This window comes from Aptenodytes patagonicus, chromosome 2 (assembly GCF_965638725.1).
Source record: "Aptenodytes patagonicus chromosome 2, bAptPat1.pri.cur, whole genome shotgun sequence".
Classification (NCBI taxonomy): domain Eukaryota; kingdom Metazoa; phylum Chordata; class Aves; order Sphenisciformes; family Spheniscidae; genus Aptenodytes; species Aptenodytes patagonicus.
Genome location: NC_134950.1, coordinates 156007852 through 156152030, shown reverse-complemented (window position 1 = coordinate 156152030; position 144179 = coordinate 156007852). Strand labels below are relative to the sequence as shown.

Genomic DNA, 144179 nt, shown 5'->3' with positions numbered 1-144179 from the left:
GCGCTACCTGCCTTGTGTAGCTGGTGTGATTCATCATAATGAAGGACATACTCTGGGACATTTAAAGAGAAGTAATTTTGTCTAACTGTCCTAATATTAAATAGACAAAATGCTTTCTGTGAAGAGGAAGACTGTCATCCATCAAAGCTTTTTAATCCCTGCTTTGCCATGGTCATCTTTTTAGGGTTTTAAGGGTACAAAATGTACATTAACTGTAAGTACAAAAGCTAAGGTGACTCTTAATAACTGTGAAAGCAAATGAGGCATCATGTGAAGGTGAATATGTTGCAAATGAGAGCAGAGGGGCTAGGAAGCAAATTGTGGTATCCACTGAAGGGCAGCACAGTCTGCCTCACAGAGCCCTGAGCTGCAGAAAAAGGTCTTCTTCCCACCACCCCAAAACAGTAATGCTACAGAGAGGTTCCTAAGGATGCGTCTCATCCTCAGATAAGCAGGTATTGGAGCCCTTCCTAGCATAGTAGAACAGGATTTGCCTGAAAAGTGTTGAGTAGAAATCTTGAGGTAAAGTAGGTTTGGGTGTACAGAAAGCACAGGAGTGTAGGTGAATCCCTTCCTCTCCCTGCATCTATTTGTAGCACCAAAACAGAAACAAAGGGGAATTTTTAAGACATTGAGTTATATTTTTTAAAATGTCCCTCCCTTTCATTTCTTGAATCCAGAGCCAGAAATAGCAGTGCTGAAATTCTGTGAGAAAGACCATTCTTGCACTTATGGGAAATGCCATCATTATCTCTATAAAGTCTGTTGCTGTGAGATTTGGAGATATCTTGCTGACTGCAGAGATCTGGATGTTCTTCAGATAAGGAATTGAAAGTTTGTCTCATTACCACATGCAGATCTCCACTCAAAGGTCCACCCATAAGACTGATGAAGTACATTGAAGTATAACTATCATACAAATCTGGTATGTATATATATACTTAAAGACTTGTCTTGCTATTAGACAAAGAATTCAAAATTTGAAATTTATATCCAGGCAAATCCCATCTGCATATAACAGTTTTGCAAATCAAGAAATGTGCTGTGCTTTTTGGAGCTTGCTGCATCCTGAAAAAGAGAATATATTCTTCTGTCTCACTGGTTATTTCACCGGGCAATTGAATTTCTTGAAGAGTATTGGGCAGACCATGCATTCCTAATGATAAATATGCCGGCGTGATGACAACAGGTTTTACCTTGAATGTTTCCCTGGATAGTGAATTTTTTCTAAGCCGCTAATAATATAGCTCAGTCTCCCAGAGGGGGAAAAAATAATTTCCTAGGAGCTGTGTTAGTCCATGCTGAATGAGGGCTCTAAGAACAACCCCAGTGAGAAGTCACACGAAAGCTTTTTTAGTGAAGAAAAAAAAAAAAGGCTGGCCTAAAAGAGTTTACACAGCTGTGAGTGATAAAATATAGCAGCCATGGCAACCCACTCTCCAGTATTCTGATAATGCATCAGAAATGAGGCTATTAGAATTATTAATTCACATTAGTGGCTATTAAAATTACTACCTGCAGATTCACAGCCTGAAAATCCTTTTCTATTTCTAAGAGAAGGTTCAATTGCAGAAGGAACCTTTTGCTAAGTAGGTGCACTGTATTGTATGCTAGACATTATGGGAAGTACAACAGACAATAAAGCTCACATTGAGCTTTATGTAGCTGCTTTGTAATGCAAGGGTAGCAGATGTAATACTTTATTCTTTTAATGATGGCAAAGAACCAATACAGCCCCAATAGGAGTAACAATAACTGGACTCTTACTGGTTCCCTGGAAGCTAATACTAGAAATCCAACTTACTGTAGGGTATTTAATTAAATAGCAAGTGACATACAAAATATTCTACTTTGGTAGGTAATAAACAAAGCCAACAGAAATCAGCAGAAAAACTGAGCCAGACCCATAGGAAGGTTTTGTAGATACTCAGGGAGTCCTGTAGAGATTTGGCTACATCCTTTCCATCCCCCATTAACTTAACTCAAAATGCAACTGCATGCTGTTTTAAGTAAAAGAAGAAACACTATTACACCAAGGCCACAGCGGGAAATAATCAGGGGGAACAGCAACATGGCAGAGAAAGAACATTTTATTTATGGAAATGAGCAGAAAAAGTAACACACAAGCTAGAAGCAGCCAAATAGGTACCAGTAAAAATAACAAACAAGCAAAGAACATGAGCTTGGATCACAACCAGTTTTTAGGAATTCACATCACAGTCTATCTCCTTTAAGATCCCATGTACCAAAAATGGATATGACATCCAGTGTTCTTTCTAAAAATTATCGTTCGCAGAAAGAGAAGAGGAAAACAAGGGTGACTGCAAAACGAAATTTAGCATGTTCCCACAGGCTAGACACAGCAAATGATGTAGGCATATACAATGGGGCTTGAGTAGCCTTTACACTAAATGCTATTCTGGATTCTATCCCCCTGGTTGCCACCTAACTCAAGAACAGCCCGAATTCCTTAGGGACTTATTTTTTTACAAAGTTCCCTCTGTGTCCACAGACATTTCTTTCTACATATCCAGTTTTTATTTCTGCAAAACTCTATCAGTAATGCCAAAAGGCACCTGGAAGTAGACATTTATCCACCTAAGCTTCCTTTGGAGCATGGAATCAGGCTCTCAACAAAAAGAGACACTCTTCTTTTCAAACATGGTGGCAATTACTTTCCTACCAAATAAAAAGGTGGTAATACTTAAGGTCATGAATTAGAAGACATGGGTTTGATTTCTTCCTGGGGATGTTCAGACTGACAAACACTGGATGTCCGGATGGCAGTCTCCCTAACACTCTTGAGGCTTGCCTAGAAAAATTTGTTCAGTTTAGCTACGCCACCAAAAAAACACCTACCGTGGGTGCACTTATAATGTTAAGAAGGTGAACGTAGAAATTTGTTTTAGTCCAGTTTGGTCAGCAAAATCAAAGAAATATTAGCTCATTGGGCATGCCAGAAAACGTTACTGATGGTCCTCATGAGAGATGACCAAGTAACAAAAATATTTGTCAGTGACCTTATTTGTAAAATTTCCAAGGACTATGATTCTGTGGTATCAGTACCATGCCCTTTTCCCATTTTTCCTCAGGCATTCAGACAAACATTGGTGGATATGGTATTCATACAGATAACAGTATCCCTGCACAACCAGAGGGCTTCGTGCATGAACAAAAGTATTTGTTGTTTCTTTTTCACTACTCGCTGTTCATCAGCTCAAGTTCATGTCAGCAGGATGACTCATCTGCTTCTGTTTAGCACATGCTTAATGCTCAGCTGAGTGAAGCAGAGCCCGCTGTGGCCTGCAGAGCCCAGCTTGTCAATGGGGAGGGGAGAAGAGAACGGCTTGCGCCCCATGGACAGACGCTACAGAAGCAACTAGCTGAACTGCCACAGAGGAAGTCCAACACTGCTCCACGCGATGGGGAGTGCTCTCCCAAGTACCCTCAGATACAGCCACACTTTCTGAAGTCACAAAGGTGTCAGGGAAATATTTTTGCCTAAGAACTTGCTGTCTCATAAAAACTGAAAGTTCTGGCAGAAGTGGTTTGGTTTTGACAATGTTGTGACAGAACCCTGACCAGGTCTCATAGACCTACCCACCCACCCAGTCTCTGCTGGCAATCTCCTTGGTTTCCTGCCGTTGCAGCTGCTCGGCTTCTCTGTAGCCACTGTGGGGCATGGAGAGCCTCAGCATGACCCCACAGGAGCAGGGCCCATCACCAAACATTATTCTTTCCTCCTTTTGAAAAATTGGAATTTTTTTTTTGCTTTTTCCAAATTACAGCTGGAAAAAAATTTAAAATATTAAAATCTTCTACAAGGCAAAATCACCTTTCTCTGTACAGTTTGTGTGTAATGGACAAATGAGCAGTCATTTTTCCCTGCATCAGAAAGGAGATTTTTATGAAACATTTGAAGTGAGAGACAAAAGAAACTTCGCAGGGACTGGCTGGGGAGATCACGTGAATCAGAACAGGCAGTAGAAAATGATAGAGTCAAGAGCAGGCAAAAAACACAGCTGGAGACACCAAAAAGGGGGCAGAGGAAATAGTGGAGGTTATAAAGCATTTCCCTTTTTCTTCTCACACATCATGAGTATGTTTGCAGAGATCATCAGTGTGACATGATGAGTCCCCTAAAAATACACCAGAGTACATATCCCAGTAAGCAGCCCTGTACTGGAAGAAGAGGAACAGTTGAACTATCCAAATACATTATTATTCCTTACAAAGGGGTCCACAGTTTAAAGAAAGGATCTAGTTTTATAGTAAAATTTAGGTGGACAAATGCTGAAGGATACATTATGAAATTCTTCAGTGGGTCGTGGGAGACCGGCTCAACGAACGCATGGGTCATTCCAGCCATGACTCCTGGGAGATGCTCCCCGTGCTCCGCACGTCGCTGCTCCAGAGCGGCTCTACGGAGGGAGCGGACACTTCCACAGCAAAACAGGCTTTCCCCAGGAAACTATTTCTGCTAACAGTATCATCTGACAAAAACCAGTTAAAAATCATTTGCTTCTTTCTATTTTAACATTTTCTGTGTGTTTTCCTTCAGATCATCCTCTTCTAAGTCACCACAAAGGCACAGCTTCCATACATTGCCCATTGACTAAATGACTGCTGCTACTTTTAGTAATTTTGATTTTAACTTAATCTCATATTAAAATCTAAATGAAGGATGATTTCAATTTCTTCTTGGAGGCTGGGAGGAACAGCAGTGTAGGACTGTACCAGCTGCAGCTTTAGAGCTTTATTTGGAAGGCTACAAGGACACACTTTATTTCCTTATGGATCTCAAAGGCCTGGACTAATTAGTACTTATTAGAAAACAAATTAGAAATTCATTTTATTTCTCCATATGGTGAAAGCAGGAGCTACAGTAAAGGGATAGGATATCAGAAGAGCTGAGATAGTGATTTGCAATGCATAATTTATTTGACTAATTTTGCCTTTTCTTTTATGCCTGTGCATTGTCTATGAACAGGTAACTACTTCCTTGAATGTATCCATTGTTCAAAACAATTTCTCAAATAATTTTTGCTATGTAACTCATCTGTGAACAATTCATTGCATGTATTTGATCACTAAAATTCAAAACTGTAGTGCCAAAAAAATAGATATGCAGGTGACCTGATAATTTTTTTTATTTGATAATGTGGATACCGGTATGACCTTTTTTATGTGAGTGTGCTTGATTAGAATTTTGAATTTTCTGTCAGCATAAATTCTTCAATAACTTAAAATGGTTTGATTTTCAGTAAAACTGCTACTGAAGAGAAAACAGGCACTACCAGGATTAAGTAGAATTCACACGAGCTTAGACCTTACCCTCACTGTTTTGTGAATGTTTCTCCCATGACGTACTTTGTGTATGTAAAAGGTGATCCTGGCAGGTGGGTAAACACAGTTAAAGCAATTTAATTTTTAGGAGTTAATGAATATCCAGAGAAAAAAGAAAGAAAAGTGATCCCAGTAGCTACTGTCAGAGACACCTTATATCAAATCTGTCATAACTGACACACTATTTCTGTGTTTGTAAAAGACAGGAGCTTTAAGTATTTTGAGACTGGAATAAAGAACTAACTGTTCATTACCCCTTGAGTGCATTAGAAGTGGGAACACTGATCACTTTGGTGATCTCCTTCTGATACCATTCAGCAACAGGGTCACTCCAGCACTAACACCCGCAGAACACCACCACACAGATGGCTACATCCCGGTGATGTCAGAAGTCATAGCATCTCAAATCCACAGCTCTTACCTCCCTTTCTTGAGTAGGACATAGTGGCCACCAAGCTAAAGTCATGCTTCTCAGCCCAAATCTTGACCTCTAACCTTGGGACTAGTTAAGGTGTTGAAAGATGTTCCTTTCCACATCCCCAAAGTTCAGGTCTTTAATTTCTGAGTAGACTACTATTCAATAGGCTTTTATATGAACTGTTTTAGTAACCTCCCAACCACATTTGTTGTGAAAGTCATGTTGTGTGGAAGTCAGTATTGCCAACGTGCTAGATGTGCTTTCATCATGCCGCCTGCAAAACAGGGTGCCTTAGGGGAGCAAGGGCAGAAATGCCAGATTTGTTCATCCCAAACAATTTCTCCCATTTGTCTGCTCTGGGCAATTTAAAACAGAGAAAATTATGCACAGATAGAAGTGAATAGAAGTAATTATGTCTATATGCATGCTGACCATGCAATTGCATGAACAATTGATTCCAGATATTCCTTTTATAGCCCCTACACCTGGCTGACTCTAAACTGTCATCTTTAGACCCCTGTACATGGAGGGCACATACAGCCTACTCCCATTAGTAAGACATCTTTGGAAACAACCATGTACCCTTCACACTACTAAATACTCCAAGAAAAGGCATTCTGTACATCTACCGGTAGACAGAAATGTAAAAAGAATCTACATAAGCATGACAATCTGGGGGAATTGATTAAATGTTTTTGTTCACTATTTGTAGATTCCAGTCGGACATAATCTATTTTATTCCACTGAGAGGAAAAGGATAGGAGATCTGTTATCTTCCTTCAAATGTTTTTCGGCTAGAAAATGCTTCTAATTTGTATGATGCATTACTCCATCGATGTTATAGAACTACATGCTTAATTTATACAAACTGTAAGTATGCATGGATCATACATAGTTTTTCCAATTATGAAAGACTTCTGGACTTGTTTTTCTCCGTTGATTTCCTTTACCAACAGGACAGATCTCACCTTTCAACCACCTCTTTTAACAGCACTTTGCTAATCTATAGGTAGTTTATAAACTCTTTTCTCTCTTTGAAAACATTTTCTCCAATATGTTCCACATTCAGAGCTGTATTTCAAAGTGCCACTTTAATCCTTTTTATCTTTCTGATAACTTAAAGTATTGGTCATTACTTGGTTATTCTGGTCACATTTCACTGTTCTTTACTAAAATCTCAATAGAGAAAGAATGCTTTAGGCAAAATGAACTCTGAACTTTTGTGTCATCAAAATCTTAATGTAAGTATATTGAATACAGCCTGCATAGCTTAACCTAAAATCATAAGAAACACATTCACATTATAAAGTTTGCACCAGCACACAAATGGAAGTTTTTGTGAAGGAGAAATTTCATTTCTCAGGGTTATTTCTTACACCCCTGGGTACTTACTAAATCTAGTAATTAAAAAAGTTTGAAAATATTTATCTAAAACCAAGAATGGCAACGTAGAGAAGATAACAATAAGAACTTCCTTCTCCCTCCTATACAAATCATAATGCTTTTTACTGTCAATAAACTATTAAATGACTTGGCTTTCCACAATTACAAAGCTAGGACATTGTCTTCATGTGCCACATTTGAATACTTACAGGTCATGATGACACCATAAAAGTTAATGTGCATACTCTTTTTTAAATACCATTACTACTCCAAGGAAGTAGTGCCTATCATAAAATTGTGTTTAAATTAAAAAGAGATATTAGCATGAGTTAAAGTGTCCTTTTCTCTTTCATTCTTTTAATACTTCATCCCTCAGGGTTTATCAGAAAACTACTTGTTTTCTAAAATAGCCATTTCTGACATAGGTACTTCGGCTCATACTTTTCACATATATCCCCACATCATTATTACATTAAATCACCGTTTCTGTAGAGGATTTTGTCTTCTCTGCTTCACCTTCTGCATTAGTTATCAAACCTGCTGCTCCCTTCTCGTACAGACCAATTTCTCACAGCTTAATACTCAAATTATTATCTTAAAATTCCTAAAATGCAGCTCCACCACAGCTTAGCCACTTTTGCCACTTTTAAAATCACTACTTATTAATGTTAATCATGTTAGAATGCTGGGTTTTCTTAACTAGTATAAGAGCTTAAGTTTTTAATCTGAGGGGTTTTTTTCCCTCACAAATTTCCAGAAAATTGCTAGGATTAAAATACCATAAAGATTTTCTTTCAACTCATGTGAGCCTGTAGCCCAGATTGCTTAGAAGAGAATCTTTTATCCCATTCAAAGTACATATGTGCAGACTGATGTAAAGCATGATCTGTAGTACATGTGTGTCCACTCCATCAGGACATTTGCACATCTTGCATGCTGCGGTTAATAAAAATGTAAGAACTGAGGGAATTGTGTTACAAGCAACTATTTCTTCCCCTCAACTTCATCCTGTATCTGTCGTCACCCATCTTCTATACACCTTTTGAGCGTCACCCTACTAGGCTTTTAAGCTGTTCAGACCCCAAAGGGCAGTGAAAGCTGTGTCTCCATTCAGAAGAATAAAGGTGACCCTACAGGGGAAGTCAAGCCAACCTACTTCATTGCAATTAATTACCTGGCGGAAAGGAGAGGGACAAATGCACTCTTCACCCTCAGTGCTCTCCAAGACAAGCAGTGTCTGCACCTGTGGTCACACGGCTGGGACTAGAAGAGATAAATGTGACCTCTTCTCTGATAATATGTCAGCCAGTTTAAGCAGCAGCAGTTTTGAAGTTTGAGGAAGGGCTTCATTTCGCAACCTGGACTTTGGAACCAAGTTGAGCACAAATGCATTAGATCAGATGTTTCTGATTCCTCATGAGAACTAAAGATAGCATCTTTGCAAAACATAGCCATTGGTCTTCTTAAAAAATGCATGTCTCAGTACTTGCAATCCTGTTGTTATCACATTGCTCCACAATCTCCTTTCTAAGGGTCTCCAAGAAGGAAGATGAGGCTAGATGAACCAGTCTGGAACCTTAATCTGTCCTTCATCCTTTTTTTTCAGGTTAATTTGAGTTAGGAGAATAGCACAGAGACTATTCTAGTCTCACTGACTGTTGGTTTCTCCCTAGCAATGGGCTTTGATACCCATGGTCCTTGGTTGTGATAAACAGCATCGCTTTTATGCCACCACTCACTTGAATGATTTTGTTCTTTCGTCTCCAGATGTCAACTCCAGTTCCCACTGAACTCAACTGCAAAACTGCTTTAGGCTTCAACTAAAACAGGTTTGGGCCCCAGGAGATGAAAGAAAGTGATTTTGATCAATTGCTTATCTGCCCAAAGAACACTTTCACACAAGTTCTGCCAGGCTATATTTTAGAGCCCCTCCTTTGTGTGATGCTGAGAGAGATAATAACACAATTTGGGCTGTTGTGCTATCAAGATGCAGATGACACACAGCTCTATGCCTCATTTTCATCAAACCCAGATGGTGCGGCATCTTTGCTTTGCCTGTGCCTGGCAGAGATTAATACTTAGATAAGGGCAAGCCGACAGAAGCTTAATTTGGACAAGATGAAGGAGGTGCTATTGTGTAAGGGAAAATAGGGGCAATCTTACTCTTTTCCACTTCCCATTTGGGAGGGTTTCGACCTGTAGTGAGTTTGGATTCCTATTGCTATTTGAAATCGCAGGTGGCTTTGAGGGCCCAGGACAGCATTTCATATCTGCTTTGGTTAGACATCTATCACATTTCTCCTTGGCTTCGGACAGTGCCACCTCCAATCCATGCCTTTGTAAATTCTAGACTTAATTATTGTGATGTGCTCTATATGGGGCTACAGATGAGGACCAACTGGAAACAATAGTGCGTGTTGAAACCAGCTGCTTGCCTGGCTGCCAACGGGAGCCACTGAGCACATACTAGATAGCTTCTCTGGCAAAAATTCTGTCTCCCTCCCCACCAAAGGGATGGTTCCCTCCCTATTGAATCTGGCTACTACACTGAATTAGTGTTAAATGACCTGGGTCCTATTTTCTTGAGAAAACGTCTCCTGCCAAGTGAACTCTCAAAGCAATTTCTGACAATATAATATTAGAGCTCTAGAATTAAACAAATAGGAGGCAGTAGCAATGCTTTTAAAACAAACAGCTCTCAGCTTCAAAATTGGCTTCCCCAACTACTCCAACAGAGCCCAAATGTGTTAAGCTTGGCACAGTAAATGATCCTTCACTTTTCCCTAGCTTTGGATTATCACCACACTTATCACAAAGGACTGGTTTGGGAATCTCGTAGTAATCGCATCTGTATTCATGAGCTTTTTAACATCATCATTAATATTGCACTAGAGTTATGGGCTCCCCATGAAATTACACTGAACTGACACTAAGAACTCGATCTAAACAGCCTTGAACTTTGGATTCTTATTTTAAAGATTCCATCCGTGACCCATTGCTCCTCAAAATGTGTGGTTCAGATAAGCACTCCCAGGATTCATTATTTTTCTGACCTGCCTCTTGGGTCAGTAAAAGTGGTTTGGAAAGCTCAAGAGAGTAGCCTTATTTATTACATTTCAGCACTTCTTTTTCTAGTTCTAGCTAAAATCAGGACCTACAGAGAGGAAGTCTTAGGACATTAAAAAACTCCTTTCGAATTCCAGAAGGACTTTATGTTTAGTCCTAAGATGGGAAAAGCCTGTCACTTCTTATTGCAGCCAAATAATCCATTACAGGGGAAAGCTTAAGTAAAATACCGCAGTCAGAAGTTATAAGACTATATATTCTATGCAGAATACTGAAAAACCTTTTCTTTTAGACAAATTTTGTTATCTATATCCATGTCAGATAATGCTAGTCTCCATCAGTGATGAAACTGCCAAAATGGTGTAAGATACTGAGGACTAAGCTACAACTTTATGAGAGTAACAGTGGCAGAATATGTTTTTTATGATAATAGACCAAGAATCAAATTTCTTCCTCCGTTGCTCCAGCTGACCACTTCAGACCTTGTTATCTGAATACAATATCTCTGTCTCAAATACCCTGAGTAAATGGGATTTAGTTGTAATTTATATTTCTTGGAAGGGAAAATATTTCATTATTTCCTATATAGACTACATATACCAATAATAATTTAAATTCCTAAAGATATGCAGGTACTTGGATGGAAAAAGGAGACATTTCAATTCCTTGGTCTCTACTTTGCTTAATTGGATTTTACTGAACATTTTAAATAGGCTGAGACTTTTGATCAACTGCACATCCACCGTCACTTCCAAGAGCTTTCACAACACTACAGACCTGAATATCTATCTGACAGACATATTTTTGAATCTAACAGTTCCTTACTAAGATATTTTCATCAAAAATGTAAAACCTTATAAAAAATTCAAATGTTTTGGTTCAGTTGAGGCCCTCAGCTACAATAATGTCATCTCATGTCTATACGGCATGGTGTTGTTTTTATTTGGGGGCTTTTAACGCTACAGTGATAGTGATTTCAAAGGTTCTAGCTCCTTTTTAAGAGATAATGGCACTATTCTTGATTTTGATCTGTCACCACCTTGCCACAGTATGATATTCCAGGTTTCTTGTTTTGAGTAAATGTATTTTTTTTTTATCATTGCAGCTTGATAAAACAGAAGCCCATTTTGAACAATAAAGCATAAGTAATGTATTTCTATTTTTATATGTTTTCTTGGATATGATTGCAATTTATGAGAAAAGCCACTATAATTATGAATGCAAATCATTTCACAGTTACTGCAACAGATTTTGTTTATATATGTTAAACTATGCTGAGAAAGAGCCGGCTTTGATCTGGGAAACTCATTAATGTCTTTGCAAAACAGCAATCAGAACATGGTGTACAGCAGCGATAGTGACCATGGTTCACCAGGATGTGACTCAAACCATGCCAGCTTTGAAATTCAGACACCTTCTTGTGTCAGCACACAGAGGTGGATCATAGGGAAGCTAGTAAGCCTTTTTTAATTAAATTGTTTAAAATGTGTGTTTCTAGCCTGATACTAATAACACTGTAATTTATTAAAGCAATAGAACCATGGTTTCTACCAAGGAAAGGCAGAAGTTCCAGTGAAGACTGACGGTGCATATCCATACCCTGTGAAATTAAAAAGGCCAAGTGCGCAAGCTTGAGCATTCGGCCCTTGACACCCGCTCTGCATTCTCCTTTGTAGTGGTTTGGACTATCCCCTTACAAGATGAAGCTTGGGTTCATGCTGGGGTTAGCTTCCACCAAGGAGCAGAATGGAGGAGGCCATACCATGTTTAGCTATCTCCATCCGTCACCATCCTCCAACATTAACCCAGAAGACCTCGTACTCTCACATGCAACCCAAAATATTCACACAACACTCCAGGGCATGTGTATACTCTCCACATCACGCTTATTAAAATCCCATGCTTGAGGCTGTAAGGCAGTTTCCTCATTAGCAGCCTGGCCTATGGACCCAGTCCTGACGACAAGTGTTGTTAACACCATGTCAACAAATGTCTGAGGAGCACTGTGGAGCCAGCCTGGGCCTCACAGAGAAAGCAACCCTCCTTTCAGCATGCAAAAAAGAAAGCCCAGGAGGGGACGGCCAGCCAGATGCCCCAAAAGAAACATCAGGATATTGCACCATCCACAGGCCATACTGGTAGCACCACACAAGTTCAAAAAACAACAAAGTTATCCTGAGAGTGTCCCAAAGGCAGTGTCTAAAAGACATTCCTTGCCTTCACCTTGCCCAGTTTCCTAATATCTATTCACATTCCAGTGTTTAACTCATTCATAGTTGGCCCAGGTGAGCTTAGAAGGATTTAGTTATGCCTTACACAAAGCATAGGGAATATCTGTGGGTGATCCAGCATATGGGGGCAAGATGGGCACCACACTGGACAGGCTCAAGACCTGGAAGAGGAAGGCAGAAGGTATGGCTTGAGAAGGGTTCTCTCCCACTGCCTTCAGTGTTTTCCCAGAACCTACCATCACACAGATGGGCTTCTACTGTGTTGTGGCAACATACGCATGCCCCTCTTACAGCAAATGTGAGATCCACTCCCGGATGTGGTGGGGCAGCAGACTGGCACAGCAATATGGCATGGTGCCCCTCTGTCCCTCTCAAAGGCCCTCCTCCCTCCAGTAGGGCATTTGAAACTGTAACAGACACTAGACCCACTCCCCATTGCCAAAAGGCAGCTCACACTGCTGAATGCTGAAACACTTCCTAGACTTTTGCTAGCCAGAGCAGTTGGAAGCCCTCTTTACCCTGGCCTGGCGACACAGAGAAACCTGGGCTATCACACAGTAGCTGAATAATAGGAATTTGGATTGGACAGGGATGATGAATCTTTTGCATGTCTTCATGCTCAAGATCCTCCTGGAAACCCTGCCTGTAGCATCTGCAGGGTCTGATCCCTAGGTATCAGCACAGGGACTGCTCTCCACACTGGGGAACTAAGCAACAGGTTGTAGTATGTAGGGTCACCCTTCACTTTGATTGCTTCCTCTCCACACCAAAAACATGTTCCCCAAAAAAGTAGCCCTTCATTTGGGTTAACTCTTACTTTGATAGTTTTCCATTTGCTGGACAGCACCAGTTTTTGCAAAGATGTAGTAACTGTCTGTGCAGCTACTAACGCTATGCCTATGCTAGCTGATGAAATGGGCCAGGGACTGTGCTCTGGCCTGATGGAAACTAACCCAGTCTCGTTTGCGCAGGACAGCTTTGGCCAGACTTCCTATGGGGAATGGTCCCTGGCCCATGCTCACTCCCTAACCTCACCTGGGCATTGCCTGCAAGCACAAGCTCGCACTGATCAAAAACATACCAAAATCATGCTGGCAATTATCAGTACTGCTCAGGTCCACATCTCACCCTAATTAGTTTATCAGTCTAACTATGGCCTGTTTAATTCACTAAAATATGAAGCTATTTCAAATTGATATAGTAGGGATTGGAATGACTGTAAGTTACAGAGCAACACTCTTTCCTTGTTCTATCCTTTAGAAAAACAAACTTTTCTTCAGACTCGAAAATAGGTTGACAACTGAACAAAGTTATCCTAATCTGTTTTAATATATATTAAGTTGAATTTCATTACGACAAATTTTTCCATAGGGCATAGGCAAGCAGCAGAATCTCCCAGAAAAACTGACTTATTTCAATGAGTATTTCTCAGGTAAATCTTCTGATTAGTTGCCAAGGAGTTGTTTCTTTTCAGTGTTTGTAATACCTTACTCTTCAATGAGAGCTGATTATGGCTGGCAGCATTCTCATTCTGGGGCAGTAGGTCAATAGGTTAATATCTTGGCTAAAGGACCTGAGTGTGCTTCACTTGGCAACGCCGCAGTGTGCTGCCAGAATGCAGCAGCAGATAATAATAGTGAGCTTAACTTCCCCAGTAACACTCCTCTTCGCCAAGGGAAGTATTACGCATGAATATCCCCAGCCTCCTTTAAATACCTGCTACTGTCCTTCTGCTGGGTTTTAGCATCTACATGCAGTCTTGCCACCATGTCTAGAGATACTAAACTTTTAAGCTACATTTTTATTTTTTAAGCAGTCAGTGTATAAAATGTTCACATTTCATCTGCAAAAGTGTGGGCCTTCAGAAGGACGAGCACTAGCTCGTCTCTGGTCTTCTTTAGCCATGAAAAAGATAACATTTAAAAGCAAAAATTGTTTGTCAACACTGTCTCATCACAAACTTCATATTTTTTCTCCAAGTACCACATTTACCTCATTAAGAACCATTCATACACTTTGTTTTTAAATTTTCATTCACCTTAAACTCTCCAAAATAGAGTGTCTATACTTTACTTGAATGGAGACTTGGAGAGATTCTGAATATACTGATGAATGCAAAATGTATTACATTTATACTGATTGCACCAGGATCATGTGTGTATGCCACAAAATTATCTTGTAAGACAAAAATCAAGGCAGTAAATATAAAAGAGGCATTTTCAATAAATCCAGTAAGTTCCCATTGTTCTCAAAAATGATATTTTAATTATATTCAGGGAGTGATACTGCGCATGTCAAAAAATCAGTTTCATTAATTTTCTAACATTTCATCCAGATCCTGTATCACAAAGGTCTGGCAGCCCTTTTCTAATTATGGGTAATTGGGTGAAAGAACATTTGAATTTATATTAACATGTGAACTTTCTGCATGAAGGATATAGAGCTTTCCAGCAAGATGCTCAGTGTTTTACTAAGGAGCTGAAAAAACATCAGCTCCTATTCCGTGTTGTATGGCAGCTGAGGTTACTCAGTCTTTTACAAGATTGCTCGGGATCTTGCAGGATTAATTTGAAGTGGGGTTCTTGGCCATTGGTCACAGCATGGTATTTTCTGCCTAGCTGAAATCATCTTCATTCCAGTCAATAAAAACCAAGCACCTTTTGGATTCACTACATGCAGTTGCCAAGCCGTTAAAGTGGGCTTTGACCTTTTTCCAGTCTATATGTGATACCTATTTTTTGTCTGTTTATTACTCATTAAGATCTTTGTGATGGAAGAATTTGCCCCAAAGGAGGAGAAAATAATTGAAGGTTTTATGATATGCTATGGCAAGGTGAACAAGCCATGAAGGAAATCTTAAAAACAACATAACATAAATGTCAGGGAGTTTCCATTCAAACACAAATCTCACCAGAATAAATCAATGACTTTTACTAATCAGAGTCTGAAATAATCTTAAAGAACAAAGGTGTGCATAAGATTATAACTACAGGGATGAAAAAGGAGATAATGTCATGTTTATAAATTCTGCAATGGTGACGAAGCTTCAACACAGTAAAGCCAACGGAGCAATTGAGAACAAAAAAGCAATGTCTCCGGATAGATTTAGAAAAACATTGAATTTAATTTTTTTTTTCACAGCAAACAAGATGTTCTCTGGCAAATGATATGAATCCTTTGTCAAGGCTGTCCAGATGGCCTTTGCAAATAAAATACTGCATACAGCAGTGACATACTTGTTGGACAGATAACTTACAGATTTGGAAACAGCCTGTTGGAGAGCTTCTTCATTAAACTAATAATGTTTCTGGATATTTGGTTATAAGAAGCCAAGGGCCTGGTGACAATTTCACAAAAAGGAAAGTTTTAGCTGCTATGACAACCTGGACAACTGTGTTTCTTCTCATGACAACCTGTCTGAATTGTATAAAATCATGAACCCACAATGACAACTAGATTCCAGAAAGGTCTTTAAGAAATGTAAAACCATACCTGGGAGATTACAAGAAATCTAACGCAATGATTCTCTTACCCTTTTCATGAAATAAGATTGAGAAGATTGTGAGACCTGTTGAAAACTGCTTTGGTTATTGCTTAGAAGCTTCTTTAGAAAACATTTTTTTTCCACAAAGTAGGTAAAAATTACGAAGTCAACTTTCTTCAAAACAGGAGTTCTTCAGTTGACTTTATTAGCAACTAAATGGTCCCAATACAGGTAAAAATGCAGTAGAAAAGACAGGAGGGAGAAAAAAGACAAACACAACAAATTTCCAAGAAAAATGAGGCCTTTTAAAACATAGTTTCCTATTCAGTCAGTCCTTGTTCAGGCTCTCTTTTACTTTTTCTTTTTCCAGGGAGTCTACCAGTCCAATTTTCTATCACCCCCATTGGGTTTCTCTGACATCCTTCTACTGCACCCTACAAATTCAGTTTTTAAAAAATTGCCCACCCATATTCCATAGCCAAAATGTCTTTCTGTTTTAACTGCATCTTCTTGATAAGTAACAAAGCAAAATATTACTCTGTGGGGTTTTTTCCCAAAGCACTTTTACAAGACATAACATTTCAGAGCAATTTTTCTACAGACATAGCAATAAGGAGAAAATACTGAAAGAAACCAACATTCTGAAAATGAACCCATTAAATCAGACCAGTTATATTTCTTGCTTTCCACTTTCAAACGCTGGTATGAAACAAAATTTACCCATGTAGAGCCTATGAGCTCCTTCCAGATCTCAGTCCATATTCTTAAAGTGCAAGACCAACAACAGCAGACATATAAACTAATTATATTTCATTTATTTGAATAATACTCCTACCTGGAGTATTATTCAAATATATTCAGGACATGTAATCACCTGAATAAAGATCTATGTGTTAGGGGTTGCTTCCATCTCCTCCAATGAAGCTAACCGACTGGAGGTAATCCATTGCCTAAGAGTTAATCCCTTTGAATACGATTCCCTGAGTTTCTAGTTAATCCACTATAGTCTACAAATGGGTTCTCTATTTCAAGTATAACATCAAAGTATGCCAATGTAAATGTTCTCTAGTTAATAAATAACCCAAACAAGCATTTAGCTGAAAAGCCATTTAACATCAGCTGTAATAAGTGACAAAGAAAATTATGATAGAGAACATCTCCTGAAGAAGATGAGAGATGACTGAGAAAGGGAATCTGATCTGTAATGAATGCAGTACAACTGCTTGTTTACAGTGATTGCTGCACTGTAGCTAAAGGGGGTGCATGACAACCATGCAGTGTCGCTGTGACAGCTTCCATTTCCCTAATATCATCGCACCCTTCCTAGTATTATTCTATCAGATCTAACATGTATAAAGTAGTGCATATAATTTTCAATAATATGATATAATCATATGGGCCTTTACAGATGAATAGATTACATGAGCAGGACACTAATTTTCCAGCCAAAAATAGAGCAAGACAAGAAATACAAAGATACATCTAACACTATTTTCACCTACTTCTTAATGATTATAGACCTTCAGTCTGGCAAAGCCTTACTTTGAAAGGAACTGCTATTTTGGCTTTTTGCAGCAGTTATCTTAGTGTAAACACAGACATTGATATACCCATTGTGCAACCAAATGGAAACAACTGAAGTTGATAAAAACAAGTTTATAATCTAAGGGTCCATTATCGTCATACAGGGGCTGCTTTTCTCCTTTGAAGTCAGTGGGATTTTGTCATTGCCATCAATGGAAATATAATCAGATTCTTAGTCCACATGGGTGGATTTGCTATGTATTACTTCCTTCATCACAGAAACAGCTACTTCAGAACCCCTTGAGTTGATCAGGCATTATTATTAAGGACACTACCATAAATCATATGCTGTATATGTCCCCCATTTCCTATTTCAGATAAAAAGCAGATTACACTGAGAATATAGAATCATAGAATCATAGAATCATAGAATCATTGAGGTTGGAAGAGACCTCTAAGATCATCGAGTCCAACCGTCAACCCAACACCACCAGGCCCACTAAACCATGTCCCTAAGCGCCTCATCTACACGTCTTTTAAATACCTCCAGGGATGGGGACTCCACCACTTCCCTGGGCAGCCTGTTCCAATGTTTCACCACTCTTTCAGTAAAGAAATTTTTCCTTACATCCAATCTAAACCTCCCCTGCCGCAACTTGAGGCCATTTCCTCTCGTCCTATCGCTTGTTACTTCGGAGAAAAGACCAACACCCACCTCGCTACAACTTCCTTTCAGGTAGTTGTAGAGAGCGATGAGGTCTCCCCTCAGCCTCCTTTTCTCCAGGCTGAACAGTCCCAGTTCCCTCAGCCGCTCCTCATAAGACTTGTGCTCCAGACCCCTCACCAGCCTTGTTGCCCTTCTCTGGACACGCTCCAGCACCTCAACGTCCTTCTTGTAGTGAGGGGCCCAAAACTGAACACAGTATTCGAGGTGCGGCCTCACCAGTGCCGAGTACAGGGGCACGATCACTTCCCTACTCCTACTGGCCACACTATTTCTGATACAGGCCAGGATGCCATTGGCCTTCTTGGCCGCCTGGGCACACTGCCGGCTCATGTTCAGCCGGCTGTCGACCAGCACCCCCAGGTCCTTTTCCGCCAGGCAGCTTTCCAGCCACTCTTCCCCAAGCCTGTAGCGCTGCATGGGGTTGTTGTGGCCGAAGTGCAGGACCCGGCACTTGGCCTTGTTGAACCTCATACAGTTGGCCTGGGCCCATCCATCCAGCCTGTCCAGGTCCCTCTGCAGAGCCTTCCTACCCTCGAGCAGATCAACACTCCCACCCAACTTGGTGTCGTCTGCAAACTTACTGAGGGTGCACTCAATCCCCTCATCCAGGTCATCAATAAAGATATTAAACAAGACCGGCCCCAGTACTGAGCCCTGGGGAACACCGCTTGTGACCGGCCGCCAACTGGATGTAACTCCATTCACCACAACTCTCTGGGCCCGGCCGTCCAGCCAGTTTTTGACCCAGCGCAGAGTCCACCTGTCTAAGCCGTGAGCCGCCAGCTTCTCTAGGAGAATGCTGTGGGAGACAGTGTCAAAGGCCTTGCTGAAGTCCAGGTAGACCACATCCACAGCCTTTCCCTCATCCACTAGGCGGGTCACCTGGTCATAGAAGGAGATCAGGTTGGTCAAGCAGGACCTGCCTCTCATGAACCCGTGCTGGCTAGGCCGGATCCCCTGGTTGTCCCGCTCATGCCTTGTGAGCGCCCTCAAGATGAGCCGCTCCATAATCTTCCCCGGCACCGAGGTCAGGCTGACAGGCCTGTAGTTCCCCGGATCCTCCTTCCGGCCCTTCTTGTGGATGGGCGTCACATTGGCAAGCCTCCAGTCTTCCGGAACCTCCCCCGTTAACCAGGACTGCTGATAAATGATGGAGAGCGGCTTGGCGAGCACCTCCGCCAGCTCCCTCAGCACTCTCGGGTGGATCCCATCCGGCCCCATAGACTTGTGAGTGTCCAGGTGGCATAGCAGGTCATTGACTGCTTCCTCCTGGATTACGGGGGGTTCATCCTGCTCGCCGTCCCCGTCTTCCAGCTCGGGGGGCCGAGTACCCTGAGGATAACTGGTCTGCCTGTTAAAGACTGAGGCAAAGAAGGCATTGAGTACCTCAGCCTTCTCCTCATCCTCGGTGACAATGTTCCCCCCCGCATCCAATAAAGGATGGAGATTTTCCTTGGCTCTCTTCTTGTCATTAATATATCTGTAAAAACTTTTTTTGTTGTCTTTAACGACAGCGGCCAGATTGCGTTCTAGCTGGGCTTTTGCCTTTCTCATTTCCTCTCTGCACGACCTAACGAGATCCCTGTACTCTTCTTGAGTCGCCTGCCCCTTCTTCCACAAGCGGTAAACTCTCCTTTTTTTCCTGAGTCCCAGCAAGAGCTCCCCGTTCAGCCAGGCCGGTCGTCTTCTCCGCCCATTCTTCTTACGGCATACAGGGACAGCCTGCTCCTGCGCCTTTAAGACTTCCTTCTTGAAGATCGTCCAGCCTTCCTGGACCCCTTTGCCCTTCAGGACCGTCTCCCAGGGGACTCTCTCAACCAGCGTCCTGAACAGGCCAAAGTCCGCCCTCCGGAAGTCCATGGTTGCAGTTTTGCTGCCCCCCCTCCTTACTTCACCAAGAAGCGAGAATTCTATCATTTCATGGTCGCTAAGCCCAAGACGGCCTCCGACCACCACATCTCCCACCAGTCCTTCTCTGTTGGTAAACAGCAGGTCGAGCGAGGCACCTCCCCTGGTAGGCTCACTTACCAGCTGTGTCAGGAAGTTGTCTTCCACACACTCCAGGAACCTCCTAGACTGCTTCCTCTCTGCCGTGTTGTATTTCCAGCAGACATCCGGGAAGTTGAAGTCCCCCACGAGAACAAGGGCTAGCGATTGAGAGACTTGTGCCAGCCGCTTATAGAACGCTTCATCCGCCCCTTCATCCTGGTTGGGTGGTCTATAACAGACTCCCAGCAGGATATCTGCCTCGTTGGCCTTCCCCCTCATCCTTACCCATAGACACTCAACCGTACCATCATCACAATCGTTGAGCTCTATACAATCAAAACACTCCCTAACATACAGGGCCACCCCACCGCCTCTCCTTCCTCGCCTGTCCCTTCTGAAGAGTCTGTAGCCATCCATCGCAGCACTCCAGTCGTGAGAGTCACCCCACCATGTTTCTGTGAGGGCGACTAAGTCATATCTCTCCCGCTGCACAATGGCTTCCAGCTCCTCCTGCTTGCCGCCCATGCTGCGTGCATTGGTGTATATGCACTTGAGCTGGGCTATCGATTTCGCCCCCGGCATCGGCACGCCACCCCTCGGCTCATCTCTAGCGAGCCTGGTTTTATCCCCTTCCCCCTTCGAACCTAGTTTAAAGCCCTCTCAATGAGCCCTGCCAATTCATGAGCCATGATCCTTTTTCCCTTGTGAGACAGCTGGACTCCGTCTGTCACCAGCAGGCCCGGTGCCATGTAAACCTCCCCATGATCAAAAAAGCCAAAATTCCTCCGACGGCACCAGCCCCTGAGCCACGCGTTGATCAGGTGTGTTTTCCTGCTCCTTTCGGTATCCTTCCCTGCCACTGCAGGGATAGAGGAAAACACTACCTGTGCTCCCGATCCTTGAACCAGTCGCCCCAGTGCCCTGAAGTCCCTTTTGATCGCTGCAGGACTTCTCTCCACAACCTCATCACTGCCAGCCTGTATAACCAGCAGCGGGTAGTAATCAGAAGGCCGTACTAAACCAGGGAGCTTCCTAGTGATGTCTCTGACCCGGGCCCCAGGGAGGCAGCAGACTTCCCTGTGGGACGGGTCCGGTCGGCATATCGGGCCCTCTGTTCCCCTCAGAAGGGAATCGCCTATGACAATTACCCTCCTTTTTTCCTTAGCAGCGGCAGTCGTAATGCGTGGGGCTGACTGCCTCACCCTAGGCGACCCCCCGGATGGACCTTCATCTACGTCCTCGCTTGCCTCGCCCTCAAGTTCCAGGGCCCCATATCTGTTGTGTAAAGGCAACCGGGAAGGTGAGGGAGGCCGGGCAGGGGTTCGCCTGGCACGCCGAGCAGGGACCCGTTTCCATCCCCCCCCGTCGCTTAGGTCCCCTCTTTCTACCTGGTGGCAAGAAGGCAGGGGGTCCTCTGCTTCTCGCGGAGCCTCCTTCTGCTGCCTCTGCCTCAGGGATGGTAGGGTGCGGCTCCACCAATCTATCTCCCTCAATATACAAATATTACTGAAGACAAGAAAAGGAGTGAGGCAATCTGGAAGAACATGGTGACCATGCTTAGATTTTGGCAGCTGTAGCAATGCAAGCAGAAGAAGAATTAGGCCTAGGAGAGACCTGACGAGCTTGTTGTCAAATTGGAAATGGGAGTAGAATGTTATGTGTGATGATTTGCCTTTGACACAGATGAAAACATTTGACTTTTGATAATCAGATAATCAGCTAATAAAGCCTTGGGCTGTGCTAATTTGTTGGAGTGGAATGTGTTTAGACAGGATGATGAACATGTTTTGATAAGGCATTTGTGAGATGGCACAGTTGTGATTCCAAGGAGTTTGGTAAGATATTTGTAAAGTCACTCTAACCCTAACAATGTAGTCAGCGTGGAGATGATGTAAATGCAAATGAATCTGATCTCTAACAAATGGAGTATAGGATCTGAGTGTATTTTGCACTACATGGCCATATGTAAATTTAAATAATGTGTAATGGTACATTATACATTAATGTATAATCAGACGGCATGGTTTATAAAAATACATGTATTTGCAGTGGTTCTTTGGAGAAGGGTAAGATGTGCAGTGCAAGAAGAAGGATCATTTAGATGCGTGTGGCTGTGTGTGGAGAAGAGGTGTAACGTGAGAGGACAGGGTAAAAAAACATTGGGTGTGAGAGACAGAGTAGGAGGATAAAAGATGTAGGAGATAAAAGGGTTGAGAGAGGAGAGAGATAGACAAGGGAAAATGTCTGTCTGATCTTAAAGATAAGAGTAAATAGCTTCGGTTCAGCACAGTAAGCAACAGGAAGCCAAGCAGTGATTCATATGGCCAAGGCAACAGGAGAGGAGATGACACAGAAGCCTAATTTTGGAGAGATTATTGGGGAAGATAAGTGAAAGAAAAGGAAAACATTAGAGAGAAGGTTATAAATGAGCACCAGACTATATATGAAGATATTAGTAGGTACCAGTCATAAAGCAAATATATTTCTATTCTCCACTAAATATTGGTAGGAAGTCTCCATTTTCAGGCATCGAATATTATGGATGGGTTCAATTTGTTGTGTTTCTTTTTCAAAATAATACCAAATAAAGGTGTCTTCAGCCATGGATTAACCATTTGCCAAACTTAGTTTTTAATTAAATGCATTACTGTGCTATATGAGTGCATAAAGGAGTAAACATCAAAGTTGCTCTGTTCTGCTATTGTTAAAATGGGAAAAGTGGTTTTTTTCCTTTGGAATTTTAAGTTTTATATTACATTATTTAGCCCAAGGCAAATATTTTTTATGGCTGAATTACAAAGTTCTTGAGAAACAGGTTTATAACAGAAGTGCAGACAATCTTCAAAAAAGCGTTATAAGCACCAAGTCAAATTATGAAGCAAAGATGGGCCTGAACCCAAACCCCAAAGCTAGCCACTCCATTAACTTTTACATACACTGGATTCAGATTCAGTCTTTGTAACACTAACTCATCCTTGACATAAAATCCCATTACTGATGTGAAAATGGAGAGCTGAACAAATGTGTAAGCAGTTGCAGGATCAGGACCTAAAATACTGTGACTAAAATGTGAGAAGTGGATTATAAAAAGAGACTTTTGAATGTTTCATTTGATGCCAGTTTATATTCAAGATGATTAAACATTTTCAGATAAATATATGTAAACCAAGGATAGAATGTCTTCGCTCATCATTTCAGGGCAATTCATACATGGAAGAAACCTGCACCTATAGCTGTGAACTAGAGAGAAAAAGATGGGTAGAAAAACTAGACTAATGCCATTCATGTTATGATAGGAAAGGACGTTAGTGTACCAGACTCTGCTGTATTTCCTAGGCCTTGAGAATTCAACGGCAAAAAAAAAGTCACAGTGTGAAATCCAAAATGCCCATGGAGTGCTAAGGAAGGGCAGAAATCCTCTTCCATGGGCCACGTTAGCCACAACAGAGGCCATTCCCGTTCAGCTGTCTTTGCAGCCTGGTGCACATCTCTCTCTGTGCAAGAGGAGGAAGCACTGATTTTTGAGACATGAGCATGTTGAAATAAACCTTGGTACATGGATTAGTGGTTACAAGGTAGGCTGAGGTGATAAAAGCAACCTTCATCATTAGTCTTGCAATTTATCACATTGTACCATCTTCACTAATGTACAAGTTCTGTCTGCATTTAAGTGTTTAATTTTTCTTTCAGAGAATGGAATTTATTTAAAATACACTAGCTACTAACACACTGTGCCTGCATCTGCAGAAAGTGACTTGTTAATCTGATAGGAAAACAAATGGAAAAACCACCCAAGTTGGTTGGTTGGCTGGTTGGTTTGTTGGTTGGTTGATTGGTTTGGAGCATCTTTACAGCATACAACTGGGAATGAGTATTTCCTCTCTGCAGATTCGTAGAAATTACCTGACGGACAATGCTAATCCCAAAGCCAGAGAGCCATTGTTGTCATGTGCTAAGTGTAATTTTTTATATACATGCTCTCTGGGTATCCGCTTACTACTTTTCACTTACAGAATTAATCTTGGCTTCTGAGACTGAGTTTTTAAAACAAACATGTATGTACACACTGCTGCAACCCCCCAGTAAGCTACCATCAGCAGGTAATTTCTGTTTTCAAAAATAGATGTACTTTATTTTAAAACCTGTATTGTCTCTCAGTCAATCGCAGACTACGATGTGCTTCAGGACAGAACTAATTTATCTCAAGGACTGTCCAGCAGCATGGGAGTTTTAATAATCAGAAAGCACTGTTAACTCTCCCCTTCCCCCTTGTTCTGGGAACTTCTCTAAAAGAAAAAAGATAAAGGGGGCTTAATGTGCTACCCATAAAATATACATCCCAATCAATCAAGGAAATGCATAAGTATTGCATATGATGATCCAGAGACTTCCTAAAGACGGGGAAATGAGACTGAACCCAATAACTCAGTCTGACTAGTTCCAGCCTGCCTGGTTTCCAGCCTCCCTGCAGACAGGGGCATGGGCAGGAGCAGGGGCAAGGGTAGGGGCAGAGATAGAAGCTAAGGAAGGAAAGAATGAAGTGTACAGAGAGTATAACAGGATCAAACTGCACTTTAGTGCACAATATTACAGAACTGCAGTCAGGGAAGAGAAGGGGAATGTCTGGCAAAAACTCAGAAAGTAGTGATGAGAGAGTGTGCAGTATGAAACTGTCAGACAGATTTCCTACGGACTTAATCTCCAGACTTCAGCTGACCTTAAAGTCGGGGCTTCAAAAGGGCAGTGAGGGAGAGTGAGAGTGGAAGGCTCAGACTCGGGGCTGGAGACAAAAGGGATGGAGGAGGCTGAATCTGTGTATGATTTCTGAACACAGATGTAACACATTTGTAGTTAATCTGTGTGGCTGCAGACTTACAACTATGTTTGAAAACTATTTCAAACACAGTTACATCTTCAGAGTGGACAGGGATTTACTGCTGCGGCTGCACTTGGAGGATGACCCTGCCCCCAGCAAAGCCCAACTCTTTTCCCTCTGCATCCTTCAGAAAGACTCCTTGTGGAGTAGGTCCTCTAACAGGCCTTTTTCCTGATGAAGCATTAACAGAGTTTGCCTCGGCTGTGCACCAGTAACAAATTGTTTTCAAACTCTGCTCTGGGAGATGAGAGTGGCTGACATCCACCGTTGGCCGCAGGTCATTTTCCTAGCACAGACCCATCTTTGGGGACCATTTAACACTGTTTCAGCTTTCAGCCTTAGAGCTCTTCCTCTAACCCCTACCCCAGCGACTGGATTGCCTCCACACAGAGGGAGCTCAAAGCGCTCCACTTAAAAGAAGCAATTGGGTTCAGCTAGGTAATCACTCCCCGGGTGCAGGGACAGCCTGTAAGGAAGGGCAGTGGGGCAAGGAAGGGGCAGGCCCCATAGCTGGTGAGTACCAGACCGTGCAGCCAAAGCAGCAGGATTCAGAGCCCACCACGTCCCCGCTTTGTGCCTGTCTCCTGGTGCCAGCCAGGGGGGGATTGCTCAGAAGGAGACACACAGTCCCCAGTGGGGATTTCAGGCTGCACAGCCTCCATGGGGAGCAGAGCCGGCCCCGGGGGATGCCAGCAGCAACTCAGCCCCTCAAGAGGCTTCATGAGAGACGGACAGACTGGGGGGGCAAAGCAGCAAGAGAAGCTGAGAGAAGCGGGAATGACAGCCAGGGTGGGCGAGAAGGGGCGTGGGAAGAGGATCAGGAGGGAGAGAGTGCAGGAAGGCCCCCAAGGGATGCAGAAATGCAAAGGGGACAAGGGCGGTGGGTCTGGGTGAGCCTGGTACCTGGGGGTCCCCTCACGGGGCGTCCCCACAGCACAGCCCACACCAGCGTGGCCAGCAGCCCCTAGGATCCCAGGGGATGGTGGTGTCCCACTGGGGGACCGCAGGGACTCCAAGGGACACGTGTGGGACCGGGCGCTTGGCTGCACACTCGCACGAAACAAAAAAGAGAGTGTTGGCGGGGGAGGAAGGCGGCAGAGGGGGAGGCCCGGGAGGGGACGGGGCAGGGTGCCAGCGGGGCGCGGGGCACCGCGGAGGGAGCGGGCCGGGAGGTGGGCAGCGGTGCGTGTGTGTGCGTGTCTGCGTGTGGGGCCGCGGCGACGGGGGCGGCAGGGCAGGGCCGGGCACGGCAGGGCAGGGCAGGGCTGCGCGGGGCCGCGCAGGAGCCCGCGGGGGCGGCGGGGCGCAGGTGGGTGCCTCCGCCTGGATCGGCTCTACCTGCCGTGGCGGGGGAGGCCGCCTCTCGTCCCCCCTCTCCCCCTCCGCGTCCCCCCGAGCTAGCCCCCGCCTCGGCTGGGTGTCAGGGCTGGGGTTTGTCGTGTTTGTTTGTTGGTTCTTCCGCGCTGCCGATGTCTTGGGGGGCTGAGGAGGAGGAGGAGGAGGAGGAGGAGGGCGGGGAGGGGGAGGGGACTGGGGCTTGGGAGACGGCGGCTCCTCGGCCTCTCTTATTGCCGCTGAGTTGCGCTCCTCTTCCTCAGGCTGCGAGCAGGGGCCGCCCGGGCGCTTCCCCCTTCCTCGGCCGGCCGGGAGACCCTGCGGCGGCAGCGCGCTCGCTCGCCTCCCGCCGGGGCAGGTGAGTGCGGGGCGCCGGGCACCGCCGCCCCGGCCGGGCATCGCCGTCCCGGCCGGGCATTGCCGGGCACCGCCGGGCTTCGCCGCCCCGGGGCTGCCGGCCCCGCGGCAGCCGCGGCCGCGCCGCAGCGGGAGAGCGGGCAGGCGGGGGGGACGCAGTTTGCCAAACTCCAGCGCCCGGCTGGTCCCCGCTCACGGCCGCTTTCCCTTCCTTATCTCCTCTCCGCAGAGCACCCCCGCCCCGTCTCCCGGAGCCCGCCCCGGCAGAGCTCTCCCGAGGTGCCAGCAGCGGCGAGGATTTTTGTCTGTCTTGTTTGTGTGTTTGTTGGTTTTTTGTTGGTTTTTTTTCCCCCCTCGTTTTCATTTGGCTTTCTAGTCTCGCTGGGAATGGCAGGGGCGCCTGGAGAAGGAACAAGTGTGGGGAAAGGGAGAGGGAGCCGGAGCTAAATGACAGGATGCGGGCGACTTGAGGCACAGAAAGAAGCCAGCCTCCCTCTGCCCCCGGGACTGCCCTTGCGGACCGTGCTTTCTGCTCCTGACTCCGGCTGGAGGATTTAAGACCTAGGAAGAGTTGTGCGTGGAGGGCATTTTCTTTTTTTTTTTTTTTTTTTCCTCCTTTCCCTGCTGTCGGAAGGGAAAATGGATTGGGGACTTCTCCTGCACTGTGCAGCCCTCACCTTCACCCTCGCCAGGGCTCTACGAAGCGGTAAGTGTCACGGGGGACGTCGGGTCTCAGCCTGGGCAGGCAGCTGCGGGGCTGGGCTGCGGGGCCGGCAGAGCGGGGGGCGGACAGTGGGGCACGGCGGACGATGGGGCCGGCACCGACCTGAGCCCGGCTGGGGGGAACTTTCTGCCGGAGGAGGTGGGCGGCGCGGTCCTTGCCCGAGCATCGCCCGCCCTGGCATGGCCTTCCGACTTTATTTTCCGCTCTTTTGGGTTGTTGTATGAAGCAGGCTGCTCGTTCTCACTAGATCAGGATCAGGACAGCCAATTATTTTAATAATGTTTCCTCCCATAGGCAATTAAATAAGTCTCGCCCTCGATATCTGAAAGATAATGAACATTTTAAAGGGAAGGCTTTCTCTCCCCCTCTTTCTTTTTCCAAAGCGTAAGATTTCAGATTATCGTGCCTTTTACTAGCTGTGTGTGTACCTGCGGGTAGTCTTCAAACGGGGAGCTCTCTAGACTACCTCTTTCCCAAGTCTGCAGTTTACGTGTAACTTGCACAGTGCCAAGAGAGAAGCTGAGCTGCTCTGTGAAGGCTCAAGACTCCCTTCCAAGAGAGAAATCCCATAACAAATGACTGATGTAGCTAGTGTACTATCAGGCAGCCCTTGAAAACACAACTAATTAAAAGCAGCGTGCTTCTCCTTCCCCGAACAATGCCAGGGCACCGTGACTATTTCACCACATGATGCATTTTTAAAGACGGTCTAATTGTGGGACTGCTTGACGTTTTAGCTCTCACACACGAAACAGCTCGTGCGAGCTTTCCTTTCCCGACAAATCCTGAGCAATTATTATTAACTAATTATCAAATATTTACTTTTGCCTGACTGGGTTTTCAATCAAAGTAATTAAAAGAAGAGAGCACCCTCCACTTATGCTGGTATATTGTTTTAATAAGGGACCGCAAGTGGAGTGTCGTGGAAAAAAAAGTATTAAAATCGCGTGTTTTATGATGGAAGTTAATCTCTTTCCCAATGTGTTTTGAGGACACTGCTTAATTTAATCAGGACGAGCTGCCTCCTCCAGCGCCGTGGCGCAGGAGCTAAGGCACTAGAGGCGTGCACCAAGCCCAGCTTGGGGATGCTGCGAGAGGTGCACTTTGCTCACCCCCCCAGCCCAGGTGAGGGGTGTGGGCAGCCGCGTCCCTGGCTCCCACATAAACCAGGACTGTCCCTAGTCCTGCACCCTCTGAGGGGTGGGAGGGGGTACCCAGTGCTCTTGTTGATCATTTCTCCCCATTAAAAGAAGGGGAGTAGGCGGGTTGCTGGGCAGAAGCCTCCACCATGAACGGTTAATGTGGTGGCCCTGCTGGAGTCACCAAGGCCATTAACCTTCGCTGTAACCTACCAGACCTACTAATGCCACCTTCACCTACATGCAGTACTAGTGTCCACTAAATTAATTCATTAACCTCATTTAGAACTAATGGTCCAAAGTCATTAGAAACTGCTCTTCTTAATCAAGTGTGAGAGAGATTGCACAGAGCCAGGGAGTCTAGCAGACTGCATTATCTTATTACACTGTCACTTTCCCAGAAGTCGCAGATTAAGGAGCACTGGTGGTAGTGAGTCCACCTCAGCGTCCTCTGAAGTGACTCTGTCAAGCGACTAGAAGCAGCACTGCTTTATTTCAGGCATTTAACAGATGCCAGACTCTGCCATGTTGTTTGCAGCACTGGAGTGGGCTTAATGAGACAGGATCACTTTCCGAGTGTGCTTACACAGGGAGGAAAAGGCAAGATTCCCTGAGAGCCCCAGACAGAGGATTAGCAAGATCACCAGTGACAGCTTTTGAGCTTTGAGCTGCAATGCCTTTTGTTCTGGTCAGAGGAAAACAGCCTGTTTTGCAAAGGCAAAGTGGAAATAAATAATAAGATAAGCCTTTCCCAGCAACATGCTTAGCAATATCTGGGGTTTGACCATACAGCTGAGTACGTATCATCCCCTTCCTTCCTAATTTATGGCAAATAATTTCTATAAAGAGTGTAGCTTTATGCATTTTCGATGTGCACTTCCTCATTCATTTCCATTTGACCTGTTTTTCCCACAATAAAATCCCGTACATTTATAAATTCATGCTGAGAGCAAGGAATGCCATTTTGCTTTCACAGGGAATGTATTAGATACAGCACTGTAGCCTGTATATACCATTATTGGAATGTAGTGATATATAGTCTTGCTTTTTAATGTGGACATTCTTCCTGTCTGTAGTTTACTATCATATTTTATTGCTCTAAATTAAGCAATCAATGTGTGGAGAAAGCTTTTCCTCCCTGAAGATCTATAGAAAGAAATCCACAGTAGTAAAAAAGTGATAACGCAAACCTGCACTGGACAGTGAAGTGAGTGACTGTGTAGGTTGGATTTCTTGTCCCTTTTTATTTTTCCTGTAAACCTTAAAATGCAACCCTGACAATGCTGGCCAAAGGAGCAAGATGCAGCATACCACATTTCACAGTCACACTTGGTGATTCTGGAAACTTTTGCAACTATTTTCCTATTAGAAATAAATCTTTGTTGTTGTTGGGGGGAGGAAGGGACAGAGGGAAGAGGAAAGGATGTTGTTCTGCTCCATTACTTTGATGCAGTCTCCAAGCATGAACAAACTTCCTTGAAGGAATAAATAGTGGATGATTTCTGCTTCACTAAAACCACTTTGTTCTCTGCTAGCCTGGGTTTGAAGAGCACAGATAGTTTCAACCTGCCTAGATTTATGGACTGATAAAACAAAGGGAGGGTCTGCTGCGAATGAGCTTGGATCCACCAAGACAATCCCAGTGGTCAGTGACACAGACCAGGCTTATCCCATAGCTGGGCAGGGGGTCAAATGGCATCCTTTTAGCTTTCCTCCCAGCTTTCCTTAAAACGTCGTACTTAAGATTTAACTTTTTGGAGATAATTGAGTCTCAGACACCCTTCTGAGCCAACATTAACCTGTAGTGGGGATGCAAGGTTTTAACACTGTAAGGGGCACTGTTTGCTCAGGGCGCGGGGCTTTTTAAAAGGGTACTGTTTAGAAACGGGGTATCTTCTGCTACCTGTTGCCTGTCCAGCCACTGGACTTAAGGATGGGCACTGAGAGGCAGACCTCTTTCCTTCGATAAAATGTAGCAGAGATGCCTTTGCGTTAAAGGCACAAGGATGCAGCAAAAGTTTGCTTGAAGAAGGCTGCAACCCCCCCAGCATTCCCACGGCTGACGGCTGAGTCCCTGCTGCGGGCTGAAACCAAGTGCTTGCCGGGGGGAGCTGAAAAAAGCCAATCTGTTTGCTTCCCCTGCAGATAAGTGCGGCGACACGATCAAAATTTTAAACCCCGGGTACCTCACCTCTCCCGGCTACCCCCAGTCCTACCACCCCAGCCAAAAATGCGAGTGGCTGATCCAGGCTCCGGAGCCCTACCAGAGGATCATGATCAACTTCAACCCCCACTTCGACCTGGAGGACCGCGACTGCAAGTAAGTGCGGGCGCCGCGCTCCGGAGCGCCACGGCGCCACCTGCCGGCCGGCTGCCGCCGCCGCCCCGCGCCCGCCGATCCCCCGCCGCGCTGGGCTCCGCGCCCTGCCTTGCCCCGCCGCCGCGCCCGGGGCCGGTCCCCGTCGCTGCCAAGGGGCTGCGGCCGGTGTTTGCTGTGGCAAGACGCAGGAGGCGCTCGGCGGAGCATTCTTCGGGGCTGGGGGGGGGGGGGGGGGAAGGTAGTGGTGTGTGTGTTAAAAAGATCTTTGCATCTTTTTGAGCTTTCTAAAGTGTATTTGAACTCTGTCTGCCTGATGGGAGAGGCGAGTGGATGATGGTGATGATGCACGTTATGGGGATGCGATTAGGGTGAGGCACCGTTGTGTGTTTGTTGGCCTGTTTGCTTTTTTGAGTAAGTCTCTGGAGTTTTAAAAACTAGTTCCCTTTCATTTTGTATCCCCGCAGCTACAAACAGCCTATGGCAGAAACAGGCAATTTATAAACTGCCAGATCCTCTTAACGCAGAGTTAGTCTGGCACTTACTCTCTCCCATTAAGCAGCAGTGGACTGCAGGACTGATAGTCATATTTCCCCCTTTCACCCTTTGCTCCTGATTTATAGCCAGTAGCTCTTCTTTCCCCTCCTCCTGCTCTACTGTAGTGCCCTGAGAGGAGGAAGGGGATAGCTGAGGCTCCCTTTGCTCCCCTGTGCTTGCATTCCCTTTGACTATCTATTTCCAAGAGTGAGAAGGGGAGTCAGAGCCTCCCAGAAGCTGTTCCCCACTTTTCCCCAAATCTGTAAACCACGTAGCTTGCACAAGGCAACACATGGTCAGATCATTCCCCTCTTCGACATGCCCTCTAAATTCAGCCTACTTGTTTCATGAAGAAAATATTTTAGTGATTCATTATTTAAAAATTTCTTGAGTATCATGGTTTTTTTCATTCCCCTCTGACAACTGCAAGAGAGAGTTAGTGTACATTAATGCTACCAGTCAAGGTTTTCTCTGCATGTCAGGAAGAGATTAAACTCAATAGCCATTGGTGTTTGGCATTTCATGGGAGTATTCAAGATTTTAGAGGATTTGGTCCCGTAAAATGATGCTCAGCATTGTCAGGAGTGGTTGTAATGGACCATAAGGTTAGAGTGTTGGACTTAGAGAAAGAGAGCGACTGTACTCAAGCACTTAATTTTTACCATGCACATCTTTTTCCTATTATTTAATAAATTGATTACCTAGATCACAATTATTGATTTCCCTTAAAATGAAGATCTTTAATGATGCAGTGTGGTGCTTCGTTGCTTTTTTGTTGTTTTTTATAATCTGTTATGCATCAGCATTTCAGTACCATAGTTGAGTGATAATGCAGGAAAACCCTATGCTCATAAAACTAAACTGACTCTTCGTTCAAATTTTTACTGTGGTGTTGGAGCTGCAGCTCGTATTCATGCCATATGTTCACACACTGACTTCCCATTCTTTAATTTTTAATTTGTTGTACTCAGACAATATTTCACTTCCCTGTGTCTTCTTGATACGGGTTTTGCTTTTGTTCTGTCGGACAGTGCTAATGCTTTAAAATGTTTGTCTGTCTCTCTTTGTCCCTTAGATAGAGATTAGGAAATTAAATCAAGCATATTTCAGTGTCAAATCCTTTTTGTTCCTTGCTAGAATACATGTTTTTCCAATTCTGTAAAACCAACGTGGTCTTTGACAGCAGTAAAGTGGTGTACAGCATACAATTATTTGAAGAACAAGTAATCTTTGTGGCATGGTGTTGTGCTAAACAGTGCTAGACTGAGCTGAACTGGGTCCAGGGAAGGGATTGATTCCCTCCCTTCTCAATATTCATTGTCCACTCTCCCCCCTGCATTATTTCTTCCTCTGAAAGGGGGCCCAGTGCAGTAATGAGATGGTAGTGGGTGGAAGGAAATCTCTAAACAGGGTTGTTTGCATTGTCTTTGCAGTGTGCGATGGTGATGACTTTACCGTTATTTGGTCTATGCTGAAATGCTAATCTTCTAGGCTATGCTAAATTACTCAGCTGCTACTTCACTTATGTTTAAAATTGCTCTTTTTAACTTGAGAGGGATTGTATTTGTGCCAAAAAACTTAGGACCAGAATAATAGAAAATGATTTCAGCAACAGGAATTTGTCAACAATCTCTGTGGTTTGAAATTTCAGTGTCTACTTAGAAAATTCACGTTCCTTGTACCAAATATTGGGTACAACAGGAGATTAATGCAATAAAACGTATCACAAGATATTTTGGGTTTGCAGCTAAGTACATTTTGATTTCCTAATATACTTAGTTTATTAGCAACTCAGTCTGCAATCTAGAAATGTGCAATTTAGGTTACACTCTAGTTTACTGAAAGGTTTAGCACTGAAAATTAATAAGCACTTAAATATAAAATGCAGATAGAAAATGAGAGATAGGGGAATTCATGTCTGGGAACAAAAAATGCCCCATACAATTAGAGTAGACTAGAGGAGAAGATTAGCTTGCTGGCCTAGCTCCCAAAATCCTCTTTATAATGCCGTTCATCACATCTTAGACCTTAGTTAGCATTGAAAGCAACTTTAATAACAAGGACTCCGTGAGCCCAGGGAGGGAAACAATGTGACTTTGGAAAGGTTACCTTCTTGTTCTGTAGTGTCAACAAGAAAATCAAGAGGCCTTATCTTTTTTGAATATTACTCTATATAGAGGGCTAGATGTGTTGAAATGTAAAACTGGCGAAAGGTTGATCCTCTGAGGAGAATCAAAAGCAGCAAATCTAAGTATTAGGTGTACTGAAGCTGTTCCTAGTTAGTCTCTTTGTATGTTAGGGTTTGGAATTAATTTTAAAAATATGCCCTTGATTTACCTACTTATTATGCTATGCTTTAATGAATAAGTATTTCTCAAATTACTCCTCATAAAATTCATATATGTCTGATTTCCTGATGATCAGAACCGTTTTAGTTGTTTTATATTTCAAGCAAACATGGTGAAAATTCCTGTTTCTCTGGAGGCATTCCAAAGGACTCAACTTTCACAGTTTTGAAGAATAAAGATACGCAAATAATTAAAAATATGTTCACACAAGCTAGGTTCATCTAATAAAAAATCTAGCCAGAACTACTGAACCAGCATAATGGAAATACTGGGTCTCGGCGGGAAGTATACAATCATGTCAACCACAGATTGTTATCAAGGACATACATAATGAAAAAATACGGAGTCCCTTTAACTTTTAACTTTAATGAGTGTTATGCCTTCTCTTCAGGAGGCCAAGAAACAGAAATTATGGTTGTACTTTAAGAGAAAAATAGTTTCTGTTTGCCGTTTTGCCTTTTCTCAAGCAAGCCCCAATAACAGCCATGCATTTTCGGAGTCGGGAACATGGTTAAAATGAATAGAAGAGACAAAACATATGGCTACGTATTAGTTAAAATGCTCCAGTGTTTGTTGCATGTGGTAAATGCTTTTCAGCACTTAGTGCAAGCTGTACAAGGCTCGTGTTGCTGAAGTACCCTACTGTGTAAATGTAGCCATCTTGAATCTAGTAAAACTTTATACCTAGATAATAAACAAGAATGTCACTGATACAGTACTCTGAATTTATGGAACTTTTCCGGTTTCCCAGCAATGCACACGATCAGCATGATAATTTATAATGGTTTGTGACAAATGTTGCAGAGCAAAGAGGTGTGTGGTTACATTCAGATCAGATGTCATTATCTAGGGAGCAATAAAAATTTCACAGACACTAGGTTAAAAACATTAAGAAAATGAATGTGAAGCTTCAGAAGAAAAGGGCTTAAGAAAGGTGGAGGGTTGGGTAGAGAAAGCCCAATAGTGGTTTCCTTACTGACAAATTATTGACTTTGTTGCCAGACTTGACTGTATTGTTTTACAAGGTTTTCATAGATATACCACACAGCACAATTGTTTTATTGGCCATCATTTATAGACATAAAGAGTAAATATCATCCTTGGTTGACAACTATACAGCATATACACAATGCTGTCAAATCACTTAGAATGGAAAAATTGCCCATTTTGGAAACATTCGAGTTGTAGAAGGAGAGATGTCATAGGTAATTATTCTTTATATTGCATTTACCAGGGATTAGTTACACTGATGAGATTAGAGCTGTATAGAAATTGCAGTCATAGCATACAGGGCAAAAAATACCTATGTTTGTTTATATAGAAGAAAACAGCTCCTCCAGATCCTTGAGTAAGGAAGAAAGGAATGGCTATCCAGACCTACAGAGTGAAACTGTAGCCCTGCGGAACTCCTATAGACCTTAATGACGTTAGAAATTCATCCATCCATTTCATTTCTAAATAATGTCAATGGATTTATGCTATAAATCTGTAGGTATAACAAACTGAGGCTGGTAAGATAAACAGGAGCAAGGCAAGCCACGGCTCAGCCTTTCTTTAGTTTCTGCAAAGTTTAAGCTTTCATTTACTTTTGTCTAAATCCTGGTTCCTATTCCTCCATGCAGCGAGATCTGCTTTGTGCAGACTTGGTGTCTCGTGTTTCCCTCGTGCAGAGGTGGTTTGAGCCCTTTGGGTTGAGCCGATGGGAGTAAGAGAAGCCCCGGATGGCACTGAGCTGCCGTGGCAATGCAGCGGTGCACATGTCCTAGCTGCCCATCTAGAGGAGAACCGCCTGTAAAGGACATCACTGGGCTGCCCGTCAAGCCTTGCCTGTCAGAAGGGTCCTGTGAATGGCTGCAGACATGATAGCTGCTTTCTGACTGCCCAGAGGCACAGCTGGAGCCTGGCTCTGGCCTTACCAGCCCTGAACTGCTCCCACAAACTGCACCAAGGACATCTCAGGTGTAATGGAGGGTCTGGGCCCAATGCAGCCCCGTTATCGTTGGAAGCAATGGGAATTTTGCCCTCCGCTTCCACAGAGCTGTCTCCTGTTATTCTCTAAGGCTGTGAGGAAGGGTGCAGCACAGGCCCCGTAGGACTGGTTTATGACTGTGTCGGTCGTTTTGATGGCAAATGTCAGCCAGAGCTTCCTAATTCCCTCTCCCCCTGCTGCTGTTGAGCGCAGCAGGCGGTGAGGTGACTGCAGCTGACAACACGAGGTAAGCAGCAGAGCTAGCAAAGGAGCAGATTCATTCAGGCCTGTGAGAGGCAGGGACCATATTCATATTTGCCCATGGTTGAGCAGAGAAGTCTGAAGGAGCCAAGGCCTCAAAGCTTTCAAACAGAAATATGGTTTTAATGGCCTGGTCCCGCTCCTCTGGGCGTCAGTGTTGGGCTTTTAGCTGCTTGCCTCAGGACGAGATACCCAAGCGCAGCAGGAATGCCCTCTCCTCACCTGCTGAGGGCAATGGGAGGAACGCCCATGCTCCCATGTCTGCTTTAATTTGAATTAACTAAATCACCCAGCCCACACACCTTGAGCCACCCCACTGCGTACTTCACTGCAGGAGGCTGGCAAAGGCCTGAATGTCTCTCTGTCAAAGCCAGGCTCGACACAGCCATGAGCAGGACGTGGGGCCCCGCACCGACCCACTGGGAAAGCCATACCCGGGCCAAAGGGGCGTCTTCTCCACCCCCTTGTCTCTCTCAAAAATCTGTCCCTCAAGAGCTGTTTGGGGTTACTGAGAGATTCTTTGGGAGTACTAAGGGGATGAAGGGCACAATCCTTCATTCTATCCCCCAAACAAGAAACAAGTATTTTTGGCATAATTTAGGATGAGTCGTTGCACTGGATTTGTGGGGCATGTGATATCTCATGTTTCTGGGTGCACTGCAAGGGCATTTCTCTACTCTATATAAAGCACACGAAAGGCTTTCTCAGGGAGCGTGCTGCTAGACTCCAGACAGCCCTGCTGGTGACCACTGCTATTTGATATCCTCTGGAAGGCTACAGTAAACCGTGCCAAGGAAAGGAGTCAGCCCAGAGCCTGCGCAGGATCAGGGAAGCAGAAAACACTTGTTGCAGTAGACATGGAACGTGTTCCCTCCCCTACACACACACACAAATAATTCTTTTCCTTAACTTAAAGTTCTGGATTGTGGAAGTATATACAAGTATGTGCTCTTTGCTACAAGATTTAATATGTATTTGCACACAAGTATCAGATGCAAGTATCTAAAGATAATGCTGTTATTTTATTGTGCTTTAGAGACTAAAGAAGAGTTGAAAGAAGTTGGACATTATATTGTTTTTCTGATTACACAGCGTAATAAACCGACTCTTTGGTTGTTTATCCAAGCAGTTAGCTCTTGTGAGAGTCTCTTTTGTCAAACTGTTTAACAATTCATTCTTTTAAGAGTAGCGGTTTGGGTTTGAGTTTTCTCAGGAAAAGGTAATAGGGAAACCATGACCACACTGCCTGGTCATAGCTAGAGAATCTGTGCTTGCCTGCGTTTGGGGCTGAGGTGTTGGGTGCAGAGCCTGGTTTTGCACTCTGTGTATGGGTGCATTCTCTGGCACAGTAGAGTCTTGACTTGGGTCTCTGTACAGTAGCACATTAAAATTATAATAACAATCATATGGAGGCGTTTCTATTAATCCAGACAGTTAAGTGAACTGTGGGGAGAATTCTGTCTTGATGTGTTTCAACCAGATACCTTTCAGACAGGAAAAAATTTGAGGGTCAAATACGGATTCCCATGAGCCTTATCCTTCATCCTTTCTGTGGACAGAGATAGACATTCAGAACAGAGGGCTGAGTCCTTTCTAAATTGAAACCCAGAGTCATTGGCATTAGCCCCATGAAACACTCAATATGTTTTCAGTCAACCCCACCCTGCTCTCCTCTCTATCCCCCTCTCCTGTGCTAATGTAATTAAAACAAAAACTTATGTGTTGCTGAAAATTAGTTTCTTAATTATAGCTTATTGCAAGCTATAACATTGGATCATAATTTGATAATTATGATAGAGATTTTTATACAGCTGATGTAAAACCAAATTCAATTATTTTCTTTTGTAGTATTTCCAAAATGAAATTATGTCTGAAAACAGGATATACATGCAGTCACATGTATATGTCTAGACTTATATATCACACAGACCTACCTGGATATATGCATGTGTTACATGCACCTCTTTTAGACTGTGCATATACTCACATTTATGCATATAGTATAGATTTCTTAGTTTATGTAGAAGTTCCTAAAGTAAATCTACTAATTAAAGTGCTAATACCCATCTTAAGGCTGATAATTAGGTATAAAGAGAAAAAGAGACAGGATTAGTGTTCAGATCATGTTCCAAATGCCTCTTAATTGGGTGTTTGTAATCAATCCTGATTGCAAGAGGCAGTGGTTTGGCAGAATAAAGAATGAAAAAGGCTTAGCCCTACTATTTTCCTGTTAGTTGACTTGGCCATAGTATTTAGGTCAGGATCCAGTGTCAAACAAGGTAATTTTGTCAGCCTTAGCGATACTCATAAAACATATAAAAATCTTTTCTAATGATATTTTTTCTAGCTAAAAACTCTCTCAAGCTAGAGTTATTTTTATCCAGAATCTTAAAAAGTGTTTTCAAGTGAACCACAGAAAAGATTTTCTTCTCCTGGCCTCCATCCACCACTGACTTCTGAAATCAGGTCTGAGTTCACTGTGGGTCTTTCATTGCATTGACCTTGGCACTTTTCTCACCAAGTCACAGTTTTCCACCACAAAACCACACAGCTTGGTGTAATGATTATTTCTTTATCCCAAGTAACCAAACAATTTTTTAAACAGGGTGACAGATCTCCTTCTTGCACTGTGGGAAAGAAGCACCTGGCCATTTCCAAATAGAGTTTTAATGAACTTCCTGAAGGAGATTTGAGAGAAGTTTAATAAGTCACCTGCCAACTTTTTGGGATCATAGGTCATTTGCTTTTCTGTAGGAATTCGCAAAAATGTGAGAATAACCCCCTTCACAAGTCCTAAACTTCCACGGAGGAAATTGATTTTCATGGGCAATATCAAAGGTTTTTAAAAATGTAACCTCAAAAAATCAAATTTCTGATTGTTTCTCACACATAAGGTACTGTGAAACTCTGTGATCCACAAAGCTGGTTGTGAACTGTGTGAGCTTTATAATAATTCATTTAAACAGAAAAGGATTGTGCATATTTAGACTCATCTTGCATGTTAATAGCATTACAAGTATTTTACGTAATGCTATAAAATGAAGAATTTAGATGGCTCAAAAGGACCATTGAGAAAATATCTCCATATGTGGAAGAGACACCCATTTGACGTGGTGATTTCTTCCAGAAGAAACTATGCACATCCCAGAAGCACAATAACCAGCTCTTGTACAGGAGAAACTGGACGGTTGTCTGCTGCCTTCCACGCTGATGTGGAGCTGCAGTAGCCACATGCCCCATGCCTCCCCTAAATACAGATGGGCCGAGCCTCACACTGAATGAGAGCCTGGATTAATCCCTTCCTTACACTGCCAGCAGCTTGGGCTCCATTGCACATGTGCACTGTGGGCTGCTCCGTGCCCCCATGTGAAGACACAACCCATCAGAGCTGTGGGGTGGGAGCGGGGCTGGAGCACCCCACTGAAGCGGGGGTACGCACTGCCCTCACAGCTCAGCCCTGGGCTGCGGCCGTGCCCCGCTGCTTTTCATATTGAAAAAGAAGATACAGATAGTCTTTTTTTTTTTTTTTTACAACATTCCTTCTTAAATTGGAAGTTGGTAACCTAGAGAAAAATAGAGAGGTCTGTTCACACCCATGTGATTGTTCTGCCTCAAGCTTTGAGAAATGCTCCCTCACAGCCAAAGTTTTGCTCATCTTATTCACATAAACAGTCTTGCTGAAGTCAATTAAAACAACAGACTCACTTGTGCAGGGCTAATAGCTAGGACATACATTTATGGCACTACACAAATTAATAATTACTTTTTATAACAATGGATTTCAGATGCTTGCAGAGTAATTTACAATACAGTAGAAAATTCAGCTTCATTCTTTTTTGTCCCCTCAATTCATAAATCACCATAAATAAGTTATCATTTCTTCTTCAGAATCTTAGTTCGTAATAGCGAAGGTTTGGGACAAGTTGCTAAGTGCATGGGTAGGAATCAAAGTTCGCCTTGTTGTAGGATCTTGTGCCAATCTGTCATTAAGCCAGACAACTTCTAGCGACTTTCCTCTGATGTATTCATCTGTAACAAGGGAAGCAGATCAGCAATTTAGAAAAGCTTTAGCTTGATCACCATGCAGAAATGTAGGCTACGCTGCCTATTTCCATAGCGATCACTCCACTTTGCCAGATGCAAAATGGGAGGCTTACATCCCTCATGCTAAAAACCCTTTTTAGAGGAAATCCTAGGCTGTTGCTCCGCTGGAGTAGCTTTAGTTAAGTCTGGAAAAATATGTAAAGGTAGCTCTTAAATAAATGTTCTTTTTTTCTGTTTCACAGCCATCTCCATAATCTGTTTTGGAGACAGAGGCATAAGATGTATTAACATGGCAGGCATACGTTCTGATTGCTGAGTGTTTTTTGACATTCCCACAAAACCCCTGAGACTTTGTGTCACAATTCAGTAAACTTTATCTATTTGTATATTCATATCTGGGCTTAAACCCAAAACTTCTTTACATGCATTTACAGCAGACAATTTAGGTTCATCTCCTTGTATTTCAGATGGCAAGCAGTTAAAGCAGCTACACATTTTAACCACTCTATATAGTCTAACATTCTAATGCATTTCAAAAGTTTTCTGTTGTGTTTCAATAGCACATACACTATATAATGTAGGCATATAAAATAGATATAGGACCACACTGAGCTGCGAAGCAAGTCAAGACAGCTCCACTGATGCAAATAGTGTTGCACCTGCTAATAGCTCAAACACAAAATATCATAAGCATATCGTATTATGTTCCTTACTGGTTTCCATTTTCATTTATCATAGAATCCAGAATCAGAGAATCATAGAATCATTGAGGTTGGAAAAGACCTCTAAGATCATCGAGTCCAACCGTTGACCCAACACCACCATGCCCACTAAACCATGTCCCTAAGTGCCTCATCTACACGTCTTTTAAATACCTCCAGGGATGGGGACTCAACCACTTCCCTGGGCAGCCTGGTCCAATGTTTAGCCACTCTTTCAGTAAAGACATTTTTCCTCATGTCCAATCTAAACCTCCCCTGGCGCAACTTGGGGCCATTTCCTCTCGTCCTATCGCTAGTTACTTGGGAGAAGAGACCGACACCCACCTCGCTACAACCTCCTTTCAGGTAGTTGTAGAGAGCGATGAGGTCTCCCCTGAGCCTCCTTTTCTCCAGGCTAAACAACCCCAGTTCCCTCAGCCGCTCCTCATAAGACTTGTTCTCCAGACCCCTCCACAGCTATACTAGATGATGGCCTTCAAACAGTATAATAGTTGTCTTTATCTCATTTCTCTGACATAATTTTCAAGTTCCTTATTACTCTTGAACAGTGTAGCTAATAGTGCCCAAATTGCTTCTCATTCTTCCCATCATAGCATGTCATTATTCAAGAAACCAGTGCTCTTCAGCCTTTCCCACACAAATAGCTCTCCCCCAAACTAAACTTAAAACTTACTACCAAGAGCCAGTCTCACATTTCCCAGGCAATTAGGCTCCTTCTGCTGGCTATTACATTTTTACTTTGCACATTGTTACACTTTTTAATTAACTGTACCTGTGTACTCCTTGAGACTTGAATCTTTGTCTTCTAAAGCCTAGTCTTCATACACTGATTTTCATACTGGTTTAATGATTTCAATTAAGGTTTTGTCTGTGTATAGTTAAAACAATTCAGCATGCACTGGGGGATACATGTATTCTAGTATAAAGATGTCTTATGTCAGTACTTTTGCAGAAATAAACCTTGTCGGTGTCAGCAGTTTGTAGCAGGGACTGACTGCTTTATCTATAATGGTTTCTAAACTGGCATAGCTAAAGTGGCTGTAAAAACAATGTATAGACCTACTTCTGTGTTACGTAACTAGTCACAAATGCTAGTAGAGGTTTTTGGATTCTGTATTAGCTAAATTTGTTAGCAAAAATTAATTAGATTGCCTTACTGATTGCAAATTGCAAATTGCAATACAGACATATATATATATGTGCATATTGGGGGACTGACTTACTGACGTATCCATTTTCTCCCAGCTTTTACTCTTCGAACAAAAGCTTAAGCAAAGTGTCTAAGCTAAGCAGTTCCTCTGCCTACTGTAACTTATGCTTTCCAGGAAGGTTGTTTTTGAACTTGCCTCACTAGGCAGCTAGATAAATTACTGTAGTGTGACCTTCAAGCACCTTGCTTACTCCATGGAAATTGTCCGTATGCACACTCTCACCCCGTGATATTCCATATGACATGCAAGGTAGTTTATCCCTTTTCTTAGTTATTCCTCCCCCACCACCCCCGACATTACAAAGTAAAAACATGTTCATAGGTGTAACCACAACTCAGCTGATGCTCTGAAATCAAACTCTGAGTGCTCTGAAAATAAACATCTGATCACTGGGTAACTTTTGCATGTCCCCATATGCTCAGCATAGAAAGGAAAATATATCCTTCCTTGCCACATCCCAGCTTCAGCTCTTTCTCATCTGAAAGATATCAGATAATTTTTATGTAAATATGTAAAGAAAGGAAGCTGGTTTTCATGGGCCATATTCTTAATTTGTCCAAAGATCATTCTACTGAAGTTAGTGGAGCACAAGTGATTTATATCAGCTGAGTGAGGAGCTGACTCTACATTTCTACAGTTCCCTAGAAATTCTCAGAAGAAAGGCCAGCATTGTAGCTGAAACGGCATTAACTCAGAGGGAAATCAGTTAAAGTTTTGCCATTCAGCAAGATCAGACTTTAATACTCATGCAGAATGGGTAGGAGCTTCTTAAAAGTAGGTGGAATAAAGACCAAAGTCCTTCTGTCATGTGTACAAACCTTTCTTTCCGCTAACAGCTTTAAAGAAGTACACAGGATTAGGTGCTAGGGCACTGTGGCTGTTCACAGTGCTAACGCTCTCATACTGCTTGATCTTGGGCCAGCCAATCATCATCTTTGTGCCTCAGTTTCCTTAGAGAGGATAATATTTCTCTGGCTTGCAAATATCTGAGGATGCGCTTATTAGTGTTTGTGAAGTCCTTAGAGACTGCTGGGTGGAAATGTAGTGCCGTATAATAGTTATTTGCTATTGTTTTGTATTTGTTCATCTTCTAGCTGTTAATTTTTTTTTAACAATATACTGCTGTGTAAAAATGCATGTGGCAATCTTTTGACTTTCAGAGAGAAGTGTTATCCAAACAAAAATAAAGGATAGGACTCATGCTCACAAGAGACACATTATCTGTGATGAGAAGAATCTATAACAGACACGGCACTAACTCAAAACTGAGCACCAAACAGCATCCAAATGCAAGCAATTTCAAATGTGTGCATATTGCCAGCACAAAACCAGGCCATTCTGCAAACGCAGCGTCCCCTGAGGAGTAGTGAACCTAGCAGCAGCAACACTAATGGCTGTCTTCTCATGTGCAGCGAGGGAAAGCAGCACTTTAGAGCTGCCTTGGGCAGCTGTTAAGTTATTCATTCTTAACTTACTTCTATAAAGCTGTTATTGGGTGGAAGCAGATGACACAAAGATTTTGGGCCTGCTCTGTCTGCTATGGGGGGAGTGTTCCCCATCCTTGCACATACGGTGAAATTCTGGCTTCCTTCAAGTCAATGGCAAAGTTTCTCCCCAATCTCACTTGGACTGAAAAAAATTATTTTAGGCTCCAGAAAAACCTTTTTTGAAGAGCTCTTTTCTGGTACCAGTGTATCTCGTATAATTTTTCTCAGTTTGGACATTACTTTCCTTCCAGTGCACACAGTGCACGTAGGGGAACAAAGAGGCCCATGAGTTTTCAAATGCATTTGTACTGCTAGAACAATGATGAAATAAAAAAAAAAACAAAACCAATTTTCTGTTGTTAGAGTACACATAATGCATGAAGTACTGTGCTAGGTTATCTACCTTGTTTCTTAACCTCCTTTCGGAACATTTCAGGCTGTTTTGTGGTTTGCTTGTTCTACCTGATGCCTCGTCCTTCCCTATCTCCTTCTATAGGTGATGTGAAAGCTCACACTCTCCTGAATAAAACACAGGAGTTTTCTTTCTCAATATTGTCCAGTCCAAGTTTTGGACATCGTAAGTCGGGCCTCAAAAATTTGTGAAACTTTATAAAAATCCTTGTATCTCAAAAAGTACTGTTGATTTCTTTCTCATTTTCCATCTAGTATATTTTGGGGGATTTCCTCTATGATAATAATAGCCAGAAAATTCCTCCACCTTAAATGAGAAGTTTGGCAATACCATGATATCAGCAGCTGATGCTTTAAAACCTGCGACCAAATTTCATTATACTCATGATAAAAATCTTGAGAGCTGGCAATGTTGGATTCTTGCTAAAGTCCCAACTTCCTGATGCTGTTTCTGTTCTCAGTCACAGCCCTGAAACTCCTGCTCAAGTGATAGACTTGTAGAAGAAAAATCGAATAAAAAGGAAATGGAACTATTAATTTATATTGATTTGACTGATTGGCTATGTTTCTTCACCCCTCACTGCATGATCAAAACTTTCAGAAAGCAAAATTCATCCCAGCAAAAAAAAAAAACTCTGAGTTTACCACCATTTTCTCTGAGTACACATAAAATAGCATCAGGATTCCTATTGTTACGGAGGCTAAATGTTTGCTTGGCTTCAAAGCCAACTTACACCAATGAGAAGAAAATTGATTGAAAGCCATTAAACACAAGGACATGACTTTTGGCTCAGGAAGACCCTGATCTGCAAATTGCTGGCATATTTGGGACAAAGATCACACTGGCTACTGCAGGATCCTTACACTGTCCCACTGCTATCCCCTGGCAGGCGTGCTGGAGATAAACAAGGTGGACTAACACTGAAAAAACTTTCTTATGCCATGTTCTTTTACATGTTGTGCAGGCTTATGCTTTCATGGGATTGTTCTCTTTCAAATATTACACAAAAATACAGTGCAAAATAGCTAACATCATTGACATTAAAGGTCCCATTCTCCACCTAACTATACCTTTTTTATGTCTGCATGTTTCTCGTGAAGTCAATGAAGTTGTGACTGACTGTTTTGTATTTCCTTTATGGTTTGGATCCTTCCCTGCTACAGTTACAATAACTGCAGTGGGTCTAATCTGATATGCACAAGCTGAGAAGTGGACGTATAGCTCTGAACTCAGGGGCTGTTCTGAGGACAAAACTAATTTTCAAAACATTTTTATAAACTCAAGGAAATCTTAATGTCTTTATTCTGTTATTACTTTAAAATAATAATCCCAAACTCACCTTGGAGCTATTACTCAGTGAGCACTGGCCCCTTGGAAGGTTTCAACTTGTCAAGTTTAGCCATTTTTTGAACGCACAGAGGAAGTCATTAAGGCACATCAGGCTGCTGATTGCTATTAAACTCTGCAGAGAGTTCTGTGTAAAAATCAATGCCATAACAGGGCTAGAAGAACCTAAAAGGCAGGAAAAGCATTTCTTTACCCTCTGGTAACTCAAAAATGGATGAATAGATTTTGTGAAACCTCAAAAAAAATCACCTATGAGCTAGGGGCCAAATGTAAACCTCTGTGACAAAATAATACAACTCAGAAAGCTCTGAGCACGTGAAAATGGGATTATAATGGAACTGTCACTGCTGTAACCTCAACTGTACATTTCTGTGCTGGAGAAATCTCACACATCTGCACATATACGCATGCACGTGCTTATTTATTGTATCCCAAGGAACACCTTTTTTGCTGTATCGCCACTGAGGAACCTGGAGGGAAAATCTGGTTTTAGTAAAGTATGATCTTATATAACTTTTGCCAGAAAAGTACTACAAGAATTTTCCAGATGAGTTCAGTCCTGGCATCAGCGAAAGTGTTACTTAGATGGATGGTGGGTTTTGCTTGCATGGGAACTGCACTGAAAAATGCAACACAGTTTGCTACTAGTTGAAGATTTTTGTAGAAAAAATATTTTTCATGGGAAAAACTAGTTTAAATCATATTAGGAAATTTTATTGTAAACATGTAGTATATAAACCAGGCAAAGTCCATTGTCTGGCTCTGAGGCCAATTGCCATGGAATGGCTTAAATTCAAACCGTCCAGTCCTCTTCCCCCAGAAAGCAGAGTGGCGGCATTCAATACAATTTTTGGCATGAATTTTGTTCAATTTTTGATGATAAAATGTTAAAACATCTTTTTAATTTGATTATTTTTCTTTGATTCTTATATGAAAATAAAATTTTACTGAGCTGTATTAAATTTGCTTCATTCTATCATAGGATCATTTGGGCTGGAAGGGACCTCAGGAAATCATCTCATCCAACTTACTACTCAAAGGAATTGCATTTTATATAATACAAAAGCTAAAATGAAGCAATCCATGTAAAACCAAATGTTTCCATAAAACAAAGAAGACCTAGTTCGGATGTTTCAGAACCTTTATTTCATGGCCTATCCCAGCCTTTCTGATCAAGTAAATGCTAGTTTCTCACCAGCTCTCCTTATTCATTTAAAAATTTTAGATTTCATGCTTTTATTGAAAAGAAGGTTCCCTTCTGTTTTTCCATTTGAAAATACATGGAAATATCATGTAGGGCTGACCCACCCTAGGAAGAGGGCTGAGGGGTAGAGCCACAAGCACGTCTCTACATGGTGGCTGCAGGGCCCCACTGGGTCATGGTCTGCCGTCTCAGCTAAGCCCAGAAAAGACCTTTTTAAAGAAAGAGCATGAGGGTGAGCCATCTCAGTAGCAGGGCTCAGGGCAGGCAGGACTTAGGACCAAAATAGCCAGCTTTGGTCCAGGTGGAGGTAAGTTTTGCCCAAAGCTCACCAAGGCTGCATGTGTCTGACAGTTTCCACCTGTCCTGGGGAGCCACCACTGTGCATCCCCCCGAGTCCATGGCGCGAGCATGCGGTCGTGGCCGCAGCCAGCATGGCAAACCCTCCCAGAGTATCCGGGCCCAAGACTGAGACCTGGAGAAAAGGATCAAAAATAGGCTTTCCGTTAAGGACCGTATCAAGTGCATGCAATGAAAAAGCTTTTAACGAGTGAGTTGTTAAAGCCTGTTTTAGTGCGTATGGTCTGGATCGGCTGCAGCGAGGGAGCAGATTGCGGACCGTTTCCCCAGCATGGCGCTGAGGATGGAGGCTCCTATACTCTCATTATAGCGGGGGAAAATCCACTTTTCTTGCATGGATAATTTGGAAGTTATGAATCAGCCTGTTGTTTTTATTTCAGCGGAGTACAGACAAGAGTTGTGTAAAATGAAGCTGCTGCCTGTCTGTCAGGCAGCTGTAGTTTTTTACCCTGCAGCCTCTTTTAATGTGCATTCTTGGCGAATTCTGAAGAGAAGCAGTCACAACTGTGTGCTCAGATGTTAAAGCAGATCTCATACCCTAGTCATTGAGCCGGGGACTTCACTCGTGCATCACCCTGTGTTTGACGCAGCCATTAACCATCCTGACCCAGTAACCAGAAAACTGAATTGGTGTCTAAGTTAAAAGGCACTGTAAAAATATGCTCTTGAATCATCTGGTTTTGAACAGAGATTCATATTTTCTTGCAGTGTATCTACTTTTCCCAGGTGTTAAATAGACCATTTGCTGTGTGCTGGTTTTTAGGGTTTTTTTAAAGTAGGTGTTAAAGGCTATTCCAGCCTAACTCTACAGGGTTTTAAGGCATGAGAGACAGTTATCTGCAGAAAAATGCCCATCTCTCTCAAATAATTAGCAATTATCTGTCAAAAAAGCTTCTGAACCGACTACAGTAAGAAAAACACTTTTCATCTTTGGCTTTTTTTGTCTCACTCTTTCCCCCTCCTCTTCGCCTCCCTCCCCCCTTTCCCCTAGCATTTTCTGAGCAGTCTTTGCCAAAGGAAACACTGATGAAAGTAACTTTCAGTGGCTGAGCAGTTCCCTCCATCACCTCCTCCCTGTCCGCCCCTTAGATTGCAACAGACATCTGCCTTTGTACACACCATGTCAGAGTCCAGCAGAGACATTTTATGCTCATTGTTTCTCGAAAATAAATAAAAGCAGCACAGACGATGCGAACTGGCTGTAGACACCCCATTGCTAATAATGGAGCTATGTTGGTAATCGCTAATAATGATGCAGTGTTTCAGCATGAGAACACTGTTCTAGCTGTAATGTGGATCTGGCCTGAATAAAGTGACACAGATGGTAACATTATTGCATATTTCTTTGTAGTGGAAGTTGAAATTTTACTGTGGGAAAAAAACCCATTCCTACATTTCTTTCCAGTTATTTCTTTAATATTAGCAGCACTGGCATGCTTGATCTGTGAACTGTGTCACTGCCACCTAAGGAACTTGAAGAGGAGTCTGCGAAGTGAGGAGAAGCAATTGTTTCCACTTAGCAAAGGAATCACTTAGATGCTGTTTGACAGAATTGCATTTGCCTCCTTTGGCAGGGATGACCCGTTTTGATCACACGCAACAGCCAAACAACAACCAGCCAATTTGCAGTAAATCAGACTTTAAACATCTCTGTAGCTGCTATCTGAAAGACTGGTTCTGGAGTCCTCTCTCACGAAGCAGAGCTCCCACATCTGTACCTCAGTTGTCCGGGAGTGCTTCGTTGCCGTTTTGCAGGCTGCAAACAGTGGGAGCACATGCTTTGTGGGCCGGCTTCTGGGTTTCAGCTTCCTTTGATGCGCACAAAGTACGTGCTCCTCTGGGAGCGCCTGGCATCCTCTGTGCTTACGTGCACAACCACTTCAGCACCCTGGTGAGCCAAAACCAGTGGAAGCACACACTGCTACTTTGGCCTGACTGCAACATGTTTCCTTTGAAAGGTGTTTGTAAAGCTGTGGCAGCATGTCAAAGATAAGAGAGGCAGGAATCGGTTGTATTTGCCAAGCGCCTGCCTTTGTTGGCTCCGTCCACAAGAGCGGCTACCCTCACTTTTGAACTCTCCGAACTTGCTGCATGTTCATCCACAAAAATCGCTAGCTCACCCAGACCTAGAATGTCAGGGCCAGAGTTGTCCTTCCTGCAAGATTAGGTCACAGCATTAGATCAAAGTCCTACTATGCCATTTTACACCACGTGGGTGCAACAACCAGCCAAGTTTCAAGTCCCAAGCACAGGTGTCTAGTAACTGTACGATGCACCCATGAAAGTTAGAGCCAGAAGCCAAACTTACAAGATAAATTTCATCTTTTCCCCAACATTACACCTTTCTCATCCATCCTTAAAACTGCATTCCCAGTTTAAATTTCAGAAGATCGCTGCTAATGTCTAAAACTTTCCTGCCTGTCTTTCCTTTGCAGTTTTCTCTCTTCATCTGGCAATTCAAAACTGAGCTTAATAATGCCCTTTTAAACAGTTGAGAAAGAGTGATCCACCAAAGAGACTTCTTCCTGGCAAAAGAAGTGCTGCACATTATTAATTGCCATGTAGAGGGAACGTGTAGCAGAAAGCAGTGTTGGCATGTGTGTAGGAAATAAACACAGTGTATTTGCTGCAGAGTTGCCGTGTAGCTGGAAGTGCAAGGCATGAGCAGGAGTGATAAGCAAGTGTCATTTAGAAGTGATTATGAGAAGAATACTGAGAAAGTGCAGAAAGAGCACCTAGTTTCACCTAATTCATCATTCCAAAAGCTGAATGTCTCCTCTAAACTGGATATCTGGGCTTCTCCTGTGGCTTATGGGGAGGGAGGTACCTCCAGCAAAAATATATCCCACCTTAAGACTGATCATCAGGATAAATCATTCTTTCAAGGTGCCTTTATCTCTCTCCTCCGACTACCAAGGGATAACTAGCTCAGAGTATCTCCCTGGGTTTTAGACAACTACTGTAAGGTGAAATAAATTCCACCCAAAGTCCTCAGAAATGGCTGCCCAAAGTGGACAGGAAAGCTGGCAGTCTTAGATAGCTGCAGAAGTTCATTTCTGTCATGGTGGCCACAGAGCTGATTGCCAGGGTCGGTACAGTATTGTCCATGTCAATGAGGTAAAAAAAATCTTGGAACTGTTTGGAAATTGTTTGCCATGTCACAGGCTTAACGCACAACAAGTGGTACAATTGGTTTACAAGTGAAAATGAAAACAGAAAATGAGCAGAAGACCTTTATGTTCTGTTCATATAGAAGTAAACATTTTCTTCAAGAACTGAAACTGTTGTCTTAAAATATATCACATGTTGATGTGCAATTCATTCACTTGAGCTTCCTCATTCTTCTCTCAGCACACACTCAGCCCTGTTTAACATATGCTTGAACCCTGCTTAATTTAATGTAGCCAACAGGTGCTTACAATTAGGCACATGCTTAGTAACGTGACCGAATTAAGGCCCAAATATTCCTGCTTCAACACATGAACAAGACTGTTTCTATTAAGATGGAGCATTGCACGCTAGGATTTGTAATCACTGCAGACCACATCGCATGGACGATGAGGCACTATGAAATGCTTCTGTTCAGCAGACTGTTCACATGCATCCATTTAGGTCTGAGCTCAAAACATTTTCTTAATCAGGGTCAAAGCAATGACTCTGTCTTAGACCAAGTTATGAAGCCCAAATCCTGAAGTTCCTGTTGCTGCAAAACTCCCACAGACTTGAAACATGCAAATTGGATGCAGTTCATAGACTGCTGGCAGATTGTCAGGGCAGTGTCCTTAAGTTTCTGATGTTTTGCTAAATTGTAGTGAGTAGTTCTGTAGTTTAAAATTCAGGAAAAATAGAGGACGCTGCATTTTCACTTACAATCTGATTTGTTGTCTCTGCCTTATGTAACTAAAATAGGGTGGACTTAAGCAGCAATAGGTCAAGCAGTAATGATGCCAGCATTTTCTTTTGCTGAGGCTTTAGCCAAGCTAAGGACACAATGTTAATCTAGAGTTGTTTCTCTTTTTGCTTAAATAATATTTTTATTGAGCAAGAAGCGGATGTCAGAATGGCCTTTTGATCAGCTAAAAACAACAGTGTCTCTCAGGGAATCTTTCCTGTTTATTGTATGCTGCTGCATTTGAAAAATGCTAGCCTACGGTAGAGCTAGACTCCTTAACATACAAGAAGCAGGGCAAAACAGGATGAGGCCAAAATGGGAACTGTATATCACAGGAACTCGGAAAGGCAGGAAGTAACAAAAGAAGTAGAATTTCTTGATTAAAAGTATAATTGTACCAGCTTGTGCAAGAGGATAATGACTTTCAAATGTCAGCCTTTGTGCCTGTTCATAATGATAAAGCTATTAAACCATATGTACTGTTCTTAATTCCATTTCTCATGGCAAGTCATTTAGGATCCACAACTATTCCGTCCACTAAAATCTAAAGTATTTCTTCAGCAGTACATTCAAATGGTATAGGAGTGCTATACTGTTTAGGAATGCTAACTAGAGCAGTGCCAGCCAGAACTGCTGCACAGTAGTTTAAAATGTGTCAGAGATTCTGTAGTAAGCCCCTACTTTCAAGGATTTAAATATCAGACATAAAAATTCACTCCCAGGATAAAAGTCAGCCAAGGAGTGAATATTTAAACCTAATTTGTTAAAATAAAAAGACAGCATTTTTGTAGTTTAGAAGTTTTATGTGTAAAAAGGAACAAGGTCTGAAAACATTTTTTGCAGATCTGTAACTGAAAAGTAAATCTATTTCAAAAATTAACTCAATAAGAAATTAACTCTTAAAGCAGTCAATGGCTTTGTGATTTCAGAAAATTAGTTATAGCAGAGAGAGTCACAAACAAGTTACCAAGTTTTAAAACCACTGCTGCACAGTTGAGCTCGGTCCAGCTCTGCGTTGCTAGTGGAAAAATCCCATTTGCTTCAGTGGTAATTAGATCAAATGCTAACTTCCTCATCAGGAAGTTAGATTCTGGAAGAAAAAGTAAGAGCTCAGTTTTGCAATCACGACACTTGGTAAAATGTTCACCTATAATGTCAGTAAAGTTGCCTCCAAAGACAGGAAGACAAACGTTGTGCTGGTGTCCCCGTGGGTGCTTTAGCCTTCCCCAGCATTTCGGTCAGTGTCAGTGCTTCTGATCCCAGGCTGTGGCATGGTATTGCTTCCAGACTGAAGCTAGTAATAACATGTTTTATAATTATAGGCACATGCCAGCAGAAAAGCTATAGAATAAATTGTCGTTACCAGATGGTTCAATGTTTTGGGGGGAAGATGTTAGCAGAGAATTCTGCAGCAGCTTCCGTAAGCCCTACCCAGCAGGTGATATTTATGGACTGTTTACAAGATTTTCACATATGGCATTCTAAAGAGGTTTGTAACTTTTATACTCTGCCATCCAGTTTATTTATTTTACAAAAATCCCACTCCAAAGGTCAGCTATGTTCTGTCTGTCTCAGCAACTCCAGACCTAGGGAAAAATACTGAACGTAATCTCAGCATGGAGTAATTAAACAAATGTGCTTTTAAACATGGTAGAGATGGTTTTGTGTCTTGTTCTCATATACCTTAGACCCTGTGTCTCTTGGCTTTAGGCATCATTTAAATGAGAGCACTGTTTAGCACCTCTTTCACATTCAAATGTTATATTTGTGTTCTTTTGTGTGGAAATGCCTGTATATTTTCAACACTGCTCAGTTCATGTGAAAGCAGACAGGAACAAACCAAGGAGACAAAGATTATGTCAAAGTGGGTGAATAATACTGAAGTGATCATGATGCAGCTATTCTTCTTTTCAAAATCTTCAGAAGAAACCCTCCTTTCCTTTTCCAGCTTCCAAGCAGTGCAGGGAAGCTCATTTTAAAACCCTTCCAGCCTGACACTGTGCTCTTGGTGTTGGGTCTTGGAGGCCTCTGAGCCTCTTCCTCTGCTCCATCTGATTCAGGCATGGAGGCCAAACCCAGTGCTGACTTCCCTCCTTACCTGACAGGAAAACAGAATACCTTCTCTTACCACATCTTATCCATATACCTGCATAGATCCCATGCCAAGTAATCAATTGCAGGTGAAATTCAAGTAATGCAAATGCCGCTACTCTCATCTGGTCAACTCATTTTGCGGGTGCAAAACGTGCTTGCACACAGGGAAGCCACAGGTCAGCTTTTTGATTTATATCCTAAACGTCACTGTAGCTGGGAGGTATTAGTACCTCAAAGTTATATTTACTGTAGAAGACTGGTGACAAAATTTCAACAATTGATTGAATAGTTGAATCTCTGATTCACAAAAGCAGTATGATTACAGGGCAACTATTATTTATACAATGTCTGATTTGTGATATATGTGTATAATCAATTGCAAATTATGTGCTTTTCAAACATCTGCTGTAGTTTATTGTGAGTCTATTAGAGGGTATCTAATATCCAGTAAGAAATGATGTGTAAGAAATCCATCACCTCTTTTCTGGCAGGAGGGCCTTGTAATTCAGAGGCTGTCTATCTTCTTTGTTATATCGACCCTCTAGATTGGAGGATCTGAGGCTTTCCGCTGAACCGTCATGAAAATACCTTCATGATATTTTCATGTCTGCCATAATAAGCCTCTTTTCTGACCAAGAGGACAAAGCAGCTATACAGTATGCAAAAATGGACACAGCTGTAAAATAGGCATTAGTTCAAAGTCATTAAATAATGCTGTTAGAAAAATAACAAAATCCATGTTTTCAAGTCAAAATCACAAAATTGCTATTTTCATCAGCTGGTAATATCACAAGCACTATTCCTTTTAGGAATACTACCCGGGAGTATAGATTCCCTTTGCTCTTAGGAGTCCAATGTACAAACTTTGGAAGCGGGATGTGCGGTTGCTCATAGGATGCATAGGGAGGTTTGCGATTTCTGGTCTTATGCAAGTTTTGTCAAACCACCACAATTTACGAATTCCACATTCTTCACTGGAGGAAGAACACTTGAAACCGCATCTCAGCTGCAATGTATAAAAGCAGCTATTAAATATACCTACTGCTACACGTTTATAGGTGTACTAAGGAGGACTTCCCTTGGGCTAGGCCTCAGAGGGTTAAATTGCATCCACTTAAATTAATAGAGCCGTGTCAGTTTTCGACTTTGGCGGAGCTGGAGCAGCAGGACAGGACACCTTGCAGGTCCTGCAAGCAGGACCAGCAAAGCTCTGTGAGAAGGCATATTTTCAAACTGCAGATTTCAAACTGCTCTTTAAGAGCTGAGATTCTTCAGTCGGTAACACCTTTTCTCCTCCTGAGAATATTTGGCTCCACCAGCAGAACCTGCATACTGCCATGCCCCCTGCTACCAAAGTCTGCAGAGTTTCACAAAATGCCAGAGAGGAGAGTGTGATTGCAGAGTGTAGGTTTTTTGGGTTCCCTGTTGGGTAAGGTGTCTGCCATGGTCCTGTACACAGGACGGCTGCTGCACGGCTCCCTTGGAGCTCCTGGTCTCAGCTGCGTGGCAGACTGTCATGGGTGCGTTTTTCCCTTTTCTTTTCTTCTCAGCCTGGAAAAAGTTCTATTATCTCTGTGAGAATTTAACTTATGCAGAGACCGTGGGATCAGGACTGTGGCTTACTCTGTTACACCTAATTAACCCTGGGAATTCATTTCCACAACACAGAACTAGGCCAAGAACATAGGTAGCTTTACGAAAGAAAATGAAGGATTTGCAATGAAGACGTGGAATATCCACAATTACATTTCATATGATACAAAATAATTAAGGGATATAAGCCATAATGGTTCATGGCACAATCCAAGTTCTAACAGATGGGGATACAATGAAATTTCCCCATGGGAAAGTGATTTTGTAATTGTAGAGGTGGGTGTATTCCATTTACTTATGTATTTATTTTAGCTGTGTATTTATATTTGTATAAACATTAAGGAAAAACATCAATCTATAACCTCTGGGTATTTTTACCATTTCTTTAAAATACAGAAGTAATTGCTGCATACTTCTTAAAGAATAAAAGGGAAAAAAAAAATTAAACCCCTCATTTTTCCCCACCCACACATTTCTCTTCACTTCGTATATCCCAGCCCTCAGCTTGCCCCTCCCTCTGCAAAAGCCTGGGAAAAGATTCACAAGCACATGTGAAAAATGATAGTTTCACATGGCTGTAGTAGGTTCACATCCTTATTATGTAAATGAGTGGTTTTGGTTTGGGCGTCTCTTTTGTGGTTTTTGTGCAGATGGTTAAATACTTAAACACAGTGGGCCAAATTGTTCCTACTGGAATTTTACTGGCTTTGGTTAAACTACACCAGGGATCGAAATAGGCTGTGGAACCAAAATCTACTTTTGCATATGATGAAATAGCCAAATGGGTAATGGGATTGCTGCACAGTAGCAGAAAGGAAGAAGCGGCCATGGACAGATTTCCCTTTGTCCGTTCAGTAATTAATGAAGTACCTGGTGAATGACAGATCTGAGAAACCTCGCTTTGCTCCTGTGATCTGCACTTCCTCCAGACAGGTAAGCGCAGAGCCGTGTGTGCTGGAGACTGATTAATTAGCCCAAGCCAGTTGTAAAATCTTTAGGAAACAAGTCGTGTCTGTTTTCTTTTGCACAGGATGCCAAGAGATGTATTTAAAGTGTGAGAGTCAAAGGTCAGTTTGACATCACGTACTCTAAGAAAGAGCCCTCGTTTGGATCCCTGTTTCATGTTAGAAATACTGTCTGCGAGCCATGAAGCCATTGTACTTGATAAGAGAAGGAGTGGGATTAATCTGCAGCAAGGAAAATTTAGGTTAAATATTATGAAAAATGTTGTAACTGTGCGATCACTTAAGCAAAGTAGCAGGCTGTCAAGGGAGACAGTCAAGGCTAGAAGTGACGCTTTTCTATCAGAGCTGGTTTGGAGAATAATTAATAAGCATTTCTCTTAGAGCGGGGGGAGGGGCACCCGGCTCCGCTAGAGGTCTCTGCCAAACCAAATGAGCCTGCGAATCTCTCAGACACGCTGTGAGTTCAAGCCTATGTACAGATAAAGTGGAGCTCTCTGAAAGGACTTTTCCAGCCTCTTCGCAGCTTGTGTTACATATTCTAAACGTAAATTGAATGCAAATACTTTGAGCTGTTCGCCACAAAGCAGTTTACAATCTCCTACGCTAAATCTGACCCGCTGGAAATTTAAGGGGCCATAGTAATGGTGCATAGAATTCTTTCAAAACTAATTGGGTTGCAACAGTGAAAAAGTCTGCTCCGATCTCTATAATTTCTTATGCCTGTTTCATATTTACTTTCACAAATTTCTTGTTATAGTTTAATATTTCTAAGTCTTTAACCGATCTCTTCCTCTATCAAAGTTAATGTGTGTGTTTACATTGCATTCAGTGAGAAAATGCATAAGCTAGACGTGTGGCTGAAGTTCTAAATATTCTGCTAAGGTTTTTATCTTCAGATTGTTCAGGCTTATCCGCTTGCACTGAACCAGCGATAATAACGTATCTTTCTTTCTGTCTTTGCTCTGGAAAGATAAAATTTGTCATTTCCTAGCATTATATCCAAGTGCAGCAAACTGCAAAACAAATGCATTACCTCTACATTATTTTGGGGGTGCAGTGTGTGTTAAATTCATTTTCAAAATCAGATTACAGAGGTTAAATCTCAGTCCCTAATTTCTGCCAACAAAATTGGTAAATCATTTTAACAAAGGGCCAAAGAATTATTGCCTTGATAATAACAGAAAATTTGAACTTGGCAGTTTTATAGATTGGCCTGTGTCTAAAAAGCTTTAGTAAAGGTTGTTCACCACCATCTCCAGTGGAGTGGTGCTTCATAAAAGCAAATGTTCATTTTGCCCACTAACAGGGGTTTGGCAAAGTAAAGGAGGGTATAGGCAACACGAAATTTAATCCATAGCTTTCCATCTACTGCACCCTACAGAGCCACAACCCAGGGAACCAGAAGAAAGAGATCAAAAGGCTTTAAAAACGTCAGGCAACAGGATCTTATTTAAATTATTAGGTGAGATGCCCTCTTGTTTTTAACAATAGCAAAACGTATCACGTAGCCTGTTTTCTTCTCTCCCTTTTATGCTGTTTTTGACAGGCTGGTGCAAATTGCATGTAGAAATTGTATTTCTGCTTTCCAGCATCACTTTGGACAACATTTGAAAACATGTTTTTGTAAAACAACATAATATTCAAAGGTATTTGAATCATGTAGAAGTTGGAGGATTTGTAACAGGTTCTTAACCAGTATTGACTGAAATACTACTAATTTGATGAAAAACCAGAAACCTGACTTAGGTAAGGCAGATGAGCACTTAGGGAGTATAAGAAGGCTTATCTGTAATTCTGTTAAGCGATCCAACTTTAAGAATTGTGCATTTCTAATTCACATACATATGCTAAAAGGGTTTTTTGCATTTCCAACAATTGAAATCATTAAAACCATATAAGAAGAGATTTTTTTCCTTGTTATTTATGTTGGCTTTATTGCAGAAAGATAGATACTGTCCCAACCTGATGTCATACTGCAGAACAGTAAAACCTTTCTCCCAAGCTCTATGTGCAACCTCTATGCTGCTAAATCCTTGTGCACATGAGTAGTCTCACTGACGTCAGCAAAAGCAGGGCTGTACAGTCTAATTCTTAAAATATGTCTTGTACATATCCATTCTTGATGCTGTCGTTTTTATCTCAGATTTTGTAAGGTGAAGCATATGGCCTGAATATGAGACTGGTTGAATATTAAACTTCTCTAGCTTACTGAGTAATTCATGTTTCTATATCATATGAGTAGGGGATAGTACTGATTTAATAAAGCATCAATTAGCCAAGACTGATGTGCTTAAAATTAAAGAAATACAAACAAAAGGTCATCAATATACACATGATTAATGATCACACTTAAAAGCAGTTTTCACCATGCCTCCTAATCATGGATTTGCATGTCTGTGTGTCTGTGTGTATGAAGGATGGGCTGAAATGAGGGAAAAGAAGATCTCTACACCATTCTGTCTTCCTTACTTATGTTAATGCCTTTGGGATTCTTTTACAGAGTAACACAGATATTGCAGATTAAGGAAAACAGTATGGGCTATTTTTAGGATTCAGTTCATATGAAACCATTTTCACTTACCTTATAGCAACTCCCTGATTTGCTTCTCACAAAGTGTGTTGGCTTAAGGTAGATGGGCAGGGGACTGCAAAATTGAAGTGAGCAGGACTTGCATCCTTAAGGATTAAAAGCATCAGGAGACAAAATGAGTGTTGGAGAGGAGCAAGCTTAAGTTCTGGGTGTAAAGGGCACTGGTCATACTGGATGAAAGGCAGTTCACATTCAGAATGACTTGGCATAGTGAAGTGTTTGCTAATATGCTTGCTTCCTCTCGTGTTGCCCCAGGTATCTGAGACAGTTCCTACATGGCGAACAGAGGGAGAGTCATTTATAACGTGACAGACTCATGCTAAGGCTGGCAGGGAATATCGTTAACCTCACAAGTCTTGATGTGACTGAAGAGGCTCGAGATCTGTATGGGAGACAAGTCTGAAAATTAACAGCCTCATTAATCAAATCACAATGTTTTGACAACTTCATGGTGTGTATGTAATCTATCCTGTATACAATTTGGCTAAGGCTTTTACGCAACGAGACCTTTTTTGCAATAACTTTCTGTGAAAAGACTCCACCCCACAGTACAATTACTGGATTGTATGCTGATTATCAAAGGGTGAAAAAGCATAATCAGCTGAGATTTGAATAGAAAATACTGCTAGGATTATGAAGAAGGTAGCACATCTCCTTGTTTCCTATTCTGCTTTACTGACTGAAGTATAATCACCATCATCATTTAGAAAGTCTGGGGGGAAGGTGGCCAACCTCTCACACCCGAGCTCAAGTCCAGGAAATACCCCTCTTCAAAGAAGAAATCCTTTGAATCCATTTGCCCAATATATTTAGTCAAGAGTGAAATGAGTGTGGATAACCTGCTGGGGCACCCTGCCATGACACAACAGAGTGTCTCCCTCAGATAACCAGTTCTCCAGAGCAGCAGGATGCTCAGCACAGGGTAATTCAGAGTAATTCTGGGTCCCTCAGATGTCAGACAATCATTTTCTGCTTAAAAACAGACTCTTCCCCAAATCCTTTGTTCTTCAGACTCCTTGTAAGTACCTATCTTAAGGAGCTTACGGATACACGGTAGCCTCTTTCCACACCTAGGGATTTATGCAGAAGGCTTATTAATACTTTTGAGCATTAATTGTGTAAATCCCTGCACATCTAGACAAGACTACATCCATGAGTATTTCTGCGTTATAAAGAAATGTTATTGCTTGTTATAATGTGCGTAGTAGAACGAGGTTTGATGTAGTGGCAAGAGTAGCAAAAAGCCGTATTTCACTATGAACATTTTAAAACGGAGGCTCACAAAAAATACATAGTATTTTAAGTCTCTTTGTCCTTCTTGTTCATTGTCCATCTGCAAAGGTAAAAACTTTAAATCAAAACTAAAAGGATTAGGAGCAAGAATGCAGAGCTGTCAACTAAATATGTCTATTTATAAAAGACGTATTAAATCACAAAATTAACGACGGTGTCACTAGTATTGTAGCCATCTCAGTTGATCCAATGCCTTCAAACTCTTTCAGGGAAATATCAATATCCGGTTTTCCAGGCTGAGAAACTGAGGCACAGGGAATTTAGCTGGCACTTGGCTTCACTGAATAGGGATGGCACAGGAACAGAGCCTGTGCTTTCAGCCTTCCAGTCCAGTCTCTGCCCACTTTCTCCTATCATCTCCCATCTCCCTAAACAACCTAAGCCCCATCGTACTAAGGGCCATCTAGGCTCACATTTGCTCGCATTTGAAGCATGAAATTTCAACTCTCTCTTTAATCTCCTGACTTTATGGCTCTATTAGCTACTGTGTGAGCAGTACAGAGCTGTAATGACATGGAAAGTTTACAGGTGACTAAACAGGTAACCCCTGGGCAGCGTGGCAGTCCTGCCCAATTCCCTTCCAACACTCTTGCCTTCCCAACCAGTGGCTCTCACAAAAGCAGAATGACTCCCAGCTTCCAACCTGCCGCACTTTGGACGTTTGCATCCGCGCCGCAGTCAAAAACATGACTGTGGCATCCAAATCCTTACCCAGTTAGTGGCAAAGCTGTGGTGGCATAGGTTTTATCGTCCCTGGTGGGAACATTTAGCACTGAACAGAGTCTATGGCATTATTAGTACCTCAGCCAGTTAAATAAAAATAGTTCAGACATGTGTCCCTGTGTTGTAAGCATATAACCAAATGCAAGAATAGCAATTTTTGGTAGAGTTTATCACTGCTCTGAGCAGCACCATTAACGAGCAATACCATTATTTTCCCAGAGCATGATGCTGTATAGAAACCTTACTGAGGTTCTTCCAGCTGATATATCCTTTTGTTGCTGGCATGAGAGGCTCTTCCGTGATCCTTGTCCATATGGGAAAAAAGAGACAATCCTTCATCCGTTCCTCTCTTATCCCTCTGCTAGTTCTCATGTGGAATTTTCACGGGGGAAGGGACAAAGGTTTGAAATATTTCTCAAAGTTGTCTGGCTGGTGTGGCTCCTACACTAGACATGTGGCAATCATGCAAGGGCAGAGGACACTTCACGGTATCTGTTTGAGGAGAAATGTGCAGTAATTGAGGGAAAGCTGAAATACGGGCTGTTACATGCCAAATATGTGAAAATTCAATTCACTGGAGCTGTTTCAGGAATCTGTTCATCTCAACATGTGTTAGTACTGTGAGTCAGGCAGGATTTTGCCTCTCCAATAGTCTGTTAGTCTCTTAACATCCCTTTGTTCAGAGAGAGAGAAAGGAGGACTGGCTTTACAGTGCCTGCGAGACCAAATTCAGGTTAAAGCTAATGAGGAATGTGTATGTTTAATTTGTTAAGGGGTTTTTCTGCATGTTTCAGGAAAGAGGGGGGATTATTACCATTTCACCCCTGTAATAAAAACCAGGATCCTGTATCTTGGAAATGTTTACAATGTAACAAAATGAGGTTATGTTACGTTGTAAAATTTTAAAGGGGACTATGCACTGACACCTAGGCTCAACGGCATGAAACACGTGAGCTGTTCAAACAGGAAGGGTTTGTACTTAAAAGTTATGAAAATAATGTTTCAGTTTGAGAAAACCAAGTGCTTTTGACAAAAAGTTTGAGATTCCCCCAGCTACAGATCCTCCCTCTGCTAGGTACCAACTGTTTTATTCAGAGTAGGGGATGAACAGAGTGCGTGTATCATCTGGCTCAAAGCTGGGTGTGATGTTGGTTATTTGGGTATCTTAGCACTGAGACAGCAAAACTGCAGTTTCCCTTTCATTAACATGCTGACAGGTGACAGTGTTTGGCTGTACTGCTGGTGGAGGGAGGACGGCTCCAGAGGTGCACCTTGCGACCCGCCGTGCACCCCGGGAGCTGCACCACCTCAGAAACAGCACGGGGAGGGTTTGCAACAGGAGGATGGAGACTACGCTGCCAAAAGGAGTCCCTGATTCCTTCTGTGCAAGCCAGACATCTCTATGAGCCAGCTCAGGGGGCTCGAAGTGAGGAAAGGGATGGGGCATTATCTCATTTCCTTCCCAGACTTCCTACTACTGTTTTGGGCAATTTATACCTTTAAGAATGCATAAGGCAAACAAATCTTGTTCTCCCTAGTGTGCCAAAGCCTGTCTTTTGCATTATTAAACCACAAAGGAAAGCATGGCGTTATCTTGCTCAGATTCTCTGCACGTACAAGAGAGTCCAGCCCAAATGTATTTCATGGCTTGTCTGTCTGGGTTAGTGTGCTGCTTGCCGTGAGTGAAGGAGAGGAAAGAATCAATGCTTAATACCACAGAGTCTTATACAGATTGTTCTTGTATGCTTATCGCTACTAAGTAGACAAACAACAGAAAAAGCATTAATAGATACCTGACTAGAAGTGTAAATGAAACAAAAGCCATCAAATCAGGATTTTATCCATTTAATTGCAGAGTAGGTGTTTTCATCAGCTGTGTAATGGTTTATTGCCTTTCAAGGCTTATTTATTGTAATTGATTAATGAAGACTTAAAGCACCACTCTCTTACGAGTAACAAAAGGAAAGAAGTTACACCACCATTTATTTTTGTAATTCATTGAGTTACTACAGATCCCCTTGATATTTTAGGTAATACATTATTATAGCTCCATGTCACACTGTCCATTTCCCTGAGCAGAAAGCAAGGACAGAAGCCTGACCCATGAAATGCAGAAGACAAATCAACGTCATTATCCTATGCTTTCTCGGACCCAGTAACAGCCCTTTCCTGAAGATTGTGTTGTTCTGGATCACAGCTGTCGAAGCAGCCAGGACAAGGATGGGAGAAAGTGGTTCTAGGAGAACATTACTGCTGACCTCAAAAGCAGCAATTTCTGTGTGAGGGTGTTAGTCCTGACTTAGGTTTTGCACTGCCCAGATCCAAAGACAGGGGTCGTCTCACAGCCATGCGGCTCCGAACAAGATTTAGCCTTCACTGAGTATAGGTCCAAATGCACAGCAGATTTAAGAGAGTGTATCTCAAGAAGTTGCACTGATGAGGGAGGAAAAGGAAGTGGAAAGAAGACAAACTCGGTCCCATCTAATGAATACTTCCTTGACATTGGTGCAGCTCCCGCTGGGGATTTGAGCTGGCGCACATGTATGCAGTATGGTCCCAATTACTGAAGTCCACGAGCTGTGTATGTGTTTGTGTTGTGTGTATGTTCATTACCCTGCTTGCTTTCACAAGTAAGCATTTAGTACCAGAAGACAACTCTGCAAAGTTCTTTAGCAGACACTTGTGAATTCTGGGAGGTTTTCAACTTAGTTTTCCATTTTAAAACAGCGTAGGCCAATGCATCTCTGATGCAACTCCACTAAACTCTGTAAATTTGTACCAGGGATGACGCTGATCTGCTGTGCACATTTTCCTTTCTGTAAGTCATTATCACATGCCTCTCTTTCTAAGAAAGGCATTTTTATGAGAGGTGGATCACTGGGGTGCGTTTTTTTTGTATGGCTGGTTTGCCCCATGCTCCAGCTATAACAATGCAGTTTCACTAGGCACTGGGTCATACGGCTGACCTCAGCTAACAAGCTGTTCCTGTTTTTAGGCTACTGGGAATGTTTATTGGCCACTGTTTTCCTCCATTCTAAACACATAGTTATTTCTCAAGACCCATATAAATCATAAGGTCACAAAACTCATAAAAACTGTGACATTCTCTGTGATGCAGGATACAAATGAACTAACTTCAGGCTTAGCAGCTTTAAACATCTATGGTATATTTTATCATAATATAAATACATTAATTGAAGTTATATATACTTTTTAGTTCAATGATACACACAATAAAATGGTAATAAAATTGCTCAATGGGACAAACTTTTATATACTGATGTTTCAAATTGGTACAGTTTAACTGTGAGCTCTATTACAAAAACAATGTAACTGTAACTCTGCACTAAGCTGCATTTAAGAGAAATAGCAATCTGTTTGCAATAAATTTTAAGTATTCACATACTTTATAAGAAAATGATGCTGAGGATGCTATGGAGTTTCCTAATGTAGATTTCAAAAGCAAAAACTCATGGGGGGGTCTGTACTAACTGGATTGACACACTGGTGTGTGCAAAACCCAACTACACCTATAAGGAAACACACTAAGTTATCAATAGAAGTTTTATTCATAATGTCTGTACTGAAATTGGACAACAAATTAATAGAAAAGGATTGGTAGCAATTACTATAGTTAAATTTGCATAGAGGTTTCCACTCTGCTTCCCTGTCCTCATTTGCTTTAGTTGTTTTGAAATGCACATCTTCCAGGCTGAAAGTTTCCCAGGCTGCTCCTCTGCTTGAGAATGAACTTTGGAAAGAGAGAGATAAAATGATTCAGGTCTTTTTTTGTACAAAGAATATAAAAATATACACACACAGACATGCACGCATACATGCATACACACGTCCCCGTTGCAAAACAGAAGAAGAACCGTGGGACTTTTTCAGGCAGCTCTTCAACCACACTTTCTAAGATCAGAAGGCTGAAATTTGAAAGCACTGTCCATGAGTAAACGTTCCTTGCAGTGCTCTTGTGAAATATCGTTTAGATTTCACAAAGCCAGGACTTCTTTAAAGTTGCCGGCTATGCGTATTACTCATGCTGCTTAAGGGTTGTTTGTTAAAGTGGCAATGTACACAACCAAATGATTTTGTGCTGAGATAACGGCCCACCAGGAAACATGCAGACATTGTAAGTGGGTTGATCTCTGAACTACAAATGCTTCTTATTCAGCTTTGTGTGCCTCCTGTGCCAGAGAGCACTTCTCGATGCTATGGCCAGGCACTTTGTCTTTTCAAGTTTGTATTATATGAAAGAAGTAAGGAGACATGGTTTTCATCTTTAAGTGTTACAACAGGCTGCCAAAGGTCTTCTCAGCATTATGACAATATTTAGCTAATAATGCCACACATTTCACACACTTTAGGACTCCGTTTTCAATCCAGAAAAGTCTTGAACGGTTTGATCTCCTTTGTGTAATTCAAAATCTTTTTTCTTTGGTGATAGCTTAAAGGAGTCTGTCCCCCTTCCCCCCTAAAAAAAAAACCAGGAAAAGCTCTAATATGTGTACATGATTAAACAGTGACAAGTCAAAAGCTTCAACAACAAAGCTGTACTTTTTCCGATAACTCCACTTGTTTGTTCATATGCCTAATCGTGTGGCTATATACTGTCTCAGCAAAAATCAATCCACTCGTTTACATGTGTCACACTTTCAGGCAAGGAAGACCCACAGAAATCATTTATATCAATACAGACCAGGTATGTGAAGACACTGATCGGACAGTGGATTTTTCACTTGGCCAATGGTCTGCCCAAAGGGAATGTGGTGCAGAAATCAGAACAAAGGGAACAACATTGAGAAATATTGGGTTCCAAGTGCCTAACGCCGCATCCTTAATACTCTCTTAATATAGTTCCTAACTGGAAATAAACAAAAATACCCATCATTTTACTGCATTTGCAGAGCTTCAGGACATGGTTGCCATGGAAGAAAATTGCCATAACTTGTGTTCTAAAGCTGATACGTATGTCTGCAATTTCCTTTCTCCTTTAGCCTCTTTTAGTTTCATTAATTATGGGTGTTGCTCAGAGAGGTTGTAGACAGCCCACAAGGGACAAATATTTTAGTTTCAAAAGCGTGAAACTTATTTTATGTTCTGAACTTTCACAGTTTCTGTGAAAAGCTAACACTAATACTTTTAAAAGTCAAGTTCCTAAGGTTATGATTAATATACCTCATAGATCCCAACAGGATAATTACAAATTAATCAGCAGTTCAAAACTCCCAAATGGAGTACTATAAGGTTGCCATCACTTTAAAGCATTCTTTTTCTACTTTCATGGAAAGAAAAAGAAATCGCAAACGATTCTGATCTTCATTTGATACAACCCTTTCTCTATTCTTTAGGCATTTGAGGAAGCAAACCTGAAGGTTCCATAACTTACCAATTAAGCATGCTTTTTAGTGAATTCAGCAGTACATGCTAACAGCACTAATCCAACCACAAATCGTTAAACTAGTTAGGCACATGAAAACAATGTTTAATGGATATAGAGGCATACAGATAGTGTTTGACTCCTTGCAGCAGTGTAAGTGTGTATATATGCATGAGTCTCTGTATGCAAGTAATTTAGTCTAGTTCTCCTACAGAGATCACACAAATGTATTTGTGAGACTGTGTAAGACTTTGCAGCTCGTTCTTCCAATCGTTCTATGGCTTAAGAAAACTTCCAAGTTTTGAGCCTCTGTTAAGGAGCTTTATTCGAAACCCACAGAAGCCATTAGGAATCTTTCCATTATTTCAGGAGGAGCTAGACTGGGCTTTTATATTTAAAACACGATATCTGGCTGTCTAGGCTTTGTTCCTTGCTGTTTGCAAAATTTCTGGGAGACTGTTAGCACTCAGTCTCTCTCTTCTGTCTCCACATATGTAAAAGGAGAATGACAACTTTACCTCAGAGGACTGTTGCAAAGCTTCACTTATAAACAGATTGGCATACTCGGATGAAGTTGCTCAACTAACGAGAAGTTTTCTGATTGATGGGCATCTCTTGGGAGGTCATAAAAACAAAACTGTATAATTGAGTTTTTGGAAATAATTTTTTTTGGCTTACAAGAGCCTACTCTTATGCAGGATGACTGCTTGTGCCATCTTTTTTCTGTCTCTTATCACCTAGAATATCTTTCCAAATCTAACCATGTCAAATTAGTGGCTAAATACCAAACTAAGCCAAGGTATAACCCTCACACCTGAAATGTCCATATGAAAGAATATAAAGCTTGAGGTATAGTGAGTAATAAGAAAATTACTTTTAAAAAAAAAAAAATTTTTCCAGTTTCTTAAGCCCTTAGCTGGCTCAATGTAGATAAAGTAACTATGAAACAACCAGTAAAAATTAGACTGCATTTTATTTTGTGAAGAACACTGGAAAGTTGGCAAGAGGTAAGATTTTGCAGTGAAATAGGGAGGTGAACAAGTTGTAAATGACTCTAATATCTTCCAGATGGCATATTTTACTTGGGAACTGAGTTTAGAGTAATTAGAGGCATGTGAATTTCCTATAAATACTAAACTTCACCAGTTTGACACTAGAAAGCTCCTTCGTCTCTGAAGTCTTTAAACTGCTAAGTGTTTCTTTTTCCCCCACTTAAAGTGGAAGTCATGGATTTGTAAATTTGTCTTATTTGACAGACAGAAACCTTTTTCCATGAAAAGATAGCATTTTTCTATGCCAGAAAGTTATGAACTGAAGTTCCTCACTGAAGAGGTTTAAAATTGAATGTTTCTTCCCAGAAGAGGTTTTCATTTTTATATACTGGGATCATTATATTATAATTTATTACAGCATGTGGCAAGCAGTGAAATCAGTGGAGTTTGCCCTAACTTCAAGATCAAATCTTTTCATTGGTAAAATGCTTTTTGCAGACAGATATGCTGAAGACCTTAGCAGATTAATTTTGCTTTTACTTCCCCTAGGACATTGCAATACTAAAATGGCAAAACCTGGTCCACAACCCCTGATTCTTCTTCATTTTCTGCATGACATTGTTACATTCATTCCCCAAGTGAATCCTGCTGTTCACATTTCTGTTGAAGAATTTTCCAGGTTTTATTTGGTGTAAATAGAATAGAACTAAGTAAATACAAGGTAAAATATTCTGTCACCACTTGCACCCTCTTTAGCCATATATCAGTGTAAACTGGCTTAGATCCATTGACATAAAGGGGCTAATCTCATTTGCAGCAGCTAAAGATCTGTCTACTGTTCTCAGAGGAGCTGTACAGATAAAAATGCAGATATAATCTTGCTTATTTAGTTCAGCTCTTCAGTTCTGCCAGTCCCAGGTATTCAAAAGGCATGAGCCAAACAACCAGAAGCATGTGATAAGATGAAGGATAATCAGATTTTAAAATAGTAGTGATTATTTTTATTACTTCTGGGTTTTGAACTTTTATTGGTTAAGGTATGTTGTATTTCAGATTCCTTTGTTCAGCAGAGAATTAAAAGCTTAATTTTAAAAAGAAAGGGCAAATCCCAAAGCATTAGATGATTCCAGAAATGAGTGTAATAACAAAACTGTTGCTAACATTAGTTGCAATCAAACTGTTACAGTGGGTAACTGTAGATCTTCATCGATGTCTCTGTTACATCTTTTGTCTTTTTCACTGCAACATTGTCTTGTACTAAAATAGACCCTCACTAGTTCATTCTTAATGGAGACCTACTGTCAGTTAATGGCATTAGTAAATTACTGAACAGTGGCCAAATCCCAATGGCCTTATTCCCAGAAATCTCTTAGGTTGACAGGACCTTTGTATGAGTAACTTCAGTGAATTTTGGCCCTGGATGAAGACCATAAAAACACCAGCTCACAAAAGATCAATGGAAACAAAGGCCCCCCAAACTGAGAGGGATTTCAGTAAATTACAAATCGTTAATCGATTGCAAATTGCGTATTTAAATATCCAGCTCTTTAGAGAACTGTGGGATTCAGATGATACGTTGTCTCCCTTAGGGGGCTTCATCCACACCATGAATCCAGTACACTTCACTCATCCTGTCAAAGACACGTCTACACCAACAGTTGACTTGCCAGGATGGAGAAAGACTTCTCCATTGAGAAGACTGCACTGTGTGATGGGAGCAAGCAGCCAGGCAGGAATGCACCACACAAGACCCCATGGCACCAAGCACACTGGGAAGGGGCTAAAAAAGCAAAAAAAACCCCTGTGGTTCCCTGCAGTTCCCGTGCCTCCCGGTGCTCAGGGAGTACCCGTGCCCTGCTTAGGCCTGCTGGCTGGCTGCAGACACAGCAGTCGCCCAGGATCCTCCGAGGGCCGCATGCTGCTTTCACCTCCATCAAGGTGTGTTTTGAGGCCCATGCATGAGGACTTATATCCCCTCCGTGTGGATACCTGCACTGAGCCTCCAGGGAAGGCAGACGTGTCTCCACAGGAGGGGGCTGCCCCTCCAACACCCATTAGACAGGTCACCTTGCCAGGATGGGGCACAGGAGGCTCCGGAGAGCAGTCAGGCTGCACGGAGGCTTGGATGGAGAGCAACCTGACAGACGCTGAGGTAACATGCAGAAGAACAGCCCGTTTGGGGCTGTGCTTAATTATTTATTTTTATCAGCATGTACTTCTTTTTCTTGTTGCTAATAAAATGGGATTAAGGTTGGTGTCCCTCGAGTGCCTGCAGTTCTTAAGCTTTTAGCTCTGGGATACAGATTGCCTTGTGCCACAAACACTGCGGTAATCCCACACTGCAAACCCTCAGTCACTAATGGGGCACAAATCCATGGTGCAGAACAACTCAAAACTCTTTATTTAGATTTCCTCTTGCAACGCCTTCTGTTGAGCTAAAATGGAGCCTTGTGAGGAATAAAAAAAAAAAACAAACTTTATAAAATAATGGCAAAAGAAAGATGCATACTAAGAAGCAAATTGTCAGAACCAAAGGTAGTCTGACCAGGGTGGAGAATTCGTGTCAGAGAGAGATTTAGCAACTTGGTGGAGGTGGAATCGGAGTGATAAAAGAAACAGAGAAGTGGAAAATCTTTTCATTCTAACAGGTGAATAACCAAAATGCTCATAACCACCCTATAGATGCATATCATAGTAGGCTGCAGAAAAATATGGCATATTCAGATGTAAATTATAGTTGTATATGCTTCACTGATTGTTTCATAAGGTAAAAGGGCAGATGTTTACATTTCAGCTGAGTTCTGCATATGTCTTGGGAAGGAATTTTTTTAGGCAAAAGGCATAAGATCTCACTGCCCTAATAATAGGAAAATGCGTGGAAGTGGAGCGTAGCTTGGCAGAGTGGCGGGCTTCAGCAGCAGGCAGGGCTTTCCAGCACTTTCACTTCACTTTCTGCAGTACAAGGTGCTATGGTGCACTTCAGGGGTCGCCACTATGTTCAGAACTGAAACCAGGCGTAAGCACTGTTATCACCTACTAGAAACTGGGAATAGAAAATTCACCAAAACCTGTATTCTGCAGCTTTTTATGTTTTTCATTGCCCAGTGCTCATTTTACAGGTATTGCTTGGCCTTTTCCTCGAACCCGTAACTTACACTTTCCAAAAAAAGAGCAGGTTTTTTGCAATTCCTTCAAGAATTTGTAGAGGAATTCTAGATTCCCTCATCTTTCCAATGGGAAACTGTCCCAGACATTGTTTTACTAAACCATAAAATTAGGACCGTCTAGCAATGGCATGTTCAGGCACAGGCTGGGAGGAGCTGGGGGAGTGTGCGAGCTCTGCAGTGCGTTTCAGCAGGCTCCCACCCGAGAGCCACCACAGTCCTTGCACACCACAGAGGGCGCAAATAGAAAGCAAACAAAAATGGGATATCCAGAAAGACCCAGACAAGCAAAAAGGGAATGCTTTTTGCATCGTGGCATAGTGCCTCCATGAACATATCTGCTGATTACCTCTTCTGGGCAGGCATCTCCTATTTTCACACAGGAACTCGTGCTCTAGTCTTTCACCTGAAACTACACTCAATGGTTAGCGCCATGTTTATATTTACATCTCTGTGCCATAAACCCTAAAGGACTATAACATTGCAAGAAATATTTGCCACACCATTGGCAGCAGTAACTGAGCGAAGAATTGCCAAGTGGGAAATCCAAATTTGCAAACTCAGTATTCTGGGCTGTGTGCCAAGACTGTCTGGGCGCTGCGGAGGTGACACATTCAGTCTCCTCAGAGGGATGCCAATGTGCCAACTGCATCCCTGGCACAGCACCTTCTCCTGACAAACTTATGGAGAAGAACTGCTACCAAGTCCAGAGGGAGATGCAAGCTGCTTTCTGAGCTTCCTTGGCAGCAACTCCATTTTCAAGTTGTGACTGTACTTTCTCCTATTTACAAGAACAGTTGTTTGTGATACAGTATGGTCTCTGGTAGGATTTTGAAAAGTGCAAAAATGACAGCAGGACGTCGGTTTCCAAGTATAAACTAGTAAAATGCATAGTAATTTCATTTCCCTAAGAAAAAAATAACATAGATACTCACTTACAGCAGCCCAGATATCAGATGTTGCCACCAGTGTGGGAGAATCCAAATCCATTTGTTAGCTACCAAGTTAAAGGCACGATCCTTAGAATATGAAGGTTGTAGGGCTGATCTCTAAAGTTTCCCCTTTTGAAATTGTACTTCGTACCTATTGTCTTACAGCTAAACTTCTTTTCTGTCTGTCAGTAATTTTTCAAAGAAAAACAAAAAACTTGAAAAATCCTCCAGTCTTCCACAGGGCTGCATGATGTGTAACTTGCAAAATCCATTAGAAGACAGCCTTTTAGTAACCAAATTGTGTCATTTGCAATTGCACAGCAGCCAGAAAGAGCACCATAAATTACAATTCTGTCACTATAAGGGACAATGGAAAGGTGTGGGCAGGCTATCGGTATAAAGGAGGAAACCTAGGAGAGTGATAGAATTTAATTTGAATATTTTTTGCCGAATTTACTTCATATAATAGCAAAATTGGTACTTACAGGTTAATTATTTTTTTGGCTGTGTAGGAAAGACTTAGTAAGACTATAGAAGATTGTTTATTTTTAAGGTGTAGCAGAATAAAAATACTGAATTCAAGCCTTTTGGGTTTTTTTTTCTTCTTTATACATGAAGTAAAAAAGCATGTAAAAATTTGCTTAGCATTTTTAGTTAAAATTTTTCATGTCATTTAATAATTCAGAAATAGGGTTCTTCTTGATATTCATTTGAAAAATTATCTACTGTTGAGGCTTAAGCAACGAATGGTGCCTGGGAAACTGGTGAAATAATGTCATCATGGAAAGAAGAGCAAAGACTGTCACTCAGATGCTGTGGTTTTATGTGGTTACTCTTTCTCTTTAACGAGCAGTTAATTATTTGGAGAAAGGTTGTCCTGTTAAAAATTCTCAACATTCATTTTTTCCCTGAAGTATAAAAAGTAGTAGCCTGCATTCCTGAGTACTTCCAATAGGTTTTGCAGGGAACCTAGAACTGGTATTCTTAAGGATATTTCTAAAGGGAAAACAAAACAAAACAAAAGAAAACAAAACCCAAAGAAAAACAATTCTGAAGTCTCTTTACAACTCTCCTCCCAACTTTCAAATCCTGTTACACCTATATCATAAAGAAATTATAGAAAGAACAGAAGTCTAATTTAAAAAAAATGCAGGCTACTTAAAGTATCTGTAAAATTATCTCAGAAATGAACATTTCCGCTTTGTATTTCCACCAATCTGAAATGGGACAGTGAAGCTAACTAGCTGAGCAATTGGTACGAGAAAAATCAAATACATAAGAGGAAATGCAGTTAACACAATATTTCACATATGTTAATGCTTACAGTTCCATCAGTGTCAGCTTTATTTTCTACTTGATATACACCAAAGCTGGCACACAATTTTAACTGATGAGGTAATGTCATTTTCAATTTAAGGAGCCTTAAGCCGTCCACTTTAACTAGTGATATCATCTTTGCAGTTGTCTCACAGGGCTTCATGTAAACATAAGTAATGTGCCCTGGATGGTTTGGAGCAGGGTTGTTAAAAATGACATTGGTCATCATGAAGACATTTTTTTCCTTTGATCTCTTTAAAAATGTCAGACACACTTTATTGTCCTGTCATTTTTAGCTCTTCCTTGTACATTAATATGCTCTGAACATTTCAGTGAACGTAACAGTAGAATAAAGGTCTAAACAAATTAATGGCAACATTTTAATGTCAGTCATAGTAGGATAATGAAAAGTAAATGAGATTGTCTGGCTAACAGCAACTTGTTAAATAAAACGGCAGCACGGCTGAGACGCAAAGACACGGGGGCAGAGAAGAGCCTTTCGCCGCAGTCCAAAAGAGGCCCAGAGCACAGCCCAGGCTCCAAATGCCACCACTTTTAGGAAAAGATTAAACTGATTCTACAAATTGTGTCTGCTCCTCCTTCCCATCCGGGGTCGCGTGAAATCATCTGCTAATAAAACTCAAAACCAGACCTGTCTCTGCACCTGCAGCTTCTGCCTCTCCGTGACTTTTATTCTCATTTGTATTCTCTCAGCTGGCTCCGTGCAGCAAGCTGCTGGGCTCTCCTCAGCCCTCTGAAACCAAATCCGTCAGACCAGGCCCTACGTATTGGCATCTCTGGTGACAGGGCTGAGGAACCCTAACATGACCGCTGCTCCCAGGCAAACTTTTACCACCAATCATTATTACGTATTATATACCTTTTCTTATCAAGTCCTTAGGAATCAAGCAAGTAGCCAGGGGAGGATTTAGCCCAGCCTGTTCAGTAATCACATGCTGTACAAGTATGACTATTATAACGTGCACTTCTTGATTCAAATACCTAAGCAAAGATGATTTGTAATGAAACAAGTTTTGTCTGAGAAAAACCAAGTGCTGTGACTGACGTGTGGATTTTGTGATTTGCACCAAACTATTTGTCCAGCTAACAGGGAAAATAACAGATTTTTCTACCACTGTTCTGAAACATGGTAGAGTTTTGAACAAAATCTAATGTTTAGGGATTTATTTATTATTCTGTGGACATATGTTTGGAGGACAGCATATGGAAATCAAAGTATTGTTCATAAAGAGCTCCAGCCAAAAAGACATTTTTGAATTCATAACAGAACTTCACAGTTTGAAAAGAATGCTATGCATTATGTATTGATAACAACACTACACAGACAAAGGAACACAATTTAATAATACAGAATTGTGCTCATGAGATTTCCTTTTTTTTTGTTAATTGGTTACTTTAGCTGACATTGTCTGCAAGCATAATGGACACCATTCTTCCTAATAGTTCCATGTTGCCAGATGATGTCTACAGACATAATGTAGTCCATTTTAATTATTTCATTTTGCTTACATCTTTCAGCATAATGCATTTTCCAAGCAAGCTAGCATTTTTCTTGATTATCTATGTTGTGTTATGGTTTCTAAATTAATTAGGTCTCCTTCTTTCCTGGAAGTTAAAAGTTTCTTCCTTCCATTTATCTACCAGGTATGATTATGTTGAAGTGATTGATGGAGATAATCCTGAAGGACGCTTATGGGGAAAGTACTGTGGAAAAATTGCTCCCCCTCCTTTAGTGTCTTCGGGACCATATCTTTTTATTAAATTTGTTTCCGACTATGAGACACATGGAGCAGGATTTTCTATCCGTTACGAAGTTTTCAAAAGAGGTGAGAAACAATTCATTGTTATATAGCTCAAAACCTGTGATTTTTGCTTTCATCAAAAAGTTCGCCATAATTCTTTGGGATGTGGGGAATACACAAAAATGCTTGAAAGAGAAAATTGTATTACCCTTGTCATTCCAAGGTGGGGCATGTATTCAGTGGGTGTAAATCATTATGAATCCAATGGGTCAGCTGCATCTGAGGATTGACTCCTCTGGGTGTAATGTGATAGTCTTCATCAGCTGTTTATTTCAACCTTCTTAAAACTATTAGCTTTCTTTCTTTTTTTTTCCTTTTTTTTTTTTTTTTTTTGGTGATAATAATTGCCATATGATTTACAATGTTACTGCCTTAACAGCACTGTAGCCTTCTGAGTCCCTGACTTATTTTGGTTAGTGTTTTGCTCTGCATTCCCAAGAGATGGCTGTGGGCTCGGAAAGGACCAGACTACACATGGGCAGCAGATGATGTTGCTGTTGCTTTCACAAATCGTATTTGGGAGGTAAAGGAGAGGAGAAGCTCACACTGTTCACAGGCATGTCCTGCTGGATGCTTGTGCCAGGATTTCAGTGCCAGTGAGCACAGATAGCTGTATGGGACAAAGAGAAAGCCCAGAGAAAAAAACAGTCCAGGATTAACCAGACCTGTAGACAGCCCCTCTTTGATAACTCTCTTTCTGAGTCAATAGCTAGAAGGGGAGTAAGATCTTCTTTTTTGGCATAAACCTTCCCAATAGATGGATGGAGAAAAATAATTCATATATTCCATGCCTGGAGAATAGAGGACCAAAACTCAATATACAGAAAGACAATAAGCTTAACTTTATAGAAAAAAATATTGACTTCAACATCAATGTTCAGGGTCATATTCACAAAAGCAGCTCAAAACTCCAAGTTGCCAGTACACACCACTCCCAGACAGTGCCCCATTTTCGGAACCAGTTCAAGTCCCTTTTACACACCTAAACCAGAGCCAGATTTTCAGCTGCGTTCAGCACATGCGCTTGGTGGCAGCTGTACTGTTAATGAGGAGAAGCACAGTAGTGAGGTCTCTTTTCTATTGCACGCTATTGCTGCTCCACACAGTGCTAATTGGGGCCACAGACCTCTTGTTCACCATCTTCCCTGTCTGTAAATCCACTCTTGGCTCCCAGAAATTCTTTTGGTGACCTTCAGGGTCACATTTTTTGAAAGAACTCAGCATCCAAATGACACCAAGCTTTCCTGAAAAAATATCTCTATTTATTTTGGTGTCTTTAGGAGGCTAAACTCTTGAAACTCTGTCCTGAAGTTTCTCAGTGCTTATAGATACAGTACCATCTTTCGTAAAAAACAAGGCTGAAACACAAGAACAAGTGAACGAATGACCTGTGAAACAATCTATTTTAGCAACTGAGCGTTTTCAAGAAAAAAGTTTTTATTTATTTCCTAATAGTGTAGTGGCAACTCAGAGCTCTGACAGGAATGTTGTGTTTATTTCCTTGTGTGGTCATTTACATCTCTCAGTGATACACATTAACCATGTTAAGATGGCATTATGAGTGTGATTTTACACACAGAGAAGTCAGGAAACTCAAAATTATGGCTCCCAGAGCAACTTTAGCTCTAGTTCATTCCACATAAACTGTATATTAAGGCAGGAAAGTTATCACTAGGTACAGTGTTAGAGATGCTGTGTGTACACAAAGGATACAAGTTTTAGTTGCTGTGGGAACACAGCCCTTTTTAACTTTTGAGTTAATGCATATATGCTATTCCAAGTTTACATTTTAATTTCTGTACCAAATAAAGCCGACCAGTTTACCCTGTTACGCAGGTGAAGCTCAGTTGCTCACACCAGATGAATATGCGTCATTTTAGCATAGTGACAGCTTAGCTCATCATTTCCCAGGTATGAGAAGTATTAAAATGATCCCAAGCCCAAGGTCCCGTGGTGCTGAGCTGAAGGCTGAGCTGCATTCCAGCACACAGTATATTTTTGCCCATTATTCCTGTGAGAGCATCCTTAGTTTTTGAAAAGAAAAACTGCATTACACTACCTGTGTCCTAAGCTGAATTCTAGACCTGATGCTTAAAATGCTACACGCCACGGAAATTGTAAGGAGAGACCAGCACACGTAATGACTGTGATAAATGTAGCATGGGCTTTGAGAATAGGAGCTGCTTTTACTTCTCATCCAGCTCCTTAGCCAGAAAGACACTGAAGAAGTTGAATTCCAGACTAAAACATGAAACCCATATTGCCCAACATTTAGCCCATCTGAACTGTTTATCATTTTGGTTCCACCAGCCAGCCTATCTTAGGATGGGTGAGTAGCCTATTCACTAGAAGAGGATCTACACAGTTCACATTCAACATTCCTAACTTTAGTCAACTAAATTTATGGTGTAAACTGAAAGAAAAGACAGTGTCAACCAGGGAGGCAAATGATTTTCTGGCTCAGTGACACCTACAGAAAGCAAGTGAAATCATCTCCAGTGTCATATCTTTCTCTTTCTTTGCTCTCTCTTTTGCCTCCTCTCTCTCTTTCCTTCAGCTCATCTCTCTTCCTTTCTTTCACACTTATGCACACATGTAGTTTCACCACCTCAGAAGTATCTATTCTGTCCGGACTCTGCCAGAACTTTTTCTGCCGGTTTTCCGTGAACGTCACCCCATGGAGTTCCTCATAGCCTCAGTGTTGATTTAATTCCTGGAGTTCCTTCACATGTCAGTAAAGGGTCAAAATCTGTGGAGGGCATTTTAGTGAGGCAGCTCTTCTGAAAACAGTTTTTATTTCTGGCACCAGATTGACTTGAACATGTTAAAAATAAAGCAAGCTGGTATTGAGATACCATGTGTGAGTGTAAGGAGCCTGACGATTGTGCACTCACAGAGCCAGGATCTGTCTGTCTTTAATAAAGCAACAATGATTCTGGCTTACATTTTATATTGCATCTTTTATTGGATTCCAAGAGGAGTACAGAGCACTTTATGCTATGAATGGCATAGCAAAGCTATTTTATCCTGGAACAGCAGCTACTGGTGGGAGTGAGGAACAACAACCAGAATACAACCCTCCCATACATGACAAGGAGACAAGGGAATGACAGGGAGAGAAGAGAAATATCCGACTAATGTGTAAGGGAGCGATTTAATTATAGGCAAAATGTAATTTACCAAATTGGAATGGTCAGGTTACATGAGCATTAATATCTACATCTTCTAAAATATGCCATGAAGTGCTCTGAATATTGATGTGATAGCTCAAACATTTCCTATCAGTGTCTGTCGAAGGACAAAAATACCTGAACTGACTAAATTCATTCAGACCTCTCTCTTGCATGCTGAATTTAGCTGGGAGGTGGCCAAATCTGTGGGGGGTAATACGTTTGGCACATTCACAAGGAAAACATTTTCTATGGTGAAATAAGAGTATTCATATATGCAACAAGCCAGACTGTTTTCCTTCAATGATCTGTGTTAAGCATTGGAAATCCTCTAAGGCTCCTGACTACAGTCTCTAAGGATGCTGGGCGTCCTCATCCAAATTGAAACCTCGCACACACTCATCCTTCAGCACAACCTGTTGCAACCAAACTGTCGCCTGTGTCCTGCCTATAGTCCATGTCTGAAGACCTTCATCTGAGTCATCCTACCCAAACTCCCCAGGTCAGCCGCTATCCACTGATGCCCCAAATCCTGTAAATCACTTTCCATTAAATTGGGAGTGTCAAAAGTCAGAGAGAGAGGGATACCTATGTTGACCCTGTGGGAGGATGTCTGGCTGACCCTGGGGCTGGCTCTGAGCACACCTGTAGATGTGGGATCCACACAGAGGGTTCCTGAGGGACCTAAATAAAGGAGAAATGCGATCTGTCAACAAGAGAGGGACTCCAATTTTAGTCCCCTGTATTCACAAAGGCAAATCCAGTGATCTGGCCTTTTATACCCTTGCATCTTTACTGCCACTTTCCTGCTCCATCAAGAGCAGTGTTTGGAGCATCCCATTATGCCATGGTGGGAACATTGGGGAAAGCTGGTGTGTCAACATTGACATTAGGTGACTTCTAGCAACACTGCCTGTAATCACACAGTTTATCATGCCTGCACTAACAGCAACATTTTACTGGTGCACCTGTGTCAACACCACTCAGAATGAGTCACTCACCCTTGGTACATGTACGAATTACCTTTCACATTTAGTTTGTCAAGGAGGCATAGGTCACATCTGGCAGAGTTACTGAGTCAGTGCTCTGGGAATCTGAAACCACTACTCCCTCTACTGAATTCACTCACCCGCTTTCGTAAAAAATTCTATTTCACCAATAAAAGCCTGTCAGCCATAAGATTTAAAGATTTGAGCTTGAAGGGGCTATAATTATTTCTCTAGGGCTCTGTCGAGATTTCTGCAGCTTACACTTTCATTGTTCCCACATGACTTTGTATTTGTCATAATTTTTTCTAGAGCTGGTACAAGTTTTCATATTGTTCCATGCAAATTGAAAATTGGAGATCAGACAGTATATGCGAATTGCGCTTTAAAACCTGACTATCAATAATAGGAACAAGCTGGCTGAATGATTAATACAGTGATTAAAATGAGGTGTTTCATTGAAAAGCCACCTTTGCTGCTGGAGAGACAATACAACCTAATTTGTTTTCCAGCTAACTGCTTTGCTTAGTAGCATAGTGTTAACCCAGGTGATTTTTCTCTTTCTCTTACAGGACCTGAATGTTCCAGAAACTTTACTTCATCAAGTGGAGTGATAAAGTCCCCTGGATTCCCTGAAAAATATCCCAATAGCCTTGAATGCACTTATATTATCTTTGCACCAAAGATGTCAGAGATTATACTGGAATTTGAAAGCTTTGAGCTAGAACCTGATTCAAATACTCCAGGGGGAGCGTTCTGTCGCTATGACCGATTGGAAATCTGGGATGGATTCCCTGATGGTAAGAGAAAAATGGACTGTGATATGCATAACCATTACCCCGAAGTGGGCTGCAGAAGGCATATTCTCATTTTTTTTAATGTCATAGCAGAGAGGTCCTTGCTTGATTTATGTGAAACGAGTTGAATTAAAGAGAAATGGGGAAAATGCTCTGTAAATTCATTCAGTAAAGCATATCACAGTGTGAAAGATTTTTTTTATGAAATATGTTTAATTTTGAACAGTTGGCTTGGGGGAAACCTCTATTTTTAAAGGGAATATGTGATGGACCTCCTACGCTAAAATAAATTAAATATGAAGCCTTATAATGTGTCCTCAGACTTTCACAGCTAACACATGAGTATTGTCCAGAAATTTCCAACAACTTGCACAAACTGGACTTCAGCTATTAACCCTCCAGCTTGAGGAGGAACCGGGTTACAGACCAGCTGCTAAAGCAGAGAATTTCTTTGCCAGAGAAAACGTGGTGTCCATACAATTGAAATCATAGTGACTAAATGATCACCCAGGTCAGTAAACAGTCATTGAGTTATTAATTCAGGTGGCTTCGGTGATCGGGCACTGGAGGGTTCCTCCCTTATAGTGCTCTCTCTTTCAGCAGTATAAGCAAATCCAAAGGTTTTATCTTAATTTGTTAATTTATAATCTCTGATTAGCTGGGCACATGTGTCAGGGTGGGTGTGTTGGGTACCCTTCTGGAACTTACTTCTCTGCCATCTCAGTAATTTTCCACTTAGTTGTTGACCACACTTGACCTTCTGCAAATTCACTAACTGCATAGCTAGATATTAGCTAGGCCTATAGAGCCAGTGAGTCCTCACTTCACCCTCCACCCCATCTCATATCCCTATTTTACACTGAGACTGATGAACAAAATAGCTGCATGAGTTCTCTATTTTTTTCGTATACGGCAATGGGTCCGCAAGGTCCAAGTCCCCTCTAGGTAGGACAGTCATGTACCAGTTCTCCAAGGACCCCAGCTTGATAGGCTGCAGCTCCAGCCTAAAAGGGACCATGCAAGCTGAATGCCTAACCTTTAGGGTACCCAAATGCCTTTATGAACTGTGCAAACAGCTATGTAAAACGGATTGTGATGCCCTTTTCACTGTTTCTATGTAAGGCATAAGCTGATAAAGAGAAGCATCTTGAAGCTGTCCTTTTTCTTCTTAATTTTGTTACTTGTACCAAAATTCAGTGACTGAGGATTTATGTTGTTTGTGTTGGGCACTAATTACAGCTATTTCAGTTTTCCACTGGTATGATAACCCGTATTAATAGATATTTTCTTTGCTTTTATGAACAGCAGTGGCAGCTTCTACAAGCTGCTAATCCTACATTAATATTTCATTTAAATGAAAACATATAACTTAAGGAACGTATTTCAATAACACATTTAAACTTGCCTGTTTTCCTGGCTAAATCCCCAGTATAATTTTAATTAAAGCTTTTATTGATGCTACAGTAAATAGGTATGTGCTTTTTAACGTATATTTGTTCTTCCTTTTTGTTTTATGCTTAATAGGTTTATCATGGCTCTTTTCAATCCACTCCAATAAATAGTGAAGAAAGAGCCATAACAGTAGCTGAAAGACAATTTAGTATTTAATGCCTCAGTTAGGAAAACAGTATTGTAACACTACAATAATGATGTCTGGAACATTTAATAATAGGTTTATTTGTATATAGGCCAAATCTTTCCAAGCTGAATTACTGTAGAACTTGCATTTAAACTGACATGTGAAAAGATGATCCAATCAATCAATTTATGTGTAATATTACCAAAAATAAATGCATTATTGCTAGTGTCAGACGGTTTCAAAGCGGTAATTTCCTGGTTCAAGAAAGTGACTGAGCCATACTGAAGAGCAATTAACAACAGGCATTATCAGCCTTCCAATTCCTTCACAAACTGTCTAAACCCAAAATGATCCTGACATCCAATAAGGGTGTTTACATGTTTGTAAATATTCAACTGAATTTGTAGACTAGAAAGAAATGTTTCCTCAGATACAAACTATTGGAGGTTGTGGCGATTGTAGGGAAATATTTGCTGCATCATTTCACTGTTGGACGGTCCTTAGCCAGCAGACAGTCTCTCTTGTTTAACTTAACACAACAAAGGCAGAGAGGACGTGATTGCTTCTCTATAATTGCATCACAGGATGAATCCCTGGGAGGGAGAAGAACTATTTCAACCGAAGAGCAAGGCTGACACAGGAAGCCACTGGTATGACTGGCCATAAACTGAAGACAGAAATTAAAAGTTTCTAGATATCAAAAAGAGAGTATCTAGACAATCTTGCAACAAAAAAAAAGGAGAAAGGAAGAGCAAAATAAATCTAATTTGCATCCACGTGGAAGTAGTAGAATTCTGAAAAATATTAGAGTGTATGGTTGCCTTTGACGAAGGGAGGCTCACCCAGGGTGAGTCTTTCAGCCATTTGTCTGTTTCCTTTCAGTCCATGAAAAAATATTCTGAAGCTACATCTACACTATTAACTAAAACAGGGCCAAGGCATGGTTGTGTGTACTTCTTAATTGCTGGCATACTCCCTTGCACAATTTTAGCCCATGTCAGTTCGCACTTTTACAAGCAGTTCCTAAGCACAGTTTGGAGGACAGCAAAAGCCAGGGGTCATTCCCAACAGGCACATTGGACACAGCAATCCTGCTTCAGAGGGAAGAGCCCTATGGGTGCGAGCTCTGTCATGCTGTTAGTCTGGTCCCAGGAACAGTCCCTGGCCACTGGGTACAGGTCCAGAGGGTGGTCCCTGGCCTGCTCTATTTAGTGATACAGACATAGCCGTAAAAAAAGAAGCTATTTTGCTTTGTTGTACTGCATTGCTGCTCACATGCCCAGTTGTGTTAGAGGTTAAAGCCCCCCTTGCACTACATTGATATAAACATGAAGTAGAAGGATTTTTTAAATGTTTGGAAAAAATTATATCCTTCAGTTCAAACCCCCTGCTCCACAGCAACACAGCTGTGGTTTGCTAGGATGATGGCAGCTTTTAATAGGACACAGAGAACAGTTTGTTGGAAATTAGTTGTGGCTGCAACCAGGGCAGAATTAGATGGACAGCCCCCTGAACATACTGCTCTCACCCAACTCTGGAAACCAGGCATCAATGTTTGAGCCAGGCGCTGTCAGTCCCCCCATTCTCAGCAGAGAGCAGCACCCCACTCTGATTTGTCTCCGACATCTACTTTAGGGCAGTTATGGATCTCTGGAGGTGCTTATCTCATTGACTGTACTGGGAGCTATGGATCAGTAACTCAGACATAAACTTTAGATACCTAAGTTAGAGCAGATGAAACCCACCATAAGTGGAAAATGTTTTCACTGTAGAGTTTCATCAGCTACAGTCACTGGAGATCTGCAGGAAATGAATTTGCTGTTTTCTACAGTTGTGATTTTTTTTCCTTCCTCCCCCAAAAAAGCAAAAAAAAAAAGAAAATTAAACAAATTTTCACAATTATTTTTAAAAGGATATGTCAAAATCAGTATGTTTCCATTTACATTTGCTTCTATGTAATTGCCATTTTTCTGATGGAAAACAATTTTCTGTTAGACAATTTGCCAGCAACTATAACAGTCATTCACAAAGACATTAATCCTGAAATGATCTGTCACAATCATGGAGTCCTCAGCCTACCTGGTTGTCCTTTTAGTACATTGAATCTAGCAACTGCTGAGTACTTGCATCTTGATTCTGCAAAACATGTGCTTATCTTTGAAGCATGTGAGCAGTTAGATTGACTTCAAAAGGAATTCACCGAGGACACTTACGGGTCTGAAGTTAAACACTGGTGTAAGTGTTTTGCTGGTTCAGGAGGGGAATGGTAGGCATTCAGGAATGCCTCAAACCTGGCATTTTGTTTCTGCATAACTGCATGCCAAGGACACCCTTTGGTCTCTTTTTTAAAACAAAGCAATAAGTGAAAAAAACCCTGTTGGAGAATGTTTGAGAACTACAGGTGCGTGTTGCAAATATCGTGCAGAAAAGGGACCGTGGTTTGAAGGAGATAACAGGCGGAGTTGGAGCAGGAGAGTGAGAAGTTCACAGAATAGAAATATGTGATTTTGCATGAATAAACTAGACCCCAGAAATGTCTTTGCCCAAGGCACAAATATATCTCAGCCAGCCTCGACTGAGAACAGTCCATTGATGACTTTGAAGAAAAATAGCCCACTCAAAACCAGGACTAGCTTAAGTGATGAATTGCATATATTCATCATGCAGCTCTCTTTGAAGCTCTATAAACTGTCTACTAGGGGCTCAAAAGTAATTTGAAGAAGTTTACATATGGTTTGAGAACCACAGGCTAAGCATTACTGCTTCGGTCAATACCACAAGAGCTTCCACTGAATTACAGAGCAAAACAGAATGCTTTACTTCAGTCGTTAACACCACTGCAAATGAAGGTTGCTATTAATCTAGGTGTGTTTCTCCTCTGCTGCAGTTGCTTTCTACACTCTTGGGCGAATCTGTTAAGGTATGAGTATACACAAGCTCAGTGTGAGTGACTACTGGACCGTGAGGATGGGATTCATTTTTCAGTTATTTTCTCTTTAGCATCCTAAATTGTGTGCAAATGTTTTGTCAATAACAATCATACTGCTGTGAAAATACTGTCCACAGCACACCAGCATACTTTTAAAGACCAGCTTTAAAATTCAGTAAAATGGCTAGTTAACATAACATTTCTTTTAATATTTTAGAAGTCTGATATACCATTTTTCCTTGCTTGTGTTTTGTTGGGGTTTTTTAACTGAATTCGAAAAGCTAAGATTTCAACTGGATGGGCAAATATGTATTTCAATGAGTCTCAAAATTTCCTGATACTGATACTCTTTGTCCAGGAGGGCAAGCAGTAAAAAAGAAAAGACGAATTAGTAAGGATAAGGTTTCTGTTTAGTCTTAAACCACCAGCCACATTCTGTACGTTCCACACTCAGATCCTGTAAACCTTCAAACATACGTATTAAGAATAATCAAAGATTTATTCAAGTTCTAGAATTAGACTCTGCATGTTGGGAAAAGCTTGCAAAACAGGTTTCTTAGTTGCCGCTCCATCTTTTAACCTGAAAGTTACTCAGTTGTCCACTATATCATACAATGCCAGTGGAAAGAGGAGCCAAGGTCCCAGAAATACAGCATGGGCAGTCAAATGAAGTGGCTGGCTCACCGAAATGCCTCTGTTCTGCGGGTAACGTCGAAGTGTCCTTGAGTGAGGACATTTCCAAGTGACTCATATTTGGAGTAGGCCTTCCTAGCAGGTGCTGACAAAGTGACATGATGGTCTACAGGTAGAGGCTGCAAAGAGCTTTCTGGGCCTAAAGACTTTTCAGCACCTGCCACCCTATAATTCCCATTTGGAACTGTATGTGGTCTATTATGAAAGCCCATCTCGGTTCATAAGGAAGGGTCAGGAAGATGGTTAAAAAAAAGCAGTGGCATAGTCTACCTAAGCAGACAGCAGTATCATCCCCTCAGATGGTGTTCCCCACACAGCATGTATTTGATGTGGTGACACCTGAAACATTTGATAATTTATTGTCATTCAAAAGTTTTCAAGACTTGAAAGGAAAAAAGAAGAACTTTGTGTTAGCTATTTAGGTAGAGAAGAATAAGAATCTCTATTTCATCCAGTTCTGCTCAGATCGATACAGTATTAGCTCAGTAGGCTGAGGTTTACATATTGTGCAAAAAAATTCAATACCTCTTTGTGTCATATTCTGCAAGTTTTTAGCTCTTGCATCTACACAGCTAGAAAAGAGAATAGTACTGTGATAGCAGGGCCAATCTGTAGAAGACTGAAATGCAGAATCACTAAATATGTCTTAAAAATTATAAACCAGTGAGTCATGGGGAATCTTAAAGCTTGTCTGCTTTAAACAAAGTTCTCTTCTGTTTGTCATTTCAAAGAGGCTTCCCTACAGGAAATGGGAGGAGGGAGGCTCAGAGTGCCATAACATGGTGGCCTTATCCTCCTTATTTTCTCGCAGTTCAGAGCAACATCAGCAGCTATAATGTTGAAAGGCCATTGCAGGAAAGAGCAGGATCAGAGCTGTTGGCACATAGAAAATACAAAGAAAAAAAAAACCTGCAGCAATTGGAGTGGGGGCATTATTTTGTGTTTTTAAAAAGCCACTAATGGTAACAGTCTAAAACAACTTTCTCACTCCAAATAATAAAACTGTAAAGCTTTAATGATTTCTAGGGTGAGGAAGAATTCAACTCATATCCTCTATAGGGTGTTTCATTCTATCAATACTGCATTGAACAACCCTGGTGGAAAAGGGCTGAACTGGCAGGTATTTTAAATGCCATGGGATTGCCAAGGCAACCGAAGACTAACTACGGCCAGAATATGGATAGAAAAGCACATGCTGGCTGCAAGAGCTGTAACACCTGAGCTCCCTCTTTCTGGCAACTCTAGGGCCATACAGAAATGTGTAGTTTACATAATAAAATTATTCCAAGCTGGAACTGTTTTACTTGTTGGAAAATGCCAATAAATGACTACAAAATTACATTAGCTGAGGATTTTCTTTGAACTGTGAATAACTAGGATATATAAACATTTTATATTTTAAACTGAAAGTGAAATGGACTTCCTAGAGAAATGGCAAGCTGTTAGTTTAAGCCTGGAAAGCCAGTGGTATAAGCATTAGAATGATGTCTTACGATTTTCATGATTGACTACATAGATGGGTTTTAGCATTATCTTTTCTTATTGTTTGTAAGCACAGATGTACCACCATTCAACAGCCTAGGGACCTATCTGTAGGGAATGCTGAAGTGCTAGAAGGCCACATATGTTGGTTGTGAATTGAGTAGCTTAATTAAGGAAAAAGATTATCTCACTGCACAGGAAATCCAGAAAGTATCAGGAACTGGTTTATACATTATTAACAGTGAGAGAGATCATGTATGTGCGTATGTGTGTGTATGTTCTGTGACATGGAGATATACTTAAGAAATCCTTGCTCTTTTAAAGGATTGAGATTTTCCTCTTGAATTCTTTTACAATATTCTTTAATATTGAGCATATGGGCAAAAGATAAATGAAGGTGTGCTGGAAGCCTAAATAGGAGGAGATAAAGAGTCATTGGTCATAGCCTCAATATGAGTGCACAAATATTTTTCTACGTTCACTATAAAATTAACAGATTATCTGCAGTTTGAGCATAAAACCTAGAAGCAGAGCATCTTGTAGACGGGGTGGGCAAATCAGGCCATTCAGATGTCCTTGTCATAAATGGGTGCTTCAATCACACTTTGGAAAATACTTTTGGTGTTTTGTACATGTAATTTTGTGCATCGTTGCCCTCTCTGCACACTTTAAAGGACACTTTTTGAAATCCTGGTTCTTTACATTTTCAGAGGTTTATGCAGTGCTATCTGGAACATTTTAGAAGTAAGATTACTAGGGTAGGATAAGCAATTTATTGTTCACCGCTAAGTTATTGATGAGATTGTGATTTTGAACTGTTGTAGAGGTTCACTATTTCCTGCTGAGGGACTCTCTTTAGGAGGCTATTGTAGTGGCATCTATTGTTGTAGTAGAACTGGTGGTTTGCTATTATATCCTGTCTCTTTGCAGTTGGCCCGCACATAGGGCGTTACTGTGGGCAGAACAACCCAGGACGTGTCCGATCTTCAACAGGGATTCTTTCAATGGTATTTTACACCGACAGTGCAATAGCAAAAGAGGGATTCTCAGCAAACTACAGCGTGTCACAGAGCAGTGTATCAGAAGGTCAGTATTTATCTATCCTGCAGAGCTTCTTGGAAAACATTCTCTGTTATGTCTTCTTGCACACCAGGTGTTGCCTGAAACTTTGAAGAAACCTTAAATAAATAAGATGGTGGGGAAGGGTTGGTTCTGTTTTGCTTTTTTCTTTTTTTTTTTTTTTAAAGAACAGCTGCCCTTTGAAAAGCAGTGCAAGAAGCAGAATTCTCCTTACAGTTTTATTCTGCGGTATTGCCAGGAAGTTGGGATAATTATTGTGAAAAACTGTGCTGACCAAGGAAACGCAGGAATGCAGAGCAATTGAACACTTGCATTAAAACAATGAAACATGAACAATGAATGCACTATCCAAAGCCTTCTTTTATTACATGGAATAAGCTTTGATGATCGATTTCTTGAATAAAAAGAACCCATTTAATATATGTGCTCTTGTTAAACCATTTCATAAGCTATCTAAGCTTTGTTCTCTGTCTCATATTTTTTTCCCAGTTGCCTTATTTTCATGCTTACCCTTTGGACAGAGAATGAAACAAAGTGAGGGAGATGCAGGAAAATAACGGGCTGTGTTACACCATGTCCTTGCAGATTTCCTTGCTTTGTTCGATGATAAAACACACACTTTAAATCAAACTCTCTCTCCTTTCTGCGACTTACCGAGTTTAGAGCGGATTCACCCATATTTGATGTACTTGTTTAGTCAAAGAAGGAAAAAAAGAAAAATTAGTAAACTGAAATTATCCCTGTTACTCCCCACCTCTCCTCTGCCCCTTGCCTCTTTAATAGCTTTCTTGTACGTGCATGGCCAGGAAGAGGGAACAGAACATACTCCAGCCTCTGTGGCTGGGAAGCATCCTCCTCCATCTCTCTCAGATTGTACCTCCAGCTAGTTTGGCTTCTCCTTATTAGGTGCTGCTCCTACCCCTTCATTAGCTAGCACAGCCAACCTGGGTCCCCATGTCCACCTCCTCCACAGCCATCCTCCCTGGGCTGTAGAGGCATCATCACATTGGAGCCAGAATTAATAATACATGCTATGCTGGGATGCCTTCGGCTCTTAAACACAGGACCACAGAACAGGAGAAGTTAGTGTGTGTGAAAACCCTTTTGGATGATAAGAGGAAACGTTTTCTACGATGCAGGCTTAGACAGAGGAGTGATTCCTCTCACTTAATTTCAGCCACCCTTGCTCTTTGTGTTGTCACTACAGAGATGGTCACCTCCAGAGGACAACTCAGCTACTTATCTCAGACACATGAGATGTCCCCAGGAGGTACTTGTCCCTCTCAGTAGACTACAGGGAAAGCCCTCATGTCTAGATCAAACTAGACACATACCTTTTAGATATTTTAATATGACTCCCACCTACCATGTCTTGAGTTCTTTGTCGTGGCTTATGGCTCTCCTTCTGACTCCAAACAGAAGTTAATTTACCTTGAGTCTTACCCTAAAGTAGTTCTGTTTCAGTACGTCACCCAAGGCCCCTAATAGTTGAAGCAGCACAGAAATGGGGGAAAGGGTGGTACACCACAGGAAATGCAGTTTGGGAACATGTTTGATAATTCAGTTATGGGGCACCGTAACTACAACTCCTATAAGGCACCCTGATAGCATTTCTGAATATAAGTTTTTGGATCCCCGATAAAAGTTTTTAAACATTTTTTTTCAGAATATTTTAATTTTCATTGAAAAATCAGAACTTTGCTTATTAAAAGCTCATTTTTCCAGCTCAGATTTTGAAACCTTCAGCTCAGCATCTAACCCTCAGTTAGAGATACATCAGCTCCAGAGAAGGTGTGATAAAAAGGAGTGTGTACCCAAATGTCAGGGCCTCCACTTCACACACTGGTATTTTACCTTAAACTGCTAATGAAGGAATGAATTATATTAATATACTATGAAGTCCCTGAACAGAAGCATAGGCACATTTTATTTTTTCCTGCCCTTGCAATGGGGTTGGTAAACCTCTGACAGAGGGGCGCATGAGCAGCTGGGTGTGAGGATCCGTCTAAAGCCACCTACCTCTCTTGCTTTGGTGGGGATTGGAGCCTTTATTTTTGAAGAGTGAGAGAAGAATTTAGTCTCCGTGCCCTATCAGCCTTTGAACTCACTATAGTGACTGGGTTGTCAATTGATTCTAAATTATCTTGGTAATTTTTATGTCCACAAAAAGAGATTGGATGGAGATGATCAACTCATTTAAAACACAGAACGTTATAGAAGAAGTGGTAATTCCCTTAGGTCAATACTATTCTGGCTTGGATTCAGATTTTGTTGATCTATTTCTTCCCAGTGTCCAGGATCAAAAGAGAATGGCTGGAATTTTAATAATATTTTTAAAACATTTTATACTTTTTGTACTGGAGTAAATAGTTTTAAAATAAAATTACTTTATACAGTCATCTGGTTAGTCTTTCTTGGCTTTGTGCATAATTATGAGTTGAACATACGTTGTTTTATATTATGAATCCACAGAAGTGCCTGTGCTACCCTAGAAAAGAGAGTTCTATTGTCCTATATTGAAATGGCTACAATGCTGGGCTAAAAATATTTGTATAGCATTATTATTGCAGGAATTGCCATGGCAACTCAAATGACAGTATTAAGAATGACACCATAAGCCCAATACTGCCTCACTTAAAGTTGCTAAAGAATTCAAAGTCACATAAAAATAAATTCTCTAGATATTCATATTCAAAGCAGGACAACGTTCTTATTATTCAAAGTCGAAATCAAAAAGCTGACCATAATAATGATGGTAATTTATTTTTCTTCAGATTTCCAGTGCATGGAACCACTAGGTATGGAGTCAGGAGAAATTCACTCTGATCAAATCACTGTCTCCTCCCAGTACAGTGCTATCTGGTCTTCAGAAAGGTCCCGGCTAAATTACCCTGAGAATGGATGGACCCCAGGGGAAGATTCTACCAGGGAATGGATACAGGTAAAAAGATAACATTTTAAAGTTATTATTAATAATACTCTGTGGAGTTTATTGAATGTGGAGAATGCAAAATAAAGAAAAAAAATAACACGGTAAAGTACTTCTACATAATCTAAGAATCATTGCAAGTGAATAGCTCACATTCCCTATTAGACACACAAAAAAAGACTGACTCCCAAAGGTATAAAAAAAGAAAAGGTCAGGAAGATTAATTCTTCTGCTTCCCACGTCTATTGTTTTTTCTGTCTTCTGGGCACAAATAACAGAGATTTTGGTTTAGTGGAAAAGTCAATATTAGTTTAACATGCACTTAAAGTGGAATGTCCCAGTAAACTAAGCATGTGCTGTGTCTCCAGCTGATTACAGTTAAGCATTAATACGGCATGGTGTTTTCATCCACTCAGATTTCACCTCAGAAGACCTATGTCCCTTCTAGAATATGTTACATATGAGATGAGTTTAGTGATCTCTGTCTAGTGGCTATTCTTCCATGTCCTTAAACACAACATTCATTAGCAAGATTGGCCGCCTTGGCTTTGCTCTGTTAATACAGGAGAAATCCTGCAAACATTTGACCCCAAGAAGAGACTCCTTGAGTTCAGTTAGTCTACTTAGGCTTGTTGTTTGCTATTTGTCATCAGGTCCATAGCTTAATGGCACATGATTCCTGAACAGGTTAGAATTATTCATATGAATTACTGTATACAAATAATCTATAGTAGCAGGCAAATATTAATACCATTAGGTGAAAAAAATACTGATTTGTCTCAATTGTAGGTTGACTTACACTTCTTAGTTATGATCTAGATACTTTTTCTGTTGGCAAAAGCTAAGAGAAAGGCTTGAGCATATTAGATCAATATTACTAATATTGAAAACTTGTTCGTATATTTGAAACATTCCTCCTGCTTCTGTTGTTTTCTATAGGAAATTACTAACTGACATATAAAAACAATGCCTCATTAGCCATCCATACGAATGTTCACATTGATGTTTCCTGTGAGGTTTGCTGTCTGCAAGAAAGCTTAAAAACATGTTGAGTAGTAGTTAGTAAAGGGAAGAAAGAGGGCGAAATCTTTCATTTCTGATCCTTTGCACACAATGGGACTCTCAGGTGTCCTGCTTAGGGGCCCCTACACATCCTGAGCTCTTGGCAAATTGGTAATCGTGTATGATGGACCTAATCAGACTTTAGAGTGGCAAAAAAAAGTCTGTTGATCCTTTTTCCTTACTTAGGAATAAATGTTAAAATCTCCCCAGCCTTATCTAAGTGCAAGACTTGTTATTAATCATTGCCACTTGCAATCCGCGGAATGCACATGGAAAAAGGGTGGAATGCATCAGAATCAAATTCCATGTGTTTCATCTGGTCGGAGGGCCGCCACTTTTTCTTTATTTCCTTCTTTTCTGCTGTCACTTACGTATTTATGACTGGATAATCAAAACAAGAGAGCTAGTCAAATCTCATTCATGTGTTCTGTGTGCTTATTAACTTTATTAAGTTATGATGACTACGTACATACATATATAGCTTAATCCTTTCACTTAGAACTAGATCTTTTTGAGAAAAAGTTTCAAAGGACTTTTTTTAACCATTAACTTTTTTAATAACAAACACATAACAGAATCCAAGCTACTCTGGGGTTTATGCTTAAAACAGCTCAGGGTACCTCAGGCCTCCTGCCTGTGAATTTCTCAGCCTCCTTTGCCTTCTGCCGTAAACCAGGGTGCTCAGGGGCTGAAACAACCACTGAGCGTAATTTTTAGCAGCTTTACGCTGCCTCCAGCTACCACATCAGCCAAGAAGTTGGTGGTTATTTGTATGCTATACTGCTCGTGCCACAGCTCTCATCTACTTCACCCAGACCCTGGTTTGGAAAAGGCAGCATGAACTATTTCCTGGAGCAGCCTAGCCCTAGGTCATCTCCTCCACTGCCCAGGACCCATGTGGTGGGACCAGCACCCCCAAGACAGACTTCATGACAGAGCAACTAGGCTGTAGCAGCCTTAGCTGCAGAGCTGGCTCTTGTTTGCAAGACTGAGCCTACAAAGTCTTGCTTGAAGAGTCATTGCATTGAATAGCCGTGCTTAACACGTGTTGCAGAAGAACTGTTAATCATTTCTACCACTCAACCTATGTAGCAGAAGCAACCGAACTAGTTTGGAGATTGAGTATGCCATCCCCTGGCTTTTCACAAGATACGACAGTTTAACTCATCTTTGGTTCCATTTGTGTCAGGAGGATATTAATTCTTATACTTATTTATTATGGTTTAATTCAATACTAACATTGCTAATTCAAGCTTCTAATGTTCTAAATGCTTTCCTGTTAAACTTAATTGACAATCTTGAGACGGGTGCTAAGCGCTTCAGACCATCAAGCACCTCAATAACAGGGTCCTTGCACATGTGAACCACCATCTTCTACAAAGGCTTGATGCCATTGGCAGTAAGCACATGTTGTGAATTTGTATCTGGATAAAATATTGAAATCCCATGTTTCCTCTTTACAAATATCCCTAGGAACAAATGTTCATCTCCATAAAATCTTACGGACAAACAACCAAGGACATGCAACTAATCAAATACTCTGAAATTACTCGTTGAAAAAAATCATAATATTTTATAAAAGGAGGAAGACACTTGTATATGAAGGACTGAGGTCACTTTGTTCTGTTTTGTTCTGTATGCTGTTGTGAACTAGTCATTTATTTGAAGTATTTGCTTTTGTGCGGTATGGCGTAAATGGATTTTTGTTGCATAGTGTAAGAACTCTAGAAAATATTCAACAGCAAAAAACAGGCTGAAGGATACAGCAATGCTGAACTTGGAACTTTTAAAGTGAAAATTTATGCCTATATGCCCTTGTCTGAGAGAGAAAGGTTTTGTGTATATCAGTATTCATTAATCTTTTCACGATTGCAAGTTTCCATACCTGCACACGCACTGCAGCTGGTTGAGTAGTGATGTCAGCCTTCAAACTGCTAATATGCATATGCAACTAGGGCATATATATGAGATATGTACAATCATACGTGGGTGAAGCAGCTTGAAGATTCAGCTCCAAATACTAATTTCCTTAGTGTATAATTTTTTTGTATAGGGGAAATATTATAGTTCTCCTTTCCCTTCCTTTTACCCCTCCCTTCAAGGTTAATGTTTTTGCTAAGACAAAAGAAACAAAAAACCTCAGTTAGGTATTGGCAAAGGGAGATTGGTATCTATAGAGGACGTCTAGAGGGCATGCGATATGATTGTCTCCTTTGAGGTGTTGACTTCTTTTGGACCATTTGGCTGAAAAGAATTAGGAAAATAGTGTTGGCTTGTTGTTAGTAATGGATTTTCATGAATTCCATCTGTGGATGTGGAACCCATTCTTTGGTGGAAAAACTAGATTGCGCCTTTGTGGCTGCAAGGTACTAACTCCTGAGTTCATCTGAATGCTGCCTGCTTACCAGGCTCTGCTGAGTGAAAGCTGTCTGTCCGTTCCTTTCCTTAGTTGTTTTGAGATAAATGTCAAAGCTTAGATTCAAAATATCCATAGCACAGTCACGCCGTAAGTCTGCACAGTACTTTCTCCATTTTATTGTTACCTTCAAACACACTTTTTAAAATTGCTCGACTAACTTGAGATTTGGAGTGACTCCATAATCAGAAACAGAGTCACTCCAGATTGAATTTCTTCTTTAAAAACACATTAATAGTCTTGTGGATTTTCTAATATGAATGGAATAAAGATATGCATGAGGCAAGGGCTGCCAAAAATAAGCATGAAGTTAGTTTATTGTCATATGGGATGTTATTAGCTCCTCAACCTTAAGCTCAGTCTACTTGTTTATTACACTTACGTTTCACACACTTGACTGCCCTTCAGTGTGAAATAGCATAATTTAAAATAAAAAATAAACCCAGCCCTTTAATTTAATCAAAAGCAGGGAACTGCCATTGCAACCGAAGTCATTGTCCCTCATTAATGTATCCTTTCACAGGAAAAATAGTATAGTGTTTCCATTTCTGTAATCTGAACAACAAACATGTCAATAGGTATCAATTACCAGCCAGTTTCAGTACTTAGAACCAGTAAGAAGGCCAGTGCAAGCGTTTCACATCTGGTTTTAGTGAAACTGTTCTTGTCTGTGGTATTTAAAATTTAAAGAACTCCTGTTATTGTGCAATTGGGAATCCTAGGGGAGTACAATGTTAATGAAATCCATAACATGCAGGGATTTTATGATTGCATTTTCAAGGCATTCCTTCAAAAGGGATAACTGATTTCTGCCATGGCAGCAGTAATTGTGTTTTTACAGAGTAGATTTAATGTTTGCGTTTAAGAACAGCAGTTACGTTTACACTCATCTGAAAAAGTAACATGCAAAATCTTTATATTTAGGGGACTTCTTGCATCTTATTCTTGAAGCCTTTGAGCAGGAGCCACGGGCCGCTGTGCATGGCAAGCCCTGGCGCCTCAGGGACGCCCTGATGGGTCGTGGCCAGCAGCCCCCCAGGGCAGCGCAGGAGCCGGGGGAGCTCCAGGAGGAGCGCCTGGCTGGATAGGTGCCGTCAGCTAAAGACACTTGAGACCCACGTGTGTGTGGTTTTGAAGGGAGACTGATTGCCTATTACCAGGGTCACTGGGAACCTGTGCTATCATCAATCCTCATAATGGTGTGGGTTTTCAAACCCGCAAGGAGCAACACCTTCTGGGTACTTTTACTGCAGAATCTGTATGTTTTCTATCAAAATGTTTCTTCTAATGCATATAACACAAATCTTTACACTCTCATCAAGCTGGATGATAGTTTCTGGGTGGCACAATTTTTCTCTCATCCTGTAACACTGAGCGAGACCTCCAGCTTGCCCAGAAAGCAAAGCATGTTTGTTAACAACACAAGATCTTCAGTTCATATTGTGGCTGGGGTTGGACAAAACCATAAATCCAGCTTTAAGAATCCTAGTATCAGATCAAAACTTTGCAGCCATAAAACAAAAAGCACTACTCTGGTATAAACACACTCTGCCGGTTCAAATTTGTTCAAAAAAGGTTAACAGGGGGTTAACATAAATAGACATTATACTCTGGATGGGGTATTATCTGTCATTCTGCAGCTGACATAAGGCCATATGCTAAGATGAACTCCTTATTGTATGTTCTGTCTAATATGACATAAATGGCTAATCCAGCCCAAATTTTTACTGCTGGGTTTTTCAGCAGGGCACAGGTCTGGTATCACGTGGAAACGGCCGGAGTCAGAGGTTGGCACCGGGAGCAGGTCTGGTCGCTCCCTCTGGCCTCTGCCTGCCCGTCTCCACCTCGTCCCCTACCCATCCCTTCGGCACCTACGACTCTTGCAGAGTATTTCTCTAGACCTCTAGATCAGTCAGCCCTAGGAATATCAGCTGATGTGGTGCAAAATTCTCCCTATGCATCTTGCAGCATTTAGGGATCTGGAGAAAGGCCAGAGAGAGGTAAGAATAGGCCTCCTCAAAAAGCAACCTGGGAGATCCTCCTCGCCTCCACTGATTGAAATATCAGTTGTTTATTTAACACTAACTCTCCCGTGCAAGGAAAATACGCTTCCATTGATTTAAAACACTTCTATGTATACACTTCACCAGAATGAGGGGGACCTCTGAGGTGGAATTTTCCTTCCACATTTGTCTTCATTCCTTTACATTTGCAGTAACCTATGTTCCTTATTATTTGCTCCTTTGTAAGCGAAACCCAGAAGCATGCATCGCTGATGTGAACTGGTATATAGATTAGTACAGATTTATTCCTGTAACACTTCTGAAAATAGTTGCAGTTCATCATTCGGTGTCTCGACCTTTCATCTGTGTCATAGCTTATTTCCTTATCAGGTATTCACTTAAAAATATAGTCAGTATTTATATATGCTGCTGCACAGCGCATTTGTTTCATTAACAGGTTTATTCTTACATCAGGCAGCTGTTTAGGTTGACTTTACCGAGCAAGCTTATCTAAATATTTCACATGAAAGCTCAAGGAAGTTCAAGTCAACAATGCCTGGTATTTTTATTCTTATTATTTCTGTTTATTTTGGAGTTTGATATCGCAGTGAAGTGCATCATATTACTGCATAGAATAACATGAAACCTGGGAAACCTCGGCCTCCCAGTTCTCCTATAGCCTTTGAAGGACTGCCTGAGAGCTGAAGTTCAGCGGCTTTGTGGCGGGGCTTGCCCAGCATTAGAGAGCACACTGACATGAAAGCACAAAAACTGTCAGTCCTTTGTCTTCTCTACCACTTTAGAATACAAGTCATGTATTTGGTTCATGTCATTTTACTGTTCATAACTGCACTCCAGAAATTACAACAAGCAGAGTTAGCTTTGTGTGGAAAAGTGTTACAGTTATCTTATGGTCTTAACATACTTCGCACATGGGCAAAGAATGACAAAAGAATATTCCTTTCTGGAAATCACAGCCAGTACAGACTGTGACACAGCGCAGAACTGGGGTTAATTGACCCAGCAGGATACATTCGTACCTTTATTTACTGTGACATGGGAATAAATGGTAGAGTTTCACAAAGGCAAGTACTGAAATTAGACAAGAGGGAGAGGGAGAAATAAAAGGGCCCTACGAAGTATGAAGGTTTTTTTGATTATTCAAAGTGCTTTAAGAGCTATTTTAGTACCAGAAAGTTCCCAGCCATAGATTTATCACTCTGGGGAGGCTGAAGGGATGCTCAGAGAACTGTGCAAAACCGTTGGCAGCCTTATTGCTCCAGAAGTGCAGGTGCAAAACGCAGTTTAGAAGAAAATCCTCTCTACCTCCCTCTGACATGTTTCAGCATCAGCCCTAATACAGAGGGGAGTCCTGCATGGCTTTGAGCAATCCTGCATGCAACATATGGAGGAGCAGCAGAAGCAGAGCCCCTCCGAGCCTCCATTACCAGCCTAATCATTATAATAGTTTCAGTTCTTTCAGGGGATCCATTATGCAGAGATCTGAGTAGTTTGTATATAACTCTGTAATTACCTATGCATCCACTTCCCAGTCCAGCCCTACATCCCCTCAACAGCTTCAAGACAGATGGCCCTTTAGAGCTGAGATAGCGCATTAAAAATGTGTCCAGCAAAAGCGCTGGCTCAGCAACTACTAAAATAATTTTGTAAATTTATCTCACTAGTTGGTTCCAGGAGGGAAAGAAATTAAAACCTTTAAATATGGTTTTAAACTAAACACCACAGGTTTTTTTTTAATCACATCTTTTTCTTCTACTTTCTTTCACAGAAATTAAAGCCAATTAAAAAAACTCTGTGCAAAATTCTTCTTCTCTCTCTCTTTTTTTCTGTTCACCAGGTTCACGTGTTTGGCTTGACTCAAAATATTTGTTATTGTTTTGTTTGCTGGTTTTTAAACTGCCATCAAGCCAAAAAATGAGTTGTTTGTGCCATTCTGCTTGGTAGGGGAGCTGTCTCCCAGATGGCTTGCAGACCCCGTGGGGGCTGAGGCAGCCTTGCCCACCCAGCTACCAGGCACTGCAACACATCTGCTCCACCACAGCCAGGACTTTCTGCAGATGTGAAGGAAGGTATCTCAGAAGGAGATTTTTCTGAGTCCAGCAGAAATAAATTAACCTACAAGACTAGGCAGGTGTCAAACTACGGGTGAGGTGCAGCTCAAGGCTAGAAGTTAAGTGACTAAGGGTAGTGGCTAGGAACAGCCTTGGGTAGGAACGCACAGCTGAGGCATGTTATAATAAGCAGAGTTGTTACTGAGATAAAGGTCTCTGTTCTCACGGGACCGACCCTGGGCTGGGGATGATAGGTGTACTGCTGAGTGCTTTGCAGAGACGATTATGCATTTTTATTCACTCTTTCCACACCTGCACAGTAGTATGAAGCTGAAGAGTTCATGAGTCCTATGGGCCCTTCCCCATCCCAGAATCCGTGCTCCAGATTTTCTGTTGCTGAGCTATTATTTGCCTCCCCTGTCCTTGTGTCATCCTGCTTTTCTGTCCCAGTTTAATTCTGTTCTGCCCATTAGATGACATTTTCACAACAGTAGCAAGTGGAAGGATAAATGAGATTTCTTCCAAGCTAAATACCTGCCCTTCAGAAAGCAGTTTGTCTTCTTCCCATGAAAAAGGAAAAAAGAAGAAAGAAGTATATTTCAACAAGGAAATATTTCCATTTTTGCTTTACCTCTAATGTTTTCATTCAAGGTTTTAAAAAACTCTTTAAAAAGGCATCAGAGTAAACTTCATAGCTCTCTGATAAACAAAACCTACTAACAGAGAAAACACAGTTGACCAAATATTAAGCTGAGATTCGGTTCCTCTGTTTTCAGGGACAACTGGCTTCTCATCAGAGAAGCACTGTTTACACGTAACTTCCACCAACCAGCTGTACCTATGTAGTCTGGTCTTTCTCTTCGTTGCAGCCTCCCACACTGAACACTTTGGGCCAAATTCATTTCTGGTGTGGATTCTCTGAATCTGCTCGAAAGATCAATTTGTCCTATCACATATAAAACACTGGCATATTTTAGCAGGTCGTATTTAGGTTATAGATTATTGTACTATAGACTAAGGTGGCTTTCAGCCTTAACGCAGACAGGAGCAGACTCTTCCATTGCAAATCCTATTAAATTCAAGCTATGTGCTGAAGGGCTGACATAGCACAGAATTATTTTAAAATGGTCTTATCAGGCCATAAAAATTAACTGTCCACAGGAGTGTTCCCCCCTTTCACGACATGCTTAACTAAGAAAATACATCCTGTGTTTATTTAAAAAAGCTACGGCACTTAAAAATCAATAGCTTTGCTCTTTACATAGCTGGAGATAGAGCAACTTTTAGAGAGGCCAGGTGGGGGTACACAAACCAGGCACCATTCTTTGGCCAAAGAAACCCTGGAAATGAAATCCCCACGGCTGGAGTTTGAGCGGGCTTTGTTGAGAGAAGGGCAGAGCTGCGGGCAGCCAGTCTCCCTGGTTTGCTTTAGCACCGGAGGGGAAGTTGTCTCGGTAGTCACTGGCTTTCACCCTCCCTTCTGCTGTCCCCCTTCCTCCTCTGGCACAGGACGAGAGCACCACTCTCAGCAGCGGGTCTTCCAAATCACAGCCTCAGACATATTTCATCTACATGTGCGCATTTCCTCAGAGCTATGAGGGACATACCAAGCAAAAAACAAAATGATCTTTGCGTGTATAGTCTTTGTCTCTCGTTTTCCCCCATACATTTACAGTACCCTCACCACACCATCTAACTGCAGCTACCTGACATTTTTCTAGAAAGTAGCAGAAACTCGTATTTTAAAAAAGCAGTGACTTGCTTGGTGACCCAGTAGTAAATTAAAATCATCATACACAATGTGTATGAAATAGAAAATCGAATTTTGGTGCAACAAAACTGACAGTTCCATTTAACAGAGAATAAATGAATGCAGACTCCTGTGGATGACTGACTGATTTAAAGAGACTCTGCCGATTTTCCAAGATGAAAAAGCTGATCACAAGAAAATACATACATTTCTATGTGACACAGGTTATACACCTATTCCAATTGCCAGTGAAATTAGGCTTTAAAAGTATTAAATCTTAGGCACTGGCAGTTTTTCCCCATTTTGTTGCTACTTTTTATAGAAAACCCAAAGCCTGAACTTTCAAAAACATCCAAGTGTAGCAAATTCCAGTGATTTCAGTGGAACTTTCTCTGAACACAGCGATTGCATGGTCAGATCTATCTACGCCATCAAGGTGTGCTGTCTGAGACAGTAGAGGCTTAATCCTGCATATTATATCATCCCCTCACTTACCAGCTTCCGACCCAATTAGCATAGGTATGCTGTGAAACAGGAAGAAGCAGAGGTTATTTCTGTGTGTTTACACAGGTGTAGTGTTGTACTTCTATTCAAAATACCGAAGTGTATTATAAATCAAGCACTGCTGACTGTACCCTCTGATTTTAACAGGACAGCAGCTGGCAAAAAAATGCTACAGAAGAACTTTATAGGCAAAATTCAGTGTTTTCCATCCAAAGCCCAGTTATTCACATGTGAAGCAGTCTGATAGAGAAGCTTTGGATTACTTGTTTCCCATTTGTGCATTAGTTGCTCAGTACACTTGGGGGAAAAAAAGTTCTACAATTATGTCCTTCTCTCAGAAAAGAGTGGTTCTGCAAGTATTGCTATAGAGTTTCCCTTTTCTATAGTTTCTAACACAAACTGGGGAAGGTTACATTCAAACTGCACTAAATAGTTGTCTTCATTCCAGATCAGAGGATTAAGCTCAGGTTTAAAATTAAATGTAAATTACAAATAAGTATTCAGAAAACGTTAATTAAAAGTATTACGTTCCTGACTCATTTATGGCTCAGCAAGGGTTCCTAAGTATCTTAGCTGGAGAAAGGGGCCATTCACATTCCTCCTTTTTTGACCAAGTCATTGTACATGTCTTAGGTTATCCATTTGCAAGTTAATGTAGTGCTGAAGCAAAGGTTTTCATTTTAAAGAAGTAATATTTCACAGCAAGATATGCTCCTGCAAGATGTAAAACAATCTTTTTCTAAGGCATTGGGAGTTAATCAGCCTTTCTCTTCATTGCTACAGAGCGGGTTCAAATGGCATAAGATGCTGATTACTTACATCCCAGAGTCTATAGAAATCCCAATACGATTACATTTTCCTCCCTTTGTTATCAGAGTTTATTGTATCTTGGTGTTCAGGTTTTAAGTAGTTTTCAAGTAAAAAAATAAATTAAGAAGAAGGTATTTTCTGAGTCTTCTGAATAACGATCGTGTTACATCACAGCACCACATGAATGCGTAAGGTGGAGCTTGCAAATGAATAGCAGAAGGATCGTTCCCTATCACTGCGTGTGCACTGGATGCATTTCATACAATACAGTGAGCCCATTTCAGGGGAGCGTTGCATTGCCCTTGCTTTTAAACCAAACTCCTTCAAAGACTCACACTAAAAATACCACACAGAGCTAATGTGTACCAGTGGCAGTGCTTCTCCCAGCCCACTTGCAGCATTTGTCTTTCACATTTGATCTTTATAGTTTCCATACTGGAGCGATTTGGTTTGCCGAATTCTGGAAATGTCTCAAGTTGAAATGCTAGTGTATTAACCTGCTGTACTGAGTCTCTTTTGTTTCTCTTCACCAGAGTGCTGCTTGCCAATTTTTACAACGACAGCAGATTTTACTATTCAAACAGAACCAGATGGAACACCAGTTCAAAGAACATGTCAGAATTAAATATTTCTTTTTTAATTAGTTGCTTCTGATTTATGCAAAAAAAAATTAACATAAGAGTGGGAGAATGTGCCATGAATCCAGATGCAACACAGCCCACACAAGCATTATCTTTTCTCTGTCAGAGGCACAGAGGCCTTTTCTTTCATTTTTTCTTTTCTTTTTTCCTTTTTGTTTCTGGATTTCATTTTTCTTACACTTTCTGCATCTTTTCCTTCTTGAACCAGCCCTATAATGATGACTGAGGTTCTCTTACATTCATCAGTCATACTTTTTCATCATTATCTTAAATTTTCTCTTGTAGAAACTGGCTGATCTGCCTCTAAAAAAATTACTGTACTCAATACTGCAATCCCAGCATCAGTATCTCAATGTGATAGCATCCTTTGAGTCTATTCTTTGTTTTCCGTTGGGGGAATCTTTACACTTACGTTTTTTTCTGCTGCAGAAAAGGATTTGGGCAGGAGGTGAAGATTGTGAGGAATATTTCAACTGCTGAAGAAAGTTCATTTCCTTTTTGCTGCCAAGCATTCGTATTTCTTTGGCATGAATGTTTGCTGATCTTCTCTTTCATGCTTCCCCATTTTTGCCAAGTCACATAAGCATCAGTTCAGTAAAGCATACTGTCTGAGGACAGTTCTTAGGCACAGACTAGAAGCTGAGCGTGCGGTTAGCTGCTTTCTCTTCTGGGGCTTTCAGGATGTTGCTGTCAAGGTCAATGAGAAAGACTTCAGTGACTCAGGAGAGATCTTACTAACAGCAATATTTTCTCCTCACTTTTTTTACGGAGCTGCCACAAATATCACTAAGAATTTTGCACAAAGATCTGAGATGGTTTACAGCCTTAACTATTTTCACTTAAACCCAGGATGAATATTTACACCCTGTCATTAATCAAGGAGTTGTGCTCTTGTAATGACTACTCATTTCAAGGACGAAGATTTTTGGAAGTAATTTTCCAACCAAATTAATGAAACTATTTTCAGAATTTCTACTAAAGCCTGTGCCATTTTTACTTAGCTTTATATTCTTCCTTACTTAAAGCTCAATAAATAAAGGAATTAAGTGATAGTTGTATATACATCATGGGAGAGCATGATTGGTCAAATCAACAGCAACACCTAATAAAAAAGATCAAATCTTGCTTAATTAAATATTTGACAGAAGAACAGTGAAGCGTCACAACAGTTAATCTGACTCAGAGCACTGTATGCTATCTAGGGAAATGACACAGTTCTCTAAAAATATTTACTTTGGTATGTTGTGTCAAGTGATGGATTATACAGCTTTTCAAGCCACAAGAGATGCCCACAACAAAAAGCTTCCTGTTGTTAATCAAACTCCAGCACTTTGTCCTTTATTTTCTCAGGCTGTTGAACAGACCTACAGTAGGAGTGTTAAAAGCTGGTAAAACTGCTCCCTTGCTACAGCTCCCTCAATGACTGTATTTTATTTAGCAAGGCAGATTTTCATTCTGAAAATAAGGTCTTCCACGCTATGACATGGTTCTGTATGGTGACAGGAAGCAGCAATATTCATTTCAAGTTGTGCATGTTGTGTGTCGTTCTTTATCCAGCAGTTTGCTAAGATTTGCTACATGATATATTGTGCAGAGCTAAACGTTATTCTTTTTCTTCTCCTTAACCGGTCTCTAATAAAATGCGTATGCCACCCCTTGCATATCTGTGTCTTAAAAATGTGTCACCCACCCACACTTTTTGGAGACAGTAAGACAGCAATAAAAATATTTTTCCCGGATGCTAAAAGATATTGCAGAATAAATAGAGAGGAAGTAATTCATATGTAGAAACAGCTAGCATCTTGCAATATGCTTTCGCAGGAAAGAAATTTATTTTAGAAGTAGGAACAACTGGCGCTTTTTTACATGAACATTTCTTTCTTGGAAAAAAATACACACTTGAGATGTTCCTCGTTTCTTGTAAGTTAGGGGCCCATTCCTATAGGCAAGTCTGCTCCCAGTCTTGTACTTACCAATAAAGGCGGTCGCATAGCAGCGTTGGCAATTATCAAAGGCTGTGTTTGTTGGATGAGGCCCTAGGGCATCATTTTCCAGAAAAGATATGCTTTTTAATCTGAATGAAAGGGAGCAAAATTTGAAAAAAGAACTAGCAACATACTGCAGGTAGTCAAAGCTAAAACTCTGGTCGTGGAAATGAAATGTCATGATTTCAGGTTTGGAGACAGCTGCCTATCTCAGATCACAGCCATACAGCATGCAATAACTTACAAAATGGCTTGCATCCTCTAAAATAAATACCAGATGTTTGTTTATCATATGTTCAGAAAGTTAAATGTCAAATAATTGCAGGGAAATGCATTTGACGTTCATCTTCAAAAGTACTGTATTTCATCACCACCTCTCTCCACAGTTCATTTTAACGTGAAACACAAGTTCTTGGAACAAAAAAGGACAAGAAGCCCAAAACAAAAAGCTAGTTGTTAAAGATTTGTATTACTATCTCAGCTGGAGGAGACTGGATCTGAGAAAAATGGGTTACCTCTGGTCAGGTTAACACCTGGAGACCTCTGTGGAGAGGACATACTAAGCTGACTGGAAATTACACAGACAGTTGGACTCTATAAGCATAAGCCTCCAAAAAGCATAAGAACTCCTATCTTTTTGGTGACACAGCTGTACTAGAGCTACTGCCCCCTGCAATGATTCCTCTGGGTAACATGGTGTCTTAGGACAGCTACCTTTTGGTACCTTCAGGTTCCAGTTGTTAATAGCAGTTGATATGGTTGAACTTCAACTCTGAGCAGTCCCTGTGACATTTAGAATGTGTATTTTATGCACAATTTTGCATTTTACAGAAAGCAAAGTTTCAAAAGACATTGGAAAGAAAAAAAAATACATCACAATGATTAATGAAGGTGAGCTTAACAGCCCCTTAAGATGTGTTATGCAGTTTCCAAGGTAGTCTTCTACGTAACTTATTTCTATCACCTTACTTAGACAAGAAGATTGGTACGCTTAGAGCTTGATTTACAAACATACTTAGGCACCACAGAGGGGTGCTCAGTGTTGCAATTCTGTTTGTATGCACCTGGAAAGGAGCAGTTCCTCCAGAGGCCACTGCAGAGAACTGTCAAAGGGAGGAAAATGCCTTAAGCTCTACCTCTCTCCTGGACCACTGCACTGAGTCAGAGTTAGTACTTAAAAACTCCAGCCCTTCTGCTTCTCTGCTGTTTAACCTTTCTTGTTTGCACTGCTCCTTTCTCACAAAACACTGATGGAGAAAGGTTATTCTTTTTTCCTCCATCAGCTTCTGAGCAAACACCCCTGGCATGTGACAGGTCTGGGGTTACAGACTGCTTTTGCAAGGAGTTTAAAGCTGTGGCACACAGCTGAACGCTGGAGCCATCAGCCTCCAGGTGCTCCAGGAGAGGGCTGCTGTTGACAAAGTTCCAGTTTTCAAGAAGCACGTAAAGATTTGCTGATCCGGAGAAAGCACATCTATGTGAAGAGATGTTCTCCCTAACCACAAGAGGTGCCCCCCTCCTCTTGTACTGTATTGCACAGTTACTGGAGCCAGGAGCGCTAATGAGGTTGCCTCTTCCCTACCTATAGGCAATAAATTAGAGGTCTTCTCAGAGTCTCTCTCTCTCTCCCAGTGAGCTGTTAACTTCTGGCAGTAGAATTTCTGCCTACCTTTTGAATTCTGCCAGGTTTTAGGCATGAAGGTAAATGTCTAAATCCTTTGCATGTTTAGGACTTAGTTCTGGGTAGTGGGATAGATGCTGTAGGATATTCAGTGTCCCAAGAATTAAGGGGGTGTATTGAATACCAGCATTTGGGACTGAGCAAAATTTGGGCACCTGAAGTTCTTTGATGGGACAAGCCTGAGTCGTCTGAACGGTCAGTGACTGGTAGCTGTAATTGTTAGCTCAGGCATCAACTAATCAAACCTTCCCCTAAATCCCCAATGTTAAATTTTAACTTGGCTTCAAATACCTAGAACTCTTGTAATAGGCCATTGCTTGACTTCATTCACAATGAAGTACTTACTGTATATTAAAAAGCCCCTACTAGAATAATTTCAAATCAGTTGGAACGGTACAGGCTTGGGACCCTAATCATTTTGAAACTGAAGAGCTGTTTCAAATTGTAAGAGAAGCAGATCATTTAAATAACTTAGCTCTGCACTCCCTCAGACTTCCAGATTTTCAAGTGCACTTCAGCCTGGAAGTGAATGTGGTATTGGACATAACTCAGTGCAGCACACTTTACAATCAGCAGAGTACAGTTTGGAGAGCATTTGAAGTTAAGCTGAGATTGCTCAGTGCAATGATGCCCAGATTCCCCCATTAACTTTCAGATTGCAACAATCTAACATCTGAGACTCTCCAGTTACTTTAAATCACTTGATTGTTTTTGTAAGGTGGTGCTGGGATTTTTTTTTTTTTTTAAGACTGAATTTTTTTATCACGACAAAACAAAATGTTGCAGTATTTCACCCCTAAAGACAAGGGCTAAAATGTTACATACAGACTTTACCAGCCTTAAAAACTGGGGCAGAGGCTTTGCCCTGAAAGCTAGTTCTATCTGTCATACACAAGGCTGCTATTCTTGTGTTGGAAGTCTTCAAAATGCCTTGCATATGACATGGGCATTGAGAGAGCAGCCAGTCTGTCCTCAATAGCACTTCCTTCAGCCTTTTGAGAGAGAATGCAGAGCATGTTGATTTATCTGCTCCAGCGCCTTTGGATATATGACATACATCCAGGAAAAAGGATGCCTGCGGGACACAGGGGACATATATTCTGCATCCTGCGTACTTGGGAAATAATGAAAAAGCCTGAGACATTCATGGGACATTCACTTGAGAAGGGTTAATTCAACCTATTATTATCCTACTAAAGTCTGGACAACTGAAGTTTAGAGGAATAAATTACTCTGATTAATATTTTGTGAATAGTGTAATTTTATATTGAAATTAAATGGTTTGCTTTAGGAAACAAAGAGGAGGTTCTAGCTGCGGAGAAAGAGGGTGATGGATTTTATTTTAATTGGTTTGTTGTTATGGCTAAAGAAAGGCTGTAAGGAAATGGCAGGTGTTTCAAAGCTGTGGTCATCAACCTGGCTGTGGGAGAGTTTTGTGCCTAGTTTCAGCCATTTGGCAGCTGGACTTGTGCATTGGGACAAAGGTTTCTTTTGCTAAGAACTGACTTGGGTAGCCACACTCCTGCACCCCACATCATCCTCCCAACTATGCCGATACAACTTCTGTGATGCCACGTGATGAACTAGATCAAGAAACAGATCTAGATGACAAATAAATAACTGGAGGAGGGGAAGGTTAACCTAAATCACTTGACCATTTGGTTGCAATGTAACTTCATGAGAGAAGGAGAAAGACAGAGAATGAGTGAAGAAGAGAGAAGGCCTCTAACACACATTCATGTGCACACCATAGCGCTCATTTCTCCAGCAAGTTCAAAATGCCATTATTTTCTACTGATTAAAGTTCACTACATTTGACAGTTGGAACAGAATTATTGCACTTGTGTTAATGCTTCTTTCTGTTTTCTTCAAATACATCATACAGTACAAGCAACTCATTTCCCTTTTTCCCAACAAAATCACACAGTGATTCTTAATTATCTTGTGACTAACTAATACACCACAGGATTCTTTTCACCTCTTCTGTTTGCAAGTGATGAGCTCCTGGGTTTTAGCAAAATTCTTGTTATCATTCCCTAAGTGCACAACTTTGGTATTGTACTATTAAATTTCGTCCCATTTCTAATACTCCAGTCCTCAGGGTCATTCAGTTCTCACTGCATGACTCTCCTCTGTATTGACAATGCCTTGCAGCTTTGTGTCCTCGGTGAATTTCATTAGCATCTATGCAAGGTAGTTTATGAAAGTATTAAGTAAGATTGTTCACCAGACTGGTCCTTGAGGAACTTCTCTAGTAACTTCCCTGCAGTCTGGTGGTTCCCACTCGCACTGATGGGGTCTCTGGTTCCTCCCCTGTGGAGGAAAGATAATTCTCTGGCATGTGAATAGCCCTCCTGGCTAATTAGGCAAATGTTCCCATCTCCTGTGATGACACTGTTTACAAAAGAGGAGATTATGGCTTTGTTATTATCCACAATATGTTGCAATTTCCTTTATATAAAATCCTTATTATCTCTGTAAAACATGGGCAGGGGGGTGTCACTTCTGCATTACTGTCATGCTCTGAACAGGTTGTCCTCACGTCCCAATTCATTCCTTACCACAGGTAGATCTAGGCCTTCTCCGCTTTGTTTCTGGAATTGGGACCCAGGGAGCCATCTCAAAAGAAACAAAGAAAGAATATTATCTGAAAACGTACCGCGTAGATGTCAGCTCCAATGGAGAGGACTGGATTACACTGAAGGAGGGAAACAAGCCTGTTGTAAGTCTTTTCTCTTTTACCTCTCTTCGACCAAGAAATAGGCTATCAAACTGTTCAGTTACTATCAGTTGTTAAAAAAAGAGGAATAAGGTATCTCAGGTTTAATCAGCATGATCAGGGTTAACAATATCCCAAATCCAAAAGATAGCTATTGTCTCGGTAGTAATGGGCCACAGAAATTGTTTATCCAAAGCCTAGAGCAGCTGAAAAGGGTGCAAGGTGCTGCCCCGTCTACTGTACCCACCAGAATTTGAGTGGTTTGGGTCTTTTCCCTGGAGTGTGCTGCTGTTTCCCAGTTTGCCAGAGATTATCTATGTGACCTTGAGGAAAACATTATGGGGAACCTTTTAAAAAATATGTACGTCCCTTATCTGCAGTGAAGCTCTGGATATGCAATGTGTCAGTGCCTCAGCTCCCTGTGCATAGCCATGCTGTCTTGCAGGAGCGCTAGCAAGTCATTAGTAGTTTGTTAGACTTCCAAGCATCTCAGTGATGAGGGTCATGCAGACAGATAATTAGGCACATCTTTCCATCCTTATAGATTTTTATCACCTTCCCATTTATCAGTGGATTTGCTCTCTGTGACCTCCCAATGAAACAGCTTTAGACACTCAATAGAAAAATCTTCATTATCCGTTACTATGAGCATAAAGCTCATTACTGAGAAGTCAATTCTGCTCCAACTCTCACATGAATAGTCCCAGTGAGGCTGTGCCTCCCTTCCCACCTCGCTCAGGTTGTGCCCTGGAGCAGCATCCCCAGAGTCTTCCCCGGGGCTGATGCAACTGGAAAGGTTTTGTGGTGCCTCCCTTCAAAAGAGCTTTTCTGCGACCCTTCTGTGAAAACCCAGAAAAACTGTGTAATATTAAACTCTGTCAGTGTAACCATATCTAGCTCTAAATATTTGGGTACTGGTTTGTCCCTGATTCATCTGTAAGTGCTCTGCCAAGTCAACTACACTTATCTATCAAAATGGTAGCGGTGTTTAACACATACATCTTTCTTCTTTGAAGCACTTTGTAAAACAATAAAAAATGAATCCTGAAAGCTCCTCTTTGACAGGTATGATCCTGGTTTTACAGAGAAGGACTTTAGAAGGTCAAATGCCACAATGTGGGCACTGTGTAATGATGTATAAAGGTACAATAACTGACTTGCCCAAACTCACAAGAGGAGCCAGCGCTGCGGCTGGTATGAGACACAGGGTTTCCTGGCTCTGGTTCCTGTAATCTGAACAAATGCCTCTTTCAAAATCAGACCATGCCTGATTTTCATTACCAACTTCAATTTGTAAGCTCTCCAAGAGTGGATTTTACATGAGTTTCTATTGTACATGCTGTCCTTAATTAGTGAGAACACTTCCTAACCCTGTGTTATTTGTTCAAAGGGTTTATAAAAAAATCCGGTTTCTAAAATGGCAATATTTTGCTGTTGATCAGGACAAGAAAAAAGTACACACCAGTCTTCCTCTGATATTTTCATTCAGATGAAAAGTTAAGGAGACTTGGTTACTGAAGGAACAACAAAAGCAGGCAGCCACAGATCTCTTCAAGGAAGCCTCACACAAGTGTTGCACTAACCACATATAAGGAGTTGTGTACTTTTGAGAAAAGACTAATTTCCTCTGTCAGATGCAGACCTTGAGAAAACGACAGCAGGTCCTCCCAGAGAAAAAAAGTTGCTGAAAAGAAACATAGCTCCATTTAAAATCTCTTGCTAGATATGAAACTGCTATATTAATTTCCTTGAGATATAACTGAGCCTGGTGAGTTGACAACCGTGCGCTGCTGGCCTCCGCTCCAAATTAGTGCAGTTATTGCAAGTAACAAACAGGAAAGTAGACAGTGTGTGTAAGAAATGGGAGAATCTCCCATAAAAGGAGAGGCATTTGTATCCATGGAAAACAACAGGAAATTGGTCCTTTCTACGTGAGGAAGAAGCAGGAAACTGAATCACCTTCTTTGGACTAGAACATTGCAAGGTTTTGGCTCTGCGAGGAAGGAGTGCATCTGCAGCATCCTCAACATGAAAGCACAGCACAATCCTGTCCCTTCTTGTGGAAGTCTCATTGTTCATCTAATTTGACTGTTAGCCTCAGGGGACGCAGAGAAAATCTTAGAGCCTGCTATATAGATTTTAAATAAACTTCCATCTCAGTATGCAAGGAGAAAGAAAGTCTGAGTACTAGTTAAAAAGGTTTTAAAAATGGAAGGTTAACAAAGCAAGGTTTGCACGATACACTCTGCAAAACTCTTAAGCCCAAGGATGGCAAAATGATATATGTTTTTATCCTAACTCCATATAGGATTTTTATGTGGTCTAATTGAAATCCAAACCTTTAATTTGGGCCTGAGGTTCTGTAGCTTTTTGCATCATTCTACAAGTGCATAGGGGGAATAAAAGTACCCTAATGGGGCATTAAGGGATTCTTCCAGGACACGGCAGTCCTTGGGTGACAAAGACCAGTGCATGTCATACCCGCATATAGATCTGGGCATTAGGAACACCTCAAAATACGCAGGGAGTGGACAGACCCTTGTTGCGCTCAGGTGAGATCCTGCTCTCAAGATGGCCCTGAGCTCTCCTGGTCTGCTCTGCAGCTTTATGGTGTGTTATAGGACTCTGCAGGTGGCAATTATTTTTTAGTATCATTGAACACCTTACATCTTCTTTTTTCCTCCCCAAGGAAAGCTTATCTGTCTGCAAAAATTGTGTTAGGAATTTAATGAAATAATTCCCCATGCAAGTCTTTTGTCTCATCCCCCCCCGAAATAACCCTGGTTAGACCTTGTATCGTAACTATCTGTAAAGCACAGAATTATAAACTCCATTTAAGAGAAAGCCTAACAAATACATACTTTTTCTTTCCACACAAAGGTGTTTCAAGGAAATAGCAATCCCACTGACGTTGTTTACAGACCTTTTGCCAAACCAGTTTTAACACGGTTTGTGCGAATTAGACCTGTGTCTTGGGAAAATGGAGTATCACTGAGGTTTGAAGTTTATGGCTGCAAGATAACAGGTAGGTCTTGGGAAGGATTTTAAAACCAAAAGAATTTATTGTGCCTATGCTGTGGGGTTTATTTTTATGAGTGAAATGCATCTTCACTATTTCCACTGTGGTCTGAATGTAGAAATGTAAAAAAAAACCCATAAAGAAAATAAAACACAACAACCCAAACATCCAGTGTTATCTGAATGTTGTTTTGGCATTATCTTTTAGGTGTTCAGCTTTAAGAAGTGAAAAAAAAGAGGTTTAATTACTTTTCTTGCAATTATTTTACAGCTTCATGCAAAACACCTGAGATACACAGATATTTTTCAAATGCCCATCTTGTTTTTCCTTCCTAACCCTCCAGTCCCCCTCTCTCATGCCTGCTATTTATTGGTAGTTCTCAACAGGTTTCCCAAGGAACAAACATACATAACTAGATTTAAAAGCATTGCAAGGTACAAACACCTAGATCTGAAGCCCATTCAAGCAACTAGACATATATAGTCAGGTTCCTGCTAGTGATCAGTATTGGAATGTAGCTCCTTTACAGTTAACTTAAGCACTTAAGTGCTTTCTGAAGGTTGTGGTTTAACCCGGCAGGCAGCTAAACACCACACAGCTGTTCGCTCACTGCCCCCCTCTGCCCAGTGGGATGGGGGAGAGAATCGGGGAAAAAAAGTAAAATTCGTGGGTTGAGATAAAGACAGTTTAATAGGACAGAAAAGGAAGGAAAAATAATAATAATTATTATAATTATAATAATAGTAATAGTAGTAGTAGTAGTAGTAATAATAATAATAATAATAATAATAATAATAAAAGAATATACAAAATAAGTGATGCACGATGCAATTGCTCACCACCCGCCGACCGATGCCCAGCCAGTCCCTGAGCAGCAGTCACCCCCCCCCCCAGCCAACTCCCCCCAGTTTATGTACTGAGCATGACGTCCCATGGTATGGAATGTCCCTTTGGCCAGTTGGGGTCAGCTGTCCTGGCTGTGCCCCCTCCCGGCTTCTCACTGGCAGGGCATGGGAAGCTGAAAAGTCCTTGACTAGTGTAAGCACTACTCAGCAACAACTAAAACTTCGGTGTGTTATCAACATTGTTCTCATCCTAAATTCAAAACACAGCACTGTACCAGCTACTAGGAAGGAAATTAACTCTATCCCAGCCGAAACCAGGACACTGAAGTAACAGCAAAAGGCATTCATTATCATCAAAATACTATCTTGAAAAAAAAAAAACAGGCACAAGCAGGAATTCTTTTAGAAGTCCTTTTTTTCTAGTTTTAGGATTTCTAGAACTCCTACAAAATGGAGGCATTTTTATAGGTAAAGTAAAAATGCAACACGTTCTAGATTAAAGAAAATGTTGATGATTTAATATTTTTTACCAAGCTGATTTTTCTAAAAAAATATATAGCGTCGTTTTATAGCACTTAATACAGTTCATTGGCACTAATTTTTAATAGTTCTAGGGATATTTTTTTTTTTCCCTTAAGGTGTTTCTTTAATCTTGAAAATGTTTCTTAGGACTGGTTTCCATACAGCAGGAAAATAAGATTACTGATTACTATGTTATAGAATTCCAGGTCATTCTATGAAATCTTTTCAGATTAGATAAACTTAATATCAGCAGAACTGCTGTTACATTCTATATTGGAAATCTTCATTCCTTGTTAGCAGCTTTTCCTACTTCTAATTTATATTTATCTGGGACCATAAAAGAAGCACCTATTTAGCTTCTGTGTCATTTGAAAAAGCCTGAGAGACCAAAGAAATACAATAGGAAAATTTCAAGTACAGCAATAAATTGTATTTTACAGAATGTATAAAAGATTTCCATTTCCAATGTTGCCAAAATTAAGTAATCTGCAACCAGTTTTTGGTTGATTCTGGAAGTTTTCTCTAGAGAAATATTCACAAATTCAGATGTGACCCTGCACTCTTTGCCTTAGTGAGAAGAATAGAAAACAAGAATAGAATAGGATTTTCTGATCCTTTTGGTTCCCATCAAGCCAGAAATACTTGTGGTATTTTGGTACTTCCTGCCAAAACTAGGATGTGCAAGTTTGAACAAATGAAAATTATGTACAAATCCAAAAAGATTATTTTGGATATAAGAAAGAAATAAGTAATTGCTTATGATAGTTGAACTGACTGATATGTCCTGTTTCTGTTTTGGTGCTTGTTCAGATTAACTATTTATTTGGTTTTGTTCTCTGTAGATTATCCTTGCTCTGGGATGCTGGGTATGGTGTCTGGGCTCATTCCTGACTCTCAGATTACTGCGTCTACTCAAGTTGATCGAAACTGGATCCCGGAAAATGCTCGCCTCATAACAAGCCGTTCAGGTTGGGCACTGCCACCAACTACTCATCCATATACAAACGAATGGCTCCAAATTGACCTTGGTGAAGAAAAAAAAGTAAGGGGCATAATCGTCCAAGGAGGCAAGCACCGAGAAAACAAAGTATTCATGAAAAAATTCAAAATTGGCTACAGCAACAATGGATCAGATTGGAAAATGATCATGGATTCCAGCAAGAAAAAGATAAAGGTAAGGAGGAAAGAGCTGCACTGAAAAAAAAAAAGTTGCATTAAAAAAAAGTTTGCATTAATTTTTCACACATCTACCTCTGACCCTCGAAAAGGCATGCGGTTGGGGTGAAGCCAAGCAGGAGGACTCCTAGGGCAGCAACCCTGAAGGGATGCTGTGGGGACGGCACCATCGCTGAGGGCAGGAGCTGGCCTTAGGTTATTCGCCTCTGAGGCAAAGGTTTTGTTTATTCAACAGCTAGTTCAGACTTGATTTCTGACAAGGGTGGTGTGCCTCTGTGGCCCCTAGGTTACTGCAAAATCCCGTGCAATGGTAACATGCAACACTGCCAAAAAAGTAGAGGTCCCTCTGCAGTTTTTCCACTGACACTGAATGAACTTATTTGAGACACTGAATTACTTTTCCTTTGCCTCTTTTTTGTCTAAGCTGCAAAATGAGAACGGTGTTATTTAACTCAATGGGGTACCTGTTGGATTTCTGAACTGCCTGTAGACTGCTTTGAGAGCTTCACAGGCTCTCTGTAATGGTCTGATCCAAGTCCCTCCAAAAGAAAGTGACGGAGTTTTTGACGTGTTATCCCATCCCAAGTGAAAAGCACTATCATACTGTCACAAGTGAAGCATCTTGAAGATTGCTTGGTAATAAAGGGCAGCTGGTTCATAGGTTCAAGCAGAAACTGCAAGACATTTACAGAGGAGGGCCAAATGACTTGCTGGGTTAGATGCCAAGGAAAAGAAAGTAAGTGTGGCCCAGAAAAGTTTCTGGGAATGTACCTATTTTGGTTTGTCTTTCATTGTATGCTTTTCAGGACATAAATTGCACTGAGTGTTTAGCTTATTTACCCCAAATCCCATTCATTAAGTCTTCCATCCCATTTTGCTATCATTGTTCACGACGTTACCTCAAAAGGCACAACCGTTTTTTAGTCCTCCTACCCGGTTCCTTGAGGAAACCAGTGGGCATGCAGTCCTGTTCACGAACTGGTACTGCAGTACTGGGATGGTCAGGGAATCATATACCAAAATGTGCCCTCAAAAGGCAAATCGGTGTGGTGCTTGGCAGATGGGAATCCTGAGAGTTGCTCCATATCTCATCTGCGTTAGTCTGAAAGTTAGATGTAAAAGCTGTTTTTCTATATAGACTCATCCATTGGACAAACCTGTGTTTCCTTAAAGGAAAAGCTGAGTGGGCCCATGGATGTAGCTTTTCCAGGCACATTTGGTAAATATTGGACTTCATTCTCTCCTGTTTTAATCTCACTGAATATGTCTGCATTTTCTCACTTCTCATCACTTTTCATCATTTGTTTTGGGGATTAAAACTAAATGAATTCAGCCTTTGCAGTCAGCTCCTTTCTCTTGTTACCATGAGTTTTGACTTCATCATAAAGTGTGAAGAGAGTGTAAATCAACAATGGGATCTAACCATTTTCTTTCTAAAATAGATGTTGTTTTGACATGTACTTCTACACTGTGGCTCAACGAGGGAAAAAAATAATGCCATATGCTTTCAAAGCAGTGCGCCGTCTGCTGCATGGCTTTCTGTTTTCTAATACAAGCACTTGCCATCATTGTCAGAAGTTAGCAGTTTGACAAGAAAACTAGTGTGCTAACTAACGCATTGAGCCCATCCTCAGCTTTCATCACTACCAGAAATTAACTTTTAAGATTAATGGAATAGGGAGGGCTGGAATTCAAGTCTCTTGTGGCATAATTATTCTCAAAAATTCAAGACATTTAATAAACTTTCTGCCGAAGCACAAGTTTTCTTTAAAGAAAATCAGATAAATCCTATGATTTGGGAGTCTGAGAGATTTAAAATGTTAATACTGGAATGTAGTATTTTTAAATGTAAGTGGAGCTGGATGGGACAGAATGCTATAATGAGTCACAGCAGGAATGTGGATTAGAAACAGCCCTGTTATATGAAATGAAACACATCGTTTCACTTGGTTAAAGTCTTGACTTTCAATAAACAAACAACTGCATTTTAGGAAAAGAAAGAGCAATGACCAGCTAAACATAACAACAGAATATGTCCAAAGGATGAAACATCACCTTGTTTCTCAACATGGTCTTCTCATCCATGCCTGCAGCTCCTTTCACTAAGACTACCGTAACTCTTTCCTCTGTGGCTGACCCAATTTCTGCTATTTTTGAATGTGCAGAAAGTTTCCCCCTTTAGCCTAGCTCAAGCACTCAAAGGACTGAACATCACTCAAATCCTCAAACAACCACGCAGAACCCCATTTTAATTTCAAGATACAATTTGTATTTCTTTTCCATAGTCTTACTCAAGCTTACTCCGTAATGTCATCTTTCTCTTTCATACTTCTTTCCTCCTTCCACTTACCTACTGATGACTTTTTTTGATGTAAAAACCACCTCCTCTCATCATTTCTGGTACAAGAAACTTCTGACTATCCTACCATTCAGAACAACCTTTTTAAATTTTTCTGCCATGTTTATTTTGATTTTAAAAGATACTAGGAAGAATTTTTTTCCTCTTACCAGTTTAGCTTCTCTTTTGTATAGCTATTATTTATTATAACTTATCTTTGTAACAAAGTAAAGCAATTTGTGACATAGCCTATATAAAAGACACTCACAAAATGAAGTTTTACTGTACACTCCTCTCTCCTCCCCCACAAAGGATATCAGTACGTGTTTTAAATGAACAGTCAAAATTGAATCACAGACAGCTCTGCACTACAAAGGACAATGATTCAATATAATTATGATTCAATATAATTCTAGATGCCTATTGAATTCTAATGTCTATGTGTCAGTACTCCAGTACTGATGTCTTTTATAAAACAGATTTCATTATTATATGTTGCTATTAAGACTACTATTAAAAAGGAAGCAAGGATTCCTCAGATACATGTGTCTGTCTACTTTTTACACATAAAATGGCATTCATTCTTTCTTATATGGTAGGTAGCTTTTCTGATCATTTGCACTATATTGCTATTCAAATACAATAATATGTAATTGCATGTTAATTAGATCTGACAGGCTATCTACATGTGAATTCTTGACAACTGTCTTCCACACACTGGCAGAACACCAGGTCAACCAGTGCCCCTTGAAGCCACCTTGGAGGTACAATCTCCCCTAGAAAATAGGAGCAGAAGCATTAATGTTGAAATTATTTTTTTAACTTAGTTGGTCATAGTCTCCCATCATTATTGGCTTTTATAACTGGCACTCTAACCAATGGCCAGAAGGGGTTGTGGACCATTGGTTCATAATACAGAGGTGTACAGTAAAAACAAGCAAGGTTTTTAGGACTGCACTGAAAATACAAGCAACAATCAGTTTTACCTATGCTGGTTTTGTGCTTTGGGTAATACAGCCAGCTTTCCCCGTGACCTCTGTTTTATCTGCCCCCAGATCAATAGGAGGAGTACATTGCAGGTTGGGTTGTGTTCTCATACAAAATGAAGGGCATCTGGTGATTTCTTCCTGAAGAAGGCTTCAGGCTTCACAGCTATGAGTTGGAAGTATATTATAAATAGCGCTTCTAATCCCAAATTTGAACTCCAGTTCAAAGAAGCTGGTTTTTAGTGTTTTGCCATTTAACTAATTCATAGAAAAGAAAATACTTTATTTTTACTTCATTGTTATATACATTTTCATATTTTGTACATTAGAGTATTCTCTACATGATATTCCGAAGTCATTTTTTACCATGAAATAGGGTAAAAATAACTCCTTTTGCCTATCTTGGGTTATAAACTCTTCATGGCAAGGACTGCTTCTTTGTACAGTTAATTAATTCTGAGGACCAATCATCTCCGTGGAGGCACCCAAGGTGTTGCTCTAAGTACAAATTATAACTTGTTCTATATGCAAAAGATCACTGGCAAGAGAAGCTAAAGGTATCAAACAAATGCCATTGAGAACTGCATTATGGCTGAAGAACCCAGAGCGCAACTCAGAGAAAAGATTTTTGTCTGAAATGTACATTTGCTGACCTGCCTTGCCCATTAGATTATACTGCAGTTTTGTCAGGAAGCAGCTTTCTTCTTTCTTTCTTTCTTTTTATTCTTATTCAATAGCAGGCTCATTGGAAGAACTCTTGCAGCTACTGTTCCTGGAGTTTAATTTATGCCTTTTGAAATAACTACAACTTGTGAAACTCTGTCACTGGGGGAAATCAGATTGAAATTTTCTCTTGAATAGTTGGATTATTATTGTAACCACTTAAAAGGTGACAGGATCTTCACCTCAGCCATTTTTTTTCCCTGAGAAGTGTTGAAAATGTCACCCAGTTAAACCCCAGATCAGAGCGTCATTTAAAAACATGTCTCATTAAACACTCAGCTCTTGTTATGACCCTGATGGATTGGTTGCTACTGAGTTTATGAAAAATGAAATGCATTACTTTTCCGAGGAGCTTTAACTATGTATTTTCCATTCTCATTTAGGACAGGAATGCCTGACACTTATTAAGTGCTTAGAATCTGGCCTACTGCTCACCCAATTCAAAGACTAGAGAATGAAGGGAAAAAGATGAGTGTTGAAAATAGCTTTTCTTTTTTAACAAGTAGCATTTGTCATGCTTTGCAGACTTTTGAAGGCAACACCAACTATGACACGCCTGAACTGCGGACTTTTGAACCGGTATCGACGAGATTCATCCGTGTCTACCCTGAGAGAGCCACACACGGAGGACTGGGGCTGCGAATGGAGCTGCTGGGCTGTGAACTTGAAGGTAATTGCTCTGCTAGAGATGAATGTACTTTATTATTTTCATAAATACATTCTCCACTTGGACTACTGCTGAACACTGCTGTGTCTGTACAGGGAGCACGTCAGACTCTCACTTCCGTGACTGCCATTAGTGCTATTTCTTGGCCTAATCAGTTCCTTCTCTGCAGACATTTGAATATGCCCAAGGCACAAATATTATTCTTTCTCCCATTCCTTTGGTGAATCACAGTGATATTCTCCACATGGTTTTCTGTTCCCTTAAGCAGCCTTATGATTATACTTTCGAGAAGCATAGAGCTATTAGGAGAGAATAAAGACAGGAGCTTATATTTTATGTTACCATGATACAACCCTAGAAGAGACGTTTTCTGAGAGTGCAGAAGGAGCTTTGCACTAAATATAGTAATTATGTCCCTTGTTCCTTCAAAGGATGCAAAAGTCACACCAGACACTATGGTGGGCAATGATTACTTGGCTGGACAGGCTCTGTGCTGTTCCTTTTTGGGGGCAGAGGGGGCCTCTTTGTTCCTTACCAAGCTTTAATTTTGCAAGAGTATGTAAGAGATGAAAGACCAGGAAAAGCAAAGACATTTACCCTTGGACTGTGACATGAAGTCAAGCTTTGATTCTTGTTATATAAACAATAATTATTTAACTTCATAGATAACTACAGATAACACTACATGAATTTCACAATTTTATCTAATGGTTGATGGTATAGTGGCATGGCTTATAAACCACACAGCTTAACAATACACAGAATAACAAACCATGTTACTCAGGGTTTCGTATGTTACCTCATATAGAAGTAGCTGAACAGGCTCCCAAGATGAATGGAACTGACTGCTCTGCCTCCATTTCTTTCTCACCATTTCTCTCCCAAGGCGGAAGAGTGGGAGGCATTTGCTGTGAGAACTGTTGAGTTCTGTGTTGTTTTTTAGTGAAGGCCAGATTGAATAAGTGTGCTTTTTACTTGGCCCGGAAAGTGAGGAGGTTGGAAATACTTCTTAGTTCCTGCAGGAAGTCCTCATTTCCTGTGGGAATACTTAGTTCCTGCATACTATTGTGCTACTTGCTCAGAAAAAAGAAAACCCAGCACCTGCCTCGTAAACTCACAACCTGTGGACAAAGTTCTTCAGCCACAGGGCTCCTGTAGCCACCTAGACATCAAGAAGTGAGTCCGTGGACCACCTTACAAGAACACATTGCTCAGTGAGATGGAGGAGCCAAAGAGGAGACTGACCAGGCAAAATGCCTTTGCTTTTAGGCAAACTGCAGCAGCAAGTACAATTTTTCCCTGGGACACACCTACTTGCATTTGTCTTTCTGCTGTGGTGTACTTTTGAAGGGTGCTCACCTGTAGGCCACCCATGGACAGTTGAGGTCAATTCCCATTTACCCATGGGAGAAGCATTATAAGAAAACTTTGTTGTATAACTCTATCTTAAGGAGGGAGTTGAATGAAGAGACGTCACTTGAGATTTACTGAGAAGGAAAGGAGTTGAGATGAGAAAAGAAGCATGGAGGTAGGCACAGACAGGAGTAGAAATCAGCTCTCCAGCAGTAATGAGCAAGGGGAAGCTTTGTGTGCTCAAAGCATCCCAGGGGGCTTATATGAAATGATGACAGAGATGTAGGCAAGCTTGCGGCTGTACAGGGGCATGAAGATCGAGATAAGAAACTTAACTCGATGTAGAAAGCTAGAGGGAGCTCCCAGAGGGGGTTTTAAAGAGATGTGGGGAACAGATGCTCTGCATAATTCATAATAAGTACAGAACTGTTTCTTTAACTAGGGCTAGATTTTACCTGTAAAGCATAGGTCAGGGTCCTAAAGAGCCATGTTTCATCCCAGAATATAGCTACTTGTCGTGGTTTAACCTCAGTCGGCAACTGAGCACCACTCTATCCCTGCCGAAACCAGGACACTACTTCAGAAACTACCATCCCTCTTGACATTTTCAGGCCAAGAAGTCAGTGCATAAGATCTTATGTGGCCAGCAGGCTCTGGAGGCAGTAGAAGGGCAAAGAAGAATCTGAGAAAAGGATGCATTATTGCATAGCTTATAATGAGAGTAAAACATTTTTAATGAAAATAACAGTAGGTGAGAACAGACAAAAGCCTGGATCACATTCCCAGTCTGGTTATCTTAAGCCAGGGAACTATACTTGCAACATAAAACATAAACCTAAACATAACACCAAGTATCTGCATTCTGATTTTCCAGATGTGGTATGTTTTGCAGATACTGGGGTGGTATAGATATATTTTCTGGCATCTTGCACAAATCTCAAGCTTTTAACTGTAATAACAAAGGTCAGACTTTTACTGATTATGCAGCAGCTACCGGAAAGTCATCACCAATGAGAAGCAAGCAGGTGGCCAGGAGGGGTGACTGACATCACTGATGTCTTATTTATAACTTCAGCAAAAACAAAAAAAACTCCTTCCAGACCTCCTCATTGAGCACAAAGTGATTCTACATCACACTGCCTTCCTGCCACTGTTATGAGGACTCTGCTCAGGCATTTCCTCTCTTACATGTGCTCTGCAGAGAGGTTTCTTCAGCAATGTGGTGGGTGCTGGAGAATTACCACCTTGAGCATGCACTCCTCCTGCTCCTCTGTACAGGCCTACTCGCAGGCACTTTGGCCTACAATAAAATGATGGGGTTTCTACCCCTCCCCAAGCCTCCCGTTCTGCCTTGCCAGGCTTTCGCTCTTCGTTGGTAGGAACAACAAACACTCATCAGCCAGTGGATAGACAGTCCGGGGCTTTGCTGCCCAACTCCGCTCAGCCCTTGAGCTCAGATACAGCGAGTGCCTTGGCACAAGGAGAGAGAACAGATATGTCCCATTGCAAAGAAATACTAAACAACTTGCAAAGTAGAGTTGCTCCTTTCCTCAGATACAACACATGAAGACAGCATATGGTGCTCATCAAAATGTTACTGGCAATTGCATGCTGATTCTCCAGCACACGTTTTAACTGAACAACTGGATTTTGTTTCAGCTCCTACGGCTGTCCCTACCATTTCTGAAGGCAAACCTGTGGATGAGTGTGATGATGACCAGGCAAACTGTCACAGTGGCACAGGTGATGACTACCAACTGACAGGTGCAGAAACCATCCTCATTCCATTGCAGCTTCATTGTAGCTCATATCCATCACCAGTTACCAGCTAAACGTTTGCACTGATTTAATCACTCAACATAAATGGACATTGGTATGCAGTTCGTATCGTCACTGCTGTCAAAACATAGGCATCTGCCTTTTACATATGACAATACTTTTGATTGTTTTCTCAGCTATGTAATTTTTGAAGCAGATAATAGTGACTAGCTGGAAGAGAGGGCAATTTTTTTGAGCAGGAATTGTGTCTAATCAAATGTCCTAATCAAACTTTCTCTTTCTAAGAAAAAAGCTGGACAAACCTTTTGAGGTTTATCATCTGAGATCAAAGAACTCAAAATGAAATATTGTTTAGGTTCAAGATACATATATGCTTCCTTACCTAAAATTTAGTATAGGACTCAAATCTCAGCCCCAAACCTTTCCCAGACAGAAACAAAGCAGATTTGTTTCATCAAAGCATACTCACACATATACCGCCAGAAATATTTTCATGAGCTTCCCCACCAACACTGCATTATAGCCACAGAGGGGCTGATATTCTCCAAGCTGCCATCATTAGCAGAAAAACAGGAGGGAGAGATAACATAGTCTGCATCTGGAACGGAGGAAGCTTGCTAGTTTTCATATTCTCCCACTTTTGCACAGAACCACTGTCCTTCTGAGAAAGCTGACACTGCATCACTACATTTTTGATCTCTTCTTGGAGGTCACTTGCTCCACAAAGCTCTGGGCGTGTTTGATGAGATCTTCCTGTAGCAGATCTATACATCTACAGTAATTGAGCTTATTTTTGGACACAGCAACAGAAGTTATTTCATCACTGCTCCCTGGTGTTATTATCTAATAAATGTTTATTGCTTTTTATATCCATGATATAAAATAGCATTAAAATCTGGCACTAGCTGTCCAAGAGGACATTGGGAAACCTTAGATAAGACATTGGCTTTTTGAAGCAGCCAAGTAGAACATCCAACAGCAGATACAAATTAAAGTGCAGATTCAGCATCAAACCCTTTCTGAGCTTTGCAATGTCTCCTGTAAATGCATGTTGCAAATCATAAATTGAAAAACGATTCTTGAGTGGAAAAGACACTGCACGGTCACTGTCACTGCTTTTCAAATCAGTGTCCCAGATGAATCTTATTCTTTTTGAAAACAGCCATGCAGGGAGTCTGATAAAATAGTCAGTATTGTGTTAAGTTAGCTCAGAAAGTTTTCAATGTTACTAAACATTGCAATTTATTTATTTTTCTGAAAGGAAAGAGCCAGGTCAGGAAATGCTGAGGCTTCCTGCAAAGCCCTACACTGAGGGCTGGCTTGCAAAGCTCAATAGGTAGAGACATATTTCACATAGATGGAGGCTGTGTGAGGGGAAGGAGACAGATCTATGCAAGCACCTTCCCTGTTCACCCGTAGTCTCTGCACTTCAGGGCGCTCAGGACTGCATCCCACATGTCCCTCAGGAAAAGTTTATTGAGCAGAAGAAACTCCCTCTGGCAATTTTTGCAGGGAGCAGTTTATAATCTCTAAGACAAGGGAACAGCCACCAGCCTTCCTGAGCACCAGCTATTTTGGGGAACTGAACCTATTTCAGTACTAAAATTGAAAATTACTACATTGTCCTTCTACAAAAGTGCAGACACTTTAGTATAACTTATTACTATACCACCTAGAAACCCTGAGCAGTGCATGCCCAGTTGTTCTGGACACTGTAGGCACACTGCATTGTACGTATGATGTTACATATAACACTAAAATGTACAGAAGTGATTTCACCAATAATTTCATTGTAAACATTCTTTTCTTCCTCCAAAATGCATAGAAGGAAAGTATGTAAATCTTTTGGCCCATTAAGGATAGCAGGGCAGTGCAGAGGCGATGTCATCAGTGCCTTACCCTCTTTTATCCACTCCTGATGTGAGTGTGGCACCCGCATTCTCATGGGTACGGCCGTTAGAGTCACTTCCCTGATAGCACTTCCACATATGTGAGTATCACAGTGAAGCCTCCCTTGCAATTAACTGTAATTGTGCTGTAGGCCAGATTCCTTCCCGCTCTATTTGGGCCCCATACAGAGCTACTCTATTTGCGTGGCTTATAGCATTTCCCATCAGATCATTCTCACAAACATAAAGCTGATATAGCTTGGGCATTCATTCTCATTGGAAGTCATCATAGTCATCCTTTCTATAATGCTTTAAGCACTTGTTTTCTGGAGAAAAGAAAAGCCATTGACTGGTAATCAGCACCCCACTGTGCATTTATAATTGTGCTAATTTACTTTTTGTTTCCTTTATCAATATGAGGCTTGCTTTAAAAAGTCAAGTATTTTAAAAATATCAATTAGTGAGCTTAGGAGAGGTCCATGACCCCACTCACCTCTTGTTCATCTGCTTGAAGAAGAAGACAAAGGGCAAGTCCTTAATTCCTCCTGCTCTTTGAGACAGAAGTGAAACCTGCCTTAGACTATAGCCTAAAGTCGGGCAATTCCCATGCACCTCTCTTGTGAGCTGATCTCACAATGCAGCTATGAAACAACGCACAGGGAGGACCCAGTATGGCAGGGGCTGGAGGACCTCACGTCCCTGATATGAGAAACAACATGCCATAGGAGAATGCACAAACTGGTGACTGTTAGGAGATGCTACAGAGATCAGTCACTGACTTCCCATGTGATTTGGAGCAAATCACTGTCTATGAAATGAGGACAGCCACAGGGTCATGGTGAGGATTGATTAGCTGGTGTTTGCAAGGACTCTAAAGATATACAGCTTTATTTAATGACGAGTTCTTGGGGGGTTTTTTTGATAAAGGGAACCAGATCTTTAATGTCATATTTTCATGCTTAAGCTCACATACTCAGTTACCTACACATCTAATAAAGGTGGTAATACTTCAGATTTATATATAGGATATTCCTAATGACTTCTGTGTCCTTTGTTGTGTCCCATGTATCATGATATGCATAATTTCTTTTCCAGGTGGTACTACAGTGCTGAATACAGAAAAGCCAACAGTAATAGACAATACATTACAACCAGGTAAAAAAAAAAGATTTTTCTTATTGAAAACATAATAAATTCCATACCCAAATTTCATGCCAGAGACAAAATAATGAATTGCAGCACTTCCTGACTTCCCATTCCCTAAAAGTCTCTGAAGTAAAGAAGCATCTGGTCTCTCAGCTCTGTACAGTAAATATTTTATTCCTTTCATCCACATGTAGACACAGCAGAGAACAAGATTTCCTTCTGCATCAGCAAATGCCAAATGCTGACAAAATTAAACTAACTTAATGACACAGTGCACTCTGTTTAAATGTGGCAAGTCAGTGACACAAAGTGTGTTTGCAAACTCCGGGAAAACAAAAACAGAGCCACACAGGCCCACTCACTATTTATATCCCTGGTTTTACAAAACTAAGACAAGTAGTTTGCCAGTTTTCTCCACCAGGGAGCTGGCAGTTTTACAATATTGTTTTCTAGAAAGTTTTCTCAAAATGGGGTTACAGAAACTGCTACCATGAACTTGAAAAGGGAAAAACAAGTTGTCACTGGCAGCAGGTCCTTTTTACTTAATCAATAGAATAACTAGCAGCTTTTAAAATCCTTAGTTTGCTGCTTCCATAGCTTTCATACCATTTTTTAATATCCTGTACAATTTACTGGAAGTGGGGGAGAGGATAGATTTGGGCAGAAAACCCAAACTCCAAAAACTATGAGCACCAGTTTAAAATGCTTTTCATTAATAATCGTGGAGCGGTAAAGAGGTCAGTTTTCAGTTACTCCCATTTCCTCCATTAAAGTACAGTCAGGCACAGTCTTTCAAGTGATTTATTAACAGGGTGGGTAAGTGTTTATCATTGTTTCCTCAACCATGTGACACAATCTGCTTTTGCTTCAAGTAAAAAAAAAGGGACTAATAATGCAAAAGTTTCCTAAAGGACACTGATGGTGTCGACCTGATTAAGAGATAGAGCGGTTTTATCTCAGATGTTGCTCCCACTCTCAGCCTCTGCGTTCTGATGTTGGAGAGGTGAATGGCTTTACTCCCCTCAAAATTTGTCACCAGGGCCATCCAGTTGGCTTACTCAGCATAGACTATTTCTAGCTCTGCCCTGCTTTATTATCAGAGGGAGACTGTGGAGTACCAGTGCAATGAGAAACACGATGGCAGGCTGGCCTGCCTTCGCGGGACACCTCTCCACACTGCTCTTCCACAGCCAGCGTTGCTGAAGGGCTGGAGGGCTGCTGGTGATCCCACAGTTCGGAAAGGGGTGGGGGGTGCAAAGGAAGAAAGGATGCTGTGTGGTGGTTTTAGAGTAAAACATTTTAATTTTTATGTCTGAAATTATCTTTTAGCTTTCTATTTCGCTGAAATCAAGGATTTTTTTAGTGTTTCTAACTACTTGCATTTAAACAAAATGCAAATTCATAAAGTGCCTCTGTGCAATGCAGTTTTCCTCCCTCCTCCCTAGTGCCAGTTGCACTTGCAGGTTGTGTTTAATCCCTTTGGCTTGGGTGGGACTCTCCAGTAATAGATTGACTGTTTCTGCCAGAGATTAAGATATCCTCATTTTCTCTCCTTACTTCCCTCCTGCACCACCTTTGCTTACTCCGAGAGGAGCCAAGTTTTTTCTCTACTAAAGGAGTTTCTGAGGTTCCCTTCAGAGCATGCCAATGTTACTTCCCTGCATTGTGCTGGTAGGAACTGTTTCCTTCCGGGGAATAAGGGATAAGTTCACATCCCAAACTCCCCGCTCCCACATGGCAGCACATTACAAAGATCATAGATAGAGATCAGTCAGATGCTAATAAATAAGAATAAGGTTTCCAGAATCTCCAGTTTAAGACATAAAGGTTTCCAGCTTCTTCATAATCCCTCACTGAAAACCAGCCAGAAAATTCCCCAAAAGGGGCAGACAGAAATTCCCTCAACATGGGGAAACGCCTCCCGGCATGAAGATGGTGTAAGCATTTCCTTCTGCTGAAGGGGCATGGGTGGACCTAGCGGGCACGCTGAAGCACATCAGAACATGAGGCCATGCAACAGGGAGCAAGAGTCTGCTATGGCAGCCATGTATGATGTAGTTTAAATTGGCCTTGAAGTTACAGAGCTGCTCAGTGCCCCCCCCCAGCCCTCAGCTGGCTGAGGATCAGTGCACTCCAGCTCTTTCAGCTATTCTCAAGCTGAACAAGGTATGACTTTAACACGCCAAGGACTGAGCCTTCAGCTTCAGCCTTAATTCCCTTTAAGGGCTAGTTTACCTTAAGATGCTAATACACCTTGAGGTAAATGGTGAACTCCAAGCCAAAGAGCTATTCCAGATCAGCTGCAGGATGCAGGCTCCAGCAGGTAACCCTGCACAAGCTACACCGCGCCAGTGCTGGCCACAGCAGCTTGTGCCATGGTGATTCAGGACAGAGCTTTAACAGCCCTCTCAGTAGAAGCACCTGCCGTGGTGCAGGTACTTCTGCAATAGGTGCTAACGCCATGTATCGCTGTCCTCCTGCCTGCATTCAAACCTGCAAACACCCCTAATCTTGTTATCCCAGACTAACATGCTTGTGTGTGTCAAAGCCTGAGATTATCCTGTTCCAACCAGCTTTCATACACTATGGAAACAGTTAAGAGCAAATAGCTGGAAAGCCTCCGTGTACAAACAAGCTTTCCATCAAAGAGACTTTTACAGTTCATTTCAAGGGGACTGAATTGTAAGAAAATAAAAAAGAATCATGATTTCAAACTGCTAAAAATGTTTAAAGGTTTAGATTTTTTTTAACAGAGGATCTACTTTCCTCCTCAAACTTAAAAAGATGCCTTTAACAAATCTGTCTGTCAAGGTAAATACCTTTCAGGCCTCAGACCTAAGACTCACCAACATCTAGTCTTTTTGAACGCATCTTTTTCAATTCCAAAGGACTATTTGAAATGCTTGACTCTTAGCTATTTACATACAGAGCAAGCTGTTCATTTACATTATGTGCTCTTATCATGTAAGCTCAGTCCCTTGTAAAGCAGACTTTCAAGAAGTAAAGTATCTTGTTTTTCACAAACGTAATAGCTATTTCAGAAAAATATAACTAAGAAATCCTGAGGTTAAAATCTATGCTAAGAAATCATTTAAAGGTAGAATAGGTCTGGTTCTCATTTATGGTGGGACAACTTTGCATCAACAAAGGGATATTAAAGCAGTTAAATTATCATTTACTATCATTTAAGGTAATTCTGTGCTGCCACTGTAAGTGGTATAAAAAGGTGAAATGCAAATATGAATCAGACCCAATATACTACTTCGAAGTGGTCCAAATTATGTTTGTAATTTCCCATTTTAATGTTGATTTACCCTTTGGCAAGAGCATCCTATAGAGAATTTTCATAGCATCTTTAATGCCATCATGCTTCTTCTTGCCTCTTGGTGGAGGAGTTATAAAAATGTGTCAAAATCTGTGGGCTACGAAAGATTAACAGACTTGCAAGAAACTCACTCAACTAGACTTTCAAATGACTTTCTTGTCTGTGTACAGTAATGGTTCCAGCTGTGAGCAAGATGTGGTCAAGAAGTACAGCTGTTGGTTATTCTTTGAGAGGATAAATCTGTTTTAATTCAGTATCACGTACCCTACATTTTGAAAAAGGCATATGGGATTTCGTCACACCTCCCTCTCAGATTCTCATCTGAAGTGCTGCTATTTGGTTACATAATAGCTGGTTTTCTTCATCCTCTCAATACACACAAACCCAGAGATCAATCACCTATTGGCAGGAGAATTATCCTAGCAGGTGAATGGGCCAGCGCTGCAGAGGGAGCCTGCCAAATGCTACTCGTCCCTACTTTCCTTCCTTCCACCAGAGCTGCCAAGCTATAGTTCAAGGACAAAGAACTTGCCTGTAGCTTACTGTGAGCTACTGTATCAGCCTCCTGGGACCTTTAATAGAAGTGTTGAACTATTCTGTCTTTTGCTGCTGGGGCAGATCCATTGTCCGTACGACTAATGAACCTATCCAGATGCTACAAGTGTCTATTATTAATTGGCTAGTAGGTCTATTTTTTCTTTTTATGGGTCCCTGGGAGAAGCATTGGAAGAGACATAAGAATAGACAATAAGAGATGGCATGTTTAAGGAGCCCATAAAATAAAAGCACTCTGAAACGCCTTGCCTTTGACCTTCGATCCCGTTGCTGTGATTGTCTAAGGAATATATTAACACAATCACTTTTAAGAAAACAATAGGAACCTAGCAAGAAATAGCTAACTGAGAGCAGGTTACTGGTCAAATCCTGCTCAATTTCAGGGGATTCTCATTAACTTCTGCATGGAAAAGAAGTTCATTTATGTGCTACACCATGCTGTCTGTGAGACCAAAGCCAAGGAACACAGGCATGGCCAAAGCATATCAGACTTAGGCTCTTTGCCAATTTCCTGGACTATATATTTCAAATGAAAGCATAAGAAATTCTTTATTAGATGGTGCTGTGAAATTTAGCTCTGCTTTGAAACTCTCCTTCTAATCCCAATGTTCAGAGCTGGCTTCAGACCATGAGGCAAAAGGCTTTTGTCACTCCCTGCACTTCAGAACTAACGATTAAATTCTGGATATTTTCCTTACCCATTTCAGTGTCCAGTTCTCTTTGAATTGTGTTCAGCCTTAGCAGCATTCAAGGGAAGCAAGTATCGCTCACATCATATGAGAATTCTTTTCCTTTGATCCACATTGAACTTCACCAGATATCTCACAGTTCTCAGGCTATGAAATGGAGAAAACAGAATAATCTTCCTTCTCTGGATTCTTCACCCATTTACATACTTCTCCTGTGTCTTCTACTATTTATTTTTATTCAGAGTTGAATAATAGCAGTCCTTTCAATCTCTTTGTGCTATGTGCTCATTTATGCTGTGTGATATCTTCAGATTGATGTGATCTATCTACCACTGTTCTCCTTTCTTGTGGTTTGAATACCACACAGGCTATCACTAGCTTTGCATGATATAATCCTTCGGGATTAATAAGATTAATTTTGTTTTACATTTTCTAAAGTTCTGTTTCATGGCTCTGATGTCAAAGCCATGCAATATAGCTCTCCCTAGGCCTCCTTGACAATGAAAGGCTATTTTTCACGAACTTAAAACACTTTAATTCATTTCAATGTCACTCTGTTTCTTTAAAAACTCCCCTTGATTTTCAGATGTCCCCTTTTGGGCAAGATGTCTTTGATCATGGCCCCATTGTCTAGAAAAAAAAAAAAATCATATACTGAAGAAAGAAACATAATGGATTGCCTTTCCGCACTCATGTGCGCACAGGCTGAGTTCTGCTTCTTCAACATTTTGAGCCCAAAGAGAGATTATTCACCATGATCTGCCCCTTTCCTAGAAAGGCCTAGGGTCCTCCAGGAAACATGTTTTCTCCACATTGAATTCCTGTGCCAGACATTATCTGTTTAATTCATTTGTTCCCAGCTAGGATGCCATATTCGTGACAATGTGGAGTAGACCGCTCTGGAGGCCAGCAGGAGGGAGCAGGGAGGCAGGCAGGATGGGGCAGATGAAAGGAAGGAGTGAAGAATCAGTGCGGAGAGATGCCGCAGCACAGCCGAGGTACTGACAGGCAGAGGAGAGGGGCAGGAGCTGCCGTATGCTCAGACCTCTCTGCTGACAGAAAGAAATTTTCTAGGGGCCAGAGGGGAGAGGGCACAGTGGCTGCAATGCAGGAATCCAGTGAATTGAGTTAAAACTGTGTCTGGGAGCAAGGACCCGCCAAACAAGGACACAGCAGGCAAGGAGAGAATGATAGATGAACCCTTTTTATATCCATTCTGTCTTAACCTACTCACCTGAGGCTTTCTCTGTGTTGATAAAATGATTATTCTAGTTTACTTTCCATTAAAAATCTGGGTTGTGAGTTCAAAAGCCTTTCCAGTCTTCCCTGGGCAGCTCACTACGTGGAGGAGGTCGTTGCCTCTTCAGACTGGAAGAGCTCCACCTCAAAGGCCTAGCCAGCCACAGGTCCCAACACACTTCCATATTTCTCCATATTTTCCCACAATAAACAAAACACATTCTAGGGGCTGCATTATCTTTCCTGGCTTTTTTTTTTTTATAATGGGCAAGAAAGCAAAAGAACACAATTCTTCCCCCAGAGCTGATATTGATGGGAGCACAGAGTCTTTTGTTCTTAGTTCATACTTGCACAAAGCATCTCATTAAAGTAAACCTAAGTTATTCCTTTAATAAGGCATGAGTCATGCCTGAGAAAAGACTTCAGGATTTGGTCACATTGCTGTGGGAAGGGTATTGCTCTACTGGGAGCTGTCATTGCTCAAGGTGAGATAAAGGTTCATAGCAATGGGGTAGGAACCAAAAGCCCAAAAGGTTTCAAACTGCTTCTGAAAATAAGAAATGCAAGGGATTTATATGCTATCTTTGTATAATCTTTCCATTCAAATTCCAAGTTCTATTGAAGAAAATAAGCTACTATGTATTAAACCTTTGGGCAGAATTGAGGAGAAGCTGAAAACAAGATATGATCTCATCCTGACCATAATACCAGACTTCCCTTGTTTTACGTGGAGCTTGTTTTGAAGCTTATTTTGAGTTCATTTGGCAATCAGCCACATTTGTCCCTTTTCCGGCTCAATTTGTCCATTTCAATGCTGCCATCTTGTGGGCCTACTTAACTGTCTGGAAGATGCTGAAATAAGTTCCTTACTGAAGCCACGTACTATACATTTCACCAGAAATCCTTTTGTGCCAAGGACATTCCATTAGTGTTTCTGCCCTTTCTTATTTTTGTCCAAATCTTATTGTGAGTTATTGCAAAACGTTGCACAGTTATGGTACAAATAGATATTATCAACCAGCAAATATATCTGATAAGTAAGCCAGAGCTTTCTTACAGTACAGTCACAAGCTAATATGGGCAAATCAGAAAAATTAATCTAACCACAAAAAAATCCCAAAATATGAGTCATAAAGAGACAAGAAGCAACCACATCATTTACCAGAAATAGTCGTTCTTAATCTGTTTCCCAGCAGGGCTGCTCTTGCTACAGATTCTCAGTTTCAAGTAGGAACGGCTCTGTTAATGGTCAAATGCATGCATTTGGTTTTGAAGTACAAAATCTGAATTATGCAATTAATAATCACATTTTGTCTCTCCTTTTCTCTCTTTCCCTGCAGAGCTGCCACTATACAACTTCAACTGTGCCTTTGGATGGGGATCCCAAAAGACGTTGTGCCACTGGGAGCACGACAACCAGGTGGATTTAAAGTGGGCAATCCTGACCAGCAAAACTGGGCCAATTCAAGACCACACAGGTAATCATGAGTTCATGATTTAGCCATTTTACAGGGGAAGAGGTTGTTCTGTTTAATACCAACATGCCTTCCAAAACCAGAGGAGAATGAATTATGCCTAAAATACGTAAAGTCTCAAAGCTGATTCTCTAGGCAACCTAACCCATTACATGTAGTCACAACTGACCATAATTATCCTTTCTGTTGGGGAATAAAGATCATTTATTGTCAGGAATTGAAGATATTCCCTTCTCCTGAGTCGCCTTTGGATAACCACCATCTAGGGTAGAAAAAAATCTGAATGACCAAATATTCTGCAAATATCACTTAGCAAGTGATACAGTCATAAACAAACCTCACATTGTTCCTGTTTGTAATTACAGGGGCTGCCCACCACAGAAAGATGTTGTAAGTGAAACTTCCCATGCCCTCCTCCTCTCCAGCAGGAGTTGGAGATTATAGCCATCCCTTTGCTCACACACAGTTTTTCCAAAAATATCACCCTGGGAAATTTATTGGTTGGTTTTGTAGTATCTAATTCATGGCTCTGCATAATTAGGCAATAAATATGCTGCTGGCTAGTGGTGAAGGGAGGGTGCTGTGTGACCTGCACAGCCTCTCGCCTTAGTGTTCTCTCTTGCATACGTGCAGATTAATCAAATGTGTTGAGATGAATCCCTCTTCCCACTTCTGCAACCCCTTTGCCTAATGAGAATGACAAGGAAATTAGACAAAATTGGACTTTTTACATTCTGAGACACTTTCAATTGAATCTTAAGACAAGTACAGTAGTTTCAGGGAAAAAAAAACTTATAATACTTTGACTATAAATGGCATTGTACAAATAAATGGCATCAAATTAACTAAATGCAGTTAGCTGAAGTGAAGGCTGTAATGGTGGAAAAATTGATGTAGAGTAAAGTGAAATGGCTCAGTAGGATCTGACATTGAAAGGAGGTTAAAAGCTATGTTAGCCAGAGACTGACAAAATCTAAAAGGCATGCATAAGTAAAGCTCTAATTAAGACAATGAAGACAGAGTTCCTGACCCAGCACTGCAATAATATTCTGGAAATGAGAGCTATCTGCACTTTGCCACCAAGGATTATAGAGAGACTGAACCTGTCTTCAATCAAGAGATGAAGAAATGATATTCTTCAAAATGAGATTTTGTTGTTTCCGCTGGGCCCTGCTAGTGCAGAAGACTTATTTGTTCCATTAGCTGTATCTTCAGTAAGTCTTACAGGCAGCCCCTTTTGCTCCTTACTGCACTAACTTCCAATATTTTCCAAAATTTTCCTTCAACTCTAAGGGCACCTTCACTTGCCAGGTTTGTCATTCGCCTGCCAGCAGGTACAGAATGAGTGGGGTGGGTGTGAACGCAGACCACAAGCAGTCTGAATGGCACCACCATCCCAAACAAGCCCCTCAGTGTCACCACTACACAGCAAGGCCCCCTATATATTGGGAGAACCGCAATGAGCAATTCCCAGGCATATCTTGCTCTCAGCTGCACTTGTATAAAGCTGAAGAAACTCCACAGAAGTGATCTTCAATAGCAATTGCTTTAAGACAGCAGGATATGCTGTATGTCACTTCAAATTATACATGTTGTGATTAAATCTGGCCAAAGTTAGGTCTTCCAACTGAGACAGCCATCCTAATGCTGTGATTATTTTTCTTTTTTCCTCCCTTCGGATTTCCCTATCACTATTCTTTGATGAGATTTGCAGATGTTGTGCTGCCCTCTGCAAAGAAGCAAAGCTGGAAAGAACATATAGGTACAAGCACTGCTGCTGAAGAAGCTGGACAAGATGTTACTGCAGTAAGACAGAAAAAAGGGAAAAAAAGCCTAAATTTTTTTGGCAATTTAATATCCTCTTCCCTTATAAAGTTCTTTCAAAGACCAGATACTTCCACATGCATATTGGCCAGGATACTTCTGACTGCCCACAGAAAAATCCAAATAAAAGAAAACATCCTTGTCTCCTGTTAGAAGAAATATTTCCCTTTCCCATTTATTAGGCCCACTCCTTCCAACCACTGGGTTTAACCCACTCCTCTTTGTTCCTGGTTCACCTTTTACTACCCTGTCCTTCTTATACTTCCCCGAGTGGCAATGCTCATCTATCCCTTCTTCATTGGTGCAGGTCTACACCATTACAATTCAGCAAGTCTCAATTATACCTTATTTCAAATGAAATTCAAGAATATCATGTATAAGCAAAGACCAATGCTGATAAAACATCACCCTTCCAAAACATCTTATTTTGCCTCTTTTTACTTTTATTTTGTTTAAACATTGGTATAAACAGAGATAGATATACTTATTTCAGCATTTGAGAAATAGTATTTCTTATTATTACTTTTCTCCTTCCTGCTTTCAAAATAACTTTATACCAATGCCAGTAAACGCTGTCTCCACGCTTTTGTGTGAGTGCATTACACATGCAATCCATTCTTATACACACCAGGATGAACTTCATGTTTTTCCACCATAATTCTCCACAAAGAAGCTGTTCAAAAGCTGACTGGAATGGATGCCTGGCTGGTGTAAATCAGAAGCACTTCTCTGTAGTCGGTATCTTACTTAGCAATTTTCTGTTACCAAACTAATCACACTCCCACATGCTTCTCTCCCAGTGTGATTAAGCAAGTAATTTTACAAGTTAAGGGTATTAGGTATTCAGATTTCAACAAGTATAAATCCATTATGCTCTTCAGAAAATACCAGCCATAATCTTACTCTTTCAGGAAGCAGCTCACAATATACAGACCCCAATATATTATTGCTAAAATCAAGGGAATAACTCTGGCACTGTTTGTGACAACACTCAGACTCTATTTAGGAGCACTGTTTAGATCTCAGTTCCCGATCTCTGACCATGGCTGTTCAAAGCTAGTTTATCCTCCAGTGTTCTTCCCATTCTAATCTTGCCCTCTCGAGCACACATTACTTTAAACAGAGATTAAAAATAGCTCTTTGCACAATTAGTGTAGAGTAGGCCCTGAGGGATTTCCGTCTAGCCTGCTGAACTAGGGCTGGCTTTCTTCAGGAGGTGCACGCTGACTAATGGAGCATATGCTGTCACACCAAACATGCTTTTGCCTCCTTCCCTGAGCAAAAGAAAATGCCTTGTGTGTGCCATGTAGTGAACATCTTGTTACAGTTCATTCTCAGCACAAAGCATCCCAATGAACAGCAAAGGAGACTGCCAGAAGAAATAAACACTCCTTAGAGCGCATCAGCTTTCCTACAGCTCCCAAACCAACACCCTCCGACTCTCTTGGTTGTGAGGTTTGACCCATCAGAATGGAAAGAAGGCAAAATGATCGGGGGGTGGTTGGGGCTTCTTAGGTAAACAAAGAATATGAAAGCTGGTGGCTATTCCTAACACAGTCCTTCTGTCACAGTAGGAGATGGCAATTTCATTTACTCGCAAGCTGACGAAAGACAGAAAGGGAAAGTCGCCCGACTGCTGAGCCCCGTGATTTACTCGCAGAACTCTGCCCACTGCATGACTTTCTGGTACCACATGTCCGGCGCACATGTCGGCACCCTGAAGATCAAACTGCGGTACCAAAAGCCAGACGAATACGATCAGGTGCTGTGGACCCTGAGCGGGCACCAGGCAAACTGCTGGAAAGAAGGACGCGTTCTTCTTCACAAGTCTGTGAAACACTATCAGGTGAGCTTGGCCACTCCTCGCTGAACTAACGGAGCCAAGGCCAGTAAAACCTTGCTGGTCATGTTTTATACACCATAGCAGAAAATGTCACTGAAGGATTTATGTACACAGTATTATACCTCCAGATGTGGTGCTATTGCTGTGACAGTAGTAATAGTGGCATATTTCATGGTATCTCAGCTGACAGTAATACAAGCAATTTGTTATCAAAGGCCAAATAAATGGTTTAGAAATCATTTCTCATGTCACAAAACTGCATCCTTGCCACAGTTTTGCTGCTGGTGTAAAAGTCTTTAATGAAGTTATGACATTCTATAAATTCACATTTGCATATATAAGTTCATAAAGGCATGCAGTGCAGATTGGCAGGCCACAATCAAAGCACATGTAGATGTGGCATCATGACAAGTGAAGATATGTGTTAACAACTAATTAAGATATCCTGAATGCTGCAATTGTGTGTTAACAGGAAAACAATGTGAACATTATCCTATTTTGCCAGGTGGTTATTGAGGGAGAAATTGGAAAAGGAACTGGAGGAATTGCTGTGGATGATATTAAAATTGACAACCACGTAGCACAAGAGGATTGCCGAAGTAAGTATGAATAGCAAAAACATATAGAAATCTCATCCAAAACATTATTTATTTTGGTTTGATAGCTGTTTGTTTCTGTGAGAAAGGGATAGACAATTATTGACTCTACAGGAAGTTTTGCACTGAAAATATCCTGATCTAGCCTATAGCTTTATTCATAGTAAGTGCCACTGGTATCACCTCAGTACCACAGCAACTGCAGTCTTTTGGATCAGAACTGGCATCCTACTGACATGGGTCGCAGCATGTTCACATCCTCACATCTCTCCCTATATTTCATATTGCTGTCCTCTTTAAATTTCTCTGCTTTTCCTAATGCTCTTCCCTGTTTTAACTAATGCTCAAAATCCAGTTTTATTTCTTCACTCTTTTTAGATCACTTACCACCAAGCCTACTTTAATTCTACCCTAGCGTTTTTTAAAGCACCATATCAAACCCTTACAGGATAGGGTGAAATGGCCCCTGGTCTATCCTCTGCTGTTCTGTAATTCTGAGTTTGCTGTGACTTGTTTGCTGTAGTCACCAGCTCCCAGACACGTGGGACATGAAGTAATGTTAGAACATGGCCTTTTCCACATCTGAGCCAGGCTATTCCTGAGATGCTATTTGAGTCCTTTTATTTCTGGCCAGTCTTGAGTTATTCCAGTCACTGCTGATCATACGTGCATTGCATACTGCACGTAATTTGGCAGTAGCAACCCCAGATAAACACAAGCAACTGAACCCTGTCCTTCATGATGGAAATGAAGCAATGACTTTTATCTAGAAGAGGGAATAGAACTGAGAACCCTCAGCATTAGAAATATAAACTTATGCCATGCAAGTTGGCAACACAACTGAGAGCAATAATAGAGGGTGTTCCTTCCCTTTTGTAGCTAATAGCCTTTTGAGGGTAACGTGAGACTTCAGCTACGTGGTAATTTCACTGCAGGATGAGAAAATGGTACAATCTCTTTTTATCACACAGTCCTTCTCCTGGGGTTCATCATATGCCACCAGAGTGGCAGTTACCAGGAAAGAGGCAGGACGCACTGCTTGGTCCTCCTGCAGTGTCCTCAGTGCCAAGAATGGTGCTGGGACCACAGTGATGGTATTTCCCTGACTCCAAATGAGAGAGGAAGGTAACTTCTTTCCTACCTCCACATGTTTCAGTTGTTCAAACCAAATGCTGAGCAAAGATTTTGGCCTGTGGGAGCTAAAGCCAAAAGCTTAGTCTGAAGCCCAAACACAAGTGGTCTCGCTGCAGTCAGTGAAACCATTCTTGTGATTAACTATGCCTACACTGATGAAGTGTTATGGAATTGGGCTCCAAAATTGTAAATACAATGAATGATGCTAATTCATCACACCGATTTCTCTTTCCCAGACATGGAAAACCCCTGCTGATAACTAAAACTGTGCCAAGACTGGGCAGAGAAGGGTTTTTAAATCTTTCTTTTTTTCTCCATTAATTTTCAGAGCCCATCATAATGAACAGTTCTGTCAAGCTAACATAATGATGCTCTGACACAGGAAAATCTGCTATACCATTATTGTCAGCATGATAGTCAATCAGTGTTTGTAACCCTAATAATCAATGTCAATTCTCTTTGCTTCATTAGAATCAACTGATGTGGAGAATGAAATAGATGAAGAAGAAGACCCAGAAAGTAATCAAACAGGTAAAAATTGTGTTGTTATTATTAAAAGGGAATTAATTTTAAAGTGTATTTTCATGTGAATTTGTGTATTCTATTTATTTATTTATAGATTAGTTTTCTAACTGCATATTGTATCAAGGTTTTTGATTTATCTAGGTCAGATGCTAAGAAGGGCTTACATTTATTTGAAGGATTTAATAGTTTTATTCTTCTATGCCATATAATCTTATGGACTTTGTATCATTTATACCTGCCTCAAACCTTTCAAACTTTATATACATAATTTGTTATATTGTATACTTATATATGCATGCACACTGTAGCTCCTTATTATTTTGTTATCTAGAAGACTTGTCCACAGCTGAAGAAACAGCTATCATTATATATCTTACAATTTATGACTCATGCAGTGTCTAGGTACTTGGGCTCAAAACTCTTCTAGGCTAATTGTTTCTTCAGACCTGGCTGAAAATGTCATTTTATGACCAGTCTACCGAAGCATTATCATTTTCAATGATGATAGCTGTAAATGGATCATTAAATGGATCATAATTGTCATATTGTCCCAATAATGAAATATGCTTGCATTTTTCAGGCAACGAGCTTAAGTTTTTTCTGTTACAGTCAACGGGATTGCTATCATTGATTTCAGTGAAAGCAGGGTTTGTCCAAAAAGACTTTTTGGCTTTTCCTGCAACAATTAGCAGGGTTTGCAAGCTTATTGGATCTCTTTCATAAACTGAAAGGGTTGAGGGAAAACGTTATGGTACCCAGTGAATATTTTACACAAGAGGGCAGAGTGCTCTTCTGTGTCACTTCTGTCACTATTTACGTTTCAAGGTCCAATCCTGAAGTCAGTGAAGTGGAGATGGACACAAAACGGCTGGAGATTCCCAAACAATGTCTAAGGCTATAAACATTCACAAGATTTAATTAACATTTTTGAGCTAAATACTGCAAGCTGGCAAAATATAATCAAAAGGTCTGGTTATTCATTCCCAAGACTCCCACTTAATCCAAGGCAGAATCAGACCCCTACTAACATGCAGCAGATTCAGGGATTGGAGAACAGTATGAAAAAAACCAACAACTATTTGGGCTGCGTTATACTTTTCAGCTGTTTATGACTACCTCCAAGAAGCTAGGTTTTCAAATCATGTAGCAATTTATGTCAGAAACTTGTTGTCCTTTCTCCAAATTTCCAACTCATCAAACAAAGTTCTACCTAGAATCAGGTCTCAAAATTCTGCAATTCTTTACTCCATTTCAGGGTTTACACCTCCATACCATACAGGCGAGGACTACGATGATAACATCTCCAGGAAACCAGGCAACGTCCTGAAGACCCTAGACCCAATCCTTATTACCATCATAGCCATGAGTGCACTCGGGGTGCTTTTAGGAGCCATCTGTGGAGTTGTCCTGTACTGTGCCTGTTGGCACAATGGGATGTCAGAGAGGAACTTGTCTGCACTGGAGAATTACAATTTTGAACTGGTCGATGGTGTAAAACTGAAAAAAGATAAACTAAACACACAGAATTCATACTCGGAAGCATGAAGGTATAAAGCGACTGGAGAAGTTTCAGAGAATCGGGATGGAAGGACATAGCTCGGTCGTGCTGGGGAACTGTTGATCTTCTTTTACTGTACAGGCTGAAAAGTGCATTGATGACACTGAGCCAAGCTTTTCTCAGGAGCTTCAATGAGTGTGTAACCGATAAACATGGACAACAATCTGTGTTAACAATCTGAATCATGTACAGTCTGCTTTTTCTGTTGGTTTTATTTGAAATAATCAAATGCTGGTGTTGAGACCAAGTATGATTGACTTATAGTTCATTTTGTCTTTCTTTCTCTCCCTCTCTTTTGTTTTCCGTTAATGGATAATTTTGGTTTTACTGTGCAAAATCCAAGATGCTGTCACAAAATGTATTCAGTGGGGTCCTTTGGATGGACATGCTGTCTGTAGCTCAGTGCCCAGAAAATATTGGAGTAACAGCAATTTAGTGGACTCCCGCACCTGTATTTGTGTATAATTGCTCGTGTTGTGCATAGGCAAAGAAGGGTTAGGATGTTTTTGAAAGTACTGCTGCATCAGTACCGATATAGTGTGTCAGCTCTGTTTACGAAGCAATACAGTCAAAATTTATTGATGTTTTTCAGTGTTGTACTAAATTTTGTGCTTGTGAACTCCATAAAAGAGTATGTGCCATCATCAGACACAACTGGTAACCGAGTGTACTGCCTAAAAACTAAACAAAAAAGTCCTTGGCACTGGCTAGTGTATGTCCTCTCAAGTGCCTTTTTGTTTGTACTGCTTCTCATTGTGTTAACATTAACTACAGCTCTGCTTCTCTGCAGTTATGCCCTTGTCTTTAATCATATTCTGATGGCTCACTGACTAAAAGAAAAGTATATTTTAGTGTAAGAAAGTAGCCTCAGCAAGGCAAGGGCTAATCAGATTTGACAACCTGGCTCGATTGTTCTGCTTTCTGTATTTCAACTTCATGTCTCTTGACCCTTTTGTATAAAGCTGCAATATCCCCTTTTATTGTTCTTTCATATAGAATGTATTTTCAAATGTAAAATCTCTCTCCCTTTCTCTTCTCTTCCTCTCTCTCTTTCTGAGTAGATTTCATAAGCATTTGCCATTGCCAAGGAAAGAAAACTGCAGCTTTAACTTGCTGGTAATGGCAAAGGATTTTATTAGAGTTTGTGTTAAAAAATAAGGGAAAATTCTTAACTTTACCCTCCAAAGTCGAACTTTGGGTTTCTTCTTAACAGCATAAAGTGACAGTATCTTTTTTCCTGAAGTCATGAAACATGTCTTTTACCCTGAACAGCTTCCCTGTTAATTACACTAGGGAAAATGATTCACTTACTGAAAAGATTGCCTTTAAAATGAGAAACTTTCCTCCTCCTGTCCCTACCTGAACCCAGTGTTCTGTTCTCTCAGTAAACGTGTATTTTCATGCTAATCAATGCTAATTGGGCTTACGCATGGGTACTGAGGGCAGAATAAAATCCCACAGTGCATGTAGGGCATGTTCTTACCATCCTGTTATATCCAATTGGCATTTCATACCAGGAGGTTTCTGTTTGACCAGAAGCACAGATAGTGACAGATTCAGTGAGCTGAGTACTATAAGCTGTCAGAAAAATGTGTTTGACAGTTATGTGGCAATTTTTTAATATTTTAGGACAAATACTATTGAACAAATAATATTCAACAGCCTATGCAGCTGGTTCAACAGGGTAAAAAGAAACAACATTTTGTTGCCCTCAGGGGTCCGTAGGAGGAGGCGAGGGACCAGAGGGATCATTCCCCTCCTGCAGGTGCGAGGGGAGCCCCTGGGTTTTCTGCGGTGACCCGCACACAGCACAGCCATAACTGGGGAGGCAGTGGAATAAGGCAGCTTTAACCTTCCCCTGGGTATCTACCAACCAGCAGGTAAAACCAATGCAAACATGGGGAAAGGAACATCCTGCAAAGTGCTGAACTCACTTTTTTCCTCACTGAATTCCCTGAGCAGAGTTAGGGAAGTGATTGTGACTTTCTGTCTTTTCAAAAATTGCTTTTGTAGTAGAGCAATGAAGTATCCTGTCCAGGATTAGAACTAAAGAAGGACTAATTCAGCCTTGAATTACTAGATCAACAGAATCCACCCCTATTTATCAATTAAATGTTTTGAAGCATATCATTTCACCAATACGAAGCATAAAACAGAAAAACCTGTAGAAAATCCACCAGTAACCTAGAAATTGAAGAAAAGGGAGGGAGACTGGAGGTAAAAATATGAGTCTGGAAACTGAAAATATTTTAAAGGAAGACCCGATAGAAAAAACATTGGACAGTTGCTACTTCAGATGAGTCCTAAAGGCAGAAACTATAGTGAATATTCAAACACTCATTTAGATGCCTAAGTTGGAAGAGTTACCTCCCCAGGCTGTAGATCCTGGGTCCTCCAGAAGGTAAGACAGAGCACCTAAGGCCTGAAAGTGAGGCATAAAAGTTAGTCCATGAAACGTCCCAAGTGTCAAACTCACTTTGGCAGAGGCAGAATTTTCATTTGTATCCAAGTGTAATTTGACCATGATAGTATCGCAGCAGCTAGTTAATTAACCCAAAGAAAAAATGGATTTTTCACAACTATTTTCAGCACACTACCACCTTGTGATTCAGGTGTTAGGGTCTGTTCTCCTTAGCTGAAAAACTTTTAGTCCACTAACCTGACTGAGAGTTACATGCGTATATTGCCTTGAAGAGAAAATCCCATTGGGGAGCCCAAGTCCAAAACCTTTTGAAATATTCCCATGGATTTCAATAGATTCTGGTCCAGCTCTTGGTCTTGATCTCTTTGAACAGTAAAGCTGGTGGTTGGTGGTTTTTTTCTTCTTTTAACATACTGAGAACAGTGAACATAAAAAGAAATATATCTCCTTTGTGGTCTTCAGACCTTACTATGATAATGAGGATCTAGCACTGAAGATTTGATTTCTCTGAAGGTAATAGAATGAAAGTTGCCCTTCAATAAAGGAAAAATGATACTGCAACTTTACATTGAAAAGTATCTTGCACTGATAAATATATTTAAAAAAAATATATGTTTATAAAGTTATTAATTTGTAAAGGCAGTGTTACAAAATGTTCAGTTTATATTGTTTTAGATTGTTTCATAATTTTTAAAGTGTAAAATAACATATTTTTTTCTTTATTGAAAAACTAAAAAAATCTTCTGTAGTAAAATGATTTCATTTTACTGGTATATTATTGCTTCATGTTTTGTACCATCATAAAACTTTGTGCAAATTTTTTTTACAGAAATTTTTATTTTCTATGACAATACGACACTTGTAAATTGTTGTTTCAAAATGAACAGCGAAGCCTTAACTTTAAATGACATTTGTACTCTCAGACACTGAGTAGCATAAAAAAAAATCACATAGAACTGAACTGTAACTTAAATTTCCAAACTATGACTACTACATTCCAAAGAAACAGTTGAATTAAACATTTTCATAAAATATCCCATACCTGATGTATTTTATTATACTAAAATGGATTGGTTTTATTAAATGGCTGGTTTTATTTAGCATCTTGCAACAAGCACATTGTTTTAATCATGGTTACATTTGTTGGTAGGCAACTCCAACAAACAGACACCTTGGTGGGACCGTTCATGGTTTAGGATGGAAGGATTCACCCTCTGCCTGCCCAATTCTCTCTCCCTGCTGGAAGACACTCCCACTACATGCCTAACTTTTAGCCAAACGGCAGGGATTTAAGAGGACAAATCTGCCACCGCTGCTGGCAGGTTGTAATTCACCTTGCTGACGTGGGAAGCCCAAGCCGCACACCCTACGTAAGTCATACGCGCCCCTTATGGCTTGCTTTTAGCAGGGGTGAGTTTTACCAGGGAGTAATGTCCATTTTTGACAAGTTGCTCCACTAAGTCTCTGCTCCAGTGGTAAGGTTTGTACTGATGAGCTCCTTGCAGATTTCCACTGAAGTCATCAGGACTTACCCAGCCATGGCCAAATTTCCCAATGCGGAACGGAGTTGCTGATGGGAACAAATGCTGCAAAAGCAACCCATTGGGCCTGATTCAGCATTCAGCTGGGTACTGAACTCATCTGTGGAACATATGATCATGCGTAGGGAGACCTTCAAGAAATTTGCTTCCAGACCAGAAGCTTTAGATTGTACATTTCCTGTTTTATGCAATACTTACCTATTTGTTTCTTTTTAATACTGAGCAGTCTGCACATTAAAGTTTGTCAAATCCTTTCTTTATGTTGCACATACGAACAATGCACATACTGTCAGTATGTCACTGGGTTGAGTGCTCATGAACAAACGTTTTACTTCAGCTACTTTACTACTCCTGGGAAAAATATTGTACTTATTACCGCATATTTGATGATTGTTACACTTGAAGAGAAAGTATAAAATCTTTCCTCCTCAAGAGAGCGGTGTTGTGGGTACCTGTTTAAAATATGAGATGGAACTATAGCAATGCGCCTGAGGAAAACTTGGCTTTGTGGTCAGAATAGGGATTGCTCTCAAAAGACAGTTGTGAAGGTTGTTGTCCATATAATCACTAAATCCAAATTCCTTAGAAATGTACTTCATTGCGCTTTGTTTGTTTCTGTGATAACCCGCCACGGGGCACTTTGAGGGAAAATAAATGGCAATGGAATTAATTAGTGAAAAAAGGAAATCTATAAAGTGAATCCATTGAGGATGAAGTTCAGAAAAGAGAGACAAGTATTTTAAGTTAAGAAAATTCTCTTTCTTTCATTTAGGGGAAATTAATTAGCCTAGAATCTAACAACTACTTAGCACTAAACCTACAGTTTTCCACACTAAATAGGCTGCATAAAGGAAAGACAAGAATGGTGCAATGGGATCTGAATTACATCTCAGAACATAACTTGTAAACTTGAAAGAAAAAGAAGAGCAGATGGAAATAACAGATGGGTCAGCTACAGACAACCCGTGCCAGGAGTGCATAACTCTGAGGCTCAAATATTAGGGTCACGGTCTGTAAAAAGGGTCTTTGGCACGTAGAGACAAGCAAACCCTATTATTATTCACCAATCAAATGTACCAGCCCTGAGCCAGCAGCCACATAGCCACAGTGCTGAGCACAGTCCCATTTCCTTGCCTTTTGGCAGGACGTAAAATACAATTACACAGCAAAAGGCAGATGTACGGGAGAGGCAGGGGCAGCACAGCTGACGTATGGTTGGATAAGGCCCACTGGCATCATGGAAACGACAGCAGTGCCCACCTGTACAAACCTGCCTGCTGGACCAAAGATGCCAGTCCCAGTGGAGATGAAGGCTCCTCAGTCCTTGTAAACTACCTTTTATGAGGTATATGAGGACTTAACAGGTGCATACCAGTATAGCTCTAAAATTGATCCTCATAAGTCTTTTCTTATGTACAATTAGTCCATTTCTAAGTCAATTCTCCTAACCTGCTTTCCCAAAGTCAAATGTCAAAGTTGGTTTTGATTTTCAGATCATGGCATCTGGATGTTAGACCCCAGAAGTAATTCCCTTCCCATTCCTTAATTGTCCTGTCCTTTGCAATGCATTATGCCTAACAGCATATTGGTTCAAGCAACATTAATTTGTTAGAGCTTTAATTTCTTCTTTTATACTGTTTTATGCCTGAAGTCACCCATAACCACAATTTTATCTACAAGTGTTTGTTAAATTATAACAGCGTGTATCTAATTTTTTTTGCCATGGGATACTTTGTATAGCTGTTTTATTTGCCGATTAGTCCCCCTGTAGACCCTAATTGCTCTTCTACAGTAGGTCAGTTCTCTATATACACTTCTATTCTCATAGCTACACACAATCAAATTCTAATCTTATCACCTGAGGACTGATGGTGTCTCAATGTTTATAACTGAAAATCTCATTAAAAAATCTTCTGGCGTTTTTCACAGATGGATGGAGTCTTATCATGTCCAAACTTAATTCCACCTTCAATAATCATATTCTCCTATTTAAATTTACATTGTTTTTATTCATCTCTCAGACATTTGATTCATGTCCCTGTCATTGTACAGCATCACTGTGCACCATGCACTGTGTTTTATTACAGACAGTTGTGTTTCCATAATGGGTGAGGTGGGTCCGACTGCAAAAGGAATTACAGTTTTA

General features: G+C 41.1%; 1 protein-coding gene across 3 annotated transcripts; it reads left to right on the top strand.

Moving 5' to 3' along the window:
- Window positions 1-26653: 26653 nt before the first annotated feature.
- NRP1 (neuropilin 1) lies at window positions 26654-141526 on the top strand. 3 transcript variants are annotated; one of them, XM_076331839.1, is made up of 18 exons: window positions 26654-26737; window positions 26966-27442; window positions 30745-30919; window positions 73419-73600; window positions 78305-78532; window positions 86143-86298; window positions 89067-89233; window positions 106712-106867; window positions 109745-109889; window positions 112093-112424; window positions 116999-117143; window positions 120153-120236; window positions 123257-123316; window positions 130456-130593; window positions 133989-134260; window positions 134763-134856; window positions 136459-136518; window positions 137768-141526. In XM_076331839.1, exons 2-18 carry the CDS (start codon window positions 27376-27378, stop codon window positions 138055-138057), a joined length of 2751 nt encoding a protein of 916 aa, XP_076187954.1. In that variant the 5' UTR covers window positions 26654-26737; window positions 26966-27375; the 3' UTR covers window positions 138058-141526. The 3 variants fall into 3 exon arrangements, with proteins under 3 accessions (XP_076187954.1, XP_076187955.1, XP_076187953.1); XM_076331840.1 differs by having other exon boundaries at window positions 133986-134260; XM_076331838.1 differs by having other exon boundaries at window positions 120153-120257.
- Window positions 141527-144179: the final 2653 nt, after the last annotated feature.

Excerpts from the sequence above, each read along its gene's own strand:
- NRP1 (XM_076331838.1), top strand. The coding sequence starts at position 27,376 with ATGGATTGGGGACTTCTCCTGCACTGTGCAGCCCTCACCTTCACCCTC. Across the intron at positions 73,601-78,304 it reads TTACGAAGTTTTCAAAAGAG|GACCTGAATGTTCCAGAAAC; the intron begins GTGAGAAACAAT and ends TTTCTCTTACAG. Across the intron at positions 123,317-130,455 it reads AGACAATACATTACAACCAG|AGCTGCCACTATACAACTTC; the intron begins GTAAAAAAAAAA and ends CTTTCCCTGCAG.